Source organism: Panicum hallii, chromosome 7, assembly GCF_002211085.1.
Source record: "Panicum hallii strain FIL2 chromosome 7, PHallii_v3.1, whole genome shotgun sequence".
NCBI lineage: Eukaryota > Viridiplantae > Streptophyta > Magnoliopsida > Poales > Poaceae > Panicum > Panicum hallii.
In genome coordinates, this window is record NC_038048.1 from 35294164 (window position 1) to 35432075 (window position 137912).

General features: G+C 48.2%; 11 protein-coding genes, 1 long non-coding RNA gene, 1 other non-coding gene and 1 pseudogene across 17 annotated transcripts; 6 read left to right on the forward strand and 8 right to left on the reverse strand.

The window, feature by feature from the left end:
• Nucleotides 1–2419: 2419 nt before the first annotated feature.
• LOC112899121 (myc-associated zinc finger protein-like) lies at nucleotides 2420–4057 on the forward strand. Its single transcript, XM_025967469.1, has one exon. It carries the CDS (start codon nucleotides 2438–2440, stop codon nucleotides 3071–3073), a length of 636 nt encoding a protein of 211 aa, XP_025823254.1. The 5' UTR covers nucleotides 2420–2437; the 3' UTR covers nucleotides 3074–4057.
• Nucleotides 4058–15817: 11760 nt separating this feature from the next.
• Nucleotides 15818–22406, reverse strand: LOC112899122 (annotated as a pseudogene).
• Nucleotides 22407–22542: 136 nt separating this feature from the next.
• LOC112899120 lies at nucleotides 22543–26701 on the reverse strand. 2 transcript variants are annotated; one of them, XM_025967467.1, is made up of 13 exons: nucleotides 25934–26701; nucleotides 25498–25811; nucleotides 24942–25267; nucleotides 24775–24867; nucleotides 24600–24690; nucleotides 24424–24514; nucleotides 24094–24191; nucleotides 23940–24009; nucleotides 23761–23864; nucleotides 23342–23458; nucleotides 23193–23269; nucleotides 23058–23099; nucleotides 22543–22965 (listed from the first exon to the last, which is right to left on the reverse strand). In XM_025967467.1, exons 1-13 carry the CDS (start codon nucleotides 25953–25955, stop codon nucleotides 22773–22775), a joined length of 1638 nt encoding a protein of 545 aa, XP_025823252.1. In that variant the 5' UTR covers nucleotides 25956–26701; the 3' UTR covers nucleotides 22543–22772. The 2 variants fall into 2 exon arrangements, with proteins under 2 accessions (XP_025823252.1, XP_025823253.1); XM_025967468.1 differs by lacking the exon at nucleotides 25934–26701 and having other exon boundaries at nucleotides 25599–25777.
• Nucleotides 26702–28647: 1946 nt separating this feature from the next.
• On the reverse strand, nucleotides 28648–36867 carry LOC112898836 (increased DNA methylation 1-like). 3 transcript variants are annotated; one of them, XM_025967139.1, is made up of 9 exons: nucleotides 36477–36867; nucleotides 32256–35460; nucleotides 31155–31278; nucleotides 30584–30669; nucleotides 30235–30473; nucleotides 29996–30082; nucleotides 29789–29888; nucleotides 29124–29322; nucleotides 28648–29027 (listed from the first exon to the last, which is right to left on the reverse strand). In XM_025967139.1, exons 2-9 carry the CDS (start codon nucleotides 35409–35411, stop codon nucleotides 28711–28713), a joined length of 4308 nt encoding a protein of 1435 aa, XP_025822924.1. In that variant the 5' UTR covers nucleotides 35412–35460; nucleotides 36477–36867; the 3' UTR covers nucleotides 28648–28710. The 3 variants fall into 3 exon arrangements, 2 of the variants coding, with proteins under 2 accessions (XP_025822924.1, XP_025822923.1); XM_025967138.1 differs by having other exon boundaries at nucleotides 28648–29036; XR_003229933.1 differs by lacking the exons at nucleotides 28648–29027; nucleotides 29124–29322 and having other exon boundaries at nucleotides 29864–29888; nucleotides 30230–30473.
• Nucleotides 36868–45749: 8882 nt separating this feature from the next.
• TRNAM-CAU lies at nucleotides 45750–45820 on the forward strand. The gene has a single exon. It is a non-coding gene; the product is annotated as a tRNA-Met (tRNA).
• A 757-nt stretch (nucleotides 45821–46577) lies between these two features.
• On the reverse strand, nucleotides 46578–50173 carry LOC112901671 (threonylcarbamoyladenosine tRNA methylthiotransferase). The gene is made up of 11 exons (XM_025970629.1): nucleotides 49938–50173; nucleotides 49796–49834; nucleotides 49502–49593; nucleotides 48868–49117; nucleotides 48572–48691; nucleotides 48415–48490; nucleotides 48118–48326; nucleotides 47875–47983; nucleotides 47647–47739; nucleotides 47373–47533; nucleotides 46578–47285 (listed from the first exon to the last, which is right to left on the reverse strand). Exons 1-11 carry the CDS (start codon nucleotides 50100–50102, stop codon nucleotides 46728–46730), a joined length of 1872 nt encoding a protein of 623 aa, XP_025826414.1. The 5' UTR covers nucleotides 50103–50173; the 3' UTR covers nucleotides 46578–46727.
• Nucleotides 50174–50603: 430 nt separating this feature from the next.
• Nucleotides 50604–52722, forward strand: LOC112900354. The gene is made up of 2 exons (XM_025969180.1): nucleotides 50604–51996; nucleotides 52093–52722. The coding sequence occupies exons 1-2, from the start codon at nucleotides 50659–50661 to the stop codon at nucleotides 52462–52464; spliced, it is 1710 nt and encodes a 569-aa protein (XP_025824965.1). The 5' UTR covers nucleotides 50604–50658; the 3' UTR covers nucleotides 52465–52722.
• Nucleotides 52723–56124: 3402 nt separating this feature from the next.
• Nucleotides 56125–58333, reverse strand: LOC112900568 (zinc-finger homeodomain protein 8-like). The gene has a single exon (XM_025969414.1). The coding sequence runs from the start codon at nucleotides 58079–58081 to the stop codon at nucleotides 57203–57205; it is 879 nt and encodes a 292-aa protein (XP_025825199.1). The 5' UTR covers nucleotides 58082–58333; the 3' UTR covers nucleotides 56125–57202.
• A 3988-nt stretch (nucleotides 58334–62321) lies between these two features.
• On the reverse strand, nucleotides 62322–73082 carry LOC112900231 (kinesin-like protein KIN-7E, chloroplastic). 2 transcript variants are annotated; one of them, XM_025969017.1, is made up of 25 exons: nucleotides 72308–73082; nucleotides 72096–72193; nucleotides 71391–71480; nucleotides 70641–70693; nucleotides 70320–70385; nucleotides 70189–70242; nucleotides 69794–69853; nucleotides 69427–69505; nucleotides 68869–68936; nucleotides 68483–68545; nucleotides 68236–68340; nucleotides 67654–67758; nucleotides 67373–67480; nucleotides 67092–67238; nucleotides 66563–66745; nucleotides 66031–66201; nucleotides 65692–65925; nucleotides 65047–65187; nucleotides 64832–64957; nucleotides 64544–64594; nucleotides 64396–64443; nucleotides 64090–64320; nucleotides 63304–63987; nucleotides 63036–63125; nucleotides 62322–62808 (listed from the first exon to the last, which is right to left on the reverse strand). In XM_025969017.1, exons 1-25 carry the CDS (start codon nucleotides 72688–72690, stop codon nucleotides 62788–62790), a joined length of 3459 nt encoding a protein of 1152 aa, XP_025824802.1. In that variant the 5' UTR covers nucleotides 72691–73082; the 3' UTR covers nucleotides 62322–62787. The 2 variants fall into 2 exon arrangements, with proteins under 2 accessions (XP_025824802.1, XP_025824801.1); XM_025969016.1 differs by having other exon boundaries at nucleotides 65692–65928; nucleotides 72308–73080.
• A 1144-nt stretch (nucleotides 73083–74226) lies between these two features.
• LOC112901091 (probable L-ascorbate peroxidase 7, chloroplastic) lies at nucleotides 74227–78736 on the reverse strand. The gene is made up of 12 exons (XM_025969922.1): nucleotides 78282–78736; nucleotides 78044–78172; nucleotides 76831–76951; nucleotides 76639–76739; nucleotides 76466–76553; nucleotides 76110–76177; nucleotides 75942–76028; nucleotides 75324–75398; nucleotides 75166–75243; nucleotides 74975–75079; nucleotides 74705–74778; nucleotides 74227–74567 (listed from the first exon to the last, which is right to left on the reverse strand). The coding sequence occupies exons 1-11, from the start codon at nucleotides 78450–78452 to the stop codon at nucleotides 74758–74760; spliced, it is 1044 nt and encodes a 347-aa protein (XP_025825707.1). The 5' UTR covers nucleotides 78453–78736; the 3' UTR covers nucleotides 74227–74567; nucleotides 74705–74757.
• A 1274-nt stretch (nucleotides 78737–80010) lies between these two features.
• Nucleotides 80011–81366, forward strand: LOC112901048 (psbP domain-containing protein 2, chloroplastic). Its single transcript, XM_025969867.1, has 3 exons — nucleotides 80011–80383; nucleotides 80509–80664; nucleotides 80902–81366. Exons 1-3 carry the CDS (start codon nucleotides 80039–80041, stop codon nucleotides 81151–81153), a joined length of 753 nt encoding a protein of 250 aa, XP_025825652.1. The 5' UTR covers nucleotides 80011–80038; the 3' UTR covers nucleotides 81154–81366.
• A 3315-nt stretch (nucleotides 81367–84681) lies between these two features.
• LOC112901225 (amino-acid permease BAT1 homolog) lies at nucleotides 84682–88440 on the forward strand. The gene is made up of 6 exons (XM_025970085.1): nucleotides 84682–85066; nucleotides 85359–85541; nucleotides 86170–86289; nucleotides 86840–87031; nucleotides 87132–87437; nucleotides 87537–88440. The coding sequence occupies exons 1-6, from the start codon at nucleotides 84974–84976 to the stop codon at nucleotides 88215–88217; spliced, it is 1575 nt and encodes a 524-aa protein (XP_025825870.1). The 5' UTR covers nucleotides 84682–84973; the 3' UTR covers nucleotides 88218–88440.
• Nucleotides 88441–101082: 12642 nt separating this feature from the next.
• LOC112899140 lies at nucleotides 101083–104583 on the reverse strand. The gene is made up of 2 exons (XM_025967488.1): nucleotides 104529–104583; nucleotides 101083–101153 (listed from the first exon to the last, which is right to left on the reverse strand). Exons 1-2 carry the CDS (start codon nucleotides 104581–104583, stop codon nucleotides 101083–101085), a joined length of 126 nt encoding a protein of 41 aa, XP_025823273.1.
• LOC112899141 lies at nucleotides 101111–106170 on the forward strand. The gene is made up of 2 exons (XR_003230005.1): nucleotides 101111–101981; nucleotides 105419–106170. It is a non-coding gene; the product is annotated as an uncharacterized LOC112899141 (long non-coding RNA).
• Nucleotides 106171–137912: the final 31742 nt, after the last annotated feature.

Here is a 137912-nt window from a genome sequence, read left to right on the forward strand (position 1 = left end):
CGTCAGGTCACAGCATTTCCATCCGTCAATCAGTGTACTTTTATTCAGAGGCAGGCCGGCTGCTGCGATTTTTGCAAATAAAAGCGTCGAAACGCCAAGTATGCCCTGTTCTTTTCGGAGGCGACAAGCGCTGTTCCCTGGTCTTTGCCGATCGTCTCTGTCCTCGTGCTGTCCAGCCATGCATGTACGCGTATCCATAGTACACGTACACCACCATAAATATAACAAAGATACGATGGGGAAAGAGTATTATACACGCGTAGTACTACATAGTAGCATTTTTTTCTCTAACTAACGTACAGTGTCTGCCTAGAATTCAGCAAAGTGTCGCCGCAAATCTGAATCTCGCGCACCGAACTACTGCAGCAGCTAGCACCCCGCCGGAAGGACACGTCGCCACGCTCCGGCACGACGGATCGGTCGACGGTGCCGCGCGCGGTACACGAACGCAAAACCGTAAGGGCTCTCCGTGACGGCGGCCTAGCGCCGCGACGACACGTTGGCCACTTTGGCCCGCGCGCTGCTGCTGGCACTACCTCATCCGGGTAATAACTCTTCCAGTCCTCCCAACCAAAACACAAGCAGGCGGGTGGCTCGACTCGCCGGCGTGCGCCCGTCGCCGTCCGGCCGGCCTCCGGGCGGTGGCAATCATGTCCGCCGCGACGGGGCACGCGCGCGACATGGCTTTTTCTCTCCTCACGCTCACGATCAACGAAGCTGGCTAGCCGACGGCGGACTTCGCCGAGAGCCGAACCAACCGCCGCCGCGCCGCGCCTGCGCGCGTCAGCGAGCGCATGGGCACACGCGGCGGCGAAGCCCATCCGCGCCATCGCGGCCGATCGGGCGCCTGTCCTGTCCCCAACGGAAAAGGAAACCGACGGAACGGAACGGCCGGTGGACGCAGCGTGAGCAGTGGCGGCGGATACATGGCGGTGGCTGTCAGCTCGCGGACGACGTGGCACCTACTGCGCGCAGATAGCTGCTGCTGCTACTTGATTACCACTGCTGGTGGCTGGTTGCGGTAGTGCGGCGCTGCTTTCATCCGTTTTGACATGCTCTTTTCAAGTTTCGGCCTGCTCAGCCTTTGGTAGAGGAACTGTTCCCATTTCTTCTACATTTATATGCTCGGTGTTCATGTCTATGAAAAGGACCCGGAAACATCACCCGAATGGGCCACAAAAACATGGAACGGAACCAGAACAGTTTGCATTATTGAGCCAGTGTTTACAGGCGATTTCAGTCCTACGAAGAAGCCCTGATCGATCTGAAGGCTTCGTTGGTCTGGAGCCTAGAATCTCAGCAGCAAAACCATGCAGCACGGGGTGACAAGGATCACAATCTTGGTTCAGGGGGTACTAGAGAAGGTGGCAGCGTCCCGCAAGGCGCAGCCACATGATCAACAAGTACTTACGGGGCTGCTGGTTGTTAGAGAGGCTAAACGCAAATGATTAGCTCCAGGATCCAGCAATAAAGCATGTTTAGCCCCGGCTAATCACGCGACCGCTGCGTTTCCTAACCAACAGTGACGCAGCGCAGTGTCGCAGTAGCTGGTAGCTGGTTGTTGATTCTTCTGCCCGGTTTGCGTCAGGACCTCTGCCTAACACTCTGCGTCTCGCTCGGTCGCACTGTGTCGCCCCCCGCGGAAAAGGATGTGTCGAGGAGAGCTGGTCACTGGACGAGAATGCTCGCTCTCTCATTCCTTCGTAGACGCGTAGCTTGATTGCGAGGTTGTTAGCAACGAATGTTACCAAAAATAAGGTTCTTCGGTGCTAGCTGCTGCTATACTACTAGTACTGCATACCAATGAGGTAGGATTAACGTACATTGACAATCCTAATTCAGTTTTTTTGTTTTGTTTTGCCTCTCAAAGGTAAAGACGGCTTGTTTTGTCGTCCCTCTCGATCATGTCCGTGTACTCCTTTCCATTCAGAACGTTCAAAATATTATTTGCACAGTTTTATAAGATGAAAATGAGCAACAATTTGTATGAAAATATGATAATTTTCATGAAAAATAATTAAATATTTTTAAAGCACGGGGACCTATCTTTTTACGTTAACTTTTACATATATGTCTCATGTATTTGTGGTCAGAGTTAATAAGTGGATAGAAACGCTCAATAACCCTACGAATTACCGCGCGGTAAACAAAAGACGAGCCCGCCCTCGATCTCGAAGTCTGCTGTCGCATGATCTTACTCCTCGCTAATTCCACTGCTGCTTCCTAACTGTACAGCTCCATTACTGTTACCTCCTTGATCCGATGTCTCGGACGCAGAAAATTACCAGGATCAAACCGGACCTGCGCACCCGCATCACGTCACCGCGCCATGGCCCAACCATAAAAAGCCCGACGCCGCTCCGGACCTGCGCCTCCACTCCAGCGCTCTGCCTCTGACCCCGCCACCACCACCAAGAAACAAAGGCACCGCGCGGCAATGCCTAACCCCTCCTCCTCGTCCCCGCCACCGGCGCCCGCCGCCGCCACTCGGCGCCGGCGGCGGAGGCGGCAGCTCCTTCCGCCGCCGCCGCCGTCGCCGTCGTCCTCCTCCTCTGCGGTCCCGGCCTCGGCGTCCTCGTCGGCGTCCTCGTCGGCGTCCTCCGCCTCCTCGGGGCTCTCCTTCTCCTTCCCGTCCTTCTCGCCCGCGCCCTCGCCGTTCCACCACCGCTTCCTCTCCCCGCTGCGCGCCTCCGCGGTGCCCTTCTCCTGGGAGCACCGCCCGGGCATCCCCAAGACCCCCGCGCGCCAGGCGGCGGCACGCGGCAAGGCCAGGGCGTCGGCGGCGGCGCTGCCGCTGCCCCTCCCGCCCTCCCTCCTCTCCAGCAAGGTCGGCGCCGCCGACGGCCCCTTCTCCGCCGCCGCGGCGGACGGCGGCTACCTCGTCGTCCCCGACGACGCGAAGAAGGCGAGGCGGCGCGGGCGGCAGCGGCAGCAGCGCCCCCCGGCGCTGGCCGCCACCCTGACAGACTGGCTCGCCGTGCTGAGCCTCTACCGGTCGTGCACGCGCTCCCGCGACTGCCTCGCCGGCACGCCGCCGCCGCGCCGCTCCCCCTCCCCGGCGAAGGCCGTTTGATCGCGCGCGCTACATACTAGTGAGTTCGCTGATACATCGCGCCTCGCGTCTCCCTGTGTGTGTGGTGCTGGCGCCCGATTAAGAATGTGCTTAGGATTAATCACACTTGGCTTGACGCTGTAATTAAGGTGGTTTGCCGTTTCCCCCCATGTGCGTGGTGCTCTATTTCTTTCCAGTTCCAGGCAATAATTGATTAATCCCTCCCCGCACGGTCAGTGACGGACTTGATGCGCCGGCAGCTGCTGCTGGTGGAGTGGTGGTGGCGGAAGCTCTGCTTTTACATGCTGGTGAACGGTGATGTTCTGATGCCGCATGCATGTGTCCCACCGTTAATTAGGTTGTAAGCTTGGTCACTGATTGGAAGCAGGCCACAGTTACTGTGAGGTATGAAAAAAAGGCCAGAATAATGTGCCGTTTGTTTGTGACAACTGACAAGATGGACATGCTGCTGTCCTTCCTCTGGCACTGCATTGTTCACTCTCTGATTACTCTGTTTTCCACTCGGTAAATCCAGCATCATTTTGACTAGTAACATACTAGCCTGTTTCAACTTTCAACGCACTGATGAACAAACTCTTATGAACCGTTGGGGAACGGAGAGTCGTCAGTGTGCAGTGTTCGTGCTCCCTTCGATTAGCTTCCTTAATAATTGCTGCTCGTCGCCGGACAAGTGGTGGCGTAGAAGAGCGAGCACCGCGGCGAGCAACCGGGGTGCCTGCGCGAGGTGCGGGACAGCGAGAGCGTCGGTTGGGTCACGTCGCCGGTCGTCTTGACCACGGAACCGCCTTTAATTTGCTGCCTGCTCTGCTGGTACCCAAGTGGTGTGCGCCGGGGAGCTAAGCTAAGCTCATCCCTCGGAATAATGTTTGGCTCCTTTAATTATTGTGTTTTTGGAAAGCTTGTTTTTCCGGTAACAATTGTAACTCAAGTCAGGGCTGGTGTCTGTCAAATCACTTCCAGATCTGGGGTGATGTTTGATGGTTAACTAATAGCCTGCGGAGCCTTGACAACTGGCATGTGTTTTGTTTGATATAGATTCAACCTTTTAAAATGCCAAATTTCTTCACCGTTGGATGGGGATCAAGCAATCCAGATCCTTTCCCCCCGCCAACTCTTTCCCACAATCGGCTATTGTTGGAGTTGCTCGGTCGCTCCCTAAAACGTAACGTAATCCATGTTCTACATAAACACAAAAAGATTTTTAGCGCAATGCCATTCACTAGCCTGAGGAGCCCTAACAACTGGCATATGTTTTGTTTTTCTCTAAATTCAACCTTTTCAAAATACTTCCTTGGATCAGGATTATTTGACGTTTCTCGACAGCCAAATACTACTTGATTGTAGGACGTTTTTGGTGGTCTGGAACGTCAGATAATTCCGTATGGAGCAAGGTAGTATGTCAAAATCTCTTCACCCTCGGACGGTGATCAAGCAATCCAGATCGTTTTCGCCGTCAACTCCCGTGCGCGCGGGCACCAACTCTTGCCTTGCCGCTGCCGTCCCTAGTGCTGGCGCGGTTCAGTGCAGACCCCCGGCCCTAGCCTAGCCGCGGCCATCCATCGCCACTGCGGTTGCCACATGCTGGGCCGGCCGCCTTCCTAAAAACCTGAAGAGATGACTTGATGCTAAAGCGTCCGCGCGGAGGTCGTTGGCGCTCGGCAACAAGCACTGCTATAACTTACCGTCCTCGATGCGAAGGCAATTCTCCTTGCTTGTTTGACGACGGCTCAATGCAAGTTACCTTGGAGTACAAGGGAGTGCCAAGATTCACCGAGTCGACACCGGTTCCCAAAAGTCAGCGGGGCCGTCCTGTGCTGCGTACTCTCTCACATGCGTGCACACACATGCGCGATCCAGAGTCAATTAGGCTACGTGTCTACTGCTCTGCAAGCTCGCTTTCGCCGGCCCGCCTGCTGCATGCTTGCCGTCGTCACGTCGGCTTGTCCCCGTGCCCTGCCAGTGCCAGGAACTTTCAGCACAGCAGCAGTGTCTGCTCTGCTAGTGTCATTGTGTCAAGTGTCATGCCCCGCATCATGCGTGGATGCACAGTGCTGCCGAATGATTGCCAATAATTGTGGAAGCTATTCTTTAACGCAGGACGTAGAATGTGCTCAGCCGTGTCCTGATTAATTACTGCCGGTGTAGCCTTCATCTAACTGCCTGAGGTCCCGTTTGGTTCCCATCACCTAAAAGAGAATCTTACTCGTATTAAATAAAATCTATCTATAAAATTTCTTTATAGATGAGTGCTAATTCTTCAGATAAATTTAATAAGTCTAATTAATCTATAATTTGCAACAGTCATGTTACAGTAACCATCTGCTAATCATAAATTAATATATCTTATTAGATTCGTCTCGCGAATTAGCCCAGTGGTTCTGTAATTAGTTTTATAGCTATATTTTATTTAATACTTAATCTTTGATCTGATAGGACTAAAGTTTAGCCTTCGGAAACCAAACACCACTGAGCATCCCGCGATGCGATGATACGGAGAAGTCAGCGGCGCTACCAAATCTCACCCGCTGAAAATAATCCGGATCGGGACGTCCTAGCAGTCAGAATTTTTTTACTAATTTACTCTAATAATACAACGTCCCATAATCGTTTTTTAACACTCGTTTTCTAGTTTTGGAATTTGTTGGTGTGTCGCTACTAGCTAGATAGATAGAGAATGTAAGCCGTGTTCAGAGTTCTGATAGGTGAAGTGTGGAGCTTTGTTTGTAGTCGACGAGATGCTACGTGCTTAGTCTTTGACCGCGGATTAGCTAGGTTTGGGTATAAAAAGGGAATGCACGATCCCGCTGCGGTTAATGCAGGCCGTTATTCTATACCACTTCTGGATGAAGAGACATTAGAAACAGTTTTGGAACGTGACGAGGGATTTAAAAAGCTTGCAGTGACATAAGAAAACTGCCACCCAACCTTGATTACAGTATGGATCAAGGGGACCTGAAGATTTGGTCAAGGCAGTTATAGCTCAACCTTGAGAGCTCGAAGCAGGCTTGTAACACGGATCAATGGTTTCTTTTTTTTTTTGAAACATTAATCCTATATTGGGTTTGATCTCGCGAGCTCTTATCGATCGATCAAGCTGCTGCTGTTTTTTAAGGAAACAGCTGCTGGTTGGTTGACCTCGCTAGCTAATCCGGATCCAGGACGTAGCGTCATGGCCGTCAGAATTTCTTCTCGCAACACGTTTCTGTAATGTTATTAACCCTATAATAATACTACGTACGGGCAAGCCCGGCCCGTCGCTTTTCGCTTGTTTTCTAGGCACGGAATTCGTTGGTGTGTCGCTAGCTAGAGAATGTAATTAAGCTGTGCTTCGCTCAAAAAAAAAAAAACCAACAAGAAGAAGAAGAGTGGTGTACGTACAGAACTTATATACTGAGCAACAGGCGCTAGGTGAAGTGAAGCCAGCTACGGCTAATAAAGCAAGGATTGAGAAGTGTTAAAAGTCGTTTGGAATGTGGTAAGGATTTAAAAAATGTTCGCAGAATCGCAGTGACATACTCACACACATACTGCCACCCAATAATGCAACCTTATCGATCTAGGCGAGTTGAAGACTGGGTCATCATCAAGCCAAGATTTAGAAGGCGTGTTTAAGATGTAGATCAGCCTCGATCGTAAGCTTAAGTTGGGCTTGGTCTCGATCGATCGGTCGATCGGCGGCTGGTTGGTTGGCCTCCCTAACTGCAAGCCAGCTACTGACCCCCCGGTATGCACGTACGGGGTGTAACATGTGTGCATCCACCGTAGGGCAGAGGGCGCGTGCACGAGCCGAGATTCCATCCACAGTGATCTTTCCGGAGAATCGCATGAGCTTCCCCCCACCCTTGATGGCTGCTGCCACCCCACCGGCCACCGCCGCCGGCGTCGTCCTTGCCCGTACAGAGATCAGGCGGCGTGGGATACGCCGTACGCCTTTCGATCGAGATCAGCTAGCGAACCGCCGTCCCCGTCCGGTCCGGCGGCTAGCTGGCTTTGGCGCCGACCGCCGGTGGTCGCGTGAGCGCCGACCCCCACCACGAACTGCATCCGCATCTCGCGCTGTCGTGGGGGCTCGGGACCGTCCCGATCGAAGAGTTATCCGCGCGCGTGCCGTACGGGCGCCGGCCAAATCCCAGCAACGCCGTCTCCAGCCGTGGCAAATGTCAGGCCCTCCTGCCTCCCTCCTCCGTCCCGGCTCGCGATCGAGCACGTGCCAACTGCCAATCAACCAGCTGGTCCCCGTCGTACATCGACGCCCTTCGTGCCCCCGCCACAACAGCGACCTTTTTTTTGGCAGGAAGGCGCAGGTCGCGTGTATAGTGGATCGTACGCGCGCGCGCGTGCGTGCACGGGTACGGTGGTGCCGCCGGCCGGCCGGCCGGCCTTCCGCGGCAGGGAGCGGCGCGCGGGGGGGCAGTCGGTGCAAAGCGCGCGGCGCTTCACGGCTTCGTCAACCTTTTCCTATCACGTCGCGACGCCGTACTACGTGCGGCCGGGATGCCCGTCCCCAGCTAGAAAGTTGCGGCGGCATTTATAGCTCAGTTCGCGTCCGCTTCACCGAGGCGCGGCAGCGTCGGCAGGCGGTGGATCTTCCTGCTCCTGCCTGCGCATGTGGCACGAGCCGGGCAGTGTTGTGCGACCGGTGCGGGGTCACCGCGTACGGCACGGTCCAGCCGGTCAGTCAGCGGCGCAGGCGGGCACGGTGGAGATGGGGGCAGAATGCTGGGCCACGTACGGGCACGGCAGGCGACGACGGATGATTTTTGATTGGGACGAGAAAATTGTTGACGCCGCCGCGTGCGTGGCTGGTTGGAACAGCTCAAAGCACCAGGCCGGCAGAGGAGAACCAACGAAGCAACAGCCCACCGCACTGGGCAGCACACGGCACACCGCTTCATAAGCGGGCGAGGGCGAACTGGCGGCGTGTCGAACGTAGGCACACCCAACTCACGACGAGGAGACTCCTCCCCCCTGTTGTGGCTGACGTAGCACCGTGTGCTGTATGCATCTGTTTGGTTATTAATTAGAAGTATTAAATATAGATTAAATATAAAATTGTAATTGCATAGATGGAGACTAGTTTGCGAGGCGAATCTATTAAATCTAATTAGTCCATTATTTAACAATATGGTGCTAAATATAGACTAATTACAAAACTATAATTGCACAGATGGAGACTAATTTGCGAGACGAATTTATTAAGCCTAATTAGCCCATGATTTCACAATATGGTGCTACATAAACATGATTTTGTTTTAATCGCCATCGTCGACAATATGATGCCCATGATTTTGTTAAATGAAATGGAACAGTTAATTGTACCGAAACAATAGCAGCTGCACCGAACATTTACTTACCAAGAATTAGCAAGATGAAACTAGTGGCAATGGATGAGAAAAAAACGGCATGAATAATTTCAGGCTACGTTTTTTTAGAATAATAGAGTCGAAACTCCAGTCTTACTTATCAAGACCATAGCAAATTCAGTTTACAGCACAGGTTTCTCGCAGCACAGCTCAGCTGGCAAGGTAGAACAGAAAGGAAACTAGCTTATTACAGAGAGTTTTAGAAGCGTCACACTCCCAACGGCAACAGGTAGCCCTCATTTGGCTTCTCCCAGACAGCATCAGGTTCACCCCCTGGTGTCTGCTTGGCAACAACTCAGACATGCCGTTGGCTCCGAGCGCCAGATGTTTGAGCTTGTTTGGAATCTGATCCTCCTCGAAGTCAGCTCCATGCTTCATGGGAAACTCAAACAGTTCCTCCTTCAGGTCTCCTACTAGTTCAGCAATCTTTCAGGTTGTTTTGCTAAAAACTTCAGCTTTGTTAGCCTGAGCTCGAGCTCTCGCCTCTGTAGCGGAGGGCAGAGGATTTTCCATGCTTCGATCATCAACAACATCTTGCGAAGAAGGCTTTGAACATTCTTCCATTGACCATTCTTAAAACACAAGAGATTTCTTAGCTTCCAAAGCTCCCACAGGGCAGCAGAAGTAAACACATTAACTACACAAAATCTCTTGTTGCTTAACCACATTTTGGCAACTGACTCAAAATTGTCACCGCAATCTACTTCTACTACGTCAGAGATAAAGTACCAAACTTGTTTAGCCACCACACAATCAAAAAAGAGGTGATGGGCAGACTCAATATCACTACAAAACAAGCAGGTTTTATCATTGATGTTAACTCTTTTCAACACATTATCTCTCGTGAGGACCTTGTTTTGAGAGAGTAGCCATAAGAAAAGGTGCACTCTAGGAGGGATTTTTAGAGACCAAACAACTGAAGGAAAAACAGGTTCTACTCCTCTAAAATTAATGATCTTGTAGACGGATTGTTTTACTAGGCCTTTTTTAGGTGATTTGATTCCAAAGGGGGAGAAGTGTGGAATCAAAGCAATGGTGGACAAATGTGGGGGAGAAGTAGTGGTCAAGCAAGGTTTGGGGTAAAAAAATCCAACAAATAAACCCAATACCAAATTCAAAATTTTGGGAGAAACAAAGAGGGAAACCATGGACTTAGGGGGAGGCCAAGTTCAAGATTGAATGGTGGTAAGCATCCAAGCAAGTCTAAGTGGTTCAATTTGTCAATTCTTGCAAATTTATGTTTGCTTTGATTGTGTTATCATCAATCACCAAAAAGAGGAAGATTGTAAGGAATATGGTCCCATTTAGGCCATATTTATTGTGATTTTGGTGATTGAGTGACAACATGATCATTGGGACTAACAAAGTGTCAAGTGAATGTAAGCAGGTCCCAGGGATATAATACAAAGCCAATGCAAAGGAAGAAATGAAGAAAGAACTCAAAGAAATATCGAATTGAATGAGTTCAGCAGGAAAAGGACGACCGGTTAAACCGACGGTCCAGAAGATGAACCGAACGGTGCATTGGTAGGAGCAATGTGATAAAGTTCAGAAAAACTCAGAGGCACTGGTTAAACCGACGGTGCTAAAGAAGGCGTCGATGCAAATAGGCTGTGGTTACTCAGTACATATGTTTTGATTTCAAAAGGGTTTCCAAATAAAGTCTTCAGCGCCGGTTGAACCGACGGGGTGTTGGTGCAATGACGCAAGCAAGCTCAGGCGTAGTAGAGAAACATTCAACGGCTATTGATTACTGCTTCTAGCCCCGATCAAACTCCGTTTTAAAACTGAAGTACTTAAGGTAGAAACAACCATTCAAGATTGGATAATTCCCGCAAGCGAATGATAACAAAGACTTAGCTTTAATAAGAACTCCCATCGTAGACGAACCCGGATACTTACTCAAAAGGAGGTTCATATCCACTGAGGAACAAGTAAAGGGAGGCCGACAACTCCGGCTCTCCTCTTGGACTTCTCCTCCACACACTTCCTAACCTACTCTACAAAGTAGCTCTAAAAGGTGGAGTCCCCCTTCTCTTCCTCTTCTCCAAATTGGTATATGTTGAGGGGTGCTCTTCTCCTCCTTTTATAGGTGGGATAGAACGGTTCCTGACGTCTCTAAGCATGTAATCTTTGCCAAGCGCATTGGGGAGAGCGTGGGGGATCTTCCCGCCAAAGATGCGCATGCCAGGAGGCCGTTCTGTTTCGGCCGAACCTAGGGTTTGGTCGACCCTAGGTGGCATCTCCCCGACATCGCCTTCCTTTAGCTGGCTGGCAGGTGGGCCCTGATGTTGATCCTTGGTGGTTTGCGCCCTGTTACCTGCTTTGCTAGATAGGTCCTTGAATCCATATGCCTGCCTCTGATTGGTTGGAAGTGTGTTTCTTAGCCTCTTGGGTTGATTTGCTTTGGGATGTGGGCCCTCCAATTCTCCTGCTCGTATAGAATGCTCTGAAATATATATTTTTTCCTTTGTTTGAGCATGGTTTTTCTCCGTATGTAGACATGATCTCCTGTAAATAGGGATTCACCAAAGCTTGTGGAAATGGTTAGAGTTAAACCCCTATCTCTAAGTTTTTGATGATTATTTATGTTTGAATGAAGCAGAGGTTGACGATTGGATTTGTAACTTAATAACCATTAACACTCACCCCCGTGTCAATAATCTCGTTCACTGAATGCGATCCGACAGCTCTCCGTCCAGATCGGGGAGATAAAAAAAAGGTTGTTTCTTCCTAGGAAACCCTAACCCTAGGGTTCTCTCCTCTTGGCTCAGTGCTCGACCGCCGCAGGCCTCAACCCGCCGTGCTGCTCATCCGGAGCACACCACGCAGGAGCTCTTCTACTTCTCCCTCTCTCTCTATACTCTCCTAGCTCAAGGGTGGTCGACGCGCCGCCGTGCGGCTGTTGCCCGCGGTCCTGCCGGTGCTCGCGCCACCGGCGAGATGCTCGTCGGCACGCCGTGGGTCCAGCCACTGGCTCCATGGCCAGTGAGCCGAACGCCCCCTTCTGTTTCTCCCCCACCTCTTCTCACGATGGCTTGGCGTGCGTCTCGCTACCCATGCTGCCGCCACCGCACTACGCCCTTGTGGGCCTTCTCGCCGGCGCCGCATCCGACCGAGTCACGCGTGGCTCCATTGAGGAGCTACGCCGGGGTGAACTCAGCGCGTGGTGCGGCCACGAGGTGAGTGTCTTGACAGTTAGGGTTAGGGTTCGTACTTCCGATTCGAGATCAAAATGATCTTCTTTTTTCTTTCTTTCTTTTCTTCCTCAACTCAATCTACTTCGCTAGATCGGCCAACTGATACCATTAATAGAACTAACAGAGATTGCTAGGAGTAGATCGACGGGTACATTGCATTAACTTGAATAAACAACAATAATTTACATCTGCGGCAGCTCATGGCGGTGACGGCGAGGTCGGTGAGACGGTGATGTGGTGGCCGGCGAGGCGAAGTAGATGTAGTAGTTGTGACGTCGGCGAGGTCGAGGGCGGCGTTGCGGACGAATCCCCTTGCTTCAGCACCTCTCCAGATTGGTGGAGCTAGCGTTTGTTGGGAGTCCTGTGGGACGAAGAACCTCTGACCCGTGCCCTGGTGGCTCCCCTTGACTTTATATGATGCTGCGCGAGAGGGGCCCACAGCCAATGAGAGGCTGGCGCGCCCCCGATCAGGGCGCGTGGGGAACGGAGGAATCCGTCCTTTGACCGATCGGGGATCACAACTAACATGATGTGCAGCTAAAACACTTGATATGGAGAAGTTAAAACCACAAGATTATCAACCAAGAACTTGTAAAACATCTTCTGGTGTGTGATGAGTAACAAGACATTCTCATATTACTATTTATGTAACACTTTTATAAAGCCATTTAATTGTGCTACCTTTTGCTAAAGTTCAACCCTGACAGCCATTCCCATCCAATTGTGGTACCTTCTGCTTAATTTCAACCCTGATAACCTGTCTCTCCACCACCGTATATCATTCTACACTTGATGTCAGGGGTAGCATGAGAAGATCCTACAGGCTGATACTCAGAATCTCCGCTTCCCTTCCATCCAGCGCCATTCAGGTTCTTATCATCAGTCCACCAAACCGGGCTTTGGACTTTGGTGGTATTTTTGATCCGTGATTCTCCGTAGTAACAACGTCAGATCAGAGTCTGGGCAAAGACATAATCAAGTGAAACCAACATGGAGAATCAAAAGTTGTCGAAACAAAACCGATCCGGCAGAAGGTTTGTAACAACATGTTGTTAACCGTGTTCTAGTGTATCGAACTAATCAAAGTTGGGGCGGGCGACCACGCCAGGCTAGCTTCCTGAGCATCGCTTCCTGGCAGGCAAAGCAGGACGCTGCTCCGGGTCCAAAGATCTTTGGTGTTGGGAAGAAGGTCAAACAGACAGAACAATTTCTCAGACTGCCAGAGACAAGCGATGGATTCATCTAAGAACAAGTTTCAGAACAGGTGTCTCAAGTGAATGAGAATCATAGCTTTTCGTTACCAAAAAATACTCCGAGTTCCTTTCACGGGGCTGCACTTGAATACTTGATCAAGTTTCCAGCTCCTCCATCCAGGCCTTTGAACGAAGGATCAACCTGCATTGGCACCAGTTGCACAACTAACGGGCGACCCCGAGCCAGGGAGGAGACGCGGCCTTAACGGGAGGCAAAGCGACGTGCCAGCAAGATCAAAACCCTGAGAGGGAACACGCGCGGCTTGAACCGGACAATCCTTTTTGAAAGGAATTTTCATTCCATCCATTAACTTACAGGCTCAGCGGCATCGCTGGCCACCAGGACCTCCATGCCCGAAGGCGTGCCATCCAACACGTGGATATTATTAGGAGGACACTTACACCCTTGTGCCGCTTTACCGGACAGTATTAACCCGACAAAATTTTAGCAAAACGCTTTGAGGGCCGGATCGAACGCGCGGCTTCTACCGGACAAGATTTTTAATCCCGTACCGCGGATCGTAGCAGAAGCGCGCCGTCTCATAAGGTGGCGGGCCTCGTGGGCACACCGGCCGTACCCGGCGCACGGGGGTCGCCGTGGCGCGGCAGTGGGTACGAAGGCACGTCGTTACCCGGCGCACGGTTAGGATCCGTGTCGCGGCAATGGGTACGATGTTGCGACTGAAATAAATTACAGGAAACCTTGAGACTGATGAGATCAGTTATAACCCGGCGCACGTGGGTTACGATCATCTGCGCACGACATGTGTGTGTGCGATTAGCAATCATCACCACCTTTTTTTATTGTATTTTTTGTTTCTGATAACTAGCCTACAGAATAACTGAAAGATCAGAGTAAAAGCTATTCGTACAGAGCATATGCATGGTCCATGATCGGTATGCTGTAGGTTAGGCAGAACCAACTACAACTCTCTGAAAGCCTTTGTTCATGTGCTCACGACACACACAAGCTCCGGATCCATTCAGCAGAATAGTTTCGCTCTCATCAAGAGAACTCCCTGCTGCTTGATGGAAGCACACAGAATCGTTTTAAGTCGGAATTCATTATGATAATTCCCAGCACAACGCGCCGTGTTAAATCGTTACTTCATTCAGTAGTATATGTAGCATTTAACATTCTTTTTTTTGGTTAGCTATCATTTCAACGATTATGCAACTATTGGTCTTCGTATTACTAGTGCCGTTCTAGCATTAACATTCTACCAGTATATACGTGGTACAATTTTTTTTTTCAGGCACAATCAATACACATTGACACAGATACATTATTAATACTAGTGCAACAATTCCAAGAGGGCAACAAAGTCTTTAAAAACTTGGGGGTTGCGGAGCACCACTTCCAAGAGCTTGCGATGGTCGCCACCGCCGACGCCGACGCCGTCGCTGACACGGGTAGAGAAAGGGTGCGGCGTGGGGTTTGGTCGTGCCAACGCAGAAGAAGCCACGAGCAGGAGAACCATGGCGACGGTGGCCGGGAGCACGACGGCAGGCCGGGACGGCGCAATGGATTTGTTGGCAGCCATTGCTTCACGATGCTAGCGCTGCTAATCAGTCTCAGTCGAGATTGGTTCGTGCCTTGAAGCGTATCGACACCACGACGTATTTGTAGTAGGTCCGCCACAGCTACTTGCCTCGTCTCCGTACAAAACCCAAAAATTCAATCGGCGAGCATGTGTGCTGATGGACATTGTTGCTCGTGACCTGGCTTGAAAAGTCAAAAGAGATGAGGTGTACGGATGCGCCTGTCATGAAATACTGCCTCTAGCTTAATTATGGGGTTGGACATGTACGTCAAGACAAGAAAAATAATGTAACGCTCACTCCGTTTCAATGTATTATTTGGTATGCATCTAAATATAATATATATCTAGTAAAATCTATAAATCTATAAAGATCAAAACGACAGTACATTTTAATACGGAGGGAGTAGTTTTATCGAGAGTATCGAGAGACTCAGAGGCAAATTGGTCTTTTCATATAAGCATCCATGCGTGATCTTGACCGTTAGTTTTTTTTTAAAAAAATGAAACAGTTCGTCGACGTGATAAAATCGATCGGGGCAGGAACCAAGAAGCTTACGTGCTTTTTATTAGTGCCACATCGAGGATCTTTGCGGAGCCGCACCGGTTCATTAGGGTGCCGTGCCGGACGGGTGGCGTGCTCCATCAAGGCACACCGTAACCCGGCCCACGGGCTGGGTCCGTGTGCGGCACGCACACCCAGCGAGTGCAAAATCAAAGGACTGAAAAATCGCCAGCCATCGCCGCCGGCGTCGCTGACCCGATGGTGCTGGCCTGTTTCAGTTCACCACCATCGGATCGGTGTGCAAGCGCATGACACGTGCGCTCAGCGATCGATTTTTTTTTTCATTTTGGTAATCCTCGCCGGCGACGGGAGGAAGCCCAACTCCTCGAACGCGACGCCGAGGGGCGCGGCGCTGACGTCGGTGGACGAAGCGCGCGCGGGGCGTGCACGCAGCCCATGACCAGAGAGACCTCCCCGGAGCCGATCCGATGGATGCGGTGGAGAGAGCGACTGCGCTCTATGCTTCTTTCGATTCGGAAAGAGGCAACTTTTTAGTCCCGTACCGTGGAGCGTGGCGGGCATGCACCGCCTCGTAAGGCAGCCAGGCCGGAACGGTGGCGTGCCTCATGGTGGAACACGGCAGATTGCAGTGCCGCCCAAACAACCCGGCATTGTATATGGGAATCGAACGCCCGCCATCAGCAGCTGGCACGTGACACACACGCGCCCTGGGCCTTTTTTATGTTTCGACCCACCCAGATGCGGCCTGCTGTGATCTCTTTCGCGGTTTGCGTCCAAGAGCGGGCCGGGCCGGGCCGAGCCGAGCCGCAGCCAAGCTAATGTAATACCTTTTTAAATAAATTGCACTTATAATACAAAAACTTGGCAGGTGGGTGCAGATTGATCCAACAACTTATAAAATATCTAATTTACTGCAACAACTTGTTAAATTGATGCATTGGTGATGTATTTGGCCATGCCAAAAGAAAAAACAACATTAAAACGATGGTGAAAGAAACTGAGATTAATTTTACATTAACATCTACTGGCAGCAATTATCCTGCCTTTGCTACACTTTCAGATTTAGCCTTGCTGAATGCCTGATTAATCATCTGCATACGTACCTCGTCCAAGCCATCTCCACCATAGGAGGCATTTGCCAAGCAATTACACTTGCACTATAATATGCTTGAAACGAGTAACCTTTTAATCTTCCTGTACTGCTTTGGGAAAAAGATTCTGACCCTCAAGGCGAATTTCCCGGTGCATTTTATTCCATAATGCTCCAAACTGGCTGTGAAACTTATCCTGGAAACACGCTTTTGATTCAGGATAAAGAAAGTATGGATTCCGGTTCCATGCATCTCTTAATGCTGCCCTGCTGTAGATTAACTTCTGACCAGTCTTCATCTTACTAAGAAGATCTCCAACTCTTCTATGGATGACAGGCCCCAGGACAACTGATGGTGACAGTGACAGGAACTCCCGAGCTTCCTCAAGACATGGCAGGACATCCCCCTTGAGCAAAGCACAAGCGAATACCTTTGACCGGATGGAGGCATCATTCACAGGTACACTATGCAGGGGAAGTTGCCAATTATGTGAGAAAAGATGGGACGGACAAAGCAGTAGACTTGATCCCTTTTAGGATCCTAGTACATTCCTCGATCTTCCAGTGGTGCAGAAAAGGTGCAGAGAGAACTAGCATACTTCAAAAGCCAGGATGGCTTCACACTGGTTACACCATGCATGTAAGGTCTATTTTTTATGAACTAGTTCTGAGTAAACTACAAACTCTGATGCAGTTTGGGCAACAGAAGATCGGTGGAGATATACTGTATCACTGAGAGCACAGGATTGGTAATGAAAGCTCGAACCTTCCTCACATCTCTTGATGATGATGCAGAGAAGGTACGAATTCTCTTTGCAGCCCTATCAGCCCGCCCAGCACATATCCCTTCCCCTAGAATTTCCTCTTCAATGAACTGCATTGGTTTTTTTGTCAGATTCACTCCTCCAAGCCTCTTCAACATCCTCAAAACCCCCAAATTTCCAAGAAAATTCCTCACAGGATTGACTATGGTGAAAGATTAATCGAAGAAGTTGCTTCCTCAATTTTAACATCTCTTCCATTGTTTTCAGATGAAGTGAGTTCACTCTACAGAATTCCACTGTATTTTCTGACAATTCAAACAACTGCAAGGCATGAGCAATGGTTAAAGCATCACTGCTAGGATTGGTAAATTTTGCATGGGAATCTCTAACCATGGCCTCGAGTTTCTTCTTCTGTTTCTTTCTTTCTTGTTGATCCTCATCATCTGGGTCCGGGTTATGTTCTTTTGACTCGCCACTAAATTCATTTTGCATGAGAAAAGGATTTGGAAAACTCAAAGAAGATGCAGAAGCAGCCGCAAATCCCAATATGAAGTTAGGTCTGGCAAAGCATTGCTGACTCTTCAAAATTTTAATTATTGTCAGAAGAAGCCGAGATGCCGTGGGCTCATGGGGTACTGCACCATAGCCTTCCCCAAGGGTGTGAGTTTGCCCTGGCTATCAAGTGCTTCCAATGCCTTCAAAGAACCCTCAGTTTTAACCAAACTTTCCTTGTTAGGAGGTGTAGGGAAGGGCAATTTGAACTACAACATAATCAGGAAAGGATACACATCAGAAAAATAAGAATGAAAAGGTAACTACATATTTTATGCCATGAATTGTAAAACTTATCAATATCCATTGCACATCAACAAATATGAAACGGTATTGCATAAAAATTAATGCGAAATGCAATATATCAGAACAGAAGATAATCTAATAATGGGAAACAGCTTGTAATCACATTACCTCATCAATTTTCATAAACTTGAACATAAGCACAATTCCATCAACTGGAACTCTTCTAATCTCAGGTTCAGAGAACTCTGGGAATAATTCATCTTTACCATATGCCGCAGCTGAGTAGAGACGGTAACAATGTCCAGGCCCAGTTCTTCCAGCTCTCCCAGCACACTGGGACGCAGATGCCTTGCTTATCTACTGTATTTCATAACTCACCATCCCAGTAGCGTGATAGTAGTTCTTAACTTTTTGTTTCCCAGTATCAACTACATATTTTATTCCAGGAATTGTTAAAGAGGTTTCTGCAACATTTGTTGCGACAACAACTAATCTTTCATCCTCAGGAATATCCTGGAACACTTGAAGCTGCTGCGAAGCTGGTAACATTGCATGAAGTGGTAAAACGCGAAGCTTACTATGTGAAACAGACATAGGTTTTGTGCATTTACCAAGACAAGGAACACAAGGAATTGACTCTTCCAAACTTGTAGCATCACTCGATTTTTCAACACCCCCCTGTACTTCTGCTCCTCTTGATATGGCCTTAAATGACGCCTTCAGTACAGATGAACCCTCGGCACCTTTCATGAATTCTAATACTGGAGCATCCTCACTGTCAGTGTCCGTCTCATCCTCTGTTTCAATATCAGAAGAATCTACATTTGGCCCAACATTCATCTCATCTTCCTCATATGAGGAAAACATTCATCATAGGCTTCATAAATCTCCTTGTCTACTTCTGGGATTACGCTACTCTCATCTGCCTCAACTTTTTCAGGCTGCTTATCAGTCTGCTGCTTGGATGCTCTTCTTACATAAATAATCGACTTCTTGTTGGCCAGTAACAAAGACAAGGATTCCACCTCGAGGAAGTCTCTTGTGGATTGACATAACTTTTTTATAAGCATGCCCTAAATAATCATCATGTGTCCTCTTTGAGAAGTGAACTGTTACTGGGAATTGACGTACAGGTACCTTTAAAGCTGGTGGGATCACATCAAACAATCTTGTGTTCGAACTGAAGTCCTTCAGTTGCAAGGTAGCACTCATCAGCACAACTTTTAACTGATTAATAACTTCTTCAGGACTAATGAGCCCCAAACGTAATTTATCCAGATGCTCTGCATGCAAATTCTGCCGTATGCATATAAAGGTTAACAATAGCTATATTTTTTCTTTCATACAGATGAAAACAAAGCAAAGTATTAAGTTTCAACCTTGCGAAGCTTTACAACTCTAGATAGCACCCAATAAGTACATCTGTGCTCAAGCTCCTTTCATGTGCCTCATCCAAAATTATTACAGAATAGCTCTTCAGCAGAAAGTCACTCTGGAGAAGATCAGCAAGTCATCTGATGAGCAGGATCATTACAATTATGGAAGAGGCTATTAGAAAAACATGGGTGAGGATTAATTGGGTGTCAATTCGAACAGCTTATATGAAGAATAAGCCCCAATAGAGTTGTTATGCTGGCAAGTGAACATGACAAACCTTGATAGCTATGACCTTCAAAGTTAAACCAGTTGCATTTTCAGCCAATCTTAACCCTTTTTTTCACAAGTTATCATGGTAAAAAGTAAGTTGAGTCAATAAAATGCTTAAATAGACAAGGTAGAAGCAACCAAGAGAAGTAATCAGATGCACAACCTGGATCTCTCGCAGCAAAATGCCATCTGTCATAAACTTGATGGAGCAGTTACTCCCTACCATCTTATCATGCCTAACTTGAAAACCAACTTCCTTTCCCAGCTTAAGGCCCAGTTCATACTAAAGGTGGCAATGGGTACAAACCCACCGGGTTTACCCACCCCAGACCCACACCCACGAAGGCAAACCTATACCCACGGGTAAACCCATACCCATCCACGGGTATAGTTTTTTCCCCATACCCATCCCCACGTGGGTGACGGGTACCCATCATACCCGAATCAACATTGAACAAAAAAATTAAATAGATAGTCATTCAACAAACCATTCTCCAGCAAAACAAAAATCATTCAACAAAAAAGTTAAGCAAACCATTCAGCAATAATAAAATTGATATAGTCTCAAAATGCTAGTCTCAAAAGTCAAAATGCTAGTTGCACAAACTTATTACAATTAAAACTGATATAGTCTCAAAATACTTAAATACTTGATGGACTGTTGGGCACTTGGGCTGTTGGGCTGCAAATTTCTAAATGGGCTAAATTAATTGGGTCTTTTATACCCATGGGTAAATGGGTATGGGTTCATGGAGAACGAACCCGTACCTACTATACCCATTGGGTCCTTCTTTTTCCCTGTTAGCAGACCCGTGGGTCTAACATTTTGCCCAAACCCGCCCTCTAATAGAGTTTTTACCCATTGGATCTTGGGTTTCGGGTACCCGTTGCCACCTTTAGTTCATACGAAACCCTCCTAGCTGTGGCAAGAACAGCAATACGCCATGGTTGGGTGATACCAATAATCCCTTTTCTGTCAACTCGATTGCTTGTGCCAAAGCCAGCTTCATACAAGAACTGCAGAAAACAAGTGGCACAATGAGCAATGATTAAGCTGGCAACTGTTTACCACATGCAGATAGTACCAGAAGCACTCAGCTTAAAAGGTTAAAAAACACCGTGTCTTTGCACATCCTCACCTGTGGGACCTAAGTGGTCTTACCACAGCCTGTTTCTCCACACAGAATTACAACAGAATTTTCATAGATAGCTTCCATTATTTCCTGTTCCATCATTATTATTGGGAGATCCCTCCTTGCTTTCTCAACCTCATATGGCCTTGATACAGGTACTACAATTGGTGGGTTGAAGCACTCTTCTACAACAGCTTCCTCCTGTATCAGTTCTTCATCCTACCAAAATAAAAGAATTACGAATGAGTACACTCTGATGTAAGTACAATAGCCTCTAGTTGCAATGTCACTAGGGAACAGGTAAATCCAATATTTTACAAAAAAATCTTCTCTTTATATTACAAAAAAGATACACGACTCTCCTACGTGTTCGAGAAAAAATATTTTACAAAAATCACCTAAATGATGAGGAGGTGAACAAAAACATAGTACAGATGTAGTTCACCTGCAAATCAATCTCCTCGCAAGAGCTACTTGGAAGACTTGGTTTAATTGTTGAAACCAACATGTCAGAAAGATCAAAATTCCCTTCAGTTTCTGGTTCTGGATTGCTCATCCCAACATCTACCATTCCTTCGCATTTCACTGGTTTCATTGCATCATTCTCTATGCCATTCTTACTTTTCCTACCAGTCAAATTTCTGTTACATTCTTTTGCATCTGTAGAATCAACAAATTTATGTGGGAAAACTTCCTCTGAAGCCTCATTGCTTTCAGAATCTTTCTGATAACCATCTTTCTTGAATAACAAGAGTTCTTCAGGAACAACCAAACCTGCCCTGGAGAACTGGGCAGACCGCCTAAGTTTTTCTTTCAAAGTCTCAGCCTGCACTAGAATAAAAGCCTATGAAGAATTTACATCTAAACTATGAAAAGTAACAAATCTGACAGTTACGACGTCTATTATACTTGACCGATAGTGCCTGAGGCATGCAGCAACAAATATCCATCAACTGAAATCTTATGATTCCTGTCATGCCAAACCACCATTATATAACATCATCAGAAAATATACACCATTCTTGACAGAATAAATTGAGATCAGTGTACCGCAAAATCTCAAGCTTTTTGCTTGCAGTAGCTTCTTTTGCCTTTCCTCCTGGGAAAATTCAGTCCGCCATTGATATAGACACTCTAGGAACAATTATCAACAAAACAAGTACTAGGATAAGGAGGTGTACCTCCAGCTTCTGCAGCTTTTTTAGATTACTCTTGCTTATCTTTGGGTCTTGTCTGTTCTTCTTACCATTCTAGCAATACAGAGGTTATGTAAATCACACTGCTGACCACACAGCTAACACTAACAGCAGGTCCAAATGAAACCCGAGAAATAGGTTCCGGATTAAATTTGCAGCACCTTGACTTTCCCTTGAGCCTTGTTCTTCCTCTTGCAGGGCAAAAGCTGAGCGTTGCTACCGTCCATGCTTGAACTACAAACAGAGCAAACAGCAACCATAAACAAATCACCACACCAGATGCAAACAAGGGGCAACCGACCTAGCTAGGGCAGGGACGGATCAAAACAAGTTACAAATACTGAAATTAGTGAATTACCTTGCTGCTTGCATTGTGATCGGTGCCGTGAAGGTGCGTGAGTCCTGCGCCGGTTTGCGGCTTGCTGGGTGCCTCTCCCCCCCCTCTGCCTCGCGCCTCGCGCGGTAGCCGCCACCCTCCCTCGCCGAGTCGCCGTATCCAGGCGTCGTCAGCCTCGCGCCGCCAATCGCCCCACCCAAACCCAGGAGCAGAAGTGCCGGAGGATACAGCATTTATACTAACATAGTACTATAGTAGTTTCCAAATATTTAGTAACGGAGGGACTAACATTTACTTAAGCATCTGTTATATTTTCGTATACTTGCACTAGGTTTTTAAACAAGGCAAATGGACAAACGCCGTATAAAAAAATTAATGGTGTCAGATATTTAGGAACAAAAGGAATACTAGTCCTTTTGTGTTGGCTGACACCTGACAGTGACAGTTGAAAATCGAGTGTGTAGTTTATAATTCGACAGTTTGTCTCAGCAAATTATGTCGCTCATCCATATGACCACCATTTGTGATTAGCAAAACTTTATATACATGTAGATTCAGGTTTGATTTTTTGCCGCAGATTGACATGATTTACGTTTCACAACGTGATTATCACAAGTGCACTTATAACAAAGCTATTCTTATAATAGACCTACTCAGCTGATGTACAGAGCATATATAAGCATGCCCGATTGTATCTGGACATAGAAAAACGCACGTCCTCCATGGCAAGAACAACTCTAGATCCCATCTACAACCTATCAACGATGAAATCAACCGACGAACTGGATCACAAGATCTTGGTGAAGTTGCTGACCACTCTGAAAATTAGCATTTTCAGATAACAGACATGATCATTGCACACTTTTGGTTAGATGTAAAGGCTGGTCAGTGGACTTTTGCATTGCGGGCCGGTTACTCTGGTTGACAAGGTGGTGAAGCCAAACGACTAAATCCAAGATGTGATCCTCGGTCCTTGCCTTGTCGGCATGGTAAAGCGTCTCGATCGGATCTGCTTGACCTGGTCGTCTCCCAACCCTGTCGGTCCTGAAGTATGGAAAGCAAAGGGGACGTCAAATCTCGGAGAACTGTCATTCCCGAAGTGCGTTAACAAGACCAGTGGAAAATAGTCATCTTACCCCGATTTCGCCCATTCACTAAACCTCAAGAAGCCTCGGGCACTGAAGTAAGCATAAGAGGCAGTAGATGCATAAATCTCAATATAACTGAATCAACCATAAAACAATTGATTCGATGTAAACAAGCTATAGTACCAGGTGGTATTGACTGCCATAGGAACAAGCCATTTCAATGATTTCTCCATGCGAACCCTTATATCATCAATGGTGAGCTGCATAAGAATTCAGGGATCAGAATGTGAAAACGTTGGTGATGTGATTCACTTGTTCTCTGGCTGTATTACCTCCTGAGGCACTGAGGAAGTTTTTAATCTATTTGGTAGAGCCGATCTGACCCTCGGTGGCAGCCCCTGGTAGAGGGCCTCTCTTGTGTTTGATGGTACGTAACCTGATCGAGAGACCTATAGCCCAAAAGTATGTTTAATGCTCTGCCTTCAAAAGTTCATTGGCAGGTAGTGAAAATTGCTGAAAGTCGTTCACTCAGCAAATACTATACCTAGAAGATTTCTCTTTTGTTTTTGGAAAAGATCCAGTTATCCATTAAGGGAAGTCGTATGTACAGAAATACACATAAGGAACAAGAAGTCTTGAATATAACATGTGCTAGTATGAATGTCGTAATATTTTATCGATATGATGGCAAAAGCAAGCAAATAACTCAGAATCTGAGCTTAGTTCACAAAAATAATGAGAAAAAACTTACAATGCTATATATCTGAATGATAATGTTTGCATAATGCAGTGCCAGTCCGGCGGGTCCTAGCCTTTGACAGCTCACAGTTGATTCAGCGCTCAAAGCAAATCCATCTACAAATGCATTACAAGGATCAGCTGGCAGTAAATTTGACTGATTCAAAAGGAGACATTGAGCCATGGAAATACCAGAAGATCCAAAAGTATTTTTGATCTCAATATGTAAGTAGTGCACAATTTCTACAAGCTTCTCGACCACCTATCATGACAAATTTATGTCATAAGCAATATAGGGCAGGTTGCATAGCTTACATGCGAATTTTACAGCAAAAGAGCTACTTACTTCTTCCAACATCTTGGACCAGAGAGATCTTTTCTTCAAGCTCTTCACGTAACTCCTTTGGGTCTTCAACTCCAGTCTCACAATTTGAATACTATCTCCTACATAATAATCTGATTATAGACTTACAGTATCAAAGGCTCAAGGAACTATAGCTACAGTCATAATGAGATGAATTTGGACTTTAAAGAAAGATTAATGATAAGAGAAAATTTCTTTTCCTTAGCTTCCACAATCCCTTTTTGTTCAGGTAATGGACACTGTCTACAATCTCCATCTGTTCAAAAAATGGACACAGAACAAAAGGCACAATGGCATAGATAGTCCACGTACCTTTTTCAAATCTCTCTGTATCCTTTCCCTTTAGCTTAGAGTTGTATTCTTGCTCAAATCTATCTAATGCATGAAGCTCATGGTACAAATCCTAGAAAAAGAAGAAAACAAGAAGATTAAAAAAAACTTCCCTCGAGGCTTCCAAAGATTACTTCAGAGAACAACACAGTGCTCACAGTTGTGCGTTGAACAAGAGTCATCAACTTTTGCATATCTGCTATGGCTGTTTCTTTCAGTTGCTTCTGGGTTGCACTTTCGGATTCTAATCTAGACACCAAATGACCAAGATAGTATATAATAAACTCATTTGCATAATTCATTGCTGCCTGTCAAATAATGATAAATGCTTACTTGACAAAATAGCGGTCCAGGTTATGCCACTGGGGATCTTTGCAACGGTTGCCAAACCTGACAACCTCTTGGGAAAATATTTTCAGCTCTTCCCTGCAAATGTTAACCTCTTGGTCAAAGGTGATCAGAAATTCACCATGGTAGTTGATGAAAATCATCATGTGTACCTTTTGTCATTAGCTGCAATTCGCATCAACTCACTCATGTCACTGGAAACCAAACTCTGTACACCTTCAGAAGGAAGCACTACTTGTTTGAAGTAAGTAACAGTGTCTTCGGAGAGAGATTGCATAATACTGGCACCTTTAAGTATTGTGTTGGCAACCTCAAAAGCAAGAATTGATATCTTGCACCCTTTGTTCTTTGATCTAGAAATGAAGCCACCATCTGGGCTGAAGGTCGTCGCCAAGGATCCTAATGTGTCTAAAATCTCCACTGCTTTGCCAAATCCAGCCATGCTGGCCGTCCCAAGCATAGAGCCAAGTCTAGGAGCCTGATAAGAAAGGTCAAGGCTTTCAGGACATAAACCATTTCACATTTCAGTAATGCAGAAAAGGGAAAAGTTATACAGCATAGGACAATTCATTTTCCTGGATTCAGAGACTAGTCAGCATAAATATGAATCACAGCTAAGAAGTATGAAAAATGTGTCTATTTGTCACTGATTCAGCTAAATATAACTATGCGAAATGCAAATACATTAAAATTTTATCCACCACTTGCCTTCCTTGTTCCAACGTTTCTAGACCTGTCTATCCTCGGCTCAGACAACCCCATTTTGCCAGATAGAACTGTCTCTCCAGATGTCATCGCATGCAACTTACTGTTCCCGGGAAGAAGGAAATCATCATCCTTGAATGAGAGCAGATTAGAATCCCAAGCCAACTCCTGCTTCTCCGCAATCTCCATGGTTTCTTCAACACCCTTAACCTTCTGCTTGTGTGCAGCACTCATCGTGTCACTGAATTCGCTGATGCCATCTGCAGCATCCTCGAAACTGGCATCTGCTATGCCAACGAACCTTCTTGATTTCAGAACTGCAAAACAGTAGGCACCACCATGAGCAAATTTCTCCAATTACTCCAGTCCAATCTACCATTACAAAGGATTGGATTTCTTTTTTCAAAAAAAAAGAACAGGAAGCATGTAACGCGCATACCGTAGCAGCTGTTGCAGTCCATCCACTAGGCACCTGCTCCCCCGACGAGACCGGCATCAACGAACGCTCCCGAGAAACCAAGAAGCGCCGGCCGTTCACACAACGGACCATGAAGGCATCCGCAGATCCCTCACGCCACCCCGGCGCCGCGCGGAAGGTGCTCGACGGAATGCCCGCCGGAGTCAACGGGGGCCGCTGGAAAGATGGCGCCCTCGTGGCTCGTCGCGCAAGGACCGAAGAGAAGTTGCGCGAAAATGACGAGCCAACCGCACCAACCGAAAACCCCCCGTACGCAGGAAGGAAAAATCGCGCCTTGACACGAAACGGAGAGCAAGAAATCCGGCAGACGAACAAACTAAAAGATGGAACTTTTACAATCTCCCCGAGAGCGCGCGAGCTTCACAACCGGGCAAAGAGAGCACGAGGCTCGTGGCTGGCTGGTGGTCCTCGAGAACCGGGATCTGGAGCCGGAGAAGGAAGAGGAGTCGCACGCCGCCGCCTGGCCAGCGGAGGAGGGAGACGGGAGAAGATGAGGCAGCAGTTTCTTTCCCCGGGGGACGAGTAGAGTATTTCTCCTGCCTTTTCCGCTTGGGCGCCAACCGGACACGACAGGGGCGACAGGCAGGCAGGGTGCCGCCGGTTCTTCACCGATCCCTCCCAGCGGCCGAGTCCACGCGCTGACCCCGATTTTTTATCGGCGCGCGCGCGTGCGCGGTCGCTCGGAGACGCCACCTGCGCGCCGGGTGGCCGCCGGACTCGGTCGGCATGGGGCGAGGTCGCGAGGATTGTTGGCTCTGGCCGGCCGGGCCGGCCCCGGCTGTGGCTTGGCTGCTGGTGAATCTGGGTCGCTTTTGAGCTCACCTGCTGCTGCTGCTGACAGCTGCGGAGTGGGGGTCACGTTCTTGGTGCCGAGCCTGCGTTGGGTTTAAATTTTGGGTTGAAAAAACTCGTGAGCATTTAGTAATCCCATTATTGATGGGGCCCGAAACGGTCTCCTCCTGTGATCACGGTGTCTTGTATATACTCATTAGTCTTTTGATCTTTCTAGATAGATTTTACTATACATCTAGATATAATATATATTTATATATAAATAAATAGATAATTATGCATCTAAAAAGTTAAAACGACTCATAATTTAGGATGAAGAAAGTATCTGGTATAACTATATCTGTTCATATTGGATTGTGCAGAATTACATCAGAATTATAATTAGGGGCAGATCTAGGAGTGGGCCGGATGGGCCCCCACCCACCCTAAGATTTGGCTTAATGATCCTCCTCCTCTTTTCTCATATCTATCCTTATTTATTACTAATAGAAAAAATAGTTACTAATTATTTTCTTATGTACAACAATTGATAGTTGAATTGAGAAGGTGAAATATAAAAAATTAGATTGGCTTATTCACTAGAGTATCTAAAAATTATTGTATTGGGCCATCCTAAATAGAAATTCTAGCTTCTCCACTGATTATAATTCGAGGCATTTGTATATTTGTTACTATTAGTTTCCATCTTCTGCAAAAATGGTAGATCTTGTAGTGTTTCTTTTATTTTAAAATTTCCTAGTGACGAGCTCGCAAAAGTAATAGAAGCAGTGTCGAAATCCTTGTGTTTTTTACCGACCGAAAGAGATAGGAGTTGAACGCTGACCCCTGTGTGTAAAGTAAAAAAATCTGCACTCGAGTGCCCATCAATCCTTGTCCGACGGCCCGAGTGGTACGGATCCTGGCCGTCACGTCCAGGTCCCTGTCCCTTGAAATCCATGGCTGGTCGCTCACCTAAAACTGTAATAAAAGTAAAACTGTCCGCGAGAGATCGATCCCGAGGACCCAAGAGCCGCCGCCGCCGCTCTCATTACTACGCACGCAAACGCAAGCACAGCACGACCATCTGACGATACGGACCTCGCTCGCGTGGCCGCCGCAGCCTCTCCGGCCGCCGGCCGGGCAGCCGCGCGCGCCCCGTGGGCCGTGCTCACCGAGTGCAGAGGACGATGGCACGCCGGGCGGCGGGGTTGCGGCGGCGCTGATTCGCGCCGGGACGGACGGACGGCGCTCGGTGATCCAACGCCGATGGTGGTGGCTGGCGGCACGCAGGCCGTGGTCCGTGGAGGAGCGCCGCCCCGCCCGGCCCGTCCTGTCCCGATCCGATCTTACGTTGGCGAGGAACTTTAATTCCCAATTCGCAAGGAAGGAAGCCTCCCGCATGTGGTGTGAGCTCAGTCAGGTCTGAATGCGCGCACCGGTTGACTTTGGGTTGGCGTTGACAAATGGGACTTGCTGGCCACATAAACTACTAGCCACACACCCCCCCCCCCCCCCCTCCTCTTTTTGAGGACCACAAACTACTTGCCCTTGACAAGTACGGAGTACATCAGCTGGGAAACATGTTGGGGAAGAAACACAGCTTTCCTACGCTCACAAAGTCTCTGCGAAAAGAAAGAAACGGGTAATGGACTGATGGGGCAACTGACCAGAGCACCGTGTCGACACCATCGACCGAGCCGCTCGCTCCTGTAAAACCTGTTGTCATGTCGTCAGGCCGTGCGTGTCGCACGACCAATCAGCCATCACGCGACGGCACGTTTGGGCGCCGCCGGCCTGATCCTCATCGCCGTAACCGTAACCCGGACCGGTCATGGGAAGATAAGCACCAGGTTCTTTCTGATTTAGTCACCAAGGAAAAGCATGTACGGGCGCTGCCAGTGCAATGGCTGAGAAACGCTGAAACTTCTGTTCAAGGGAGCTGACAGTCTAACACACAATGACAGAGTCTAGTTTTCCCATACAGGTTCAGGGCCCGGCCCGGCGAAGGCCACGGTAACAACATCCTCCGGGCTGCCGCAGGCGGCAGCAGCGGCGGCAATATTTACAGGACGCTCGCCGGAGCTACGTTTACTACAAACACCACCACCTGACGGAGGAGGGCTCGCCGTCGTAGAGGGCGAAGCGATCTTCAGAACACTTAGCTTGTCAACGAGACTTTGCACAACGCAAACTGGCGCAGAAACTTCAGGAGACCAATCTGCTTGCTCGGCGACGGCAGGAGGCGGCGAGCGAGCGCGGAACGAGAGGCACCCCATGCCGTCCACTGCGTCATCTTATGATCGGCACAGCACATTCAAACCGGTGCAGTTTCTTGGCACGCGTGAGTAAACTTTGAAGGGTTTAGGGTTGGGCGGCTCACCGGCGTGGGTGCCTGCTGCACGTTCACACAGGTCCTTCTTCAGCAGGATGGTTCCCGGAACCGAGGCCAGCCTGACCTTACTCAGCTGCTTCTTATCCGACTCGTCTATCTCTCTGAACCCAAATGCCGAGGTCCATGTCTCCACTAGGTGCGGTATTGCTGATAGAAGTAGCATCTCCACCTTCAGGGATTTCAGCATCTGCCCAAAATTAAATCGTTAGGTGTAAGTTTTAGAGTAGCAAAGTCAACTCTATGTGGTGCACAAATGAAGGATACAGAATATTATCATCACTGTTCGATAGATCACCAAAATGGTTTCATCAGAAAAATAGATCACCAAAATGTTCTGAATCTCCTGGATGAGTACTAATACGCACCACAAGGGGGGAAGATAGACCGAAATCCATTTCCTCATACTCAAAAAGTTATTTGTGACATCTATTGTCAATTGTTATCATCCAAAGGCTTTAGACCGAACAAATAAAACAAAGCACTGCAGATAGCTAGCCAGGGAAATCAATGGTGGTACATGACATACATACAAACATTCAGGTAATTGAGAAGTGTAAGTGTTGTATCTGAAATCACAATTTTTGGCACAGCATTTTTGTTAAAAAATCCAAACAGGCAACAGAAAAACCAGCATCTACAACTCATGCCCATACCTCCTCAATGTAATCCATGAGGCGCCTGCACATTCCCTGTTGACGATTCTCTGTACAAGTAGCTATTAGGGGCATCTCTGCTACAATAGCACCATGTAACCTGCAGCAACATCTATGTTAACCCAGATGTTCACTTCTATTAGTTTACTATTCGACTTTATACTAATAAAAAGGTCATAAAAAATCAGGCTTCTCTTCACATGCTACCTGATGGATGCCACAGATATGATGCTGTCATCATTTTCCAAGACAACAGTATAGAACCCCTTGTGATCCAAATGTACAAAATCAGACCTATCAAAGGAATATTACTGTGTAAATGGAGATAATAGGTGGCATAAGTTAAATTTAAAAAATAACAAAATCAAGTGAAAATTCAGTAAGCAACTAAGCATGTCAGTTAAGCACAACTGATTCAAAAGAGAGAAAAGGAAAGGTTACCTCACCTCCAATTATATAGTATAGAAGGAATAATATCTATCCCTGTCCTTGGATCTAAGATAGGCAGGAAGCATTCTTCCATAATGCTCAAAGCAATCATTAGTTTCATGTTGCATTCAGCCATGACAGCAATCTCCGCAGCTGTACGAACCTTTTGATCACCGTTATTATGAAGAATGGTGCATGAAAAACCATCATCCATATGGTCAGGCACTCCAACACGACAATGAAAGGTCCCATAAATCTGACAGTACCAGAACAAGGTCATTCTCATTCAAGTAAACATCCTGCCATATTTGGTAACCATGCAGCTTGTGATTGTTAAAGAACAGGTAAAGTCCTTCTGAAATATACCTGCTGGCATCTTCTTCCACAAAGAAATCTATCAGGCCCACCTTTCTCAATGCGCAAAGCCTTGCCAGCTATGCATTTTGCATGATCTGAAGGAAATAAAATGATTTCAAATAAGCAACAAAATATGCACTATATATCGAATCTAATTCGCCGAAACGTTCAAATATTGGAATAATTCTCCGAGCTTGGTTATTGCAAGAACCACAAACTGTGATAAACAAAGTTTGGTTGTAGAACTCAAGTGCAAATTATAAATTTTATAAGGTGTAATCATTTAACATAAACTGTATTTCTACAAAAAACAGACAACTACTCAAGTTAAGAAATTGTTGCCATATTATATAATCAGACAATTTGCTTTCAGGAAAAAAAATTATAGGAACAGGAAAGTATGACTCAAAAGCAATGTGCCTATGTGTGTTAAAGTTGGACTCAATAATCCATGAGTAATTCCCTGTTACGAAAAAAACAGTTGTGCGAGATACAATATGGATGGTCCGAGAACAATCTTACGGACAAGCAAGAGATTTTAGATGGCAATGAAAGTGAAGAGTGTGACATGTGACATTACATTGAGATTCACACTGCAAACATTCTAAAGCAGGGACTGAAGTTCTTAGCTCCTTCGAATTGATCACTTCCCCACAAATGTCACAAAGGCAGCTAGAGCAGTACCAGTTGCCTTCTGGGATATCCTGAAGGAAAAGGTAGGACACAGTTGGAGTGGTCAGTAACAATTACGACATGCCTGCATCTTATCCTGCTGTTAAAGATGGTAAGGTAGACAATCTGAAGCAAGTTAGAGTAGCAGGTTATAGAAAATAAACGGATTGATAAAATGAACTCTGCTATGAATGCTGAAACAGTAGTTCTGTCATATTGTTGTGGACAAGTTTGTTGGACAAACTTATTATCGCAGGAGGCGCAGGGAGAAACCAGCAGCAGCTCTGATGTTTAGGAGTTAGCAGTTGGGATTGTGGCAGGAGGTTAGCATTAGTAGTTTGTTAGTGCTGGCATTATACAAGCCGGTTAGTTGCTTGGTTTAGGTATCAAGGGATTAGATCTTTTGTTCAGAGCCCCTTCGGGGGGAGAACTAGTTGGATCTTCTTGTATTCATTTATTTTCTAAGATCAATAAAGCTAACCTGTCCTCTTCCCATAACATATATTTATCGAATTCTTCAAAGAAAATATCCAGGATGTACCTGAAGTAAATATTTGACACAATCATTGTAACTCAGAGCCACGATAAACAAAAGTAGCAGTGAGTAGTGACTTTTTTTTTTCCATGACCATCTCAGGGTCAGCATGGTATTAATTAGTAAAGTAAACGTGGGTCTCTTTTACTCTGGTCCAAGGTGTGGTGCTGTACTTTGTAATTGGGCCACTCTTTTACTCTCTTAATACAAAGATAGGCAGCTCTCCTGCATGTTCGAGAAAAAAAGAACATGGGTGGGATGAATAGCAGTGATATGCCATCTGTTAATTTTTTCCTAAATTACAGCAAAGAAATAGCAATTTCTGAAGCATCACTCCAACTGCAGGTATGGATACAGAATAAATATAATTATTATTACTCCTACTAATCATTAGTTAATTCATTTATTTTCCGGCATATGGACAGTTCTATAATTTAGCTAACCAGATAAAAAGGTGACATCAGCATAACAAACCTGACAAGGCAAGCAAGCTTGATGGTAACTAGCAGGACAGTTGTCGCAGCATATCAGTTCACCAACGTCGCCACATGATCCACAGATATCATCATTTTGATCTCCTTGAAGTGACATAGTATCTTTTGCACGCTCTTTCCTGACCTTGTGCTCTATAGACCATGCTTGAAGCTGACAAAGACTGTATGATTTACCTGTACCCAAGAAAAGATTCAGGGACGGGATTTCTTGACTGAGACCTGCATGACACTTAAACTTGGACATTGTGAATGTGGTGCCACAGCACCGGCATCGAATGCCATTTGTAGTTATCTTCCCATCCTTTAACACATTTTTGCCTCCTGGCCCTCGATATTGAAGAATGTTCACTTTAGCAACAATGCCCATTTCAAGTAACTTGTTCAACACCGTTCTTGTTCCTCCATGCAACTTCTTCCTGCCACCTTCCTCTTCCCTCTCCCAGCGGTATCTTGGAAGACGCCTGAAACCAACTTTATCTGTGAGCCTTCGATGAAAACAATTCCTATAACGTGCAGTCAGCTTATGTATGACAGCTGTCATCAGAAGATCGTCATCATCAAACTTGCATGTGCGAGACCTTGTTTTCTTTTGCCTTTGGTTATCCTTTTTGAGTGGTTCTTCAGGCATGAGCTGTTTTAAATGTTCAATGATTTGTTCATCTTGATCCTTGTCATCCTTATTCTTGGGCTCTAGATTCGAAGGAACTTGCTTCATGATTGCTGTAACTATCTGTTCTTCCTCATTGAGAACTACACGACCAGCAGGGTTGTCAGTTACATCATCCATATACTGACTTACGCAATTGCTTAAAGGAGCATCATTAACTTTCTGTTTTTTTCTACTAACATTGTCTTGGATATCTGCAATCTTGCCAGGCCTTTTTTTCCCATTCTTACTTGAGCCGGATTCCAATATTTCTTTGTGTTTATATGCTGATAAATCTTTCTCCAAATTCATTTCTCCACAATGTTTTGACAACTTCGTGCTTGGTTCCACATCAGCGGCACAGATCAACTGCCTAGGAGGTTCTGGGTTTGTTACCGTCCAACAAATTGGAGAACCTTGACTGTCAAGGTATAAGAACCCCTGAATCAAGCTTGCCTCATAAACTGCTGACTGAGTACACATGGTGTCATGGGAAGCATTCAGGAAGCTCAACATCTCTTGGCTGTTCATACTACTGTTCATAAAAGAAAGAGTCCCATCTTGAGGCGACACAAACAACACTTGCGGCTCCGAGATCGTCAAAGCATTGCCACTAGCTTCAGATGATAACTGCTCTGTTCTTGTTGGATCTTCCAAGCTCGTATTATTAGCTCCCAAGTCTGTATCCTTTTCTGATTGTAGCGATAATGCACCTGAAGGTCTATCTCCTGCATCTTTACCTGCCATTTGAAATTGAGAGACAACTGCAGCATCATGACGGCCATTGTCAATACAATCTTCTTTAGCTCCCATGTAATCACCTTTCTCTAATGGTAGTGATGATGCACCGGAGGGACCGTACCAGGCATCTTTATCTGCCAATTGGGGTTCAGAGGCAACTGCAGCATCATGCTGTTCGTTGTTTGTATCATCTGTAATTCCAAGTAGCATCTCGTCAACCTCAGGGGAAAACAGTAAGTTGTCTCCTAGGAGCATCTCCTCTGGAGTACCTGCATAATTGGCCACATAGGGAATTTCCATGGTTTCATAGCCATGAGAATTCAGATCTTCTATTTGAACATTGTCAACAGGGTGTTGTACTACTGATGAATAGCTGGTTGGGAAGTATAATGGATCAGACTTATCCTCAGCTTGCTGCTCCACTTTAGACTTGATGCACGGAAATTTCTTTTTCTTGCTCAAACAATTTTGCCTTGAGCCAAGAGAAACTGTTGCATCATGGAGACCCATCACTATGCGATGAGCTGTGCTTCTTATGCTTCGTCCATTTATTTCTGAGACGCACAGTGATTGTTGATTGGCTTCATATTCGCTTGGATTATTTGAAAAACATATAGAAGATTGTTCATTGAGCAAAGAACTTCCTTCCTTATCAGGCTGACCATCAGATTCAGAAAGAAAAAGCGGCAGAAGACTCTTTTTGCATGAACCAAGTGGCCTGCTTTCATTCTTGGCATTCAACAGCTTACGCTCGCTGTGACTGAGGAAAGTTACAGTGCTGTTCATAGCCTTCAGTGCCACTCCATTTTTCAGAGCTGCAACCTTCTTATCAATGCAAACTACAGCCATGAAAGGGTCTAGGAGCCGCCATTGGTGGAGGAAAGATAATGATTGCTTTGGACGCTGGACCTCATATTGTAAGCACAGCAGTGTGTTCTTCAAATCATACGAAAAGTCATGCATGTTCAACCATTCCTTTCCATAGCCATTTGACTCATTTTCATCAATGCAGGGTGTAGTCGTGAGCAACCATTGACCAAAGCATTTCCATGCCCTGGGAAGAGAAAACAGTTGTGTCAGTTTGTCTGGCGCCACATAGATGTGGTCAACCTTACTCGTGTTACCCCTTCTCTTGCCCTCGACCTTCCACCCAGCATCCACCATCAGAAGATGTGCGTGTAGGCGGAGATGATTCCAAAGCTTTCCATAGCCACGGCCATCCCTCTGGCGACCAGAATTGCAAATGTCAATGCCCTCCAAATCCATAGCACTGCAAATTCTTGCTCTCTCGCTCCTGCGAGTCACTGCCCTACGCGTGTACACTCGATCAGGGGGAGGTGGCGTCCAGTGCACCACAAGCTCAGAAGGGCCAGCATGAGGAGAAGGCATTGCTCGGCGCTCCTGCTGATCAGCAGCAAGACAGAAGACACGGTAGCTTGATAAGTTACCAGCAGTGAAGGACTCAACTATGCGACAGCGTGCCATCTTGTGACTGGAGGCAGAACTTGATGGTGTGCTAGACCCTGTCACTGGGTTGCCTGGATCTGCAATATGTCCAGTGCCTTCATGATGATGATTGGTTAATACATCAATGCCTGTTATCCAGAAGACACCCTCAAAGATCTGTCTTTCTTCCTTGGAACCATCAAATGCGTCTTCTGCCAGCTCAGCAACTTTCTTCCCAAATAGCATTGTGGCAATGTCCTCCTCCTTCATCCCTATCTCCACAAACAAGTCTTTCCCGTCCATCTTGTTGATTAACAGCCACCTCGGTTGCTTTGAACACGCACTAGCTATTCTGCAGTGCAGTGAACATCATGAATTAAAGCCCAGTAGAAGCAAGATGTGGGCAAGCATGGTACAGCCAAATCTAGAAAAGCAATAAAGATTTGCATTGTGGATACACATTCGATCATACATCAGCTTACAAGACTGACTGAAAATATGGGAAACTAGAGCACAGTTAAACCGAAGAAACCTGCAAGATTCAGCCTGATAGTTGCAATACAACTAAAGCAGACAGAAATGGACTCAACCAAAGCATGCAAACTCCAACAAATATTGAGCCACTATTATTAGTTCTGAAAGATTCCATGGCACTTCGCCAGCATGAGTGGCCATCTGATATCCAAACTCAACACTCGACAAATGCAGGGATAAGTTTCCTTATAAAATGGAGGAAATAAAAGCTTGAAGCATCCTAAAGAGCTGTAATTCCAAAGAGTACCAAATATATCGACCTATGGAAGGAAGATGAAACAAAAATATAAAGAGCGTCAGTCTCCTAGCAAGGATATAAAAAAACACTAAAAGACAACAACGCCAAAGCTACCGAACACCCAAGCCGCAAAGCCTGAGATAACCTTACTGAACATCAAATCCATTGAATGTGGAGCAGTAATTTTTTGTGTAAAATTACCATGACCTGGAAGCTGGAACAGAGGGGCGTTCTATTAATGAAAGCAATGATGTTAGGATGCAGGGGGAATGAACCAAACGAATGAACCGGAGAGGTCAAAATGTGTTCCAATGGGCAAAAACACTCTCAGTGGGAGTCCAAAATTCCAACAGAACAAACCGACCTCAACATGCAGCAAGATCTCTACCCAACATTTACATTCTTAAAAAAAAAAACATTTGACAAACCCCGCTGCCTGCAAGGCCAACGGATCGATCCTTCATCCGAAGAACTGACAGATTAGACCGCCGCAGCAGCATTTCCCCAATCCAGTAACCCACCCACCCAACACCCACCAAGAAGATCAGCACGGAACACGGCGAACCGCATTATCCAGGGATCGACGAGATACTAACCGTGACGAGGAAGAAACGGCGGCATTGCCATCGGCCGTTCCCTTATCCCTTCCCCATGGGAGACGCCGCCGCCAGCAAGCAGCTCCCTCCCTCCAGCCCCTTCCTCCTTATCCCTCTACCTCACCGCACCGAACAGTAATGGCAGGCACTCGCTCTGCTCCGGGGCGCGCGCAGCATTAGCAATCTCTCTCTCCACCACCACGCCCTCCCCCTCCCACCCCAACCTTTTACCGCCCCCCTCCCCTGGTCTTACGGACAGCCGGACAGAGGCGGCAGAACCGGGCAGTTCGGTGCGGGGCGCGCAAACGGATGCGAGCCGCCGTGCTGCCAGCTGCGTGGCCGCGGCGTCCCATGCAGGCAGGCTCGGGCGGGTCGCTCTCTGGCCGCTGGGGCCCCGTTCCCAGCGTGGCGGCTTGACGTGACGGCGGATGACGAGGCTCGTGGGGGCTTCGTTTCATCAAGCTGCGTGCCGGTGCTCACGTGTTCGCCTCGCGGCTGTTGAAGTGGATGGAGGTCAGGGACGCTGACGCTTAGATGGATCCGGGGTTGTACGTGTGGCTGCCTTGGCTACTCTCGGTTGGGTAACTCGGGGGCGGGCGCGGGGGGTTTGCTCCGGGGCAGGGTTGGCCGTTCGGGTTACCCGAAAAATTCAGGTTGGATTTTTTTGAGTTTTTGAAAATTCGGATTTTGAAAACTGAAACTCAAAAATTGCTCGAGAAAAGGAGAGTCCGAAAATTCGGGTACCCGCTATTTCGGATTAGGGTAATTTTGAAACATCCGAAAATTGCTTTCTGCGATCGATTTCTAAAATTAAAGTTTGAAGGAACATTCACTAAACCGATGAAAAACCATCAAAAATCAATTACCGAGACACTGTCCTTACTTTTTTATTCTATAGCAACACAAAAGTCCAATCGAATAAATAAAAAGTTCAAATCAATCACCGCTAGCTGGATTAGCAAAGGCACAAGAGGCTCCACGCTCCATTCAACCTACCCATCAACATGGCTGATACAAAGCTGCAGTGCTGGAAGCCCGCATGCCTATTTAGAGCTGCTATGACTTGACATGGATCTCAAGTGCTGGCGGCCGGACGCAGCAGCTGACCAGACGCATGCAGTAGCCGCCCCCCCCACCGGACACAGCGGCCAGCAGAACATGCCTCTCGAAGATCCGTGGACTTGCGGCCAACACCGGCGATGGTGGTGTGGGGCTGCTGCCGCGTAGTCGTTGGCCGAGATACGCCGCCGGATGTTGCTGCGTGAAGACGGGTGGGGGCTCCGGAGGAGCAAAGAGGCTGACCCAGAGAGAAAGGGAAAGGAGAGTTGCGGCTAGGGCTAGGGGTATAGCAGGGTCAAAATATTGAGGTGGGCTGGGCTGAAACGTTGAGCTGATACGTGCTGGCCTGCTCGGATAGGCTAGTGAAAGGACCACAAAATGCCTAGAGGGGATGAATAGACTAATCTGTAACTTTAAAATGCTTTTCAAACAATCAGTAATCCAAATATCCGGATACTCCGGACTTGAGATCTGGAGTTTCTGATTACTATATCCGGAATATCCAGGTATGAAAGTTCAAAGACAAACACTAAGTATAGATGCAGAAAATTTATATCGAGTAAATTTACAAGTATCAGGGGTAAATAAGTAGATCAAGTTCAAACTCTAGAAAGTTTGTCTCACAAGCAAATAGACAAAAACTTAAGTAAAGAGCACAAGGAGAGATAGAGATGGTTTGTTTCCCGAAGTTCACTCCCAAAGGAGCTACATCTCCATTGAGAAAGAATTCAAGAGACGGTGCTCAAGAACTCCTAAACTCCTCACCTAAAGACGAGACCAACGCTCAAGCCCAAGGTCACTTAATATGAGTTCCTCTAAGAGGAAAGATGATTACAAACTTCCCGTGATGCTTCCAACATCAGCTGAGCATTCGCGAGCACGCGTAGCCATCTAGAAGCTCAAAGGTCCAAGAGTAACAAACTTAAATCCACTGGCTTGACGAAGACTAAGTGCTCAAAAGATGGATGGAATGGCAGCTCACTAGCACAAATTTTGGCAGAGACACTCTCAAAATATCATTTTGAAATGGTTTTTGTGGCTCATAAGTATTTGTATGGGTTCTCTTGAGCACTAGTTATAAGTCAAAACTTGCAGATCGAAATCCCTCTTGATAGTACGGAGTTCCTATACTCAAAAAATAAAATAAGAGTCTACTCTTCGATTAAATTTCAATCACCGCTTTTTTATTTCCTTTTGAGGGGTCGTACTTCATCATATATTTTGCTTGTTCAAATTTAACACCTACACACATGCTAGATAACAAGATTAAACGTACATGTGTTTTGTCATCATAACACCAAAATCCACTTAGAGGTCTAGATATTTTTCAGCTAGAAATTCAGGTTTTCGGGTATTTCGGTACCGAGGTTCAATACCCAAATTACCCGTAATAATTTCGGGTACGAGACTTGCTACCCGAAGTAGTGATTGAGTTTTTTGGACTATTGAGTTTTTTGGACTTAGTTTTTTAGTACGGGCTTGGGTTTTTGGGGTTCGGATTTCGGGTAATAGGGTAATATGCCCAGCCATACTCCAGGGTGTTGGTGGGGAAGTGGGGTTTTGGTGCTTTTGATGCGAGTTGATCGGATTCCGTTTTACCATTCTCGGCATCATAGTGTGTTGGTAACTGAATTTTTCTATTTCAAATTTGGTTTACTTAATCAAACTTTTCCTATTTTTTTGTTTGATGTAAAAACCTGATGAAGGCATATCTCGCTTATTCAGACTAGCTTATTTCTAAGGCCATACTTGGATTAAAAGTTGCCACCAAATCAGCTACAACGATCTTATTATGCTTGAACTTGGAATTGAATCTGATTTGGCACAGAAAAAACATAGTGCGAGAGGTTGTGCAATTAATGTTGGGTTGAAAATGTATGCTAAGTGTTTCTACTTAATTAGGTGGACTGCTTGTATTAATATTCTAGCTACGCAGTCTAAGTCAAGCGCCGACTCGATATGAAATTTATGCAAGTTTATATTTCGGCTAGCAATGATCTTTTCGTATTCTCCTGTACCATACCTTTGCTATCCCAAAAAATTAGTTAGTTTTTTAGCATGTGACAGTTTATTTCGCCATAATAATATCTTGGACAATCTATTTCTCCATAATGAACAAAAGAGGAGAACGTCACAAAACCTCGTTGCAAATCAGAATTTCTAATCATCAGACGCCGATAGAAAACAATGTTTGTGAGTTCTTATGTTTTTCCCCTAAGTTGTAAGTAGTTTTGGGTTTTCTTTTTTTTTTGTAAACTTTCAAAAAAAACGCCATACTTTGCTAGGAATTCATGGCCATGTGACTCGAATTCTAAACAAACTTGTATGATTGTATCTAGCTGTTCCATTTAGTTTTGAGCTAGCCATTACAAGGGTACACTCGTGATAGGATAAATTTCACTGAAAATACGTAGAAATAAATGTTGGGTACTACCAATACTAGCAAGTACATGCATGTCTTACACAACTTAAAATTCATTACTTTCACAAGTGTTACTCAACGAGTAAAGCTTAGTTATGCCAAAAGGGGCCATGTGCCCCCAACCCTCAAAATATTGCAAACTCTTAGTATATATCAAAGTCTACTGAATCCCTTTCAAAAAAAAGTCTAGATCTGAATCAGCCCCCATCTTTCTTGTGTTATTTACCCTCCATTGTTTGTTGTGCCCTTGAGTTCACGCTCCATTGCAATTAAGTCTAAATGCTATATACTTATGAATCAACCCCTTTTAGTCCATCATCATCAAATCTAAATGCTAGAAAATTGAATCAACGCCCTCTTTCTTGTGTTATTTGCTTCACGTCAAATAATCATTAATTGCTTCAAGAAGAGGAAGGCTCGACCCTAGGGTCAAGAAAGGCGGCAAGTGACCTTTATTACAGAAAACGGGAGAGTAGCTTCACTATTATTGCACCTTGCATAAGTTTTTCTAAAATTGGTTTGAAATTTGCTTGCATGGCGAGTCGAATCCCATGACCGGGGGAAGGGGTGTGTCACGACCCAAAATTTAAAAGCACGAGATTAAAAATTAAGCAACATCATCATGAGCATCATCCAAGCATTATGGAGCATCATATGCACTTAATTACATCATGAGCATCCATTTTCTTGTGTGATTTATGTGTAAGTTGTGAAGCAAGTTCAAATTCTGCTATGTGACTGTGCCCCCAAAGATTTTATTCAAATACTAGATTTCAAATGATGATTTTTAGATATTTTTCCTCAATTTTGTGGATGTCTCTGCCGAGCCATAAAATTCTTGGAAACATTGAAAACTGCAATGTTGTTTGAATTTTTATGAACAATCCATAATAGATTTTTGAGCTCTAGTGGTTGCATTGTGTTCTTGATGGTTTAATATTGCTCCAGTAAAAATTTGGTGATTTTTGGAGCCCGGGAAATGCATGTATTTGATTTTGCAAGTTAAACCGTGCCTTTCTTTTTCTCCCTTTCCTCCCGGCCCCACCTGTCTGCCTCCCCTCTCTCTCCCGCGCGCCCGGGCCCGCGCGTCAGCCTCCCCCTCCGCGCCTCCCGCGCCTCTGCGCCCGCCCGTTGGGCGCCCGCGCGGTGGCACACTCCGGCGGCCGCTGGCTCGTCCAGCGTGGCCGCCGCCGCTTCGTTTCCTCCCCGTGCCGCCCGCTCGCCTTCTCCTCTCTCCCCATTCAAGCGCGTCCTCTCCTCTCCCCGGGCCAAACCCGCGCGCCCCGCCTCTTCCTCTTCCTTCCGCCGTCCATTCCCCTCCCGCCGCCGCAATCCGCCGCCGCCGCTTCGCCTCCGCTCGATTGGCCGCGCCCGCACCACCCACTCATCCTCCTCGCTCGGTTCCGGCCGCCCGCCGCCGTTCCCTTCGCCCGCAGCCCCCTCCCCCACGTCCGCCTCTTCCCGCCGCCGCCGTGCTCCGTCGCGCCGCTGCTCGCCGCCTCGCTCCGCCCGCCGATGCTGCGGGTGAGTTTCCCCGTCGCGCCGCGCCCCTCATGCGCGCGCCGCCCCCGTCCGTTCGTGCCCCCGCCGTGTTGCCGCCGGTCGGCCGCCGCGACGCCGCGCCGCGCCCGCGTGCGTTCGCGCGCGGGCTGCGCCGTGGGCGCGCCCCGGCCGCGCCGTGGCGAGTCAAGGCCGCTCCCCAGCTTTGACTCCGCCCGGCCCGGGGCTGGCAGCCTGGGCCCACCCGTCGGTGCCCAGGAGTGCTAGATCCGGGTGGATCTAGCGTTTTCTGCCTTCCCCCCCCCCCCCTTATTTCATGCTGAATATTATAATTTGCATAGAAATTGTTGTAGGTCTCCAAAAATTGTGAAATTTGTTTTGTTTGACTCCTCTATGATAGATCTACCAGGAAAAATTATTGTGGAGCATGTTAGAGTCCTGTACCTTGAGTTATATGTTTTTCTTGATAAACCAAGTTAATTGTTAAACTTGTTGTGTGATGCTTTAAAAATGTCAAACTAAATATTGTTGTGTTCCTTGTGAAATACTCTATCTCATGGTCCAGCTTATGTATTTGTTCTTGTACTGTTTGATAGGGTTTTAATGCACTTATTGTTTTGCTGCCTGCAAGCTTGTAAAGTGTGTAACTTTTGATATAAAACTGATAAAATGATAAAGCCACTTCTGTTATCTTTGTTATCATGTATTGTACCCCTGGTAATTTTATTAGGATTTTTGAATCTGTTTTGCATGGCTTTTAAGATTTAACTTTATTCTAGTAGCTAAAACTTACAAATAACATAAGTAATTCCACCAATATGTTTTTGATGCAAACTCAACTCTCATAAGTTTATTTTGAGATCCTCTGGATGCAGAAATTAAATCATGATTTATTCTTGCTATTTTGTTGCATGAGCAAGTTCGCCTTCGGGTTTAGAATTTAATTGAGTGACCGAGCTTCATGTACGTTGCTTGCGTGCCTCCTTGTGTTGAGTGTTATTTTATTTCCATTCCATATCATGCCATCTCATTTTATGTCATCGGCATCATTCTAATGCACACATCTCATTCATGCATTTTAGTGACCGAGACGCCGGAGGACGCACCCGTTGAGCCCACCGAGTTCGTTGAGACCGAGCCGGGAGCCGAGTGTGTGGTTGAGCAAGAAGAGAACCAAGGCAAGCAGCTAAGCATGATCCCTTGACCTACTTAACTTGCTTGAATTTAGTTATTTCACTTGGGGTATCTATGCTTATGTTAAATATTTATCTATTGCATCGTTGGTCCTATTTTCATGCAATGTCCTCTCTTGATTTTGTATATCTATGCCCTTGGCACACGTAGCTAGTTGCAACCCAATTAACTAAATGCTTAGTCGTGCCTAGAGTTGGTAGATGTCTTGTAGGGAAAATTGGAATAGGATCACTTGTTTCACCCATATTTTATTATCTCAAACATGTTGTCCGGTGTCGGGTTGTTGGTTGGATCGGTCTAGTTGGAAGTGTGGTTTTGAGGTTTGAGCGGAAGGTAGGGCCTAGAGAAAGGAGTCTCGGAGGCTTAGTCCGCTTAAACCGATTAAGGACCGTCCGTGGATGACCTTGGAAATTGAGCACTTATCGTACTACCACATATCCATTCATGGGGTGGATAAACCGAATACCCTCTAGTTCTAATCGTTGATGCACGGTCCTAGATGCGTGGCCGTAGGACTTTGTAGAGAGGCTTAGGGGTGTCCTCGGTAGACCTAGGTAACTCTCCGCGCAAGCTAGGCGTGATGTTCAACGGTTACAACTTGTCGGGAAAGGTTGATGCGAGTACCCCCTCGCCCAATGTGATCGGTTGGGTGAGTCGCATGGTCCTTGTGTCGTGTGGGTAAAGTTGTACACCCTTGCAAGGTTAATGAATCAATTCGAATTGCCGCGCTCTCGGTTATGAGCAAGCTCTTTATCCTACGAAATCTTCGTAGAAGTTTTGGTCAAGTGGTTGGGTTCTTGTTACCTCTTGTTGATACTTAGGAATTGAGTTATCTAATTAACTAAAATTTGAGGTGGGTTGGGCAAGTTAATTAAAATGCTAGGAGGCTAGATGGTGGAATTAGGGAGCTCATGCCTATTTAATTTACTTAACCCTAAAGCCTTTTTGTGAGCCTTCATATGCATTTTCCTTGATCTATTTATCCGCGTAAGTCTTGCGAGTACCTTTGTACTCATGTTGCTTTCTTATACTAAGTTGCAGGTGAGCCGGAAGTGGTGGTTGGCTATTTCTACCCCGCTGAACCCGGCGCGGGCGAGGAATAGGCCAATATGGTCAATGGTGTCCTTGAGCAAGACGCTATTATTGCTTAACGTTATATTTTCCGCTGCGTATCGTATTTGGGATTATCATGTTAAACCTTAAACTTTATGGTTCTTATCTCTTCTATGTTAGTGTGAGCCCGAGGCTTGTATCTTTTATTTGAACCTTAAAATTCAGATTTGGAACCTTCCCTTATGTCAATGTTGTAATGGTTAATGGCTTAACTTTGTATTAAAATTTGCTCTTTGTGGATCAATGGTGATGTTTGAGCTTGTGACGGTATGTGCATGTGCGTGATCTTGGGCATATGTTGGAGCACATATCGGGACTACCGGGTTTAATATTATTTTCGGCGAAAAGTTAAGTTGGTCCTTGGGAGTTTAGATGTGGGTTAACCCGCGGCGCGCCATTGGGACGAGCGCGAGTTAACTCTCATCTTCGTAATAAGGACCGACGGTTTCGCTTAAAATGATATTAAATTGGGCGGTTCTCACAGGGTGCTACTTGACTAATTGAGCCTACTAAGCAATCATGCAACATGCTAGTTGGCAAACAGTAAAAATTTGGTAACAAGGCAATATGCTTATTACTACCATGTCCAACCCAAAACCTGCCGCCGAATCGGCTGCTATGATCTTAGTGCTCATGAAATTTAGGAGTGGCTTTGATGTGGTATTTTGGGAGCACGTGCAGTTAACATTGGTACCCTAAGCATTTCTTACACATAAATAAGCATATTGCCTCCATGACTCCATCGACCCGGTGCATCTCAATTCCCTTACAGTCTTAACACCTGCAAAGCCAGATTCTCCTACCAAGTTTTGTTTTTGGTTTGTAGTTTCCGAAGAAAGAAATGTCGCCCTACCCCTTCGTGCAGCCATTCCTCAACCGCTAACAGATTGACCTTTTTTTGACCGAAGATAATCGGAGACGGAATATGTTGGGGGGCACACCGCCACTGCCACTGCTAATGCTAGCACACTGCTCACACAGTCACACCACTGACACAGTGGAAACCCTGGAAAAGCCGCGCCCGCGCGCACTCGCCATTGATTCCCTTTCCGTTCTCGGAGAAACGGGCGGCCTCCGAGTGCGAGCCGTGTCCCCCGGGGTGGCCGACACGCGCGACGGGGACGTCGTCCACACCCAGCTCCAGCGCCGAGACGCAACGCACGAGGGGCGTCGCGCGCGCACTCCCCGGCCGGTGGTGACCAGCAGGCGCTGTGCGCCGCGCTGCAGCCTGCAGCTGGTACGATCACGCTCGTTCTCCGACGAGGGCTGGATGGACGCGCGCGCACGGCCGGGACGGGAACAGCGGCTCTCGGTAACCGAGCCGGCATGACTGCATCAGGGTGCTCCGGGTCGGGCGCGGTGCATCCGGGTTTCCGGATTTGGGAAGTGGTGGCCACCGGCCCGCCGGCCGGTTGCCCGCCAACTGTTTCCGTTCCGGTGGCGCGCGCGCGCGTCGCCAGGGAGCGCCACGCGTTGAGCTGGCTTGCGCCTCCCCGCCGCGTGCCGGCGGGGAGGACGCGCTGGCGGGCGGCGGAGTGGCGGTTGCTCAAACACGAGCCGCCGGCATGGTACACGCACCGCGAGCAGGCCGTGCCAGGCTCGCGCTCCCGGCGTCCTTCCATCCCGGACAGGCCTTTGATCGAGACGCGCCACGCGTGCACGTGGCACGCTGGTCACGGCTGCTCCGGTCTCGCGCGCACTGCACGTGTACCACTATTGCCATGCCTATGTATGTTCAGTGGAGCAGGGGTTTTTCTGGTCGCTTGTGCCCTGGATGGTGTTCGCCGGAGCTACCGCTCGGCTACTTCACCAATCGCCAACGAGCTCGTGCTCGCTTTGGCGGCGGCAGAGCTGCAGCCCGCAGGTGGTGCAGAGCGCGGTGAGGCCGGGGCGGGTGCGGTAGGCCAACGGGCGCATAGGTGATCTCTCCGAAGTACTGTGACTTAAATTCATTAAATATGGTAGTTTCGCGGAAGCAAACGTAGATCAAAGTAGCGCAGCGGAAGGGTGGTGGGCCCATAACCCACAGGTCCAGGATCGAAACCTGGCTTTGATAATTTTTTAATTTTCATGTATTTTTATAGAAAAAATCCATTTTACCCCCTTCAACAATTCACTTTGTCCGCTTAACCTCTAGCAAAATTTAGTCTCAATTTACTCTCGCAACAATTCCAATTAGTCCAATCTACCCTCTAATAATATTTCTCTTTTTTTCCTCCACGTACGGATTGAATTTTAAGTTTAAATTTTATAAGTGGATAGAGAACATGATGTCAGAATTTTTCATAATTTGAAAATATTTAACACGAAATTTATCATAAGAATACAATTCTGCATGAAAAATATTCATGAAAAAATCATAATATATTTTTCTAGCATAAGACATCATATTATAAGTTACATTTCTAGATTTAAAGTTTTTATTAAAGTTCAAATTCCACTTGTAAGTGGAGAAATAAAAAAGAGAAATTTCATTAGGGGATAGATTGGACCAATTGAAATAGTTTGATGTAGTAGTTTGAGCCTGAATTTTGTTTAGGGGGTTAAGTGGACTTGTTGAGGAGAGTAAAATAGATTTTTTTCTTTTTTTATTTTGGGTGCTTTTTAGTTTGTCGGTCTGCGGGATGCATGCTCACCTCTTTTCAGTTATCTGATATCTGATGGATGGCACCCTGTCGAAGTCAAGCCTTGGGCATCGATTTCCGATCGCTATAGGTCACAGGTGCACAAACAAATTGTTTCGAACAGTAGCGAAAGGAAAATAGTATCACCAAAAACTTCCGTGGTCCAGCATCAGAGCATACGACAATGACAAAAAAAAAACTGTTTGCATCCATGTATTTGTAGTGCCACAACTTTGCAACGACATACATGGCAGTTGGCAGACCGAGTAAACAAACCGCCAAAATTGATCAGCAACAACGCTCAAGAGTAATTGTTACAAGTTACAGTCACCGCCTAGACTAGTAGGAGGATGTCGATGAAATCTTGCCGGTAAGGAGTACAAGAAGCGCTACAGTTGCAGCAAAGCTCACGGCCAAACCGCACCACAAAACCGTGTCAACGTTTACGCCTCTCCTAGTTACAACGTTCGCCTGCTGTTCCTTTCCTACCGACTGTGCTGCATTGCTTCCACTTGCTTTCGTTGATCCCTCCACGTTTCTCCTCACAAGCGTAGACTGGACTGCCTCCTGACGATTGACGTCACCACTGGTCTGGGGTGCGTCAAGTGTATCCTCGCATCGTTCAGGGACACAGTGTTGTGCTGCGTCGGAGCACGCACAGGTGCCACAGGAGTCGATGGCACAACAGCCAGCTTCCTCCACCTGATTCTGTATGTGTTCTTTCTGTGGTTCAATGCTGGTTTGCTTAGGTGCTTCCCCTACAACAACAGATCCTTCTATCACCTCACCGAATACAGACCATCGTCCAACTGAGGTGATAGTCGCATCCGCCGATGTTCCTAGCATGCTATCAGGGGCAATGACCAGCACCTGGATATATCCCTTGGTATGTCCAACCTGTGCAGAAAAGGATAATTTCAGGGAAAGTTTAGCGTCTGGCGTGAGCATCATCAGCAACTGGTGACAGAATTACTATGCACTTACCAAGTGAACACCGTCGGTAGCTATCTCGGTGATCCAGATTCGCTCTACCTTGCCTTCCATTCCTTGGTAGGGTGAAAATGATTCAAAAACAGAAGTCAGTTCACGACTCCGCTTCTTCACATCATTGCTTGGCACTTTCTTCATCCTAGCAGCAGGTGTCCCTGCAAAAACAACATTGTAGATGTACATGTAGTCGTGTAGGAAAAGAATATTAACAATTACGAAGTGCAATTATACAGAACATTCTGGCTTCAGAAAATCCAGAACAAGCTACCTGGTCTGGGGTAAAACTGTGATATGTGAACTTGAGGAAATTGATATTCCTTTACGAGATTAACAGTCTCAGCAAAATCTTCATCAGTCTCACCTGAAAATGGCATTTTGTAGTTCAGTGGAAGATATTAGCAGCGGCATTTTCCACATTCAATTCATTAGAAATGGTTCAGATCCACTAATAAATGATAACTAAGAGTGAATTGCAAAACATAGACCTTCAGCGTACCAGGAAAGCCACAGATAATATCAGTAGCAATTTGCATTCCAGGGACCAGCTCACACAGAGTATCAACGACCTTCCTGAACTCACCAACAGTGTATTCACGATTCATTGCCTGCGATTTGCAATCATAGACTGAGTCAGATCCAGGGGCAAAGACTTGAGATAAGTTACAAAGAATATTCATGTTGTATGTTCGCAGCTAAAACAGTTTTGAAGCAAGAGTTGAAGGTTGAAGCTTAATCGTACCGTTAAAACAGCATCACTTCCAGATTGCACAGGAACATGGAGGAAAGAATAAACGCAAGGATGACGCAAAACGGCAGCTATCTCCTTCAAATGCTCTAGTATGAAAGGAGGGTTTGTCATGCCTATGCGGAGCATTGTGCTTCGGTCAACAGGAAGCTCTGCAACAATTGCATTTAACAGATTTGGAAGATTTGTACCGATGTCCCTGCCTGAAAATTTTGAACAAGTAAATTACCATGTAATAATTACATGTATTAGTCGTTAGAGGATCCAGAAGGAATTGGACACCAAAATTACCATAAGCACCAGTATCCTCACTGCTCAACCATATCTCTCGGACACCTTCAGAGACAACAGTTTTCACACGATCCACCTACAAGATCAAATGATTTACCTGGAGTTCGAAGCAGTAGCAGAATTGCTCAACAATAGAAACATTCTGAATAACACTTACCAAGCTGTCAATAGTATAGCTTCCCAAATGACCACGAGCGTGCTTTGTTTTACAGTACGTGCAGGCGCCTAAACACCCCACATTAATAGGAAGAATCTCGATAAACTTGTTCTTTCTTACCTGTAAGTTTAGTTTTACTGAGTCATCAGAAATGAACTTACAGGATATATTGACTACTAAAAAGCTACTAGCACATCAATTTGCTTATTAAACAAGAAATCTCATACCGACGTGCACATAATACTAAAAGATACAGGTATTGTGGTTAAGATAATGCGCACAGGTTCAACTTGTACCTTAGGTAGATCAAGTGAGGGCAGTGTTTTCCGACTCAATAGCCGAACCTCATGGCCTTTTAAGGTTTCCTCAACCACTTCAACAACCCGGTCTATCTGTTGCACTCCAATTATACTAATACCTTCAAGCTCCTTGAGACCGTGGCTTCCTTGTGGTACACATCCAGCCACTACTAGTGGTTTGTTTGCGTTCTTGCATTTCATTATGAGGGTCGTCATTGCAGATTGACTAGGATTTTTCACCGTGCATCTGGAATAGAAGAAGTAAAGGTTAAGCTATATAGTTAATCTCTTTTTTTTCATGCTTGGTATTGCAATAAAAAGTGTAGGTTTTTTCACCATGCATCTGGAATAGCAGAACTAAATGTTAAGGTATATATAGTCAAGCTTATTTTCAAGTTTGGTATTACAATAAAAATTTGTATCCCTTGTCCCTAAACATTAAAGGATCCAGCTACTGTGAACGGAAACCTACTTTGTACCTAAATAGTGCAGTTCATTGAATGGTGAAGTATATTCAATGCTGCGAGTCCACAGCCATAACAATTTGAGATTCCTGGTCATGTTAAATTCAGTTCAAGTATACCTATAGCCTTCTATGAAGAATCAGAAAAACAGAAGAGAGGGATCATACGTGTTAATTAGCCACAAATCTGCTCCTTCGGGTTCTTCAGTAATAGCATATCCAAATGCTGAGAGCTGCCCTGACATGTATTCACTGTCACTCTGCAGAGCAGAAAAAGGAACATATGTTACTGTAGCACAGAGCAAACCACTGCTCTCCCAGCATTTGCACTAGCCACTAGGCGCTAGGAATGCGACAGCAACACAGAAATTATGCAGTATTCCATACCAGCACAATAACTAGTTTGGAAGCCTGCGTAAAAATAAGTGTTACTAGCAGAGAACTGTGAGGAGGAAAGCTTGCCTGGTTATGTGAGCACCCGAACGTCTTGACGTATATCGTCTGCAAAACCGACAGCACAAGAAACGGAGTGCACATCAGATCGCACCAGCGCGCATGGATCATGTCGAAGAATCCCGCAAGCAAACGCGAGCGATGGTATTACCTGCGTGCCCGGGATCCGAGCCTCGGGCTGCGGCGGCGTCTGCGCGACCCTGGACGACCGGCGCTTGGGCTTGACCGCGACGGCGGCCAGGGGGAGGCGGAGCCCCGGAGGCGCCCCACCACCGGAGAGGCCGGCCGGGCCCAGCACGTCCTCGATGTCCTCCATCTCCGGCAGCGGCGGCGAGGGGTGTGCCGAGCCGAGTAGGGTTTTTGCCCGCGGACCGGTGCCACGCGAACAGCCGTGGAGGCGGAGCGCGATGGCGACGGAAGCCAATTGGGCCTCCGCGCTGGGATGGTGGGCTTCCAGCGGACTAGAGCTAGCAATGAAGCCTGCCTATTGATTGGGCCAAAATGGGTCGAAGCTTTTTGCTGGGCCCCCTCATGAACGTGCCACGCAGACTCTCGGTCCGAGGACGGTCCCCGCCGCTTTTCAACGGCCGCCTCCAAGGTCCCGAGCGCTCGAGAACCGAAACCATGCCGGCCGCGGCCGCGTGCACGCCCGCGTGTCGCCTGCGGCCATGCCATACGTGCCATGGCACGCGTCGCCGCCCATCCACGTGTCAAAAGCACACATCTCGGCTTGGCCTTTGGGAGCTTCTACAACCATCGGCGGCCGCGAATTTAAGCTCTTTTGGCAAGGCGGAGCACAGTAAAGAGGTTACACGGCTACACCACTAGTCCACTACTAGCAAAGCCTAGCTCACTTCGCACGACCAAAGCCGATGCGTGCTCACCCAATTCGACACCGATACGTCGCCGCCATGATGAACGTCGTGGCCATCGGGCTCGTGCTCTCGACCCTAGCCGCCGCGGGGGTCTGGTCGCCGTCGCCCGCGCCGCCGGCCGAGCCGCACGGCGACTACGTCGTCCGGGAGGGGCGCCGCGTGGTCATCGTCGAGTACGAGCGCGAGGTCCCGCTCTCGGGCGAGGACGGCGGCACCGTCAAGGTCAAGGAGACGCGCGTCCTGCCCCCGGATGCTCTCGACGGCGTCGAGGGCCAGGGCGTCGGCGGGGTCTTCGATGGAGCGAAGGGCGTGGTCTCCGACGCGGCCGGCAGGGTGGCCGGCGCGGCGGAGGAGGGCAAGGAGCGGCTGTCCGACGCCACGGAGGGCGCCAAGGGCGGCGTCCTCGGCGCGGTCAAGCGGTGCAAGGACAGGCTCTGCGGCGCGGGCAGGAGAGTCGAGGAGGGTGCCAAGGACGCGGCGTCCCGCGTTGAGCGTGGCGCGGAGGACGCGGCGAGGGGCGCCGTGGAGACGGTGTCGGACGCCAAGGACAGCGCCGAGAGCAAGGCGTTCGACGTCGCGCAGCAAGGGAAGGACGCCGTGAAGGGGGCCAAGGACAAGGCGTCCGACGCGGCGCAGCAAGGGAAGGAGACCGTGAAGAGCGCCAAGGACAAGGTCTCCGAGGCGGCCGGCAAGGCCAAAGAGAAGGCGTCCGACGTCCAGCACGGAGCAGCCGAAGCCGCCAAGAGCGCGAAAGATCGGGTGTCCGAGGTGGCCAAGCACGCCAAGGACAGCGCCAAGGAGACCGTCCGGGGCGCCAAGGACAGGGTCTCCGACATGGCCGAGAGGGCCGAGGAGTACGCGGATGACGCCGCGGAGCGCGCGGCGGACACGGCCGCGGAGGCCGAGGCGGCCGTGAAGGCGAAGGCCGGCGAGGTGCGGAAGAACCTGACGGACATCGCGCGGCGTGCCCGCGACGTTGCGTCCGACGCCGCGGCGTACCTACTCGGCGGGCCCCGGGAGGCCGCCCGCACCGCGACGGCCGTGATGCACCTCCTGGGCTTCGCCACCGCCTACGGCACCTGCGTGTGGGTGACGTTCGTGTCCAGCTACGTGCTCGCGGCGGCGCTGCCGCGGCAGCAGCTGGGCATGCTGCAGAGCAAGCTGTACCCGGTGTACTTCCGCGCCATGGCGTACGGCGTCGGGCTGGCGCTCGCCGCGCACCTGCTGGGCCGCGAGCGGAGCTCCGCCGCGGCGCGCGCGCAGAGCTTCAACCTCCTCGCCGCGCTGGCGCTAGTCCTCGCCAACATGCTGCTGCTCGAGCCGAAGGCCACCAAGGTAACCTGCTTGTCTTCGTGCGTCAGCGCACGTATGTTCCCAACGTTCGTTCGTTACATAGTTCTCAGAAAATTTGGCACACGTGCACATGAGCAGGTGATGTTCGAGAGGATGAAGGTGGAGAAGGAAGAAGGCCGGGGGCGCGACGTGGCGGACATCGTCGACCCGCCGACCGTCACTGTGTCCACGACGGCGACCAACGCCGCCAGGGCGGCCCGCGCGGAGGCGGCAGCCGCAGCCGCGCCCGCGGCAGCGGCGCGTACGTCCACCCCCGTCGACGGCGCTTCGGCGGCGGCGAAGGCGGCGGGCGGCGACGCGGAGATGTCGAAGAGCAGGTTGGTGAGGCTGAGCAGGATGCTGAAGAAGCTCAACGGCTACTCGTCCCTGTGCAACGTGCTGTCGCTCATGTCCCTCACCTGGCACCTCTTGCACCTGGCGCGCCGCCTCCAGACGGGCACCGCCTGCTAGGATCGGCTCGGCTCCTGATGCTCCGGCTTCATCGTGTCGTGTGGTGGTTTTCGGCGTCAGTCAAGTCATATTGTGGATCTGACGCATGTTTGTTCAGTAGTTCTCTTAGGGTTGTACTTGATGCGTGCTTACAGGCCGGTGTTAACTTGAACGGCAGTAGTCTAGTAGTAATGCAAGTGTCAAGTTGTATCTGGTGCTAGGAGTAGCTTGTAGCACTAGCAGCATGGGTGTAAGTAAATCTGCAAGTTTTCAGGTCAAGTTCATGTCTGCAACGGTGACTGGAGAGTGGCGACGCTGTTCACTGAAAAGTCCTATGTTCTTGCTCGGCAGTCGGCACAGGCACTGCTACAAGGTCGCAGCTTCGATTTTGATATTTTTTTTAGCTTTCTTCACTTCCTTTCTTAGAAGACAGCTCTCTACACCCGCCGCTGTGGGGTTGCCTGTGCGGCTGTGCCCAAGCAGGGCCACAGGCCCATGACGCTATAAGCTTGAAATGGGCTCCGGTCCAGTGTTAAAGCCTGGTGTCTGGCCGCCTGGGTTCGACACGGATTTTGGGCCCTCGCTTACTGTTTTCACGGTCCGGAAAAAAAGAAACAGCCTCCTCGTCCTTGAAAACGAAAGGAAGCCTGGTTTCTGGGCTTCGGCATGAAATTGTGTGGCAATTTGGTAGCTGGGCTGCAAGTGCCTGGAGCGATAGACTGGGCATGAATAAATTTTTCAAGGTGTGGATGCTACACGTTTCAATTACAAGGATTTTTTTTTCACGAACCATGGGCGACGCCGTTGGAAGGGTAATGTACTAAAGTCGTGTACTACTATTTTCCTTTTGCTTAGCAGGCGCACGCTCAAGGTCTATTAATCAAGCTCTAAAGCAGGACACTGCCATGCCATATACTATTTTTTTCAGGTAAAAGAGAGCTTTATTCATTAGCGTGAAGCGTTACAATCACCTTTAATCAGGTCCGCGACCGCTCGACCCAACCAAAGATTGCTTCTGGTGCTGTTATCACTAAGCTTTGCAAGCACTCACGCATTAGATACCAATACTTTTCGTACTTTTTTTCCGAAACATACTACAAACGTACACTCACAAACACGCAGACATTCATAAATACGTACGCAACTCATAAATTAATATTCCTTAGATTTAGGGTCCATTTGTTTTCGCTTTTAAGTATTGTGGCTACAGGCAAAAGTCAAAAAGCCAACCAAAAAGATTGAACGCCCGTCGAGCTTTTGCCCAAAGCAGCTTTTTGCTAGTCTAGTTTTCACAGCACGCCCCAAGTTGCTTTTACCGGTTATAGAATCGATGTTTTTGTACAAATTACCCACTGTCACTCGTTATGTTGTACCGATTCGCTATTTTCTCCTAATTCCCCTACCGCATCCGTGAGAATAGGCGAGCTGGCGCTCCTCCTGGTCGGCAGTGCAACTTGTGGCTCTCCGTCCCCGCTCCTCTCCTCCGTCCGGCACCCCTCTCCACCCATCTGAAGCCCACGCCACCCCTGCTCCTCTCCTCCCGGCAGCAATGGTGCTCCTTTCCTTGGCGGCGGCACGAAAGTTGTCGGCTTCGGATTCGGCGGGGAGGAAGTGGAGAACGCCACCGTGGCCCCCTGCTTCCAGCTCTCCGGCGGCAGCTTCAGGCTGCGGCTACTCCTCCCGCTAAGGTAGGCGTGGCGGTAGCAGGGGGCGAGGGGGCAGCGACGCGGAAGCAGATCGAGGGCGGCGGCTGCCCCTCGCCCCCAACCGACGCCCAGTGCCGCGGGTGGTGCCCCGTGGGGGGCACCCCCTGGTGCGGCGGTGGGACCCTGCGGCGGACCTCCATGGCCAGAGGAGCGGTGGTGCTGGGGCTCGTCGATGCTCGACCTCCCTTCCCCCTGGCGCGGAGGAGCAGAGCGGTGGCCGGGCCTAGGGTGCCACCGCCGCCAGTGCGCGCGGGAGCGTGAGCTCCACCGCCGGCTCGCATGAGCGATCCGCTCCCCAGTGTACATCTTTGAGGATGAAGATGCTGACGAGTGGGGTCCGCTCATGAGTGAGGGAGGGAGAGAGTTGAGTGGGTGGACCGTGAATGTTACGTGGGATCCGCTCGTAAGTGTTTTTAAAAAGCTACAGTTGTTTCACCAAACAGCTTCTAGCTCTTTCACAGCCCACAACCTACGACAGCTTTTCTACCGCCTACGGCTCACAGTTATTTTTTCAAAAACGACGGCTCACGGATAGATATCGGAGGATACTTGGCGAACCAGTATTGAAAAGTTTTATGATTCTCAAATACACCAATTAATCCTGATGCTTTGTAAAACCATCTCTGATACTTTGTGAACCTTGAAACTTAGACCCTTTATCCTGCTTACTCGTCAATAGGCTCTTTTTGTGCGCACGAAACATTTCCCTAAAATGTAGCCTTGCATCTCATGCTAGTTGTACCCAATCGACACCATCGTCCATGCCCAGTCCTCCCCCTCCCCCTCTCCCTCTCTGGCTTCCTTGTTCGTACCCACCATCCTATGGCACAATATTAATGGATTCGGTAGCTTGGTGATGTTTGTATCAAGGGCCGTCGATGCTAATAGTAGCAATGTATGTGCTTTTAAAAACGGTGTACGTGCATCCCTGTATTAGTGTTCACGCATGTCGTACCTGTACCCGTATCATAGTATCTATAGGTACCATAATACAACGTGAGGGTTCAGAATCTATTGCATCTCCACGTCTATTCTTTTTACTTCCTCCGATTGGAAAAATAAGTCCATTACTTCATGACATCCATATTGTCCAAAAGATGACACTTGATTAGTACATCTATAAAAATATAATAAAAGTTAATGTTAGTGTCACGTTGTCAATCTATACAAAGTTTTATGTATTCTTAGTCCAATGCAAAGAATTAACTTAGGACAAGCCTAAAAAAAGGTCGGAGAGGACTCGATGATGGTGGAGCAGCCTTCCAAAATTTGCAGCACATTCCAGCGGCTGAATCCACGTATGTAGGCGGTAGTATCATTGGGCTGCCAAAATTCGTGATCACACACAGCACAGTGCTCCCGTCTCTCTCACCAACCGCATGACGAAGTGATAACGAGAGACCTGCTTAATGTGGTGGCATGGTCCGGCACGGTCAGGTACGACGCGATCGGCCTCTGGTACAGGCACGTGTGCCGCGCACGTTCGGCTCCAGGCGCACCCGGGTGGCGCCGGAAGCTCGGAAGCTCTGGCCCACGCCCTCGTGCCGGGCGTCAGGCGCAGCGCCCGGCCGACGAAACGCTCCCCACCTCGTGGCCTCATCACCCTCACAATCCATGATCGGGGACGGCAGCGCCGTGATGGGGGTGCTTCGCTCCCCCCTGCGGCGGGCCACGCGTGTACCGGCGCACGGGCGCAGGCGCCAGTTCTGCTGTGCGGCCGGCGGACGTGCCATCTGATCCCGGCCGTGGCCTGGTTGGCGGCCGGCCGCTCTGGCCCGCGGCGCGCCGGGGACGCCGGGACGGCACGGAGGGCCGGAGCTTAGCTGCTGCTACAGTGCTAACTGTGACTGATGCGCTTGAGGCTAGCTCACACGTCCTCAGGATCAGCTCTCCAGCGGCTCCAGCTCACGCCTAAGCCTAGGGGCAAACCCGGATCACAGCCACCAAATCTCCAAATCCTTGTGCAAGAGCGACCGGTCTCCTACCAAGCAAACACGGGGGGGCCTCGTCGCAACCCGAGCTGCGACGTCCGTCCCAGGGCTGCAGAGCGGGAGGGACACAACGGGACGGAGCGATCCGTGTCGGATCCTGCCCCGCACCGAAAGCCCCCAGCGGCGCCGGCCGGCCTAGCAGCCGCGCATCATCACCCCCTACCCGCTACCACCCTACGCTACGCCGTGTACGTACCCGTCGGCCGGCCGGGCGTCGACACAGACACGCCCCGACAAGACAACTCGCGAGGGGCGCGACGCGACGCGCCTCCGGCCGGCGCCCCCACACCGGCTGGGAAAGCGGCGGCCGGCCCCGCGGCGGCACGAGCGCAGCCAGCCACACCGGTGAACCAGCGGAAAGCGAGGCCAGGGCCTAGAGGCGCAGCACAGCCCAGCCATCGGCAGGCAGCCAGGGCGAGCCCCCGGCTCCACCACCGCCAGCCAAGCCGCCGCACGGCCGGCCGCGGCGCAGGGCGCAAATGGCAACAAAATATCAGGCCGGCCGGCCGGCCGGCGCGCCGCCCGCGTTGGGAAACCTCCACCCACCGATCCCGAAGCGCGCACAGCCACAAGCAAGTCCGGCCGCCGTTGCAGAGACTAGTACCAGACAGGAGCAATGCGATTACTTGTCGTATCAAGAAAATGACGCGACCAATTCATACCCAAAAAAAAAAAAACTCAGATCCTTCCACAGGGGATTTCCACGCACCGACTCCGAAGCATTTCAGGTGGATTTAGCATTACTCGAATCATTAGTCACTGATGACGGTTGACGGGTACGATTAGGAGGAGACAATGCGGCTTCTATAGCAGCAAGGCTAGAACTAGAATACTCACTCCAATTAAGCGGCGGCGGGAGGGGGGAAATGACAGACGTGCCCCCCGTGGCCGCACGGACGTACGGAGCGGCCGCATCACGGGGGGCAGGGAGGGGAGGTTAACATGAGCACGAGGGGGTGGGTAGTGGTGGTGGGAGCAAGCTGGAGCAGGTGCTGAGTACTGACCGACAGTTACCTAGAGCTAATTAGTTGCTAAACCCTAGGGATTAAGCGGCGGAGCTCATTAGACGCTGATGGGGGACGGGGAGGGGGAGGAGACGGCGGCGCGGGGCGGGGAGTCGTCGGTGTCGTCGTCGTCGCCGTCGCCGGAGGCGCCGGCGCCGGTTCCCATGCCCGGGCCGGCGGGGCTGATGCCGATGCCCGCGGCTGCGGCGGCGGCGGAGGTGGGGGAGGTGGAGGCGAGCTGGTTCTTGTGGTTGTGCATCCACACCTTGAGCACCTGCCGCTTCACGCCGATCTCGTCGCAGAAGCGCTCCAGGGCGCCGTCGTCGTTGCGCTGGATGCGCCACCCCTGCTTCTCCGCGAACTCGCGCATCCGCTCCTTCTGCTCCGGGGTGAACTTGGTGCGGAACCGCTTCCGCCCGAAGCTGCCGCTGCCACTGCCGCTGCCGGCGCCGCCCGCGCTGCCGCCGAGGCCGAGGCCAGCGACGCCGAAGTCGTCAGCGCGCGGGGGCGTCTCGGACCCGGACCGCGCGAGCCACGGGGCGGCGGCGGCGGCGTTGGGCACGGCGTGGTACGGCAGCGCCAGGTGCGGCGGCGCGGCCGCAGGCACCGAGGGGAGGAACGCCTGCAGCGCGGCCTGGTGGTGGTGGTGGTGCTGGTAGTGCAGCGGCGGCGCCGGCGGCGGCGGGCGGAAGAACACGGGCGCCGCGGCGCCGCACGAGGAGGAGCCCGCGGCGCGGCGGTGGAAGCTGCGGTGGCACCCGCAGGCCGCGCACTTGAGCGAGTCCGGAGACGACGGCATGTACTCGCCGCAGCCGTCGAACGCCTGCCCGCCCATGGCCGCCGCGTGGTTGCGCATGCACTCCTTGTACTTGCCGTCTCCGCCGCCGCCGCCGCCGCCGGCCCCCTCGTAGGGCACCAGGCTCAGCTGGTCCATCATGTCCCTTCCACTCAACCGACGAGTCCCCACTGCCAGGCGCGGTGGACGGTGGTGGCCTCGCGCGCGCGCGTGCTGCGTCTCTCCCTCCCGACCGGCGCCCAGCTCTACCTGGCTATCGCTTTCGCAGCAGCAGCGGTGACCGTCTCGGTAGGCCGGAGCGCGGCAGGGGTTTTTATCCGCGCGCGGCGCCGCGGCCCGCCCGCCCGCCGCTGGGTCGCTGTCACCCGGCCCCCCGTGCCCGGCACGAGTCCGGCCGCTAACCTTAACCCCGCGGTGTTAAATCCGGCAGCATTAGGGCAGCGGCGCGCCACGTGGCGGCCTGGCGCCGCTGGCCCCGGGCCTGCGCCCGCCACGTGATCCGGTGCGCCGGTTCGGGGACGGAAGGGAGCGGGTGGGAACGTGTCGAGCCGGCACCGGGCGGCGCGGTAGCAGTGACGACGTCCGTGCTCGGGTTTGGAGGTTTCACCGCGGGGGCCCGCCACGTTCGGCGGCGGTGGCGCGGCGTCAGGTGATGAGAGAAGATGAGGAGGACGGCTCGGACGGACTGACGGCCCTGATGCGACCGGACCGAGGAGAGACGTGGGCGTTGAGGCGGTACGGGCTAACTGCCAGGCGGCCTCCGGATCCTCTGCGCCGTGCGTTCCAAGGGCTGCCCCTCTCTCTCTCTCTCTCTCTCTCTCTCTCAGTCAGCAGCTCAGCATGATCCGCAGCAGGACGCCAATCAATGGCACGTCGCCGGGCGACCTGTGACGGAGCGCCTCCAGGCCACGCGTGAGAGCACGGCATTACCGCCGCGCTTGAGATAAGCAGCACTTCCCCCCGTTCATTCATGGCGATCACACGGACGCTTACCCCTGCAGCCATTGATCATAGTTAGCTAGCGAGAAGGAGACGACGGGGGAAGGGACGAGGCCGGTGGGCGCAGTAAAGGCGAGGGGATGGATACGCTAGCTAGCTGCGCACCCCCGTGACATGGCCCGTACAGAGATCTCCCGGGCACAGCACTCACTGTAGAGCACTCCCCCGCGCTCCATCGATCACTCGCGCGCGCATGGCGGTGTCCTGTCGCCTCGGTCGGTTCGAGAGGCGCGGATAGGGCTAGAGGCTAGAGAGATGCTTGAGAGCCTTGTCGAGTCGAGGAGATCGGATGCTGGCTCCGTCGCCCACCGCCACAGGCCGGCGATCGGGCAGGCAGGTGGAGGGAGCAAATGCGAGGCCTACCCCGCACGGACATTTGCCGTTCACGGGTGGTGGTGACTCACCTGATCACCTCAGCCTCACCCACGAGGGGAGGACGACGACGGTGCGCGCGCGCGCGTGGGGTGGTGTCAGCGGCAGCGGAGGTTGATGGAATTGGTTAGGCCCGGCAATCAATGCCGCTCGCCCCATGCGCCGCCGTCCCCTCCCGGATCCCCGTTCCCTCCTCACGGTCACGGAGGCCGCCGGCAGCAACGGCGCGTGGACACGGCCACGGCGAGCGCGATCACTGTTCCGCTGCCTGCGTGGCGATGGCGTCGCTACAGTATCAATAGGCTTCGGGCACAGGAATCAGGCTGCCTGCTTGCGGATCAGACGGCATGTGCAGGAAGAAAAAAAAGCATGAAGCTTTCGTGTGTCCGGTTCACGTAGGCCATTCGCAACCGCCAGGAAATCGAAACCCAGGCACACAGGGCAGGGACGGCAAAGAGAATCGCGGGCTCCGGCCTCCGGAGCTACTCGTAGCCGAGACATGGAGAGGCGCTGCTGCTGCGGTCTGCGCCCCCGCGGCACGCGGACCACGCCGGTCAGATCGACGGGCAGCCGGATGGAGACTGGGCGGAGGCCTGCAGCAACAGCTCCAACCGGCGTCGTCCCGTCTCGTCCCTCGGCTCCCGTCTTGTCCGCCCTCGCTCGCGCGCTTTTCTGCGTGGTGGTAGCCGCTAAGGTTTTGTTCGCTTGTTGCGATCAAAAAGCTGCCGCCGGCATCATTCCGCCTCGCCACCTGCCTGCTGCGCTGCGCTCTCTCCCCCCACTCCCCTTCCCTTCCGTGCCTGCGGCCTGCCTCTGCGTGAGCTCGCTTCCAACACTGGCGGACAGAGTGATAGAACATGAGCGTTTGCCCCACTGCCCCCCAACCTCGATAGGCCCGGCCACCTCCTTTCCCCCACGCAACTTGATGCTGCACTGACTGGTGACTGGTCACTGCCCATGTTTTGGAACTTGGGACGGCCATCATCGAACGCTTGTTTGTTGATTGCGCCCCGCTAAACCGCAGTAAACAGGCTATGAGCACACTAAATACTGAGGTGGAGAAAAAGGAAAGAAGAGAGAGAAGAAGCGAGCTCTAAGAGCTTATAAAATTTTTTTGCAAGAGAGACGGGTGAATCATGTATTAATGGTGAAGAGATATGAGTAAGCTATTATACGAGTAAGCTGAAAAATAGGCTATAGCCAGCAATTAGCTGTAGTATTAACCTTGCTTACCGCAGCAGTTTAAATGATGCTGCTGTTTCACTAAAACAAATTACTGTTCATCAACGTAATTTCTTTTGGCTTCCGATTTTCTTTTTATATATAATATGTACTCCTTTTTATATAAAATATGTACGAGCCTCCCAATTTTTGCGGAACCAAAATCAAAACATGCTAATAAAATTTAGCTATCAATTGATATGTCTAAAAGTTGGTCGTTTCAATATTTGTGACCAAAATTATGACAAGTTATCAGAAACTTCTTAAGTCTTACAAGAGTTAAAAATTTTGGTTGTCATATTTTGGCACTACAATTAATTGAGTACTAAAATTTCTTACCCACAATTTGGCAGTGCCCACAATTTAACATGCCCATAATTTAGCTTGCCAAAGGTTTGGCTTGGCAAAATTTGACATGCAACCAATTAGGCCCTAAAGTACAAGTGTTTCGCTCATCTGTTTCTACCATCTTAAGACTTGCCTCTAACATCCTTCGGAGAGGTATACGAACGAGCGCTCTAGGCACCATCCAAAATGGTACCAGGTCCTGTACTCCTGTAAATAAGTGTTGAATGCTCTTCAGTCGCCGTCCCGTCCAAGAGTTGGTAGGTACTCGTACAGTCGTATGAGGACGTCCAGAATGTTGCTCTAAACTAGTTCGTAGGGAATAGATAATTTCTCAAACGTATCTAAGTATGTTATGCAATCAGTTCATACATTTCATAGCAAATGATACTCATGTATATGGGACAGCTCATAAAAAGTAAATAACTATTAAACTCTCTCTTCGCTCACCTACCTCTCCTGCCTACTTGTGGACTGATTTTTACTCAACTGTAGGATCAAGTTTACTACCTATTGTTACATTCAACATTGTGTAAATGGTAACAACCAAAGATCACTTTGTATGGGTCCCATTCCTATTTATATTCCTATTTACATGGGATAATTAGTCCAAGTACATTGGTCTTTTCTTATCAAGATGTTCTTTCGAACGTTGTAGGCGGCAATACCACACACGAGGATGAACCGGGAGTCAGAACAGCCATGATGAACCGGAGCACCCAAGCCCAACCGGGATTCCCAATCGGCACGGCCCGTGCCGCGATAGAGCCCCTTTTAGCCTGTCCGCTCTTCGCGAGTCCAAGACAGAATTATAATCCGCTCAGCCTTTCCTTGTGCTCCTTTTTTTTTTCCTTTAAACGATTGTCTCAACCCCGGGTTGATCTGCACATCACACTGTAGCTACACCCGGTCACTCTCAGCTTCAACTAACCTGATCTCATCCAATCCAACCGCTGACGGTGTACCACCAAGCCACCACGGAACCGTGGACGTTCGAAGTCAAAAAGGTTCTTGGTAGGAGGGAGTGTACATCGCAGGTTAACAGAATGACAGCTGCGATACAGGAGCAAATGCAGCAAGGAGATACACACGCGGTTAGCACGGAACAGCGCGCAGAGGATGCCCGGTCCGGGCATTGCCGTCGTCCTCCAGCCGCAGGATTGGCCGGAGAGAAAAAAAAGCTTGTCGCCGGCGAGGACGGCCTGTGCAGTACCTGTACTGTACTCATCAGGAGCCGAGCCACGGATGGTTTGTTTTAAGGCGGAGATTCGGAGCACGGGAACGCCATCCGCCGCGGCCCGCGCACAGCACGCCACAACCCGTGCCTAATCAATCGCGAACCCGTATCGCAGCGTGGCTAGCCAGCAGCGCCCAAGCCGCGGCCGTGCCTGAGCCAAGTCAAACCTCGCATCGGGCACGGCGGCAAGTACACACGCACTCACGCTTCACGCATCAGATTTTAGCAGCCAAGGGACCAAAGCTACAGCCGCGTCCGTTCGGGTCTGCTACAGTTTTCAGTGCAGAACACGGTGCAGGTACATCAAGAACTCCGCCTTCGGCGTCTTTCCAGCTCCTACAAGTAAATACAGTCCGGTGCTCCTACTACAGTCCTAATGGCTACTGCTACTAGTGTCTTTCTGATCCAATAAGCTGTACAGGAGAAGGTATTTGCATGCTAACTAGTGAGCATCAGCGCCTGCAGTCTAGCCACATTTCGCTTCTTTTTTTCTGCCGGTTAGACGCAGGCGATCAGTGCCCAAATGCGGGTTAATCAAGGTTGCTTCGGTTGTGGCAGCAACGGTGTCCCCACTGTTGATGTAAACATCAGAGCGACGGGGCATGAGGGGACATCAGCAGGAATGCAAGCTGTGGCCTCCATGCGGAAAGCGGATTCCCAGGGAAGGCTTTTGCTATAGAGCCTGACTTGCCATCTGCAGAGCACGACAGAGGAGGCGTGTTAAGAAGGGAGAGGGCACTTTTTTTTTTTGAAATAAAGAGAGGGCACTTTCAGACGCCAGTTTCAAATACTAGCACGTCGTATGAAAGAGTCAAAGCATGTTGACTAGTATGTTAAAAGAAATCCGAGCTTTGCGTACACGCATTGTGCAGGCGTGCCGTGTGCGCGGGGGACTGGGACGTCGCAGGTGAAACAGCATACCTTTTCTTGGCAGATCCTTGACAGCGCTTCTACATGGAAATTTTGTAGCTCTTCAAGGACTTTGACATCCAGGCCCCTGAGGTCCTCGCCCTGAAAAGAAAAATTCTGTATCAGAAGCATAGAAATAGAAGAAGCTAAATCGCTGAATTTCTGTCAGTACCTCAAGGCAAGGCAAGGAAAGCTCCCAAAGAAAAATTTTAGATCGCAAAAGTAGATTTATCATCTTTCCAGCTGGAAAATTAGTGCAAGATAAAAATATTATAATCACCTTCAATCTGGACACGACGCTTTCCAATTCTTTGCAGCGCCTTCTTTCAAAATTGTATGCAGCTCTTGCTTCTTCAACAGTACTGAGGCCATCCCAGCTCCCATTATCTGAAGATTGCATTTCACTTGCCAGTCTGCCACTATCAGACTTAGATGAGTGGAAGCCGTTTTGCTTTGCTTTGAATTCAAATACATCATCTTGAGTGCTTTCTTTCTTAATTTTTGAAACAAGGACCCACATACTTGCCAGCTCGTTTTCCAACTCATGCTCACGGCATTTTGCATCGTCAATTATCTTTAGAAGCTCACTCTCTCTTCGATCCTTTTGAGATAGTGTGTCCTCTAACACAGCCTCCCGCTGACAACTAGCAACCAGCTCTTTCTGCAACTCTTCCACTAGAATTCCATTCTCATGATCACGCCGTTTTGTGTCATTGTTAATATTGCTCCTTGAAACTGATGCAATCTGCTCTTTCGCCGCAGCTAAGTCTGCGCTCAGCTTTGCATTTTCATAAGAAAGCCTGGTGACTTCTTCCGCCAAATTCTTTAGTTCAACTGCAGCGGCAGATGCCAATTCTTTAGCATAGGACGATTCCTCAGCCAGCTTTTGACTGTGAATTTCCAGACCATCCTTCTCTTCTGCCAACCTCAGATTTTCTTGCTTCAAACTTTCAATCTCTGAAGCCTGCAGCACCATTTTTAGGTTTCAATTGGCATATCATAAAAGAAGATAAAACAGATGAACAATAAAGGAAGGTGATGACTTAGGGGCACATATGCTCTTTACCTGCTTGACCACTTGAGATATTAATCCAGACTCGTTTCCTTCATTTGTTCTAGGAGACATATTTGCATGGTTTGAGAGTTCATTTGTGTTATCCCTAGTATCAGTGCTTGCCGTTGACGGTTCACTAGACTGCACACTGGCAAAACTATCCTCGCTTTTGGCAGCCTTCAAGCTACTGATTTCTTGCCTCAATTGTGCAACTGTTTGTTGGAGTTCTGAATTTTCTGTTACCTGTTTGAACAAGAAAATGGAATCAAATTAATCCGTTGAACATAAAAAAGATTTATGACCCCACCAGCTGCTCACCTTAGCTTGTAGCTGGTCTTGAAGAATTCTATTATCCGCAGACATAATCTAGACAAACCACCCAGTCCAAAAGAAAAACAGTAATTAGTCCAGCATAAATTTCAACAAAACAAAAGGATAGTAGCTGACGGATTGACTATTCACCAACCTCCAGTTCAAAAGTCTTCTCGCTCAACTGCGTGCTCAACTTCGAAAATGTCTGTGAGAAGATCAGATTACATGAAATATTCAGAACATTGATATGGCTTTCAAAAAAACAAAACATTCTAGCATGTGGGACTGGCTCACAGATTAGCAATTAAAATGATCAAATTGTCTTTCCCTCAACAGTACAAAATATAACAATATGCCCACAGGTAACTGGTAGAAATTTGCAAGTAAATCAAACTAGGATGAAGTTAGATTTCAGCTCATCATTGCATAGCCATTTCATGACCTGGGACAACTCTGTCTTAGTTGCTGGGTCTTCTGTAGTTTCAAGTGATTGAACCATCCGCTGCTCTAGCAAATGTATATGTGACTTCTTTTCAGTGATTTCATCTTTCAACTTCTCAATTTGCTCCTGCAGTAGAAGAAAATAAAGGGAAAAGATACTTCATAAAAATACACCCAAAAACTGCTTAACTGGTTACAGGACAATCACAAAATTACCTGAATTTGCACATCATCAGGGTTGTTGGCTGCTTGCTCTGACAGCCTTTTGAGTGAGCTTGTGCAAAGTGCAACTTCCCCAGCCAGCATTTTGACCTGCTCTTGTAGAAGATCTATTTGATCCACAATGGTTGTTCCACTCTACAAATGCAACGAGGCTGTCAGTGTCAATGACTGAGGTGAATACCCACCAAAACAGTCCACAGTTAGAACAAGATGCGAAAATCAAAGCAACATGATTGGATGTCTTATTAGCAACGAAGGTATGACCATGCTGCTCCTGGCCAGAGGAGGTTGCCAGGCGAAGGAAAATAAGTACTAGTAAATACTATGAAAATTTCAGGGACTGCATGAAATCAAACATTCGAAATCCATCATAACCTCAAACTAGAATCCACTTAGCATCTTCTTTCACCTACTATAGTCTGATATTACATTATCCTTTGATGGGCAGCAAAGGTTCCCCAAGGGCCATTGTCCTCCAGTAAGCAATACCCAGGGAAGTGCCAGACTTCAGTTATAATTAGAGTTTGTACCAGCTAAAAAATTGCTTGTTGGGACAAGGCAATGCATGCACAGGGAGTGCGGAAGCAGGGAGAAAAATGGAAAGAGAGAAAGAAGATTAAACATAGAAATTCAACTCACTGGTTGGGGGTGACGTGCTCTGGATGCAGCACTAAATAGGTCACCAGCTTGAGTCCTTTCAAGAAAAGAATCAGCATGGGTCGGGTCATCTCCTTTCCTGGTCATTGATTTCCTTCGGCCATCCTTCAGGTCAAGCAGCAAGTTTTTTTGTTGTGATGATTTAGAGCAGGAAGGTGAACCACTAGCATTGCTATCACCATCCACACTGGATGACAACCCCGATAGTTGGTCGGACTTCTACATAAGTTAATACATATTCAATTACTAATGCATACAATCCATATTGCTAGAATGTCTTACTTCATGCTATCCGTAAATTCATTATCCATATAAAAGTACCTTTAGTTTGAACCAACCAAGCATTCCACGTTTACGATTCCTTCTGTCAAACTTGGCTGACTCATCTGGATTGTTCGCATCAAGTTTCCCTTCAAGCGAAAGCTCTGAATCAAGGCTAATATCATCATCATCTACAAAGTATTCCCGCTTTCGATCTGGCAAATACACAAGCTGCAATTTGAAACAGGATAAGAACAATTGATACACTGTGCTACACCCAAAAAAAAAACATACTGTGAATATCTTAGGCACCACACTGTCATAAACACATATACACAGCATTAATAAGGTTCCCAAAAGCATCGTGCTGTCATGTATACTCTGAAAATTAGGAGTTACTAAGTTTCAACATGACAAACAACATACCATAGCATCCACAAAAACAAGGAATAAAAGTGGAACCTTTGCTGCTCTTCCACACTTGCATATATTTCATTTTCGAGAGCATCGTTAAGTTTTGTCTGCTGTGATGAGTTGGATTAAGAGAAAAAAAATACCGCAATCAAACAAATAAAACAAAGAGGGTGCAAACCTCATCTTCACCAAATGAATGCCGTCGACGGAGGTTAGTCTTTCCAGAAACATTTGAGGATATTGAACTTTTGGTTGATACCAATATTAATTTTGTTAGCCTCTGAATTCTACCCATCAGTGCTGCTTTTGCTTCCTCTTCCTGTTCTAGCCTCGATTGAAGTTTGACTTGCCCAGCTTCAAGCTATCACACAGAATATAAAGAAATAGATATCAATCTATTTGTATTGAAATATGACCAATAAATATAGTCCACACGGAACAGGTTCATTTATTTTACCAGGATGTTATTAGGAAAGGCATATCAGTTTCATAATCCCTTTGTTTTAAATATATGATGTTTAGAATAAGCTAGCTTGTCCTAAATGTCATATATTTAAAATGGAGGGAGTAGCACATAAGCATTTAAGATAAAAGCGAAAACTACTCATGCAGTGAAGTTCTCATTTGCCTGTTCTTAGAGAACAGCTTCCAGAGATCAAGTGAGAGAGAATATTCCACCAAAGGTTTGAATAAGATGAAAAGCAAACCTGGAGTTTTAGATTAACAAGATCTTCTTGATCTGTAGGGAGAATACACCCATTGCCCGTCATACCACGTCTCAATTGCTGTAGCTCTTCTTTCAGGCAGGATATCTCCTTTTGATACTTCTTTATTAAGGACTTCTCATCTATTATCTGAGAAGGAAAATCCATCAATATTTAAACAATCACATCACAGTAGACATTTCCCATACGGTTGTCACTACAAAAAGGCATTCGTACGAGCACAGTAGTGCAAAAGACATGGATTACAGGCAATTGACAATCACCTTATTTTGAGAAGCTTTTATTTCAACATGCTTGCTCCTGTGAGCAAATTTTAATGTGTTATGTGTCTCCTCACTGTTGCTGGATGCAGGGGTGACTGTGCAAATAAGCTGCAAAAAGATAAGCATTACAGCATAGCAACATAAGCCGCACTATGCATGCGGTACAACATTTAGATGTGGAAATACTTTCCACAAACGAAAAGCAAAATATAAAGACAACAAAAAGGCTTTTAGTGAAGCAAGCAAGAAATAACAAACTATTTCGTATAAGAACTACTTACAGATATGCGTCCATGTCCACTAAGAGAAGACTGAAGTAAGCGTGTGAGCTTTGAGTCTCTATAGGGAATATGAGTGGCCTTACCATCAGTAAGTTTAGCAATTACCTGCAAGAAAATGTTGATGACAGTTTTACCAAGAGAAGAACAACCAAACAAATGAACACAGAATTTGACCATTTTCGCAGTATCCCTGCCAACGTAGCCAGTCATACTTTAGGACTAGCAAGTAGCAAATACATCTAAGTTCGCCTAATCGCAGATTAGGAACCACATGCTGGGAACTAGCTCCGACCCCGAGAGACCAGAGGGGAGCACCGGTTGGCACAAATATATGAAGGAATATTTCCATCTATACCACAATTTGAGTTGCACTTTTAATCTATATCACCAGTCTGTCTCAATGACATGTGGAACCAGACCCCACGCCATTGACTACTCTGATGGTATAAATGAAAAGTGTCCCTCAAGTGATGGTATGAATGAATCTCCCTATGTATGAAACGGTCCACTAAGTTAATATTTTCTGTATGTATCAATATGTCATAGTAAAAAGACAAATAGTTAACTATATATGGTACTTACAGTTCCAAGGGTGAGCAAACTCTTGTTTATGTATGAACCCTCTTTGCGTCGTAAACCAGTTGTTTCAGTCTTGGAACTCTCAGACCCAGCAAGGTCAATCAAGTTCTGATCAAAAGATATAAAAGAATGTCACAAGAGCACTTAGGTGTCCCAGAAATTCTAATCAAGCTCCTGTATTCTAAATGCCAAGACACAAATTAATTGTAAGAGAATAAAAATTAGAAGCATGCTGCAGGGGAGGAATTACCAACTGAGACAACTTGACTTCTTCTGATGCATCACTTTCACCGGAGGGACTACTCTCAATGGTCTGCAGTTGTGTTGACATATAGGTTTAACAAGTTTGCCTCATTTAACTGTTATAAGTTTATTAGCCTAGTCTTACCAAACAAACTTCTAATGGGGAAAAAACAGTTTGACATCCAATAAAGTACTACAATGTGGGACAGTTAACAGATTTTTCGAAGATTTAACAAGTCTTAGTTGCCGCACATATTATCTGGAGTAAATGACACGAGTCATTAAACTTTGCATGGTGAAGTCAAGTATGCTCATAAATTCGTTTTAGTTAACTGTCACACTTGAACCTACAATGCAGGTTTAATGAACCAAAAAGAGAGCATGCGGAAATACCAAAGTGAAGATAGTGTGACTCCTACTGCTGACAAGATTGAAGTTGTTTGATCCAACATGTCTGTGCTCTGCAAGAAAGAAATGATGTCAGGAGTTCAGAACAATACAGATTTGATTCCATTGTGTACTAACTAATATTAAAGGAATTTCCCAAACACAGCTCTCACATACTTGGATACAGGCACAAGCATTATGCGTGTTTGAATTTTATATTAAATAATCCATAGAAGTATGAATTAAGTGTGTTATGTTTCAGGGGAAACACCAATTAAATAATCATAGACAATACAAGAGATATAATTTAAAACGGAAATACCATGTGGACCCTAATCAAAACGCGTATGTACATTAAAAAAGTAACCCCATGGAAACTGAAATTCCTTGGATTCCCCCTTTTTTATTTATTTTTAAAATTGCATCAGTCATGTTTTGAACTTGGATCTCTTGGATTTAATACTATATGGGTGCTCATACACCAAATCAATTCATCCAAAGGCTTCTGTCCAAGAAATTTGGGTTGTATAATATAAAGCATGTCCTCTAGATAGAAACAAGTACCTTCTCCAGATGCTATTAGAGAGAGTGCATGTGCAGGTGATAAAACAACCTCTTCTTTAATCCCTTCCACATAGGTTCCCTAAATGATTAGATCAACAGAACAAATAAGGGTATGATAATTTATCAGCTAAGAAGGAAAGGCTTGTTTCACACTAATGGACAAGAGTATCTTTCTCAAAAAGGATAAGAAAAAGGACCCAGCCCATAGACAAAATAAACCAAGAGCAGATAAGTAATGAATATGGAATAATCCATATCAATGAAGTAAAGAAATCCATGCAGCTTAACTTATTGTTCTGTATAAATTGAATGGGCACGACTGAATAATTACAAAATCAATTTTATTAAATACCAATACTGCAGGTACCTGTGCATCTTCTCGAATTCTGAGATTCTGTCCAGTTGGATCAAGTAAGTCGTTGATAACCTGCAAAGTTATAAAGATAAGCCAAGCTTCTGAACAAGCACTGCACTGTTTCATTATTGAGTGCTGAATCAGTACATTTCAACACATTTTGACCACTTTGAACTGGCCTAGTATGTTTCATTACTTGTATGCAGTTCAAGTTGAATAACAACATCAGAATCCTTTCGTATAAATTGCATCGTAGTCAGGACTTGGGAATTTGATCAAGTCATAATATATGTATATGAGTAGGAAATAAACTGGCATCAAAGATCCAATATGGAGATGAAATTGTAATTGGTCTTGGCATTGCTACGCAGCAGCAAGCAAATGCACAGTTTGAAAAGAGAAGTCACCTCATTGTAAATTTCAAGATACGAAACTCGCAGAAGAAACTCTCGTCCAGGTGTCTGATGTCAGCAAAAAAGACAATGTCATATGCTGTCCTTTTTTAGTCAAACAGTCGATAGAAAAATGAGGAAATTACATCTTGAATAATGCTGAATACATCCTTCACGGCCAATGGAATGATTCCAGGTGACTTCTGTTCTCCCTGCAACAATAATGCAAATGTACCATGAAAGGAAGTTCAACAATGAAGAGTAGTAAATTCTTCCTTCCCAAATTTGTAGCTTGTGAAAAATGAAATTGAGTTTCTTTAGCTTGGTATCATAAGAAGAGGATGATGAGCAATATTTATACTAAACAATAAAGGAATGCCTTGTGCTGAACAAGCAGGTACAGCAGACCATTGCTAGAGGCATTAAAAATAGTAGACACAAGGCATAACACGAGAGCAGAAACTTACATGCATGGTGTGAGTTTTCCCACTGCTAGTTACACCATATGCAAAGACAGTGCCTGAAAGGAACAGAGAAATTTTAGGAACCTGAATTAATATCAAAGTACATATGCTATCTCCATTAAGGTTCAGTTGTCTTTTAGGTCACTGCTACAGTCTCTAACACACATATTTGACAATTACTACTCTTTCTAAGTATATGTTTAACAAAATTGATTCTCCATGTAATGAAGTTATGTACTTTTAAAAGTTGTAATAGTCAAAAATTTAAAATGCTTAGCACAGGCATTCTAGGATGACGTGTACTTTGGACCAGAGGTAGTAAGAAAGCATGTGCAACTGCACCGGAAACTAGCAGTATTTGTGCTTCGGTCCTAATCAAAAGCAGAGGTGGCAATGACAAGAAGAAGCATGCACACCAACAGCTAGATATGCCAAATTGTGTGATCAAAGAACAGGTAACACTTCAAAGGATACAAATGCAGTAGGGGGCTTTCCCCACAAAAAAAAAAAGGCTCAATAAGAAGGGACACACACCCTACCAACATTCTGCAATAGACCTTGTTTGCATAGTCCATAACTTGAATCTGTTGTCTACAAAGTTCTCCTGACATAGGGCTATCATAGGAACTGGCTACCTGATATTTTGCCCCACTCAGAAGTCTAATAGGTATGTAACAACAATTCCAGTCTCACAACCAATTAAGACCACATATATTTCTAGACCAATCAAGAGAGCTGAAAATGGAAACATACCATTGATTCCTTGCATGGCACCACTTACAACATGCTGAGCGGCGACATCATATACATGCCGAGTTGTAGTAGCAGGGCCAAAAACTTTATCTGCATCAGAGGAAAAATGCAAAGGATTCACAAGTTTTAGTAAACACTAGTACACTACAAACATGGTGAATATCTCTGGAACTGCATCGCAAAGCTTATCTCTGACCTAAGGTTCTTTTCCTGGAACATGAATTTAGATTCGAAATAACAACAGAATTAACCATCCTCTAAAGAAATAATAGAATTAACCACTGTTCTTAACCATTTATTGAAACTTCTACTGAAAAGCATGAAGACCTTACCACGCTCTACACTTTGCATACTGTACAGCATGCCTGATCAACAAAGTGAGAAATAATACAAAGCGTAAATGTGGTTCTCTTCATTAATTAAGAACACTGACCCCTAGGGAATTGTTTAAGCTGTTAGCCTCTCCGCTCTACTGTGACAATGTATCAACATTCAACCCCAGTATACCACAGAAAAGGAATTCCAGCTTCTACTGCCAATCCAACACCAAACATGCCACGATCACTATCCTTATTCCTCAAGTACCTGGTTGGACTCATCAGCCAATTTTATCCCCTTTTCGGGCAAATAGTAGGTATAATTCCTTTGCAAATCGAACTGTTCCACAATGTAGTATCGCACAGCAATGAGCCCAAGAGCACTCACCGAAAGCATAGGCAATGCTGAGGTTGTACTCGTTGTGTACCATATTATCACCGTCCGCGTACCATGCCACCTCGTCCCCCTTGTTCATCTCTCTAGGACTACAGCACAAAATACAAATACGCATTAGACGAACACACAGCTCAAAGCCCACGAAATCCAAAACCTCATATCCAAACACGGCATAAAGCGCGCAAACAAGCGTAAAAGCACACCTGAGGGGCCGGAAGCGGACGGTGACCATGATGTTCTCCTTGGCATTGGCCGGGTCCACGAGCGGCGCCCTCCCCGGGGCGCGCGAGGAGACCGACGAGGGCGTGGTCGGCCGCGCAGAGGCGGTAGAGGACGGCGTCGCGGGACGCGCCGAGGACGACGGGGTGGTGGGGCGCGCGAAGGCGGCCGACGGGGTAGCGGGTCGGCCGCCGGAGGTCGACGACGGGGTGGTGGGCCGCGCGGAGGCGGTAGAGGAGGGGGTGGACGGGCGGCCACCCGACGAGGTCCTCGCCGGCGGAGGAGGCGCCGCCGCTGCCGCCGGCGGTGCCGAGCGGCGGGATCGGAATGGGGAGATACTGGAGCGCGTCGACCTTGACGACGACATTGCCGCGCCGCGGCGGAGACTGAAGCGGAGCCGGGATTGGCGCGGGGGACTAGGGTTTTGGGGGGAGAGGAGGCGAGCACGAGCTCGTGGGGATGCAGACGGAGAGGGGAGCTCGTGGGATTGCTTTGGAGGGTCGTCGTCGTCTTCCTCCGAGGCGCCCAAGGGTGCCGCCTTTTTGGTGTTTTTGGTCTAAAGCTCTGAAGTTTTCTGCGGTTTTGGACCACCGGAGGTGAGATCACCGCGGCCTCTTGAAGTCGATGCCAATGGCTCGTTGAGCAACTGCTTGGTTTTTTTTTCTTAAGGAATAACTGCTTGGATGCGATTGTGATGATTTAGCGTAGTATCTAGGATACTTAATTCAGATCCTCCGAAAATGACTAACGCTTCAGTCAACCGTCATTCTCTGCCTTCGTGGGTTTTCCATTCATGTTAAGCATAGGATAGACATGATGAGTGAGCTTAACGTGTCAAGATATCAATAATATCCTTATCCCAGGACAACTGATGTTGAAGAGCTAAGATACAAATAGACATAAATAGTTATAGTTCAACGGTTGAGTGGGATATCATGGATACTGCAGAGGATAAAAATGAAATAAAAGAGCAGATGGCATAAGGTAAATACACCATATAGAGAGAGAAAAAAGCAAGAAGAAGGAAGGAAGACAAAGATAGAAGAAAGGACAAACACCATCTAGTTAAAAGTGAATGGCCCTTACGCATCTAAAAGTAGGTGAAAACCAAATGATTGGAATTTAGTATATCTCGTCATCCTCTCCTATGGATCGAATTTAGAGCTACACGAATGTATAACGATAATATAACAAGAAATAGAAAGCAATCACGTGAAACACAAAAAGAACAAGTATGCATCAATAGTTAGTGTTAAGATTAAGATTTTACTCTAGCCTTATTATACGATATACTCGTACTCTTGACTCAGATAATATGTTTTAAGTACGTTTGTTTGAAAGAAAAAAGTGTACCGTTACCGAGCTGACCAAGTCACCATCTCCGTTCACCGCAAAAAGAAAAAGGAGAAAAGCGGTTCGGTCATTTGGGCGGGAAGCGACGGTAATTGCCACCAGGATCACCGGTAACGTGACCGGACACAAACCAGCGGTTACTTTGAAGTTTGTAATTTGGCTACTGGTCGCGCTTGCGCCACAGTGCGCGCCGCTGGTGCCCGGCACGTGGCGTGCACGTGACGCTGATCAGAGTTAATGCCGGGCTCGTCGCCGTGGCCTATCAGCAGCATCTACTCGTACTCCGTATGTCTCCGCTACGCTGCTGTCCTAATGATGCCTCAAGTGGTGGGCGCCCACCAGCCAGTCGGTCCAACCGAGCGATCCAAAATTCCAAATCCAGGTCGCGGCCCGAGTTGATGGACCGGGTCCGTCCGTGGCCAAGTGGCCCATCCACGGCTTTAAAAGATTCTCCCCCCGCCTGTGACGACAAATCCGGGAGCATGGCCAGATGAAAAATTACTCCTGGCTGTGTTGTGGGCTGGGAAGCACTCAGCAGATGCACCAGAGGTAGGGTCCAGAAAGTTTTTAAGTGCTGCAGATCTGGCTGTTATCTGCAGCTGTAAGCCTGTAACCCCGTGCAAGAGGAATAGAGGAATCATGTTGCTACTAGAAAAATTGACAGTACATGCAAAGCATCATGTGAAGAGAAATGGAACATCAGATCAGGTAGCTCCATCTGGAGGATCACACAATGGCTCTGAAATTCATGCCGTGTCTGTTTTATTCCCATTCGCAAGCTCGCTTCCAAAGTCGGGATGAATTGAAAGACATAATCTTCAATCATGAAAAGTTCGGGACCGCTCCATCTTTGTACGATGAGTAATAAATCGTATGTGTTTCTCTTTGATCCTGCAAGGGGCAGTAGCCGAGTTATTTTATCATCTTCGGTAGATGTCTAAATGAACTGTTTGGTCCATTTTGCCAAAGAGCCATAGAGAACCTAGTCCAAGTGACTTCACATATTTGAGGGCAGGAGGAATAGGCACCTTTTGTAGGAGAGTATGTGCCTGCTTCACGGGGCTCTGGCTCAGGTGCAGCGCTAATCATCCAGAGAGATTCCCTGCAGGATCAATTTGAGTGAAGGACGATAAGGATGGTCAGCATGATGGGGTAAAAACAAATCAGTAACAGTTTTGTTGGAAGAAGCTAGTCGCCTGCCAAATACAAAGCACCAACTGAAACTTGCTATTTAAAGAAACTGCAAATGACAGGGGCGGCCCTCGTAGGAAAACTAAGAGCAAAATGCTGACACTGACCTGTGGAGGATTGAACTTTGCACCCAGATTGCTCAGTTTAGCATGAGCCTCAGCGTAGTCTTTAAAGAATGCGTCTTGGTCCGCTGCATATTTCTCCGCATAGACCTGTATGTGTTGTGGATTCTCAGACAGTAAGTTCAATGATTATTTCATAGGATACCAACATCATACAGATGAGCATCAGAGATCACCTTGAACGCAGGGTCCTCAAATAAAGCAGCATCTGTAGGTAGGACCAGAAGATCCTGATCTCTTTTCTCTTTAATCTCCTGAAATATTGCTACCAGATCAGATATGATAAGCTCAGATTAAATTTTGCAGTATGTAATATGTGGCTAAAGACGCATACCTTGAAGTAACTGTTATCAAATTTCAGCCACTCAGCTGTCCATGACTGCCCACCAGGTGCACCAGGACCATTTTTCTGCAAGAGTTGGACATGGTAGATGAATTCAAGATTGGTCCAGCGAAATTTATCCACATGCACAATGCAGCACGTTCGACTTCATATGTCCAGGTAATACCAATGGTTTTGAGAGGATTTTATATATAATCTAAGTGAGAAATTATATCCTTTGAATAGAATAGAAGAGTAAGATGGAAAAAAAAATACCAAGAGACAATACATGGCGCGCATAGCTTAGTCAGTACATAGAAACGGAACAAAAAAGATTTAGATCCTTTAAATAACAGTCAGATAAAAAAGGCCAAGAGACAATACCTGACGCGCATAGCTTAGTCAATACATAAATATCCAACAAAAGCATTACAGAGAGTTTGAGGACAAATCTAAGAGCTGTGCAGGCACAATATACCAAAGCACACAATATACCAAAGTTATAAAATACAATGCAATCATAAATCAGACCAGAGTCGATGGAACAAATCATGCTCAAAATAGAATTCCTGGAGAAAAGATAACTGATGTTCCTGCTTTGCACCTCACACAAAGAAGATAAGGACATACGGTATATTTTGTCTCTGGTTTTCCCCAGCCACTCCGTTCAGGCCTGGACCTTCCAAGTGTATGTGCTCCAGACAAGACAACAATGTCCTACACAGGATTCAAATTCCAAACAGTTCAACAAAGTCAAGAAGTACATACTGAAAGGGCTACGTGTCGTCATCTGCACACCTTGTCATCAAGGCCCATTCTGTAGAATACCTCCCTCAAGTGGTCAGCAGGTGAACTTGGGCCAGCATCTGTAAAGCACAAGATAAAGGGGAATGGAAGAGGCATCAGAATAATGGAATTGGGTAACATGCAGGTGCATCTATTCCCATCTGCACAAGAACAGTTTTGATATCAATGCAGCAATGGAGGTATACACTTTATTTCTGGAAATGAAAAATACACTTATTTGATATTCTCAGCAGATAAGAGAAATCTAGATAAGTATCCTTTGTATCTTAACTCTTTCCTACAAACAAAGAAGGGTCATTGGTACTAGACGCAGAACAATGCAAAGTCCAGTGACGAGATCTACTAACCAGGAAGCTTCCCCTCAGGTGGGCACTGCTCAGGTCCTGTAACATCAACCCGTCCATATTTCATTGGAATCTTTGGACCACCAGCTTCCTGGAGTGAGATTGACTAGGATTAACATGGCAGTAATATATTAAAAGTAAAATAGCTAGATACTTCACTGAGGAAAAGGTCAGACCTCAATTGCTGTAGCACTTGCCAACTGAAATAAATCTGCATAAGTGATGCCCGGGTACTTGCCCTCAATTGGTTGGATAAGCTTTAGAGCATTTATCAGGCCTTTGAGAAATTCAATAAAAAACCTTTAGTCACCCATAGTACACTTTAGAAAAATAAAGCAATGATACTGGGGGCAGTCTAGTAAAAGTACCAGCATTGGCTCCATGTTTCAGTTCAACATCAAATCTTAAGCTTCCGTTAGCTCCACCTCGTTGTGGCCACTCCTCAATATTCTTGTCATATGTACCAGAATCATGCCATCCCAGACGGACCTTCCCAATCAAACAAATAACAATCAACCATCTTGCATAAATAAAAGAAGCCCAAAGGTAACCCGATTCCATACTCATTTGTCTTAAAAAAGATACTGGACCACAGAAAATTGCATTGCATTTGGTAGACAAATAGAAATATGCACAATTTCATGCAACAACGCTTAACTAGACAAACAACAATCCTGCGATACCTTCAACCTCTAAAACATAAGACAAAAAATCACGTGACCATGCAAAGGTAAAATACATGAGAAAGCAGCATAACTAACAAACAGAATCCGACATGATCCTGAAGCGTATATTGGATAATGCCTTCATGTACATAGCATTTATTCATTACTACATCATAAAGTTTGAATTGAAAAATTATTTTTGGATTACTTAATACCATCTCATGAGTAATCAAACTTCTCTGGCATGCCATTCAATTTTTTTTACATTCATACTGGTTGACTTTATCTTACATAATTTGTACCATTTTATAACAAACAAACTACTCATGTCAAACTTACTTTTACCTGCCTATATGGGCTAATCTTCGTGCATCATAAAAAGACACATATTAAGCTCAGTGACAGGGGTCAACTCCAGCATATGCTCATTTGTGTCAAGTGGCAGTGTAGCGTCAATGACTTGTTGCAAACACTAAGTAAATCTCTAAGCATAATCAAGAAATAACACCTATACGTGAGAAATAGACCCATGTTCTAGTAGCAGTGACCGATAACATTTTTTTCTGGATCCACCCCTGCTCAACAGTGAATACTGGATTACTGGGTAATAGGCACACAAAGCAACAAATGACCACTTCCGGGTGCCTGCTCAGTGCTCAGTGCTCACACACCATATGCTGCAGAGGCACATATGAATGGATCGGACACCACTAACAAAGTTAGCACGAGATCACAGCTACTACGTTCTCCAACATTTATTAGTGATAGGATCATAAGTCAATGCCTCACATCTTCTAATGTTGCAATGCGATGTCACATCCCAAATCTCGCACTATACGTAACGATGGTGACCCAAACCACCCAATGGAGTGTCTCAGCAAGTAAGCGCTTGACAAGGGTCACAGTACGTACGCACCAGGATGGGGTGGCAATGAGTCGTCCTGAGAAGCTCCCTGATGTCCTCGCGGGCGGCCTTCAGCTGCGCCGCGTCAGATGCCGCCGCCGCCGCCGCCGCCGCAGCCGCGCACCTCACCGCCCTCGCCTTCTGCGATCACACACGTAAACACGGGTCAGCAGCCGGTCCGCCGCACCATTTCGATCCGCGTCTCAAGCCGCCCTCGAGATCCCTGAACCCAGCAGAGGAGGGCACAGACCTGCGGGAGCCGAGAGGGCGCGGCGCGGAGGGCGACGCGCGCGCGAGCCGGCGAGGCCGACGAGTTCGAGAAGAAGGCGCGGCCGGCCCGCGCCGCGCGGCTGGCGGCCGGGGCGCCGGCGGCGGCCGAGGCGCGGAGGGTGGCGGCGGCGGTGGCGAGGCGCTCGGCCATGGCGGCTGGGTGACCAGGGGTTGGTGGATTGGTGATGGGAGCAGCGCGGCGGCCCTTGGAGCGAGGAGGAGCTGCGGACTCCGAGAAAAGCGGTCGATTCCACCACGGCGCCTCTCGCCTGGGTTTCGAGGGGTTTTGGGGGGGTTGGTGCGGGGGGCGTGCCCTGGGCTTCGGGGGCTCGGGGTCAAGGGCAACGGCGGCCGCGGGCGCGTGGGTGGTGGTCCGGAAGCGCGCCCTTTGTTTATCCCGCGGCGGCCAATGGGCGCCGGGCGCGGCGCCGGTCTCGGGACTCCGGCGGAGACTTCGCGGTGTTTGGTGGCGACTGGTGCGTCGGCGCGCGGGGGCTGGGGCCAGGTGACCGCACGGCGACACGGGCACGGCGTGGTGTTTTCTGCTGGGTTTGGCGGGCGAGCTGGTTGCGCTTGCGGTTCAGGTCATCTGCCGCCGTGTCTGGTTTTTCCACGGCTCCTAGGAGCCGCCGAGTGACGGGGCCTACGGCTGTTCGTCCTTTTTCTTCGACGTGTCGGTTGCCATGGCTTTTGGTGATGGTGTTCTCTCTTGCGAGATTTTTGAAGAGGATGATGCGGGATGCATTGATTTGCCAATGCCAAGTTGACTTTATTTGTGGAACATATCTGATATCCAAGAGCTAAACGTGTGGCTACCTGTACTTTGAATCACTCTCATAGTTTCACTTCATAACCTTGTGAATAGTGATGTACCTTTTAGTATTTTGATAAACTTTGACCAAGATCAAAATGTTGGGTGTATCATCTACCTAATCAAAATATTGAAAATATTGTGTGTGGCACCGTATTATGTTGCCTTCCGAAGATAAAACTAAGTATTTTACGCTAAGTATCTTGCACCCCACCAAGTAACCTAGATTTCCATTTTTTTCTTAATCGCAAAAAACTTGATGCTCCCGTTCCAAATTGTAGACCGTTTTAGTTTTGATTAAATAAAAAAAATTAAATCTATCCTAAAGAAATATATAGTATTACATACTTAGAGGAGCTTAACCTATGATAAAACTCAAACAATCCACATTTTATACTGAAGGAGTATGTTTGCTTGATCATTTCTTGGGTCAAGGATCTACGTAAATCCTAACTTGCTCTTATGGCAATTGAATACTTTAACGGTTCGGTTGTGGTGCATTGTTCTGCAACTAATTAAAGAAATTGTACTCCATCCGGTTCCAACTACATTCCCAACCATATAGTTAAACATTATTGAAAGTATTACTCCTTTCCTAGTAAAAATAGAAGATTATCATAAATTCAAGAAAATGTGAGTACTCATGTTGAGTTGAGAGATCGAATTTGGATAAGTAGATTCTGCCAAAAGAATTTTTAGATCGTTTGAGAGACTGCATTTTTAGATCTTCTCGGGAGGAGACTGCATTTTGATAATTAGGAAATTGAATTGGAAGAGCAAGAAGGCCATCGCCACGGTCTGGGCTGTAGCCCAATCATCTCACAGCCCAACCCATTATTTCTAGAAGACCCACCAGTCAGTGTCAAAGCGCGATAACGAGCGGCGAGGCAGAGCCGCCACAGCGGCATAGCCCGCGACGAGATACCATGTCACTCGTCTGCCCCCGCTGCGGCCCGCCGCTAGCGCTCGCCGGCCGCCACCGCCGCCGCCCGCATTGGGCCCGAGCCGTCGCGCCCAAATGCGAGGCCTCCCCCTCCCATCCTCCCGTCCTGACCCGGAGGGCCGTGTCCGCCGCCACGCTGCTCCTCGCTACCCTCCCCTTCCCCGCCTCGTCGCCGCAACTCCCCGTCGCCTCCGCGTCCGAGGCGGCGGCGGCGGCGGCGGCGGCGGAAGCACAAGGAGAAAGTGGAGTTCCAGAGGGGCTAGAACTGGAGCGGTACACCGACCAGGAGCAGGGCTTCACCCTCCTCAAGCCGGCCTCCTGGCCCAAGGTAAGGATTACTACGACGTAAATATCGCGTAACAATGTAGTGTAGCAGCGTAGGATGCTTTGTGTACTTCGGGATTGTGAATTGCATATGTGAATTGTTGTGCTGATGATGTGTGGTTGGTGAAGGTGGAGAAGGCGGGCGCGACGGCTCTGTTTCAGCAGGAGGGGAAAGGGAGTAACAATATTGGGGTTGTCGTCAACCCTGTCCGGCTCAATTCGCTGACGGAGTTTGGGACGCCGCAGTTTGTCGCCGACAGGCTTCTGCAGGCAGAGAAGAAGAAGGTATAAATGCCTCAACAATGTTTTCCTGGCATTGCAACTACTCTGTTCAGTGCCACTTATGAATGCTTGCAGACACCACACAGTGTGACAGTTGAAGTGTCATACTTAGATGAACTGCTAACGTGCTGATCAGGATTCTTGATTGATACCTGTGATCTATGTACTTCTTTTTCCATGTTCGGTGAATCAGTGCTAGTAGCCTCCAGGCAGCTGATTGAATCTTTTCCCTGAAAACAGGAAAGCACCAAGTCTGCTGAGGTGATTTCAGCTGGAGAAAGATCAGGTCATGGTGGCTTGACAGTGTATGAAATTGAGTATGCACTGGATAGCACCAGGGGAGGGATGAAGCGGATCTTCTCAGCTGCATTTGTTGCTTCAAGGAAGCTCTATCTGCTCAATATTGCCTACTCAGACGCCAAGGAGAAGCCCTTGGACAGCCAGACTAGAACTGTTCTGGAACAAGTTCTCCATTCTTTTGATTCTGTATAGTTGATATTTTAACAATAGAGGTATGAGTTTTTTTTATTATTTTCAGAATTTTCTTTCGCTTGAAAATACAGTCCCAAGTATTTGTTTCTTGCTTTGTAAAAAGAGTCCTAATCAAATGGTCGCTGTGTTCTTGTCCAAATACTGTTGTACCATTATCAGTGACTAAGGCTATAAGTTATTTCGTTTTAGATAATGAGCTTCATTTTCCGCAAACTGGTTATGTTAGCCTCACAAGCAATACATTAAAGTGTTATAATCTTATAATTGCTAAGGTGGCATTACTGCATTTGTAATATCTTGGACAAAGTTTTTTTTTTTGTAATATCTTGGACAAAGTCCCAAAAGTTTCTCTGAAATTCAGGCGGTTCGTTAAATGCTGGTCCTTTACAACCTAGGTAAACTTAAGCAAAACTTTTGAAACAGCTATGGTTTCATTGAGCTAGGAACCGCCTAATCATAGCAGTTTCAGGATTTGATCCTATTTTCATTGAGCTAGGATTAAATTGTTTCTTATGTTGTCATCGTTATTCTGTAAATCGTTAAATCATTACTCCTATACAAGCTTTAAGCGGACACGGAAGGGTGATAGGCACTGACACACTGTTATACTAGAACACGTGCAACGGGAGGTCTAGACAGATCCTCATGTTTTTTTTCCTATATTCCTGAATCAAGGTATTATCATGTCATATATAGAAGCAAAAATCCTTTCTTCTCTCGATATCTGCTGGAAAATGTATATTCTCCTAATAACAATGGAATGCTCAGATACCAGCGCTTGAATTCTTGTGATTATTAGAATTATAAGATGTTACTGTATGAGCAGTTCATATGTTGTAATGTTTCCATCCAATGATATTGCCATATAGGGATTAGCGCCTTCGAACTATGTAGAAAAATCAAGAACAAGGCAACTTTGCATGTGCACGAAAACTTCTTTTATATGGATGGATAAACTATGAAGTATATTCTCAGACTAGAATGTTTAGCCATCACATGCTTCTCCGTGGATAGAAGAAGCGAACAATATCTCCATTAAAAGAAACGTTAGACCTTTCAAAGCGTTCTTTTGTACATTCTGAAATAGGGCTCTTTGGGACCAATTTTCTTTGGCTGTCTCCTTCACATGACCTTGCAGCAGAGAGAATAATCGCCGGAGTAGATACCTTTGATTCAGGCAACTGAGACTCTGATGGTGTCCAGTCGGCCCCACCCTGTGCAGATATGAATAGCATATGATAGTGACACAAAACTGTCCTGCTGCAGGCTGTTTGAGCTAACTTAATGTGTTAACGTTATTATTCAAGTGCTAGAAATGATACTACTTAGATGTTAATACTGTAGAGAAGGAACTGAGTGAAGTCGATCACCGTCGAGGTGAATCTAGATGCCTACTCTTCTTGATTAAAAAGCCACCTAGTTCCTCCTATGTTAGTCGGAGTTTTTCCGCCCGTGGTAGGAAGGGGGCGCTAGATTGTATGTTTGCTAGCTGTTGTCTTTAAGATTGGGAGCGGTACTCAGCAGGAATTGTATTTTTTGGATAGTGCATTCAACTCAACTGTATGTCCTAGAACTGGATTAACATATTAGGATCTTGATGACCTGGTCAGATGCTGTTACTTTTTGTTCCGGCGAGATAGTCACATGGGAATATCTTCCCAGCCGCAAAGCTGGGAGCTGGTCAAAAGAGCAAGACTTGTCCTCGCCCCTTTTCCTTTTAAGAATCTGTACTTCGCTGTCGCTTGGAGGAAGAATGGCTGATGGTGGTGTCCCCAAGTCAAGAGTCTCATCCATAAAATTGATGAAGGGCTGCATTGGCACGTGCCAAGTTGTCCCGAAATCTTGCCCTAATAATGATGATCCTTTCATGAGTTTTGCTTACTCACACCCCCATGCTTCCTCCTGTTCATTCTTGTCGGCTGCAGGCTGGAACTGAAAGTTGACCGGCAGCTGGAGGCATTTCGACATGTGGGAGTTGCGCTACGGTGGAGCAATTTCTCGCTGCTCTGCCTCTCTCCGAGTCGACAACGCGTGGGCTCGTTTCTAGGACACTGAAGGGCGTGGCGACATGAGAAATATATCTCTACATGCACTTGTGCCCGTATGACTTACCTAACCATGCATTCATCTCACGTAATATTCGTCCAACCGTTGAATTTCTCATCTACCCATGATTTCCTCACCTACCTGTGATCCATCTCACCGTTGATTTTAAGATGGACGATCTGGCTAGACCATGTGATCACAAGTATATGTGAAAAATCCATGCTCATGTCGACATGTCACATGTGAACAATTATTTTCCTTTTTTTTCTAGGAACCGAAGGTTATTTTTTTATTGATGTGAAGAGTAAGATTGATCCACAGGATGATGCGAATTCTCCCGAGATTCATCTGAACAATTATTTTCCTTTTTTTTCTAGGAACCGAAGGTTATCTTTTATTGATGTGAAGAGTGATTATTTTCTCTGTTTACGTGCGTGATTATTTTCTCTGTTTACATCGGCATGCGGACTTTTCCAAAGGCCTTCTTTGGACTTTTGTGCAGGAGCTGATGGCTACGTGTGGACTGCTACGCCTGCCGCACGAGAGGAGATGATCAGGAGAGGATAGGGAGAGAGAAGAGGTTCTTTGTGACTTGGGTTGGGCGACGTCGTCGGTCACTTCACTTGGATAGATCTTGGATCCAGTCAACGCCCGGAACGGCCGCTCCGGCTAGCTGGACCCGTCCCGTTTGAACGCGATGACAAGCAAGTGTGGATGGATGCACCACGGGCTGGCCAGCCGATCGTAGGCAGTACAGACTAGAGAGTTGCCCTCTGCAAGGAGCATGGCCTCATTAGGTAGGCCTAACAAGTTTCCTCCTCTCAGACCCTGCGTAAGCATCCTCTACTAATTAATTTCGCATGGCGCCCCCAACGACAGCAGCAGCAGCAGCAACAACAAAATACTACGTTGAAAAATGAAGCACACCGTGTGCACACGCATGCGCCCAAAATGGAAATCTAAAAAGCGGCGACGATGCTACATGGGGATAAGACAGGTAGCTAAGCTTACGAGGAAGACGGGTACCGTTCGTGGCCATACATGGAAAAGGAGAAAGAAAACCTAGCTAGTCCTTCACGTGGCGCGCATGGTCATGATAGGGTGGCCCCGGCCCTTCCAGAAGCACCCGGTGCAGGCAGGCTCGTCACCGAAAGCCTGTGACCTTTGCCCCACGGGCATGTTTGGTAGTTGTTACCTCAGCTTAGGGCCTGCTTGAGATTGTTGCAGTATGCTACAGATCGGAACATTCCACGATCTACAAACAAAGCTGTGAACATTCCTCAGATATTTTTTTGACAAATAAGAATAACATGCACGAGTACACGCAGAACAGAAGCACTTCCGCTGTGAGCGTCACGGGAGTTCTTTCTTTGGTACACTTTCGGGGTGCGCACGCCATTTTCGATGCTACTAAATTACTAGCCAGCTGTCTCGGGAGAATCCCGTCTAGTCAACCCGAGGGACTTAACAAACCCCACCGCAGGAAATATTTGCGCCCGCCGCGGCATATAACGAACGGGAAGCAAACCGCCCAAGGCGCAACGCAGCCGCGCCGCACGCCGACCTCCTCCCCCTGCTCTCACAGCCCACGAGCGCCTAGGCCTCGCTTCCTCCCTCCCCGAGCGCTTCCCAAGGCGCGCCGTCCCCCGAGGCGTCAGCAGGGACGACGACCCGTCCGAGGGCGGCGAGGGGTTGCGCGCGCTTCGTCGGTCGGGGAGGGAGGAGGCGACCCGGCGCTGGGCGGTGCGTGGGGTTCGTTCGTTCGTCCGCAGCCATGGACGGGGAGAGGGGGGAGGCGCTGGTGGTGGACTCCGGCGAGAAGCGCCTCAACGAGCTCGGGTACAAGCAGGAGCTCCGGAGGGAGATGGTGAGATGGGTTTTCACGCCTCCTTTCTCATTCGTCCTCCGCGTACGAGTTTGTTGAAATGGTGAGATGGTCCTTTGGGAGGTAGGAGTCTAGATGGCCGGGATCAGGTTTTGACGAAACCTGTCACGGATGAAAATCGCGCCGTATAAATGTTTTCGCTTCTTTTTTTTTCTAAACATAACAACATCGGTAGAAATGTGATCTCGGTTGGCTTTCGTTCGAGGCTGGATCGTAAGCTAGTTTGTTCTTGCGGTTCTCAAGGTGAGGAATGCTTGTGCTGTGTCCCCTGCAGACGCTGTTCAAGACGCTGGCCATCTCCTTCTCGACGATGACGCTCTTCACGGGGATCACGCCGCTGTACGGGACCAGCCTGCAGTACGCGGGGCCGGCCTCCCTCGTCTGGGGCTGGGTCGTTGTCTCCTTCTTCACCTGGTTCGTCGGCGTCGCCATGGCCGAGATCTGCTCCTCCTTCCCGGTACGCGCGCCCGCCCCCCTTTGCTTAACTGCTTAGCATTCGTGCGCTTTCTCCGGCTACCACTTCTTGATTCGAGATTGTTTGGTCGGTCTCCATTATTTGATTGATGCTAGCTAGTTGCGTTGTGTGGCCTGAAGCCTGATTTCCTTGTTGATAGAGATTTGGCCAGTCGTGTTCAAGTTCAAATGGTGCCGTGGAAAAATTTGTTTCCTCGGAGGGCTTCTCAAAGCGTTCAACGCCGTGCCATCGCTTGCGTGTTTTTTTATTTAAACTGTTATTACCATGTGTTAAGCAAGATTTCTCTTTTAATTCTGTGCCTGTCTCTTGTGAGTCTGTCACTACTCTGCACACTGAACCCTTTTCTTTTGATGAAAAACTTGTCTGCTTGCTGAACTCAAAACAAGACAGATAAGTGTCAGACACCAAATTATACAGCTGTGATGTGCTGCTAATTTTCTTCAGTCTGACCTCACATCCTTGAAATTTGAAATTTTGCTGTTCTGACTTCTGAGTGGCACTGCTGAAAAATAGCTTCAATGCATTATTCTATACACCTGTGCTTGTTCTTCCGGCGAAAGCTGCATGCAACTGAGTGCTGACGCGTTTTTTTTTTTCTGTTTGGAAACAGACCACTGGCTCTCTGTATTTCTGGGCTGCTCATTTGGCTGGTCCAGTCTGGGGTCCGTTGGCATCTTGGTGCTGCGCTTGGCTGGAGGCCATCGGCCTCATTGCCGGAATTGGCACGCAGGTGCGCTCCTCTGTTTATAGCTGATCTCGTCACATGCTCGAGGCTTTCTTTAAGCGATCTTCCTCTGTTCTGGCGCGCGATTTCCGTTTGATCCTTACTCTGAATCAACAGAGACAACTGCCCATTTTACTACTCATGTATATTTTCAATCACGCAGCCTGTCATGCCAACTCATAATCCGTCGTGCAATATACCAAATATAAATGTTCTATCCTGCTCTGTGATTTGCATTTGATCAGGTCTTTCAAAAAATTCCTTTTGATCTTTACTGGAAAAACAACAAAAACTATTAACTGTTTATTTACTGCTCTCATGGATTATCAATCGTACAACCTGTCTTGCCAACTCGTAAGTCATAATAAGTCGTACTTTACCAAATATAAATGTAATATTTTGCTTTGCAATTTGTATTTGATCAGGTCTTTTAAAACTTACCATTTGATCTTTATGCGGAAACAATGGGAACTTACTTTCCACTTCAGTACTCTCATGAACCGAACCAGTCACAAAACTTGTAACGCTAACTCATCTTGCCGCTCTGATGCTGCAGGCATATGCAGGCTCCCAAGTATTGCAGAGCATCATTCTACTCTGCACTGGCACCAACACGGGCGGTGGCTATCTGGCCCCGCGCTGGCTATTCCTGGTCATGTACATCGGGCTGACGCTGATCTGGGCCGTGCTCAACACCTTCGCGCTTGAAGTCATCGCCTTCCTCGACGTGATCTCCATGTGGTGGCAGGTACCAGCAGTCCCCTTCTGAGCTGCCACCGCTACATTTGAAGAGCCATTCGCACATGCTCTCGTTTCCAGCTTCAGCTGTGGTTTGATGATGCCTGCAGGTGATCGGTGGCACCGTCATCGTGGTGATGCTCCCGCTGGTGGCGAAGACCACGCAGCCGGCGTCGTACGTGTTCACCCATTTCCAGACGGCGCCGGAGGTGACCGGGATCAGCAGCGGCGCCTACGCCGTCGTCCTGTCCTTCCTGGTGAGCCAGTACTCCCTGTACGGGTACGACGCGGCGGCGCACCTGACGGAGGAGACCAAGGGCGCCGACAAGAACGGCCCCATCGCCATCCTCTCCAGCATCGGGATCATCTCCGTGTTCGGGTGGGCGTACATCCTCGCGCTCACCTTCAGCATCCAGGTACTTTGGCTGCCACACTTTGGGAAATGCGTGCAGATTGCAATGCAGCTAACCAAAATTCTCTGAAAACTGATGCATAGATGTTTGTGCTTTGGGCAGGACTTCAGCTACCTGTACAACCCCAACAACGAGACGGCCGGCACGTTCGTGCCGGCGCAGATCCTGTACGACGCGTTCCACGGGCGGTACCACAGCTCGGCGGGCGCCATCGTGCTGCTCTTCGTCATCTGGGGCTCCTTCTTCTTCGGCGGCCTCTCCATCACGACGAGCGCGGCGCGCGTGGTGTACGCGCTGTCGCGCGACCGCGGCATCCCCTTCTCGTCGGTGTGGCGCCGCATCCACCCGCGGCACAAGGTGCCGGCGAACGCGGTGTGGCTGTGCGCGGCGGTGTGCGCGCTGCTGGGCCTGCCGATACTGCGCATCAACGTGGTGTTCACGGCCATCACGTCCGTGGCCACCATCGGGTGGGTGGGCGGCTACGCCGTGCCCATCTTCGCGCGCATGGTGATGCGGGAGGAGGACTTCCGGCCGGGGCCCTTCTACCTGGGCGCCGCCAGCCGGCCCGTCTGCCTCGTCGCCTTCCTGTGGATCTGCTACACCTGCGCCGTGTTCCTGCTCCCCACCTCGTACCCGATCAGGATGGACACCTTCAACTACGCGCCCATCGCGCTCGGGGTCTGCCTCGGCCTCATCATGCTCTGGTGGGCGCTCGACGCCAGGAAGTGGTTCAAGGGCCCCGTCAGGAACATCGACGACCACAACAGCAACGGCAAGGTCTGAGCGCCGCAGGCAGCGAGCGATCGACCGGCTCCATTCTTTCTTCGTTTCTTCTTGGCCTCTTGGATGGCCGTGACCGTGTGGGTATGCGTGATGCTGGATGGATGGGGTTTAGTTTAGGTTGTGGTGGTGATAGACTTGTGTGTGGTATACAAGGAAGGATGGATGTAGGTTTGAAAAAAAAGGAACTCTGAAGCATTATGAAAACAAGGGAAATGTTGCGCAAGCACAGAGAGAGAGAAACAGAAATTAGTCAAATTAGAGGTTTCACGAAAACACCAACAACAGAACTGGTAGCATATATAGTCTCTGATACCCTCGATATTCGACTAGACGGCTAGATAGGGTGGAAGAGGATATCAACTATATACTCCCTCCATTAACATGGTACGGTCTTCTAAATAATATTTTGAATATTTATTTATCATATACTATATCACTTATGGTTATAAATTTATAATCATGGTAAAGTATATTTGATCACAAATCCAATCATATAAATTTTACATTATAAAAATAAAAAAATAATAGTCAAATTATTGGTTAAACATTGCAAACTTTGAATCTTGATATGCATGTGCGTCTTATAAAAATGGATGAAGTATATGCTAAGATACTTGCGCAAACCAAACCGAAGAGGAAGAAACACGCAAGAATGATAGAAATGGGAGGCATCAAGAAAGTGCATGAGCAAGGTCTCCACCTCTCGAACATTTGAGTGATGGGGAAGGATCATTATTAGAGCATCTCCAACCTATCTTTCAAATTTGAGCCCCCACTTCTCTATACGAGAATCTCTCATCCATATTCCACCTCTTACTTTTCTGCACACTCCAACCGATTTCTTATATACGGAACCTTCCTACTTCGCACCCATCCCTATTTTTATTCATATCTCATAACTAACAAGTTGGACGATAAGGAGGAGTCTAGGAGCAAGAGAGGACTCATTTTACTACTTGGACAATCAAATCAGATATCAATTGATATTGAAAAGAATAATTGAAAACTTGAAAAAAAAACTGCCAGTCTCTCCCTTTCTGCTCTCTGTCTACCACTTTCTACTTTTTTTCTCCTGCAAGCACCTCTCTGGTCTGTGCTCCCATCACTCCCACACGGCAGGAAGCACATGTAGGAGATGAAGATCAGGTGCGCCGGATGAGAGCTTGGATGAGAAAAGAGTCCGTTTAGGAGGTCGGTTGGAGACGATTTTTAAGCTCAAAACCCTCAAAATCAGAATAGGAGGTCAGATGAGACACAGGTTGGAAATGCTCTTAACACTTTCTCGTATGTCCCTATTTCCGTCACTCTTTCACACTCCCTTTCTTCCTCTTCGGATTTGCTCTATATGCTATGCTCTCAGTGCAGGGATGAAAATGGTCGGAAACGATCGGTTCACTTTCATATTTTTTTCATTGAAAACGAAAATAATACAATATTATCGGAAACAAAAATGCCATCGGTATTATGGTAATTTCAGAAACGAAAATATATGATCAAGAAGACATCAACAATGATTGAAACCTATCAAAACGATATTTTGAAAAACGATAAATATATCAAATCATAGATCATAACTCTAACCATATGACTTGACACGCACCTGCATGATGCTACGCCGCAACATATATGAGTCAATATATTTGTGCATGAATGTTTCGGAACGGAGGAAGGATATGCTAAGACACTTTTGTAAATCAAAAGAAAGAGGAAGAAACACTCAAGGACGACAGGAATGTGAGGCATCAAGAAAGCACACAAGTGACATCTCCACCTCTGCTAACACCTCTGATGAAGAGAGACTGCCATTCAAGGTTCAAAGGCTCCGTCAAGAACATCGACGGGCAGAATAGTAACGACAAGTCCTGAGCCTCATCATGCCTCGACCGATCGACGCCATTCCTTTTCTTCTCTTTTTCTTTTCTCTTCTTGGTGCTCATGATGACACTCTCCGAGCATGCTTGACCTTTAGGTGCATCTCCAATCCTATCTAGTTTAAATATTTATACTAATTCTTCAAAATAAGATCCTATTTTAGAAAAGTAGCATAAATATTTAAACTAAGGAGGGTTGGAGGTGCACCTAAGGATCACTAATTTGCACCCCTAGATTTGGTTTAGACTGGTGGTGATAACCTCTGTGTGGTATATGAGGAAGAAGGAATTACAAAGGGATTTTTGAAACCAATCAGGTTGGAAGCTACCAACTATATTAAAAAGAAAAATGCATTTAGACCGGTCATTACAACACAGCAAAGACAATATGAAACGATATCGATTGATTGGATTGGGACATCAACATGAGCCTCTCCCGAACAAAACAACCACACACACCGCTGTACTCCGCAAGCAAACACACCAGCCATACTTCACAAGCAAACACCCCACCATCAGTTGATGCCTACCCCGCAATGCCACCACCCGAAACAATGTGATGAAATGTGTCAACACGCCATCGTACACAATGTCAATATTTTGTAACGAGCCAACCACTGCCACGGACCGCTGCAGGTTGGTCGTGTAGCCATCGCGCCATCATTGTAGGGATTAATTAGATGTATGTTTGCGATCGTAGAGGCTGTTGATATTTTATTTTTCCCTAAAATAAAAGATGTAGGTTTGCAAAAAATAGACTCACAAGCATTATGAAAACAAAGGGAAATGTTCTGCAAACCAAAAGTGAAAAGTGGAGTACTATCTATGAACAATAGAAATGGGATGCATGAACTAATGTAGCTCAATTAGTTGGCTTATTTGTGATGGAACCTGCTTAATAGGATTCGAGTCCTCAATTAGGTGTTGCTACTCGCATTTTTCCAGATTTATTTTAATAATAATAGCGATGGTAAGTGACGTGCTTCGTCGACAGCAAGGCGCCAGAGGCGCTTTATGATAAACGTTAAATTTTCAACCACCTATCATTTAGCTATTTATTGGTTGTGTAGGCGGACGCAAATTTATAAGATGAGTGTGCATATTTGTATGTAAATGTCTATATCTGTACTCTGTACTGTATGTTTGAAAAAAAAATAGAAATATCAACAACAGGCTAGACACAAAGATCGGGTGCAAGAGGATATCAATTCTATGCCAAGACACTGTGTGCAAACCAAAAGGAAGAGGAAAGAACACACACAGAAGCGATAGGAATGGGAGGCATCGAGAAAGCACATAAGCAAGATCTCCACCTCTCCAACACTGGGTGGAGGAAAGGAAGAATCGCCGTTAATACTTTCTCCTGTGTTCACATTCCCACCACTCTTGCGCGTGCTTTTTCTTCCTCTTGGTTCCCAGATTCCGTAGGCCATGCTCTCAGCGAGTGTCTGAAGCTAGAACTGCGTAGTCATTTCTGCAATCGGGAAAAAAGAGAGACTGTATACTAGCTATGCCATCTTTTTAAGGGCCTGTTTGGATCCTTTGGCAAAAGGGCAAATAGCAAAAAATTTGCTCTTTTTTTTCCATTTGGACCCAAACACCCTATGGCAAAAGGGAAACAGCAAAAACATATGGCAAAAGGGAAACAGCAAAAACAGCAACCCTATCTCGCATCCCGCCCGATCCCGCATCCGCCCGACCCCAACCGCCAGCGCCCGACCCTGCCACAGTGTCGGCCTCAGCCGACCCCGCCGCCAGCACCCGCCTCCGCCTCTCCCTCACGCCCACCGCCAGTAGCAGCCACTACTCCCTGAGACCGCGCCCACGTCCTCACTGGCCAAGTCCACCGCCACCGGCGCATCTCCTCGGCCTCCGCCTCCGACGACCCCAAAAGCAGGACCGGAGATGGCCGGATTTGGGGCTGACGGGACCCGGGATGTCTTCTCCCAGCCCGAACCGTACTCCCCTGACGAGAGATTTGATTTCTACTCCGACGACGTGGCCCGGACGCCGGTCTCTCGTCTGGGCATGGAAGGTCTCGCCCTCAACTCGCAGCCGGAAGGTTTCCACACCCACCTCTAGGTACAATACCAATCTGTGCAACAAGTACATGACATGTGTTGTTTTATTGTTGATTTTCTTACTAACAGAAAATTAATTTTGTAGGAAAGTACTACCTAGTGGATTCGGGATATCCAAATCATGCAGGTTATCTTGCACCTTACAAGGGGACAAAATACCATATACCAGAGTTTCGTAATTCCACAATGCCCAGAGGTACGAAAGAGACCTTCAATTTTGCTCATTCTTCACTTAGAAATGTCGTGGAAAGGGCCTTTGGAGTTTTAAAAATGAAGTGGAGGATGTTGTTGAAAGTGCCAAGCTACCCACCGGCAAAGCAAGCCCGAATAATTATAGCATGCATGGCATTGCATAATTTTATTAGAGAGAGTAAGCTCATGGATGAACAATTTGATCGTTGCGACCGTGATGAGCACTATGTTCCAGTTGAGGCATCAATATCACAAACACGTACACGGGACACGGGACGATTGGATGAAGATTGCAACATGAATGAATTTCGAGATCAACTGGCCAATGCTTTGTACAATAGATAAACTTTAGAAGTGCAAATTTGTGTACTTTGTATGGAACTGTATGAACTTTGGATAAATAATTGTATGCACTTTGGTTTGGACTGTATAAATTTTGGATTGTCAATTTATGCACTCTGTATGAAATGGCGGGAAAGAGGTGGCGGGAAAGGGGATAGGAGAGGGAGAAAAGGGGTTTAAATGAGCTTTTGCCAAAACTTTTGCCATTTGGATCCAAACATTCCTAATGGCAAAATTTTTGCCACTTTTGGCAAATGGCAAAATTTTTGTCCTTTTGCACTTTGGATCCAAACACTACCTAACTACTTGGTGGTTTTGGATGTGGCCTGCCCTTGACTTGTGATGCATGCCTTCACAATTACATGCATGTTCAAATAAAGGGAGTCGCTCTTTAGCGAGGCGCTCTGCTCTACAACATCTGAATCATGCAGACCAAAGTGTAGTTTAGGGTAGGTTCCTTTGTATGACCACCCTTTCATTTTTTTTCCTTTAAATAAAAGCTACCACCTCTTCAGTTGGACCCATCTCACCAAGCCGTAGTAACCAAACCAATTCATATAAACTTAATTAAGTTTCTTAATTAAACTAGAATATTTTTGGTTGCATCTGATTTCTACATCTTCAAAGTTTAGGTGCAGGCACGGCGCTGTACAGCACAACTGCAATCTTGCAAAATTCAACAGGGGCCACTTGATCCCGAATTGGCTAGCCCAACCAAGACCAATGATCCGAAACAAAAGAAAGAAACCAAGGCAAGGCCCACGTATGATGATAGGCGGCCCACGTCCAGCACACTCTGCCGCTCCTCCCCCTCCCTTGATCCGCGCGGCTGCCGGCTGCCGGCTGCCGCCAGCTCCGAAATGGACCTGCCGTCGAGCCGGAGGACCAGGAGGCGACAGGAGACCTCGAGCTCCGCCTCTTCTGGCTCCTCCATCCGCGCGCTCTGAGCGCTAGGGGCAGGATGCGACCGGGGCGGGGGGTGGCTCCGGTCCAGCTCGTGCGGGTGGAGGGAGGGGGCCGTGGACGGCGCTGCCGCGTCTTCGGCTGTCCGGCGGATTCTAGGAGGCACCGTGCTAGCTAACGAGTATCCATTCAATTAAAAACACAGTGACTGATGTGATTTTTTGGGGGGTTGATGTACGTCTGATAGTTCTGGTTCACTTTCAGTGCAAGTTACGGGTCCTGTTCATGATGTCTTATACTTGATACTTCTGATTAGATCCTTGAACAATTGTTGTACAACTACGGTTAATAAGTACTCTAAAATTGTTAGGAGCCAATTTTTCATTTTGGCAATTTGGCGCCTACATTGAGTTAGCTTTTGCGCATCAGCCTTGGCTTGACTCTGACTGTAAAGTCTGTAACTTGTGTGAATTATGAAATCATGCATCTGCCACCTGAGATCAAACTGAACTGTGGGCTCGTATTTTGTGCTTTCTTTGTTAATAACAATCATGCAGTTCGGAAGGGAAAAAAAGGTAGGATCATCTAAGAGAAATAGGCATCAGGAGCATTGAGAAAATACTGTAACAAATCTGGGGGCTAATTATGGAGAAAAACAGTTTCCATAGGTTTTCCACCATGTTCCCGTGCCCAATGCTCCTATGTTCTCCGTTCCTTCTTTTGGGCATGTGCTCATGTACGCATATGTTTTGTTTTTTCCCCCTTCTGAAACAGTCATGTAAGCCAAAAGGAAAGGGAAGGAGCAACTAAGAACAATAGGCATGGGAGGCATCAGGAAAACACCAAACGAATGCTTTCCTCCATGTTCCCATGCCCACTGCTCTTAGACACTCAATTCTTCCTCTTCCTGACTCACTCTCAAGACCCAATCACCTAAGGCGACACAAGAGTATAATTTGTTTCCTTCACAGGAACAATGTTACAAGCCAAAGGAAGAGGAAGGATCACCCAAGAACAATAGGAATGGGAGGCACCAGGAAAACATAGAAGCAGTCATGCTTTCCTCCATGTTCCCATTCCCACTGCTCTTAGACAGTCTCTTTCTTCCTCTTCCCAGCTTGCTATTGCATAAGCCATGTTGGCTATGAAGTTGAACCACTGAACAATGCCTACCACATTCTGTGGTATATATAAGCATACAGTGCAGTGCTTTAGAATGGACAATCCTTGTGAGTGAAAGCAGTGGATTCACCTACTGCATGGCACACATTTATGCAGACCATTGAATGGAAAGTGGGCCAAAAAGCAGCTGTTGATAATGTAGCGCATTTGCAGAAAGGGGACTAGGAAGTCATGGGTCTTAAAAATGCATTTACAGGCTACAGCAAGGGAAATAAAAATGAAGCTACACATTCATTTCATTTAAAATTTTGAATGAAAGAGAAGGTCGGTGCATGTGATGGAAAATCAATAGAACCAAGAAAACAATTCTTTAGAATTAATGGTTCCGCACTAAGCAACACAACGCGGCATTATCCACTACAGGAAACATTAGAATCATGTAGAGCACAACGATCTTAGCGTTCTCTTATGTTCATAATAGAAAGAAAACATGTCTGTCATGCACACCTCCAGGATGCTAGCGATCTTTTACATGCCAAAGTGAAATGAACTGTGCTCGGTGGTTTCATGTTCGTTTTGGAATGTTGATACAATTTTCTTGTGCAGTTGCATTATGAAGATTGACAATGAAACCAGCATATCAGACTATCAGAGACAGATCCAACATTTTCTACAGGGAGATCTCGGGCATAGACTTGGAAGTCAATTTGTATTGAAGAACCTGAGCTATTACGCGCTTGTGGAAGGCCAACAGAGCTGAAGACTGTTGTTGTCGACAGTAATCCTGATTGTCACTTCTTCAAAGCCTACCATCCTGTATGAGTCTTCCATATTGAGTTCCCCTCCTACTGTCGACATTACATTGATTTTGTTTCATGTGGTTTCACGTGCTTGCATTGTTCGATGAAATGTACATGCCCCCCATAGAGTTTCTCCCCTCACTTTAGACATCACGCTGATTTTGGTTCATGGCGTTTCAGTTGCTTGTTTGATGAGAATGTACATTTCCTCTATAAAGACTTTCCCACCTTACTTTAGACATTACATTGATTTTGTTCATGTGGTTTTCAGTTGCTTGCTGTTTCATAAATTGCCTGTTCGTCTGTTCGAGATGCGTTATACTTGGATATGGGAGGACCATTAGCTGAACAAGTACGTAGATGGAATGGTGGAATATTGCGTGGCTACTACGAATGACAGTCTTAAAAGAAGCTTTAGGAGTTCTAGCGCTACAACTCTTTGGTACTAAGGGTCTGTTTGGGACTGCTCTGCTTCACAAATCGTAGCTCAGCTTCATGAACTTCACAGCAGAGCAGGTTGCAGAGTTTTTGAAAGTGTTTGGCTAGCAGAACAACTTCAGCTTCAGAAAAAAAGATTCGGATTGGAAAAGTCCCTTATGCCCTTGAACGATGTATGAGAGGATTTCATTTATGATTTTTCATCTAAACGCTTAATTAAAAAATAATAGTACATTATAAATAGATAATAAATAGATAATAAAGTATAAATATTCCAAAATATTTCCATTACATATCAAGTCTCAATGATCCACTACTCATACTACATCCAACTTTGAGAAATAGCCATTGCTAATGCATCACGAAAAACATCCATAGTAGGCGCATTGGGTACTGGAGATGATCCATCCGAGGGCACTACATACTTGTTATACCTTTCCGGTATTGTAGGCTCATAATTTTCATCACGCTCCACACGTTCAAAGTCTAAATCACCACTGTTATGCTCACGGATGAAATTATAGATCACCATGAGTCCTATCGGTATCATCTTTTGCTTCCATAATGGATATATCGGCAATTTATAGAGAATTTGCCACTTCATTTTCAAGACTCTAAATGACCTCTCAATAACACTACGAACTCGTGCATGAATACGATTGAACTTTTTCTTAGGAGAGCTTGGTTCTACACCTCTATGCCATTCGGGTAAGTGATAACTCTCACCCTTGTATGGTGCTAGGTATCCCGGTCTATTAGGATATCCGGCATCAACAACATAATACTTACCTACAAATAAAAAGTATATGATATGTTTAGATAATAAGGAACTAGAGTTGCAAAATTGAAAATGTAGAAACCAGCCATAAATTACCTACCCTTGGGAGGGTGTGGGAAGAACTTTCGATCCAACTTCATTGCATTATACAACACAGTGGTGTCATGCACAGAATCCGACTGCCCCACAGAAACGTAAGTGAATCTTATGTCAAAGTCGCAAATTGCTAGGATATTTTGAGTCGGTATCCCTATTTTTCCAATATACCTTACTTGTTCACTAGGGGGTAGAGATACCCTAATGTGTGTCCCATCTAGAGCACCAATACAATCTTTGAAGTGTGGAAATGCCCTTCTATCATCTGCTATCTTTTTGTGGATGGTACGAAAGTTTGCATCTTTTGGAACAAGAAAATATTTTGACATTTCCATCAAAAATTCTAGAACCTCAGTAAATTTCCTACTAATAGTTTCACCGGAGTGATTAAAACAATTTTGACATTTCCTATTGGACTCATTTCCAGAACATATGAACAAGAAAATTGCAAAAGCCTCATAGGTGTTCATGTGCATAGATGGTTGCAGTCCATACCTTGACACTAATAAATTATGCAAATCCATAAATATTTCCGTGCTCATGCGCAACTGAGAATGACATTCACCTGGAGTTCTCAAGATATATTGTAACCAGCCCATGCCACTTTGTTCCGCTATCCTTGGTGGATTTTTGTTAAGGTAGAGATCAACATATTTCTCTGCCACTTTAGCACCACACAAAATCAAGTTCCAAAACCGCGCCGCCCGTGGACATGGCCGGCAGCTAGGGTTTTGAGGGAGCGGACAAAGGGAGGAAGACCGAGGGGGGGGGGGGGTTGCGGGTACGGGCGAGAACAGAAGAAAAACGTTTCATTCCAGGTGTGTAATCAGTGGCATTGGTGGGTAATTTTCCTCCAACTTGATGAGGGAGTTCAAAATAACTATTCGTGAAGTACCATTTTGGCTGCTTCATGGATTTCATGAAGTTGAGGCCAACTTCACTTTTTTGGTGAAGCTGAACTGGTGAAGCTGTGGGTGTTTGGCTACAGTTTCACGAGGCGAAGTCGAATTTGGTGAAGTGAAGCAGTCCCAAACAGACCCTATGTAAGCTGGCATTCCCAACAGTCGGTGTGAAATGTTTTATAGCTTTCTATAAAAGGAGAAATTTTGATATTTAATGCTGAATACACACGCCTCAGACGTTTTGACATCCAATTCGCAAGCCTTTCGAAATATAACATTCCGCACGTGAATTCTTTTGATTCGAGAATTTCATCCCCCTTTGTCTATTTCTCTGATTTTTCTTTTATTTTTTGTTTTACGGTCCCCTGAAAAGACGACGTTGCCCTCGTCATATCCTTTACCGCCGATCGGATCCAATGGCCCGTGCGCTAGTCTCTCCCCGTTCGCTCTGTCTCAGTGTCTCTCGCTCGCCAAGAACAGCGCGCCGCCGCCGCCACCGGTAGCCCTCCCCTCCGCCTCTGTCCACCCTGCCGGCGCCTCCTCCACAGCTCAAGGGCGTACCCGAACGCGATGGTCAGGACCGGGCCCTAGAGGTTGCCCTTGCTCGCGCCAACTGCCGCGGCCACAGTGGCGCCGCCGCAGGAGGAGGCGGAGGGGAAGGCGGCGACGTCGGCGAAGACAGCCACGAAGACGCCGAGGAGGCTCTAGCACTACCTCGGCGCCCACGGCCACGAAGGCGCCAAGGAGGCACTCGCCGGCGGCCAGCAGGAGGCTCCGGAGGTAGTGCTGGAGCGCCCGGACGAGATCCCGGTACGCGGCGGTGGCCGGGTCGGCGCGGCTGATGGCGTTGGCGTCGAGCAGCAAGGCAGCCTCTGGCACGGCAAGGGCGTTGCCGAGGAGCAGCGCCGCGGCGAGCGCGGCCGTGAGGGCGAGGAGCGGCGCGAAGAGCGCTATCCTGCTGCCTCTCTTGCTCGTCTCTCTTCTCTATTGCCCCCACGCGCCCTGCTGCTCACGCCGCCCGTCTCGCAGGGCCGCCCGCCGCCTTGGCCGCCGGAGCCGAGCGCTGCTGTCGGTTCCCGGCCGCTCAAATCGCCGTCTCCGCTGCCCGCCTGTCGAAGCCATGACTCGCGCGAGCTCCGCGACGCCATCCCGTAGCTCCGCCTCAGCTCGCTGAGCCGAGGTGCGTGAGGCTCTTGGACCAGAAGCCCTGGCGCGGGCGCGGGGTTGCTTCTGTTCACTGGATTCAAAAGGATTTGGACATGGGCAAATTGGTCCATTTATTTGGTCTGTGAAATGAAAATGAAAAAAAAAGTGAGAAAAGGAGAAAAGTGTATGAAATCTCTCGAATCGAAAGAATTCCCGTGCAGGAGGTTATATTTTGAAAGACTTGCGAATTGGACTCAAAACGCGTGAGGCGTGCGTATTCAGTATCAAATATTGAAATTTCTCCTATATGTATTCTCCTTTAAAAAAGAAGCTTTGGATCAGGTCAGGTGGTATGTAAGAGCCATTGAGCCAAGGAAGTTGGATTGCGGGCCCCAAGGGAGAATTAGATGCTATGTTTGCTACGGAAAATTCGATAATAATCTGTTTTGTCATTGTCATCTCGAGGTGTTCCTCAGACGCTGCTTAGGACTTTTGTGGTGGCTAAAGAACCTACTGTAGTATCTTAGCTTAGTATGGTACTGTCACCTGCTTAGGACACATCGTGGCTGCAAAAGAACCTGCTATGGTTGTTGAGTGTAGTATGATATTTCACTTCTCCAGCCACTCCTGCTAGCATTTCTGTCCATTCCAGTCTATTATCCAGAAAAACAAAATCTACCGTTGTCTAATCCACTTAAAGTTTGATGACATGCACATCTGATTCGTGACTTGTGGCTTATGTTCCATTTTGTAACAGTTTCTTGTTTATGCCGTCATGGTTGAGCAGAGGAGGTTTACCACCGAAACAATTCTTCTTTTTGCGCACTGCTCAAGCAGCATTTAACCCATATATGAAATTTAAACAGAACGGGTCAACGCAGCCCATTTGGTTCCGAGTTCCCCAGCCCCAGAAAAATGTTGCTCCGGAACAGATGACACCAAGGCCCATGTGCGCAGACAGGCCCATACGCATGCTCGCCGCACCCTCCTGGCCGCCTCTACGGGCCTGCCAATCGCCGGTTCGCTCGCCTCACAGTGTACGGTGCTCGCCGCCGGCAGCCGAAATGGACCTTTGATGGAGAGCCTAAGGACCGAGGTGTCGACGCGATAGAGTTCCATGATTCGGGGACCTCGATCCCACCTCCGCCACCCCGCAGACTCCGAGCGCGAGCGCAGAACGCGACGGTGTTGGCTTCGGCTCGACACCGGAGAGGCGCATGGAGGGCGCCACCGCGTCTCGCCCCTCCTGGCTGCAGACAGAAGGCGGCGTGGTGACTCCGTGAGTGGTCCTCTCCCATCATAAGTATGTGATGCGCTTTTTTTTCTCTTCCATTTTTTGTTAGTCTTCAGATGTTTATCGTCTGATAGTTTGGGTTTTAATGCACCGGGAAGCTACAGGTCCTATTCATCCATCAAGTATATGGCTTAGGTTAGATACGCGGACAATTTCTGCACGTTTCTGGAGCAGTTAGGAACCAGTTCGTTGGCAATTTGATGCCTGCATTGAGCTGGCTGTTGGAGGCTTGGAGCACCTAAGAACAGTAGGCATTGGAGGCATCTGAACAGCTCTGGAACCATTCTTGGCCCTTAATTGTACATAGGAATAATCTCACAGTCGTTCGTCCATGCTCTTATGACCACTATGCTCTTACGTTCTCTGTTTCTTCCTCTTCTTGACTTCATGACCTCGCTATCTAAAGCTCTGTGTGCATATCTTCTGTTTTTATCTTCCAAAACAGCTGTGTGAGCCAAAAGGAAGGGGAAGGAGTAACCAAGAACAATAGACATGGGAGGCATTGGGAAAACACTAAAGTATATCCACCCCTAGTTGGGGAAGACAAATTTAAGCTTTTCTCCATGTTCCCATGCCCACTGCTCTTAGATACTCGTTTCTTCCTCTTCCCAAGTCACTCTCAACCTCATTTCTGAGCCCACACATTAGTATATACTATTTTCTTCACTGGAATTTTGCAGGCCTAAGGAAGAGGAAGGAGCACCTAAGAACTGTAGGAACGGGAGGCATCAGGAAAACATTGAGACAAAAGAGACAGTTGTTATGCTTTCCTCCATGTTCCCGTTCCAACTGCTCTTAGAGATTCTCTTTCTTCCTCTTCCTGGCTTTACACGCTCAAGACCTCATCATCTAAGCCTACTCAAGTACATTTTATTTTGTTCACTGGACCAATTTCGCATGTCAGAGGAAGAGGAAGGAGCACCTAAGAACTGTAGGAATGGGAGGCATCAGGAAAACACTGAGACAAATATCTGTATCCAATTCTAGTGGTAAAAACAGACAGTTATCATGCTTTCCTCCATGTTCCCATTCCCACTGCTCTTAGATATTCCCTTTCTTCCTCTTCCTGGCTTACCCAGGCCTAAAACACAAGAACAAGAAGTTTGAACTGTCCAACAATGCCTATGGTATTCTTTGGTATATATAGGGCTGTAATGCAGTACTGCAGTGCTTTAGACCGCACAAAATCTTTGTGAGGAAACGCAGTGTATGTACCTACTTGCTACTTCATGGCGCACTGCCGTGCATCCCATTCAATGAAAGTGGGCCAGGAAACATCTGTTGCTAATGCTGCACATTTGTAGATGGGATTTTCATGATACCTTTTCCTATACACATCTAGAAGTCCTTGAGTTTAAGAAATGCACGCTACAGCATGGGGGAACTAACATATAGCAGAGTAGGTACTTTAACAGGAAAGCTAACTATTATTTATCACTATGCTGGAGCAGGCATCTTTGGCAGAGTGCAGCTGCTTGTGCAAGTGGTATGGGCGTGGATTGTTCCCACTTTTTCACCATGATAAGGATCGTCATCCCAAAAAATTGATGAACTACCTTGCATGTGAATTTACATATCTATTAGAGACATTTGATCCTTCTTTTGTTAAACAAATATTATTTTACATTAGGTGTAAATGAGAGATAAACATATTAAAACGTTGAATACCAAGTCTGATGATGGCCAGATTTGAAGATGGGCAGTCCCTTCTCATGTGATCCTTCTGGATGATACAGAAGTTAATGGACCCAATTCTCCAAAAGGAGTTGAACAACCACAGATAGTGGCAGTCTGGCTCTGTAAGTGCGCTGTTTAACTCTTACTATTCGTTTTTTTTTTGCAAGTTGTTCTGGACATCCTCTTCAGGGCAGAAAGTAGAAAGTAAACTACCGAAACTAGTGATGGTTCAACACAAAGGAATAATAGAGAGAGTAATCTATTGTATGTGTGGTTTAGCACAAAGGAATTAGGGACGAATTATGAATATGCACCATGTTGACTACTAAAACTTTGTACCTATGCACTTCAAACCTCAATGTTCTGGTTTCTTACTTCATATGCTACCTGTGAAGGGTGAATCTTCACATAATATGCAGTGTCTGCCTAATAGTCAAAACTTAACTTCTGTTTTGTACACAAGTTAGCCAAGCATCATCTTACTCATGAATTGATTAAATCATGACAATAAACTGAGACTGAATTACTGAAATAATCACACTAAGTAATCAAGACCTCATATTGACTTACACTTAGGTATGAAGAAAGAAACACTAAATATACTGGAATTATTCAAGCACGGTAGTCGAATCAGGAACTGAGGCAGCCACACACTTCAATATAATATCATGAGAACCAAAAGGAAAAGGAAGGAGCACCAAAGAACATTAGGCATAAGAGGCATCAGGAAAGCTTGAAGCAGATACCACCTCCAAGAGATAACCATCGTTTGAGCTTTCCTCCATGTTCCCATGCCCACTGTTCTTTTAGGCTCTCATTTCTTCCTTTTCCTGTCTCACCTTTGTGCTCTCATCATCCAATTATGCTTATGAAAATCTCTAGCTTTCCCTCAAATAACTGCGCGAACCAGAAGGAAGAGGAAGGAGCACCTAAGAACAATAGGAATGGGAGGCATCGGAAAGCACCAATGTTTTCTCCCCCATGGTTAGAGGAAACAAACATGTTGGCCTTTCCATCATGTTCCCACTCCCACTGCTTTTAGGCTCTCTCTTTCTTCCTCTTCCTGATTCACCTGTGTGCCTACAACTACAAAACGTTCAGACAAGCCTAGGCTATTTAACAATTTTTGCACAGTAGATAGAGTATATATAGACCTCTGCGGTAGTGAGTGAACAATGAATGAATCTATTGGATGTGCACTGTGAGGTCCATAAGAAATAGCAGTGGAGGACAGCGGGACCATGCATGCTACATTGTCAATGTAGAACATTAGCAAGGATGGCATTCTTGTGCATACTTAGGAAGGCAACAGCCCTGACAGGACCTTGAATTTCTATCCACCCAGGGAAAATAAAGATCATGCATTAATTTATTCTCTTTAAGAGCTTGGACAAGAATACAAATTAGAGCCAGGGATGATGCACATGATGGACCCTGTTGCTGCAGCCTATTTGTCATCTGTTTCTATTAACTTGTCACTGAACTATGGTTCGTACAAGCAAACAAATGTAGGTTCGCATCTTCAGACATGTAATTTTAGGGAATGGAAAGACCTGAGCCTGCACACATAAACAGGAAGGATGGAAAACAAAAACTAGGCAAGCAAACATTTTCGTAGCAATAGTGCAAATTCCTTGTAGTGAACCATGAGACAAGTTTGATTTTACAGACTGAATTAGTAGAAACTATTAATTAAAAGCCTTTGGAAGATCAGAACAGATCAGCATAATTTTCTGGACTCACTATGAACGTCGGTACAAGAAAATACTGGCTTTAATTCAAAGAGTACAATATTGTAGTTTTGCTTCTGCTCCATCAAAGTATAAGAAAGTTCCTCGTGCTACTCATAGTTTGTACTTTGAGAGCTATAGGGCTGATTGCGTCATTTTGTTTATCGTAGAAGTTCAGCAGATGGAAAAGGGGTCTTTCTGCCATTTGCAGTTGTATTGTCACTCCTTACCGATTTTCACCATTTTTTGCATCAAACAAAAATGTAATTGTCACTAATTGTAACAACTCATAAGCTTCAAATAACTTTATAGGATGGATGTTAACTACTGTTAGAAATTACTTGCATCATTCATGCCATATTTGCCTTTATTGTAATGGTCGAAGCGGTGCTAGTTTCTTACATCATACAACTGTCTCATAACTAGGCATTTAGGTGTCATCTTGTTGATTCATGTGATGAACAGTAAATAATCAATAGCTAATTGTTAAGTATATCAAGGCCCAGATATATAATATTAGTTTTAACATCAAGGCCCAGATATATAATATTAGTTTTATAATGTGCTAATAGATCCCAAAGTAAGAGATGCACCATCAATCATGTCAAACTCACAATGCCTCCCTTGAATGTTGTGCGAACCAAAAGGAAGAGGAAGGATTACCAAAGAATGGTAGGCATTAGGAAAGCTCAAAACAGTATCTTAACCTCCAGTTCTAAACATGGAACTGGAGAGCTTATGCTTTCTTGCATGTTCCCATGCCCATCACTCTTAAGCTCTCCTATGATTCATTTTCCTGGCTCATTGTCAAAATTATCTCACCATCCTCATATGAGCAAGTGTTCCTTTGTTTTTTATGGATGGAACAGCAGTGTAAGCAAGAAGGAGGAAGGAGTGCTCAAGAGTAATAGGAATGGGAGGCATTGGGAAAGCTCAAACCAAATTCAACCTCCATTGTTGGAGGAGAATACAGACAAGTTTGGCTTTCCTCCATGTTCCCATTCCCACTGTTCTCAGGCCATCTCATTCTTCCTCTTCCTGACTTACAACCAACACAATATTTCGCTTCTAAATATATTGCCTTGGTATCTTCTGTTTATCCACCTAATGTTAATCTCGCAAGCCTTAAGGAAAGGGAAGGAGAACCTAAAAGCCTTAGGAATAGGAGGCATCAGGAAAACATTAAACCAAATCTCCACATCCAATGTCAGACATGGAATAGAGATTATGCTTTCCTTCATGTTCCTATCCCTAGCGCTCTTAGATACATTTCTTCCTTTTCCTGGCTCACCCTCTAGGCCCCAACTGGAACTTCGACCAATTCTACTCAGCTCTAGAACACACACATATATATAGAGAGAGTTATAGACCTCTCTTCAGTGTTGCACCTAGTCCAGTGACCATTAAACTCACCATGTGCATGAATTGTGATCCGCCATAGGACATAGTAGTTGATGACAGTGGGACCATGCATGGTACATGTACCACTAACGTATAGCACATGCAAGAAGCCAAGAGAGTACTGACTACACTAAAAAATGTTGTCTGTAACCTTTGTATTCACATATCTCTTGTCTGTACAAGGAACTTGTTTTTTCCAGGCCTGAGGTAGAAAGCCCAACCCATGTATAAAATCCCTAAGAAACAAACTACTTGCATATGCAATTATACAGGTGACCTAAGACATCAATTGATGTTAAAAAATGGTGATTTTGTAAAATCAATTGATGTCTTAGGTTGCCTTTATAAATAATTCTTCTCACATATTTTACAAAATAGTGGTTATATCACGCTTCAGCACTGTGTCCATGACGTGCCGCTGCAAGCAGGAATTGAGGACAAGGTACTCTGGCGCTGAACGGCTTCACAGGAACACAAAGCGAGTTCAGTCTAACAGAGTGTGCTTCTTCGGCTCCGTTTAGCTCGATGGAGCCAAGCAACTGTGGAAGGTCTGGGCACCGCTCAAAGTGAAGCTCTTCGTGTGGCTGGTTTTGCAGCGACGACTCTGGATGGCTGATCGCTGATTGCGCAGTGGATTACAGAGCCACATCAATTGCGCCCTCTGTGAACAGGAAGATGAAATGCCTTGACAATCTCAAGCTGCTCCTACACAAGGCAAGTCTGGTTCGGAATCCTTGGACATGCAGATACCGTTGGCGGCTGCCCAGACCATTGACTGGTGGCACCAGCTTCGCCCCAGTGGAGACAAGAAGTGCAAGCAAGGGCTCGATTCTCTTCATGTTGGTCACCTGGCTCATTTGGAAAGAATGGCCGCATTTTCAACAAGAAAAACCAACGCCAACGCAGCTGCTCAATCGAACCAAAGAGGAGGCAGAACTCTGGTGCCAAGCCGGTGCGAAAGCACTCAGCACCCTCGGTGTTTGCTCCTTTCAGGATCAAGCTCGTAGTTTAACTGTAACTAATTAGCTCTCCTCTGTACCTGTCTGGTTGTTCAGTCCCTTAGCATAAGAATGAGTGAAATACTGTAATCATCAGCAAGCGCTAAGGCTGTTTGCATTGTTACAAACTTTACAATTCATCTTTATTACTTTATCTAATACAAAGATACATTTTCGAAAAACAAGACAGTCATTTTTCAGAAGCAAAACTACATGACTGCGGATTCAAAGGAGCACTTCTGCTTGCTATTCCAGTGATTTGAAAAATGTTAAAATTATCAATAACTTTTTCCATCATTGCTCTTGCCGAACTTTGAAGGTCAGAATATAAAAAAAAAAGACATTTTCCTGCAGGTCTTGAAATTAGTCAACCTTGCTGTGCTGCATTTGCGGATTTACCATGTTGGGTCACACCTGCGTCATCAGTTCGGTCATTTGTATTGCTTTGAATTATCTGTTCATGTTGTATGCCATCTTCTTTCTCTTTCTATTTTCTGGTTCCAATTCCATATCCCAGACTCCCAGCAAGGCATATATTGGTTCTGTTATATATTTTATTTGAGCATAGGCTCAGCGTGAAAGAACAATGACGAATCTGTGCCACTGTGTTACAAATAAAACTCCTGTGTACCTTTTTCTTTTAAAATTCAAATAGTTTTAAAATATGCTATCTGGTAAATACATCTCGATGTTGTTTGTTCTTCAGAAGTTAGAACAGTGAACAGTTTTAGTTGTGTTATTTTGAAGTTGTGCTAATCTAGTACAATCTGAAACAGAAAGCGTGGTGAGTCAAGAACATGTGAATGGATAAGCACATTGCAAAATATTTGGAACTCAAATTGTGCCATTTAGAACATCTATCATACATTTTTCGAGTAATTTGTGAGCTCAGAGGAAGAGGAAAGAATACCTAAGAACGGTAGTCATAGGAGGCATCGGGAAAGTCAAAATAGTACCTCCTGCCTCCAAAGCTAAACAATGGAGCAGAGGGCCTATACCTTCCTCCATGTTCCTATGCCCACTGCTCTTAGCTAATCTAAACTTCCTCTTCCCATCTCACCTTGAAGTTCTTGCCTAAGTGTGTATATGCATGTCCCTAGTTTTCTCCGCTAATACAATGCGCAAGCCAAAAGGAAGAGGAAGGAGGGCTTAAGAACAGTAGGAATGAGAGGCATCGGGAAACACCAAATTAAATTTCCACACCCCCATTGCTAGGAGGAAATCGTCAAGCTTGGCCTTCCTCGATATTCTCATTCCCAATGCTCTTATACCTTCTCTTTCTTCCTCTTCCCGACATGCCATAGGACCCCCTCATCTTAATATGTGCAACGGTTTGTTATCTTCATCACTAAACCAGTCGTGGTAGCAAAAGGAAGAGGAAGGAGGACCTAATAACCATAGGAATGGGAGGCATCAGGAATGCTTTAAGCCAAACATCCATCTCCGATGCTAGAGAAGAAATTAGGGCACTGCATTCCTTCATGTTCCCACTCCTAATGCTCTTAGGGCATCTCTTTCTTCCACTTCCATGCTCACAAATTTTGGGTGTGGTAAGCTGTTGCCGTGGAACACACCATGCATGCCTCAGGTATATATAGAGAGACCTTTTGCTGTCTGTACTGAAGCTTTGTGGACAATGAATGGACAAAGTGCATGGCGCACCACTAGGACATTGGCACATCAGCAGTAGATCAAGTGTGTGGGACCATGTAAACTGCAGCAGTTGATGAATGTGGGACCTTGTAACCTATACAGGCAATGGAGGAGGCCTAGATGGAGATATTCTGGCTGTGCCATATCTGAAGGGCAGACACATTCATGTGAGCCAATTGGCCTGAGCAGTGAATTCACAAAAAGGAAATGGGGAGAAAAAGAAGTCTTCAAGTGCATTTACTTGCATTCATTAGTTCATATATATATATATATATATTTTAATTCTATCTCCTGTAAGAAAATGGATGGCCTACAATGTAAGGAAAAATTGAGATTTTTCTCAGACATACGATGAGAAGTCCAAATTGCCAAATTCAAACAGTGGAGGGTTCAAACTCTGCACAAAAAATCTTGACATTTATCTGATTTTACTCCATTTAGTAAAATACACAATGGAGACCCTGCTTACTGTTCCATAAAGAAAAGATTGTTTTACTAATTGTTAAACTACCGATGATTTGTTAACCTGAAGCCATCCAGAGCGTAGATGTCGGTTCGTCATGCATCGGACGTAGCTGTGCTTGGATCTTTTCAAGGCATCAGCTGTTGCTGCCGTTTCATTTGTTAAAGATTGGCTGCCGAGATATATTCTGATTATTGCCATGCTCGTTCATCTGGTCGCTATGCAGTGTCCTCTGCCTCTATGAACTTGGTAAGGGGACAAGGGACCATCCACCGTCATTTCATTTGGAGAGAGGTTAGTTTCGAAACTGATCAGAAACTTAAATTATGCCGTTGCCATGCTTGTTTCTTGCTAATTTATTACCTGGGGGCATTTTTCCATCTGGTTGCTGTGCCCTATGCATGGACGAACTTGGTAGGAACAGCTCGTTTGTTCCAAATAATTTAGCAGGACAATTAGTGTTTGTGCTGCAGATGGTCTGCCCTCTGCAGATGCACAATAATGTTGTCATGTGCGTCCCATCTTTGAATGATCTTTATTTTCTCTGCCATTCGTAGCCATAGCAGAAAGATGGTCTGCCCGCTGCATCACAATAAGTTTCGTGAAATAACTAGAAGCCCAAGGGCAGCTTTGCTGCGCTCGCCGTAGAGGTGGCCAGTTCCATTTGAGTATTTTTGGAGTATGTAAAGTATTAATCATCCAACAAAATATGATTTACATATTGCAAAGCAGGGTACTATAGATGAGTTCTCTTTATGAGTCCCTTTTCTGCATAGTGGTAAGTTGGTGACCCGGCCATGGCATCAGCCTATTCAGGTCAGGTACAGAACTGGAATTAAATAGTATAAATGATATTAGACTATGTAGGGAATGATCAATGCATATGATCAGATTGTTTCATTAATGTAAATGGAATAGTCTAACATGCCTTTATCCAAAGGAAATGCAGTTCAGCATCCTACAAACTGAATGAAGTTCAGATGCTGGGAGCTGAAATATAATGGTAGCATGTAGCAAACGCTACAAACTATCGGTTCTCCTATTCCAAAATTTAATTGATGTTAATGTAATACAATACTCAGATAAGCATTCCAACAAACACCTAACGTGAGTGACACTGTTTGTGTAGAGATTGGAGAAATTTCTAGAACTTAAGTCTTCTCTCTTGTCACACACAAGATATACATGCCAACATAGCAGATGGGCTATAAGCCCATGAGCCTAACTACACATAGCATATCTTAACACTCCCTCTCAAGATGGACGATAGATATCTTATCATCCCCATCTTGTTACATGCTTACTCACATTCTTTTAATTCTAAACCTTTGGTTAGACAGTCTGCCACTTGTTCCCTAGAAATTACATGACTCAACACAATAATACCAGCATCTATCTTCTCCTTGATGAAAAAAGGATCAATCTCAACATGTTTAGTCCTATCATGCTGAACTAGGTTATTGGCAATGTTGATAGCTGATCTGTTATCACATTGCAACTTTGCAGGACCATTTCTCATCACCTTCAGCTCAGATAAAATGTTCCTTACCCACAAGATCTCGCATACCGCTTGTGACATGGCTCCGTATTCAGCTTCTGCAGTAGATCGAGACACAATTGGTTGTTTCTTGCTTTGCCATGACACCAAGTTTCCACCAACAAACACACAGTAGCCTCATGTCAATCTTCTATCATCAAGACAACTTGCCCAGTCAACGTCACAGTAGCCCTCAACATTTAGATGACCATGGCTCCTAACAAAGGTCCCTTTGCAGGGCTACTATTCAAATATTTTAGGATCCGAAAAATAGCTTCCAAATGTCCATTCCTAGGATCATGCATATACCTACCCACAACACTCACGGCATATGAAATACCAGGCCTTGTATGACATAAATAGATGAGCCTTCCAACTAACCTCCGGTAACTCTCCTTCTCCTTGTTTGCTGGATTACCTGACTCGGCACATAACTTGTGGTTCGGATCAATAGGTGTTGATGTAGCTCAATACCCAAGCATACCAGTCTTACTGAGTAAGTCCATAACATACTTTCTCTGTGACAGAACAATACCTTTTGAATTTCATGCAATCTCAATACCAAGAAAGTATTTGAGTTGACCAAGGTCCTTGACCTCGAACTTCTTACTGAGATCTCTTTCATCATCACCAGTAATGATTATATCATCTATATATACAGCCAACACCGTGACTTTGCGCCCCAAATATTTATAGAATACAGTATGATCTCCATTGCATTGTTTATACCCCATACCACATAATGCATGTCTGAACCTATCAAACCATGTTCGTGGAGATTGCTTGAGACCATATAAAGACTTCTTTAGTCTACATACCATCCTAACCATCTCAGGCTTAGAACAACTAGGAGGAATTTCCATGTACACCTCCTCTTGGAGATCACCATGCAAGAAAGCATTCTTTACGTCCATGCAAGGGCCACCCAAAGTTCACCGCACAAGAAATTAGAGTTCTAAATGTGCTCATCTTTGCCACTGGTGCAAAGGTCTCATCATAATCATTGCCATATGTCTGACTATATCACCTTGCAACAAGTCGAGCTTTGTATCTTTCAACCTTACCTTCAGGGGTTTGCTTCACAGTGAAAACCCACTTGCAACTAACTGCTTTCTTTCCTGCAGGTAGTTTTACAAGGTCCCAAGTTTTGTTCTTTTCAAGAGCTCCCAGCTCCTCCAACATGGCCTCACACCACTTGGATCTTGTTTTGCTTCTTTCCAAACTCTCGGAATTTTTGCAGATTGTAACGAAGCAATATATGCTATATATGCAGGGGATAAAGATGTGTATGAGACATAGTTAGCTATATCATGCTCAAACCCATACCTCAAGGGAGGCATTCCTACCTTGGTTCGTGTACCTTTCCGTAGTGCAATGGGTAAATCATTTAATAGGGAATCTTCAACACCAATCTTAAAAGCCGAAGATACATCAATTATTTCTGGTTCACTTTCATGCACTGGTTCTAAAGGACATAGTTCAGGTGTCGATTCTAGGTCCAAATTTGTAGCCTCCATCTGAGATCTATACTTCCTTCTTGTATATACTCTTGAAGTATCTTTGTTTTGCAACCCCTCATGTGTAGGGTTACTTATCTGTGTGGATGCTGAACTACCGGACACCACCTCCATTATTCCTTCTGATTGTTGCTGAATAGGAACATTATGAACATTACTATTCTCTCCATCTTGATGAGGCTCACCTACACATGTATAATTTGGTTCATTCATAGAGCATGGAGTTGTTCCAATCACAATTTCCATTTGCCTTGGTTGGCTATCACTTTCTTTTGTTTCTGAAGCTTCTTTCTCCCCCTCTTGACAATCACCGTCTATGATAGGAGAGTCAAGACTAGAGAATAAAGAACTCAAATTTGTCTTCTCTCCATAAAAAGGCTCAGATTCCCTAAATGTAACATCCATGCTCACAAAGAGGCAACGTTCACTAGGACTCCAGCACTTGTAGCCCTTCCGTACTGAAAAATATCCCACAACAATGCACTTTATTGCACGTGGATCTAGTTTTCCCTCCGAAGGTCTATGGCTCTAACGAAACAAGTGCATCCAAACACCTTGAGTGGAACAATGAATTCATTCTTCCCAAATAACATTTCATAAGGAGTTTTCATATGAAGCATCCTTGATGGGATACGATTAATGAGATATGCAACAGTTAATACCGTCTCACTCCATAAGAATTTTGGTACATTCATTATGAACAAGTGATCTTGCTATCTCCAAGAGATGACGATTCTTCCTTTCAGCTACACCATTTTGTGGAGGTGTACCCAGGCAAGAAGTTTGATGTAATATCCTCTCAACTGAAAGGAAAGTAGAAAATTCATTGTTGACATATTCTGTCCCATTATCCGTTCTAATCATCCGAACCTGTGTATTGAATTGATTCTTAAGACAGGCATAGAAATCCTTAAAGCATTTGAGTACCTCACTTTTATGCCTCATGAGATATACCCATATCATGCGAGAATAACAATCAATGAATGTCACAAAATACTTCATTCCACTAGTAGAGACCACAGGGGATGTCCACACATCAGAGTGGACTAATACAAATGGCAATGTGCTTCAGAGTCCTCTACTAATATAGGATGCTCTAGTATGCTTTCCAAACTCACATGCATCACACACCAACTTGTTTTTGTTCACCTTGCTCATAATATCAGAAAATGCTTTGCAGATAGTATTAAAGGACATATGATCCAAACGACAATGTTGAAGTATCACCTTGCACTCCTCTTCACTTGCAACAGCTAACAGAGCAGTATATATGGATTTATCTGTTCTTCTGTCCAAGTGCCACAAGCCATTTCGTCTTACACCATTCCCAAGCAATCTTCCTGTCTTTCTCTCCTCGACTAAACAATTATCTTTATCAAGAGTAACATGACAATCCATATGGTCCACCAAAGCACTTAAGGATACTAGATTTAAGGATACTAGATTAACCGGAAAAGATGGGACATATAAAACTGATGACAATGTGATTGATAGAGTGCATTTCACTGTACCCATACCTCTAATAGGCTGAGCCGTCCCATCGGTAGTTTGAATAGTTTCTCTATGTGTGACAGGAAATGGAGTATATGATGCAAACTCACTTGATGCCCCTGTGACATGTTGTGACATGTTTTGATGCACCAGAGCTAATATCCGATTTGCATGAGAAGTACCTGAACAAGAACGAGCAAGGTTGACAAGATTGCCAAGGATAGTCGCCTGCTCTGTTGACATATTCATTCCCATTGGCATATTATTCCCTTCCGTGCCACCATTTGATTGTCCCATTTCCTCCAATTCTGTAGCAGAAATTTTAATCATCTCATTTGACACCTTTGAATATGACATTAGTTCTAAACTTTTTACTAGAAATAGTTGAGCTAATTTCTCAAGCTCATGTGCTGTAAGAATTTCAGCCAACTTCTCAAACACTTGCTCAATTCTTATGCTCTCTGCCATTGCTTAATTGCTGCCACCTCCTCTTCTCTCTTCTTCCAACACAATCTACCGTAGCAACTCTGCTTGTGTTCACGAGCACAAGCCTCCTGCTCTTTCAATTTCAGCCCCTAACAGGCTAACACACACAAGAACTTCCCTGCAAGGCTGCATATTACAGATTTACAGCACCACCTCCTCTCTGCAGCTCAACGGCACCACCTCCAGACTTCTTCTTCCTGCTGCTGCTAGCCTTGTGCTGCTGCTGCTAGCCTACTGCTTCTTCTTCCTCCTCCTCGCGCCTCCTCTCACTCCTGCCTACCTCGCCGGTGCTTAGACGCCGGAGATTGCTACGGCTGCAGCTCTTCGCCTTCAATGAGTCACCACCGCGAAACAGCCGCCCCAAATCGACCCCTGCACGGCTTCACAGCCTGCCGTGCCTCACTGCTCCGCTCTTGGACAAGGAAGCTCGTCACACACTCAGGCTCACCACTCGACGGCGAGCTCCTGGCCGGCCGCCGCCGACATCTCCTCCAATGGCTCTGACACAGATTGGGAAAATTTCTGGAACTTAGTTCTTCTCTCTCGTCACATACAAGATATATGTACCGACATAGCAGATGGGCTATAAGCCCATGGGCCTAACTACACACGACATATCTCGACAGTTTGCAGATTGCCTGTGGAATTACTGAATTAGCATATGTTTGTGAATTGTTGTTTTGCTTACTTGTAAGAGGATAAGGAATGCTTCCACCAGGAACACATCAGGAAGATCGCTCATAACCAGGTAGAGTAACTAACACAACTTCACATAGGCGCGTGATATGATTATATGAAGTAATGGAGGTATGACAAGTTGACAACATCGATGCACTTAGCTATCTAGCCCTTGGCCCCATCCCCATAATATTTTTGGATGTGAGAACGAGCAAAGCACGGGCAAGTAACAAATGTAAAACGCGGATGTGAAAACACATCCAGATACTTATAGTTCCAACGGCCAAGTTTTGAGCGCAGCGAGGCGCCGGCGATGTTAAACCCAGCAAGCTCAGCAAGGTCGGCATGGATTAAAAGTATATGCTTATACTAAAGCCATAGTCTTAGCTTTATGTGTGGATTAAACATGACCAAGAATCTGTCTCTGATATCATTTCAGTTAGCACACCATCACCTTAAATTAAACTATGTGCAGGGATTGAGGCATGGCATGCCGCACTACACTGAAGCTCTTTTTACTGTCTCTTCCTGACTCAGCTTGAAGATCTTGTTGTGCAATCCAATGCGTGTGAGCTCTCAAATGTGAGAGAACATATCTAATGCTCCCGTCTCTTCATGCGTTCCTGTGATTCCAAAATTCAAAGTGGCGAAAATGGTCATGAAAAACTTTGAAAAAAAATTGCACAACAGTGGTCTAAATTCGTTGTAATTAAAACACCACAAAAAAAAATCAGCCCTAAACTCTATGTACTTGTACCCGCAAAACAAAAACTCTATGTACTTGGGGGGAGGGAAACCTGAAAGTAGCAAAGGAGAAAAATAGAAAAGCTACTGTTCACCAACATTTGTCTTTTTCGAAAGACATTTGTCATTTTTACTTCCTAAAATAAACTGTATTTGAGGTTGAACTTTTGAATGATAAATATTTAATCATTCAAAAGTTCAACACGTTTTGGAATGTGTGATCAGAGCACTGAGCACGTTAAGGGCCAGGAGAACTAGATGTGCTCTTGAATGCTTGTATATGTATGTATCTCTAGTTTTCTCTGCTGCTAAGATAACCATGCAAGCCAAAAGGAAAAGGAAGGAGTGCATAAGAACAATAGGAATGAGAGGCATCAGGAAAAACACCGCACCAAACTTCCACCTTCACAGGAGGAAGCCAGCGAGCTACTCTTTCCTCAGATGTTCTCATTCCCACCGATCTAATGCACTCTTCTTCCTTTTCCTGGCTTGCCATCAGGGCCTCCTCACTTGAATGTGCGCATTGGGGTGCTGTTTTTCATCACCGAATCAATGACGCTAGCGAAAGGAAGAGGAAGGAGCACCTAAGAACCATAGGAATGGGAGGCATCAGGAACGCATCGATGCAAATATCCTCCTCCTCCAATGCAAGAGGAGAAACCATAGCACACGCGTTCCTTCATGTTCCCACTCCTACCGCTCTTAGGACCTCTCTTTCTTCCTCTTCCCTGCTCACAAAGTCTCATGGCGAGAACTATTACCCTGGAACCCTTCATGTCTGAAGAGTTTGTATATATAGAACTCTGCTGTGAAGGACGGAAGCATCTAATGCATGGTGCACTACAGGACGTTGGGTTATAACAGCGGATGACAGTGGGACCATGTGACCTATGGCAGTCAATGATAGTGTGCCCATGGCACCTATAATAATGTCAAGGAAAAGCACTTGAAATAAGCCGACAGATCGGCCATGCAAAATTGATTTATTTGGATGCTTAAATAGAGAGAGCAGGAAATGTTAACCAAAAGGTTGTCATTCCCATTAGATATGTCTCCTGTTTTCCTGCTTCTTTAAAAAGGAGGATTGCTGGTTATGTAGCTCAAGGACAAGAATTGCTCAAAATTTTAACAAAGGAATGAAAGGTTCAAACTTTCTATTAGGGAACAATCAAACATACATCAATTTTATTTCAGTCCAATTAGTACGCTCCACAAAAGAGCAAAAACAGTAAACTTCATCTACAAAAACGGTGAAACCATAGAAACTAATAAGCAACGAAGGTACAATCCATTTAACTTGGAAGACCGATACCCATTGATATTTCCTGGTCATGCATGTAGAGAGATTCTTTTTAGAGTTCCAGGGAAAGCCCTGGTCCATTAGTAATGCATTCAGGACCAACAGGTTCACCATTGTTTGAGCAACCGGTCTTGACACCAAGTTTTCCACCAAGATGAGCAAGGTCCTGAAGCCCTGCAGATGCCGGGTGGGGCACAGTACCGCAAATCCCACCACCTGCCATTCTGAAAACAAAAGCTGTTCCTGATGAGTTTCCAAATGCTCGACATAACAGCAGATCTGCACATTTTAGTAACTAACACAAAAAGATTTTTTTCTCACATGCCAGAACTTAGCAATAGATTCAAAGGATTCTACTACCCCCACGTTGATCATCTTAGCTATGGAGTGGTTTCAGGCTTGAATCTCTCTACTGCATGCATGTAGAGAGATTCATCCTGAAGCCACATAATGGTGCTAATGTGGTCTAGCCAAGCATTTTATCTTAGGTGCTTGCATCTATATACTGTTGAAGTCATCAACCGTCATTTCATCTGGACTGATATTTCAAACCTGCGCATAAATCATGCCGTTTCCATGCTTGTTTCTTGCTTAGTTACATGGAGAGTGCATGAACTTGGTAGGAACAGCTCGTTTGTCTCAAATCATTTTGACAGGGCGAAATTAGTCTTTGTGTTGTAGATGACCTGCAGATATTTGTTTGATCTTCACTTTCTTTGCAATTTGTAGTCAGTGCATAAAGTTGGTGCCAAATACATGGCACATATATTCATATCGTAAAGTTTCGTGATGTATATATTATTGTTGTGTTCCTACTCCAAGTTTGGTAGTGTATAATCTAATACAACAGGTTGAGCAGTTGCAGCATTGTGCTTGTGGAATCTGGAAATTGTGCATGGATCAAAGAAACGCTTAGACTAAACAAGTGAACTAGCTAGCTAAGGCACCATCTTGGCTTATGCATGGACTAAACGTGACAAAGATTTGAACTGAAGCCACTCTAGTTAACAAGGTCATTGTCTTAAACTATCTAGATCTAGGCACACGCCTTGTCCCCACGCTCACTGCTCTAAAGCTCTTTGCACTGACTTTTTCCCATCCAATCTCACCTTCAAGACCTCATTGTGCAAATGTATGTGTCTATTTCTCTGTTTTTCTGCAAAGATAATCACACAAGCCAAACGGAAAAGGAAGGAGCACGTAAGAACAGTTCAGCCTGGGCATTTGGTTTAACCGAACCGAACCGATCCGTTCTTCAGTTATTTGCAAAATTTGATTATTGAAAAATAGGAACCGATCATGTCGGTACATATAGACAGGGGTACCTCCTGCTAGGGTGTCCAGGCCCTTAGCATATCACCATACGTGATCTCCCCCTCGCCCTCTGGGTGACGTGGCATACGGTCCGGGCCTGACAGCTGGGACCGTCGTCTCCGGACCCTCCCCGAGCTCTCTGAGATCCGGGGCCTCCGCATGCCATGTAAGACAAGGGAGCTCTCGGGTAGCCCCCACCGACCCGGACTTCCCAGGGAGGTCCGGGGCTGCTGCGTGTGATGGCCGGACCATCACGGGCCTGACCGCTCCGATCGGCCTCGGGGGCCGGACCCCCACCCTCCGGGGAGGGGTCCGGTGCCGCCACGTGCCGCCCCTGCGGTGGGAGCGGGGCTGGCCTTGCCACGTGCGTGTGGCACGAGGCCCTTCGCGGGTCTCCAGCCCACCTACCAGCATTTAATGCGGTAGCTGGGCCGGGTGCCCTCAAGTCAAAAGGTGTGGCCTGCCCCTAACACACGGGGCAGGTAGGCTGACACCACGGTAAGCCCGCCTGTTTCCAAGGCGGCGCTTCGTATCACCGTTACTGCGCGCAAGCGGCGTGCAGTCCCATCATGGTGCGGCGCGCAGCGTGATGATGGCCTGTAACAGGTGAGCTGAGGCGTGCGTTGCTACAGTGCGCGCGGAGGCAACGGCGCGGCGGGACAGCACTGCCCCCACGCCTGCCAGAATCGCACCCAACAGTGGCAACACAGCACCACTGTTGGGTAACGCTGATAGCGGTCACTGTGCCTGCAGGACAGCACACGACCACATCCAGGTTGTCGATACGCACGTTATCTTCCCAACCGTGAAGGTAGCGACAAGGGACTGGAGAGGGAGATCTCCATATCACATAGAGTAGGTCCCTGTTGGCCGGGCCCACCTGTCGGGGTCCCGCACAGTGTAAGCACCTCCCTTGAACTATAAAAGGGAGAGTGTACTCGTTAGAAGGCAGGTTGGACACACACGAGCTCACGCTGCTCTCCCTTCAGGCTTACACAATCAATACAACACCAAAGTGGACGTAGGGTATTACGCTCCGGCGGTTCGAACCACTCTAAATCCTCGCGTCCTTCCTGCGTTAATCCGTGCATCGATCGAGCGTTCCTAAGTCCCCTCCAAACCCATCCTTAACTAGGATTAGGCAGGTGCCTTCCGCCGCCCGGCTGGAGATTTCCTCCGATATTTGGCGCGCCAGGTAGGGGGTTAGGTTTGGTTTGCGCTTGGTCGACCTTCACGACCTTAATGGCGCAGGAAGATGGTCACAACGACCTCCTGTTGGGTGAGGAGGTGGCGTCCATGACGCCACATGTTTCCCGTCGTCCAACATCCAGGGCGGCCCGAGCAGCTCCGCAACGCGCTGCGGCGCGGGCCTCAGTGGCCCAATCGGTGCTCGCACCGAATGGGCCGCTCATGGCAGCCAGGGAGTTGCTCCGCAACCCCCCTGGTGAGGCGGCCTCGCATGACGCCAAGAGGAAATGGCGTGACGACGTCGACCGCCTCCTCAACCTGGCACAGGCTTCCCCGTGTTCAGCGGGGGCGGGGGGGGGGGGGGGCTGCCCCCAGGCAACGCCGTCATCAGGGCGGCGCATCCGGATCTATGCACTCACCATCAGTGAGGAGTGCACGGACCGAGGACCTTCGGGCGGAGCTCAACCGCAGACGTGCGGGAGAGGACGCCCGTGTCTCCATCGAGCGGGCGCGTGGTCGCCGGCTCAGTATCGAGGGTCGCGACCTCGATGCTGAATTCGCCGCAGTGGTTCCGACCCCGCAGGGACCTGTCCAGGCACCGGGGTCTGGTGTGGGCTGCGCCGCGCTCGCAGACCACCTTCCCGCAGTCGCCTGGCCATCCAAGTTTCGGCCACACCTGCCGGAGAAGTACGACGGGTCCTCCAACCCGTCAGAATTCCTGCAGGTCTACATCACCGCCATCACGGCGGCTGGAGGTAACGACGCCGTCATGGCAAGTTACTTCCATGTAGCCTTGACCGGGCCAGCCCGGACCTGGCTCATGAACCTTACTCCAGGATCCATTCGATCCTGGGGGGAGCTATGCGTATGGTTCACGGCAAACTTTGCCAGTGCGTATCAGCAGCACGGTGTGGAAGCCCACCTCCACGCTGTGAGGCAGCAGCCCGGAGAAACCCTCCGGGCCTTCATCTCCCGCTTCACCAAGGTACGTGGAACGATTCCACGTATCTCCGATGCATCTATTATCACGGCTTTCCGACAGGGGGTCCATGATGAGAAGATGCTGGAGAAGCTGGCGACCCACCAGGTGGAAACCGTCACCACCTTGTTCGCTCTGGCGGACAAATGCGCCAGGGCAGCGGAGGGCCATGCATGGCACTCCGCAACACAGGCAGGTCCCGCTCAGACGAGTGGGACCAGTGTCGCTGCCCCTGGTAGCGGCAAGAAGAAGAACAAGAAGAACCGTGGCTTTGACAAGTCACGGATCGGGGGTCCGGCCGTTGCACCTGCGACGACCGGGGGCTAGAACTCCCGTGGCAAGCGCCCACGACAACAGCGCCCCGACCCCGGGTCGTGCCCTGTTCACCCGCGGGCTCGCCACAGCGCCACCGAGTGCCGCGAGATCCAGAAGCTTGAGCGTCTCAGCAAGAGGCGCGACCAAGCCTCAAGGGAAGGCACCTCCCCTCCACGACGGTCCGGCAAGGAGAAGGTCTCCGACGCCGATGCGGCCGCCGCGGAGAGGGAGTTGGGGTACCAAACCCCTAACAAAGACCTCAAGGGTCTCTTCCACCAGTCCGACTTCGAGTCCGGTGGTGACGAGCGTCGCAAGAAGCTGTACGTGATGTACGGCGGCAGCTCGGAGCTCGTCTCCCGGCGGGATGTCAAGACCCTCCGCCGAGAGGTCCTCACGGTGAGGCCGACGATGCCGAAGGCGGCACCGCACCAGCGGTGGAAGAACACTACCATCACCTTCGGACCGTCGGACTGCCCGGAGAACATGGCGGGCGCAGGTGTGCTGCCGCTTGTCATGGCGCCCACCATCTCCAACGTCCGCCTCCACCACGTGCTGATCGACGGAGGTGCAGGCCTCAGCGTCATCAGCTATGCGGCATTCAAATACCTGCAGATTCTGGAGTTCAAGCTGACTCCTTCGCGCCCATTCTCCGGAGTGGGCCCGGACCCAGTTTACCCGGTGGGGACCATCACCCTACCGGTTACATTTGGGACGGAGGACAACTTCCATACTGAGAACGTGCAGTTCGAGGTTGCGGAGGTTAACCTCCCCTTCAACGCCATCATTGGCAGACCGGCTCTGTACCGGTTCATGGCCATTGCCCATTACGGGTATTTGGTCCTGAAGATGCCTTCTCCGGCAGGCGTCCTCACCATCCAGAGTGACCGGGCCGCTGCCGTCATAGCGGTCGGGAAGCTCCATGCGCTAGCAACACGGCTTGCCCCTGCAGCTGGTGCCCAGGGGTCCGACCCCTCCACCTCGCGTGCCAAGGCCCTGGCCAAGGCACCTAAGGTCCGTCCGTCTGACATGGATGGTGTACCCGTGAAGACCGTCCAGGTCGGAGTGGAGACCTCCCAGACCACTCGCATCGGTGGGAATCTGGGAGAGAAATAGGAAAGCGCGCTTATCGCCTTCCTCCGTGCAAATGTTGACGTGTTCGCCTAGGAACCGTCACAGATGCTCGGGATCCCTAGGGAGGTGATTGAGCACCATCTAAAGATCCACCCCGACGCCAGGCCGGTCCGGCAGAAGCCACGCAAGCAGTCCATCGAGCGGCAAAACTTCATCCGTGAAGAGGTCCACAAGCTGCTGCAGGCCGGTTTCATTGAGGAGGTCTACCACCCAGTGTGGTTGGCCAACCCTGTCGTGGTCCCGAAGGCAAACGGGAAGCTTCGGGTGTGCATCGACTACACCAATCTCAATAAGGCATGTCCAAAAGACCCTTATCCACTTTCACGTATAGACCAAATTGGAGACTCCACCTCCGGGTGTGATTTGCTGTCCTTCATAGATGCCTATTCTGGTTTTCACCAAATTAAAATGGCTGAGGATGATAGGAAGCATACAGCTTTTGTAACAGTGGATGGTCTTTATTGTTATATAGTAATGCCTTATGGATTGCTCAATGCTCTACCCACCTTTGCTCGTGCAATGAACATAACTTTAGGTGATTTGGTTAGAGAAATAGTTGAGGTGTATGTTGATGACATCGTTGTCAAGACTAGAGAATCAAATTCTCTCCTAGAAAATTTAGCTCAAGTCTTCGACAAGTTACGAGCGACCTCCACCAAGCTTAATCCCGAGAAATGCGTCTTCGGCGTGTCGGTGGGAAAGCTCCTCGGTTTCCTGGTCTCCCACTGGGGGATCGAGGCCAACCCGGATAAGGTCCGGGCGATCGAGGCAATGAGACCCCCTGCGTACCTCAAGGACATCCAGAGGTTGACGGGGTCCCTTGCAGCCCTCAGCCGCTTCATCTCCAGGTTGGCGGAGAGGGCACTTCCCTTCTTTAAACTGATAATCGGGTCCGGTCCATTTGCATGGACTGAAGAGGCAGAGCGTGCCTTCCAGGAGATGAAGCAGTACCTCACCTCCTTGCCGGTCCTGGTTGCACCGGACCCAGGTGAGACACTGTTTCTCTATCTTGCAGCAATAGCCGAAGTGATCAGCATGGTGCTGGTCACTGAGAGGCCCGAGCGTCTCCCGCAAGGGGCCCCCGCGGACCCCCCTGCGGGAGAAGGAGGTCCGACCTCCACCTCTCCAGCAACCGGTCCTACTTCGGAGGGTCCGGCCGGGTTCCGACCCGGAGAAGCACTAAGCGACATGGGGCCCGACGGGTCCCCAGCTCAAGCAGAAGGATCCAGTCCTCCTGGCAGAGTCAGGACCGTCCAGAAGCCGGTCTACTACGTCAGTGAGGTCCCTCATGAGGCAAAGGCCAGGTATCCTGAGACGCATAAGTTTCTTTATGCTATACTCATTGCGTCCAGTAAACTCCGCCACTACTTCCAGGCCCACAAGATCGTGGTGGCAACATCGTCAAGTGGGTAGCTGAGCTTGCTGGATTCCAGCTTGACTTCCAGCCACGCCATGCTATCAAGAGCCAGGTCCTTGCTGACTTCGTCGCGGAGTGGACACCAGCGCCAAGCATCCCTGGGGGTCCGGGTGACGGCACGGACCCCCCACGTCCAGAAGTCAGGGCTCCGGTGTTCACTGGACCTCACTGGACACTCTTTTTCGATGGGTCCGCCCGCAGCAAGAGGGCAGGGGCTGGCGTGGTCCTCATCGACCCACGTGGCGAGCAGTTGAAGTACATGGTGCACCTCGACTTTGAGGCCACCAACAACATGGCAGAGTACGAGGCCTTGATCTTCGGACTCACGGCGGCTCTGTCCCTGGGGGTTCGGGAACTCCTGGTCAAAGGGGACTCCCAACTCGTTATCAGGCAAGTCCGGGGGGAATGTTGCTGTAACAATCCCCAACTTGCAGCCTACCTCATCCACGTGAAGAGGCTGGAGAAGGACTTCGATGTGCTGGAACTGCAACATGTTCCACGCGAGGGCAACTCAGCAGCTGATGCACTCTCCGCGAGCGCATCGACTCAGGCACCCGTGCCTGAGGGCGTCTTCCAGAGACGCCTGCTGAAGCCTTCCGTCCAGCCTGCCGACCTGGGCAAAGGGGGTTGGACTAGCACCTCGAAGCTAGCGGTCCCGGCGGTGCTCCATCCGTGGAGCCCGCCAAGGGTTGTGTGCTCCCTCGAGGGTCCCGAAGACCTCAGGGAGCCACACCCGAATTCTCAGGAAGGTCCCGATGCATGGATCTCTAAGGTCCGGAACTACCTGAAAGACAATTTCCTTCCTGAAGACCAAGCATCTGCTGAGCGCATAGTCCGGATGGCTAAGTGATACACAGTGGTAGAAGGGGATCTCTACCGCCGTGGCGCCAACGGCATCCGCATGCGGTGCATCACCCAGGAAGGGGCCGCGACTTGCTCGCGGAGATCCATGGAGGCGAGTGCGGAAGTCATTCTTTATCCCGCACGCTGGTCGGTAAGGCCTTCCGGCATGGCTTTTACTAGCCGACAGCGCTCCAGGATGCAGCTGAGTTGGTAAGGTCCTGCAAGGCGTGTCAGTTCCATGCAAAGCAGATACACACTCCAGCTCAGGCGCTGCAGATGATTCCTCCCTCTTGGCCCTTTGCCGTGTGGGGATTGGATATCTTGGGACCTTTCCCTAGAGCCATCGGCGGGTACCGGTACCTCTATGTCGCCATTGACAAATTCACCAAGTGGCCGGAAGCAACCCCAGTGGTCAACATCACCAAGGCGTCAGCAACCGCTTTCCTCAAGACAATTGTGTGCTGGTTCGGGGTCCCGAACCGGGTCATCACCGACAATGGGACTCAGTTCACGAGCCAATACTTCCTGGAGTACTGCGAGGACATTGGCATCCAGTTCTGTTTCGCCTCAGTGGCGCACCCCAGGAGCAATGGCCAAGTCGAGCGGGCTAATGCTGAGATCCTTAGAGGACTCAAGATCCGGACCTACTGCGATCTTGAGAAGCATGGCGCAAGCTGGATTGATGAGCTCCCGAGTGTGCTGTGGGGAAACCGGACCATACCCAGCCGGGCAACAGGGGAAACCCCTTTCTTCTTGGTCTACGGGGCCGAAGCATGCCTTCCCCCGGAGATCACCATGGGCTCTCTACGAGTCCAGTCCTTTGATGAGGATTTGTAGGAACAGCAGCGTCGCCAAGACGTGGACCTCCTCGACGAGCGAAGATGGCGAGCTGCAGTCCAAAATGCACGGTACAACCAAGCGCTCCGGCGCTACCACCAGCGGTTCGTGCGCAGTGGGGAACTCCGGGTCGGGGACCTAGTCTTGAGGCGGATCCTAAACCGAGAAGGCCTGCACAAACTCTCCCCCAGCTGGGAGGGGCCCTTCAAGGTGACAAAGGTGTGCCGACCCGGATCTGTTCGTTTGGCTACGGAGGAAAGCATGCAGCTACCCAACCCATGGAACATTGAGCACCTCCATAAGTTTTACCCCTAGGACCTAGTTGAGAGGAAAATTTTCCTTTGTAATTGGTGGCATCAACGTGCGGACCAGGGCGGTAGAGGTCCGCCCTCGTAAACCCGGCCCCTGGCGTACATCGCACAACTCTTCTGTACCAATTCGTTAAGGAAAAATTTGTTTCTCAATGTGTCCTTAAAATCTATGCAGTTCTGTTTATTCCTTGTTTCCCATTGCGCTAACCCCCCACGTGGTTTTTCGCGTCTGTGTCGTGCCGAAGGCCCTACCTAAGTTGCTACACTGCGTCTCTGCCTGGGACCCCTATCTCGCGGAAGAAAAGTAACCGGACACCCGGGAACTGGCTTCAGGGAGACGTGCTCGTTCTTTGCTGGGGTCCAGGGTCGTGTAGACGCTTAGCCTGGTTTCGTACCCTAAGCCTACACGCCTTGCCCCCCTAGGACGAGTACCGTTGTACCTTGAACAATGGACCCGGGGGCCGGGACCCCTTAGATTCCCGAACTATGGCCCCGGTGCTCTGACTCATTACGCAACTCAGTAGGCCTTCGCTGGCCGGACCGGGACCTTGTGGGGACGTCTACTAAGTGTCGATCTAAGTCACGTGCAGGACCTCGGTTTCATGGCAGCTAGTCCCGACCTATCGCGACTACTTCCCAGGGGGCCACGGGACCTCGGTGTACTCAAGAACACTTTACAGATCGACAACCAGGAAAACAGCTAAGTTTTTCGCAAAAAAGTAGACGCACGAAATACTTAAATGCATCACTGATAATATGCACAACATTACGAAGTTATCTTACAATAACAAAAGTTATATTACAAAAGAAACGACAAAAAAATTCTAGAACTATTGATCTGGTGTCCCGGAGGCACCCTCGCTCTGTGCAGGTTCCAGGCGACGTCGGGCGCGTGCCGCGACCATGTCAGCCGCCTCCTGGACTCCTTCCTGCGCAGCGGCTGCCGTTGCCCGGAGGGGTCCAACCAGGACAGGAGTCAGCGGGATGGCGGGGTCGTGGCTCCGGAAGCTGGTGAGGATGTACTCCGCCATCCCCCGAGCAATTACACGCCCTTCCGTCTCCAGGAGGTCCTGGATGCTGGCCTCCACGTCCCGCAGCCGCTCGGCGGTGGAGTCCAGGACCTGGAGGGCGGCGCCAAGTGGTGAAGGAGCCTCCGACACCCAGATGGGGTTGGCTCCGAGTGCTTCTAGCAGAGGGTTCGCCGCGCCGACCCATCTCGTGATCCGGTCGATGCTGGCGCTCCGCTCCGCCAGGCGCTCCTCCACCTTGGCCTCCCTCTCCCGGAGGGCCGCCTCCCGCTCCTGGAGCCTCCGGGTCCCGGCTGCCAGCTCCTCCTCCATGGTCTCTTCCCGCTTCTGGAGCTCTTGGTGCCGGGCTACCTCCTCCGCCTCGCGGGCGGCCAGCCACTCTTCTTTCTTCGCCGCGGCTGCCGCCAGCTCTGCAAGAGAGGCCTCTTGCGCCTCGACCGCTGCTGCCGCCTTCTTGGCCTGGTCGGCCAGCTCCAGGGCGGTCCGCTACCTGTCTGCTGCCGCCAGCATCTTCTCCTCCGCCGCGATCTGCCGCTCAAGGGCTTCCGCTTCCCGCTGCGTGGCCGCCTTCTCCCGTTGGAGCGCCGCCGCCTCCCAGTAGCGAGCCTCCTGCAGTTTCTCTTGCAGGAGCTCGCGCTCCAGCACGAGCTTGGCGTGCTCTTCAGCGTGGCGGGCGAAAGCGGACTTGATGCGGTCCCCCAGGCGGCGCTCCCAGTCGGAGAGCCGGAAGTGCTCCGCCCCCAGCTTCTCCCATTCTCTGCGAATGCCAGCCTCCAGCTCCTCCTGAGCCTACTGGCATTTGGCAAAGAGCCGGGGGAGAGGGATCTCCACTGTGCACGGGAGGAGGCGCCTTCCCAGCACCACCGCCGGTTCCTCCTCCTCCTCCGCTGGTAGCGTGGTGGCGCTGGCGGCCTCAGCGACCTCCGGTTCCGCTGTCTCCGCCGCCTCCGCTGTCTCCGGCGCTGCAGCCTCTGCCTCGACACCCGGCTCGGCTGCCGGTGCCTCGGACGCCGCAGCAGGCCTGGCGGCCTCCTCCTTGGGGGCGGCTTCGGGTCATGGTGGTGTTGTGGCCTCCGGCTCCGGACCTCTAGGTCCGGAGGCTTCTAGAGCGGTCCCAGGCGGGGGCCCTGCTGGAGCCGACGCCGAAGATTCCAGCGCTAGCTGGGGGCCGGATCCCCCGATTGGTGCCTCTGAAGATTGGGGCCTGCCGTATCACCGATATGGTTAAGGCCCAGAAGTTAAGAGGGATAATGAAGAGCTCTAAGAAGACTACTTACGTGAAGTTGAACCACTCACATCTGCCCCGAGCGGCTGGGGGGGACCTTCCTCCCTGCCGAGGACCCCCCGGACCTTTGGTGGGTGTCCCCGGCCGCCGGTGCTTCTGGCGGCGGTGGTGGGGTCTGCGGCCTGGGCTCGGTTGGTGGTGGTGGCGTCGTCGGACACCGTGTCGACGGTGGTGGTGGAGGAGTCTGCTGCCTCGGAGGAGGTCCTCGCGCCTCCCCCGGCCTCCTCTCCTGCTGTTGGCGTTGCGGCGGAGGTGGTGGAGCTCCGCTCCGCTCCTCTGCTCCCGCCATCTTTTGGCGCTTGGGCGCCGGCTCCCCAACTAAGGAGCCGTCGCCACGCTGGAGCCTCCGGGACTTGCTCCCTTCGGCTTGGCTGCTCTGTGCAGGCCCCGCCCCTGGGCCTCGTCGCCCCTTTGGGTTGGGGCGGCACCCGCATTGTCCTTGTGCCGGTGCTCCGGCATCGGCACCTTCTCCTTCCCTTTCCCGCCGGGGGCCGGACCTCCGGGTCTTGGCTCCCCGGAACCTTCGCTGGTGCATTGCTGGCGGTCCGGTGTGGCGCCAGGGATCTGGAGCCCGCGGTTGGGGTCGCCTCCCAGTTGCCGGACCGCCAGGCCGCCCTCGTCCAGGGTCGGCATCGACGCCAGGACTGATGACCGCAGCGCCTGGTCCTCGCACAGGGCCTTGACCCCGCTCGGGAGGACCAGGGACTCTGGGCTGAACGCCTCGCCGGTCATCGCCCGGACCGCCGCCTCCAGCTCTGCCCTGGTGAAGTCCGCGCCAGGCCCGCGCGCGATCCTGTAGCAGTCATTTAGCCCTGTGTACATGTAGGCCATCCGGGACCGCTGCTGCAGGGGGGCGATTCGCCGCTTCAGGAAGTCGCCCAGCACCATCATGGGTGTTAGGCCGCTCCTCTGGAGATTCTTGACCCAATAAAGGACCAGGTCGAGCTCCTTCGAAATCGTCGGTTTGGTCTTCCAGGTGCTCCGATCGCCCTGGGGTGCGTCTGTTGGCAGCTCCATGCGGTCGTGTGGGTCAGCCGTCGCGATGACCCAGCCTTCGCGCCAGTCCTCCCACTTGGAGCTGGAGAAGGCGGCGATGTAGGAGTTTGCCATCCCGTGCCGGAGCTGGAAGTAGTAAGCGCCGATCTCACGCTTGCACCTCCCGGTCCCGACCAAGGCATAGAAATGCCGGAAGATGGTGGTGCAGGGGCGTACCCCCACGAACATCTCCATAAAGTGGGCGAAGACCACCACGAGGAGGACGGAGTGGGGAATGAGATGTTGAAGTTGGAGGCCGAACTCCTCCAGGAGCAGGAGGAAGAAGGAGGAGATCGGAGGAACCAACCCGCACATGATGTACGAGTTGAAGAGAACGAACTCCCCCGCGGCAAGGTCGCGGAGGGGGATCTTGCCGACCCTAATCTTCCCGGCTAGCGCCGGTGCGGACCATCCAAGAAGGCGGCGCACAGAGTTCAGCTAGGCCTGGCTCTGGAAGCGGCGCGGAAAAGGAAGCGAAGACATGGCGATGGACGTAGAGATCGCAAGGGAGCAGGAAGAGGAAGGAAGCCGAGCGCAAGGAAGCTGATCGTGAAGAAGGTTGCGAAGGCGAAGGGGCGCTACGGCGTCTGTTGATGGCAAGGGCGAAAAGGTAGCCGTTCCCTTCAGCGCTCACCTTTTATGCAAAAGGCTGTTGCCCTCTTGCGCTCTGCGGCGACCGGGAAGAAGTCGAACGGTTGCCTGCACCGGCCTCCCCTCCTCTCACACCCTATGACCGGTGGGCCCGGGCCAGCCCGCCAGAGGGGTGGTCGCTGGAGGATAGGGGAAAAGGCGGAATCTGAACCGCCTGAGCCGTGGGACGGGCTCGAATAAAATAAGAATCTGAACCGCCTGACGCGCACGGCGCGGGCGGGGGACGAGCCCCTCAGGAATCCTGCTTGGGGGTAAAGGTCATCTATGCCCTTCCCCGGCGGAACGAGCTGTCCACCCGGCGCAATGCTGGAAAACTGACCCCACTTGCGGGTTCATTCTTCACCCGAGGTGGGCCCGGGGGCCTCTGTCGGTACATATAGACAGGGGTATCTCCTGCTAGGGTGTCCAGGCCCTTAGCGTATCACCATACGTGATCTCCCCCTCGCCCTCTGGGTGACGTGGCATACGGCCCGGGCCTAACAGCTGGGACCGTGGTCTCCGGACCCTCCCCGAGCTCTCTGAGGTCCGGGGCCTCCGAATGCCACGTAAGGCAAGGGAGCTCTCGGGTAGCCCCCGCCGACCCGGACTTCCCAGGGAGGTCCGGGGCCGCCGCGTGTGATGGCCGGACCATCACGGGCCTGACCGCTCCGATCGGCCTCGGGGGCCCGGACCCCCACCCTCCGGGAAGGGGTCCGGTGCCGCCACGTGCCGCCCCTGCGGTGGGAGCGGGGCTGGCCCTGCCACGTGCGTGTGGCACGAGGCCCTTCGCGGGTCTCCAGCCCACCTACCAGCATTTAATGCGGTAGCTGGGCCGGGTGCCCTCAAGTCAAAAGGTGTGGCCTGCCCCTAACACACGGGGCAGGTAGGCTGACACCACGGTAAGCCCGCCTGTTTCCAAGGCGGCGCGTCGTATCACCGTTACTGTGCGCAAGCGGCGTGCAGTCCCGTCATGGCGCGGCGCGCAGCGTGACGATGGCCTGTAACAGGTGAGCTGAGGCGTGCGCTGCTACAGTGCGCGCAGAGGCAACGGCGCGGCGGGACAGCACTGCCCCCACGCCTGCCAGAATCGCACCCAACAGTGGCAACACAGCACCACTGTTGGGTAACGCTGACAGCGGTCACTGTGCCTACAGGACAGCACATGACCACATCCAAGTTGTAGATACGCACGTTATCTTCCCAACCGTGAAGGCAGCGACAAGGGACTGGAAAGGGAGATCTCCATATCACATAGAGTAGGTCCCTGTTGGCCGGGGTGTCCTGCACAGTGTAAGCACCTCCCTTGAACTATAAAAGGGAGAGTGTACTCATTAGAAGGCAGGTTGGACACACACGAGCTCACGCTGCTCTTCCTTCAGGCTTACACAATCAATACAACACCAAAGTGGACGTAGGGTATTACGCTCCGGCGGCCCGAACCACTCTAAATCCTCGCGTCTTTCCTGCGTTCATCCGCGCATTGAAGTGTCCCCCCCATCAGGGAAGACTTAAAAGTGTTGCTTTATCAGTCCCAGGAGGCTGATAACACTTTTATTACATCAGATGGTACATCACCGTACAACTCTTCGCGGTAATGGGCAGTGAAGCGCCACTATCGCGAGGATTACAACTAAAACCCACACTACTACACTAGCTACGAAAAGAGGATCATCAGAGTCTTGCGCCATGCGGAATCCAACAGTGGCCTCAACCACAGGCAAGACTGGGTGCGGGACGAAACCCTACTCGTTGTCTTCGGGGACGTAGTCTGGGTCTTCCACTGTAAAAGTAAGAAAGGGGTGAGTACAAACGTACTCAGCAAGTCCAATCACACCCACGGAGGGGGGGTATAACAGAATTTAATGCACAAGGTATTCCAAGGATAAGGTTATGGTTCGTTTACGGAAAAACTCGGTTATATGCAGGGGTTTGTTTTAAAAGTATTTTCAAAACGAGTTTTCCAGTACCAAGGAGCACACAGCGTTGATCCACACAGATCCAGGTTTTAAACTGCTACCGGACTCCCCGTCCGCCGTAGCACACGGCACAACTGTCGGACACTTTCCAAACGACTCACACCAGTTCAACCATTCCCGGAGAGAAACACTAGTTATGTGACCACACCATAACTTGCCCAATACCGTGGGCACGGCTATTCGAATAGATTTTCAACTCTGCAGAGGTGTGCAACTTTACCCACAGGTGGGGTACCACAGCACGATCACCTTAGTGTCGGTGCAGATCCCAACAAAGCCATTACCCACCTTAGCTAGACCTGACTAGCCACCACGGGATCCATCAAGGGGTCATTCGACCTATCTCCGAGGTTTAACCGGGGCATAAGTCACACAGAGCTTATCCCTTCTCCTTGATCACCCGTTGCTCTCAGCTCTCCTGATGGCTACCAGACTAACTAGTGGGATTTATGCTAAGCCGTTGCCCATACAACGGTCAAGTGGTTTGCACGACAGGAAGCTAGGTGAGATGACACATCAACTCGGTCCTTAGGGGTGACAAGATGGATATCTCCCTTCCTCGCTCAACCACACAGGTACGAGCACACCAACGGCAATTCACACAGAAATGCCATCCATCCCGTCTAACTCACTTTTCAAAACCACACTTTATCCCTTCCCACACGTACACACACTTTCTTTGCAAAACCAGGTGGTCAAGGTAAGGTTATCACAAGTAGGGGTGGCTATCCTACCATGTTTTCGGCACACAAAACCATGCAATTTTATAAAACAGGCCTCTGGGTTGTGTTTATAAAAACTAGGACAGAAACATGCATCAAAGGGCGGAATTGAACTTGCCATCGTCAAGTCCTTGCGGGAGGTCCTGGTCGAAGCACTGTCCCTCGGGTTCGGGGTCGCAGAACTGGTCCTCGGTTGCCTGGCCGCAGTCGAGAACTCCTTCGTTCACTCCGTGTCCTACGACGCAAACAAACAGGCATACAATCAAGCGCAAGAACTAACAGCTTTTACCGTTGAGCTCGAATCGGAAATAATTTAGTTACAGAGATAGGGGTAATATTTTTGGGCGGTTTCTTAATGGCATGCCGAGAACTATACTAGAAAGGGCGTGGCAAAGTTTCGGGTCGATCGGGGATCGTTTCGCACATAAAATGACGAGGTAAAAGGGGGGTTCAGAGGTTAAACAGGGATCTAGGGCTTATTCGTATTTAATCGGGAAGAGTAAGGACCTATTCGCGAATTATGTAAACATTAGGGTCACGACAGGAAATGTGGGGGCCTATTTGAAAATAGGTTTATATAGTGGGGGGGGTCTAGTTTAGGAAATGGCAAGGGAAAGGGGCTCTTTTTGCAAAGGGTCTAAAGGGTGGAGGGCCTTTTACTGGATAGAAGGGAAGAGAGGGGCCTCAGGGCAAAAGTGCCCCTTTCTTCCTCCCTTTGCCGGTAGAAACAGAGGAGGGGGGGGAAACAGGGCGCCGGCGGCGGCCCAATCCGGCCGGCCAGGGCACGGCGGCGGTCCGGGGGTGGGGGAAAAGAGGGAGGGGGGCACGGGGATTCCATCCCCGGCCTCACCTTGGCTCGGGACGCAACGAGGGGGCGTGCCCACGGGAGCAGGGGCGGCGGCGCAGGGCGGCTCGTCGGGGCGGCGCTGGAGCAAGGGGGGGCGAGGGCCTGGGCGGGCGGTGGCGGTGGTGAGGTGCTGGGGATGCCCCTCGGCCCCTTTTATAGGTGGCCGAGGCGGTGGGGCGGTGGGCTCGGCCGGCGGCGGTCGCGGGCGGCCATTAATGGCGTTTGGCTGCTCGCGGCCGTCGTGACGCGGCGTGGCGGCGGGGCGCAGGCGCCGAGGGCACGTGGGGGGGTGCTGTGCGACCACAGAGGCGAGCACGCGTGCGGGGTGCGGCAGGGGAGGTAGCGGCGAGCAGTGCAGCTGGCTACGGGCGGCGCGGCGTCGCGTGGCGCGGCAGCGGCGGGCGGCGCGGCGTCGCGGGGCCGGGCGTGCGTGTGGCGCGGCGAAGCGCGGGCCAGAGCGGGGCGCGGGCGACGGGCGGCGCAGCGCGGCGCACGGCCACGCGCTGCGCGTGCGCGTGCGTCGTGGCGCGGCCGGGGCAGGAGCCAGCGCACGGCCGGCGTTCAGGAGCAGAGGGAGGAGGGGGAAACGGGGAGAAGAGGAGGGAAGAAAGGAGAGGAAAAAGAGAAAGGGAAGAAAGAAAAGAGAAGGAAAAATGGAAAAGAAAAAGGGAAAAGAAATGGGAAAGGAAAAAGGAGAAAAGAAAATGGGGAGAAGAGAAAGAATGTCGCGTGCCGGGGAGGACGGGGAGTAAGGACGCGTGGGCGCGTGCGCGGCGGGATTCGCGCGCGCGACGCATGCACGCTGAGTGAAGAGAACAGCGAGGGGAAGGGAAAACGCGTCGGCACCGATCGCGGCGGCGACCGCGGCCGGTCGGCCACGCGCGCGCGGCATTCGTGCGCTGCGCGAAAAAAGAAAAGGGGGTCGCGTCAGCGCTAATCACGGCGGGCGGTCACGCGTGAGTGACAAACCACCGAGCGGTGCGGGACGGGACAGCGGTCCGGCTAGGGTTAGGGTTTTGACGACGGGTGACTTTTAAACGAAGCATTCTAGCGCGTGATTTTATTTGGTGAATTTTCAGGGCGTCACACGCATCGATCGAGCGTTCCTAAGTCCCCTCCAAACCCATCCTTAACTAGGATTAGGCGGGTGCCTTCCGCCACCCGGCTGGAGATTTCCTCCGACAGATCGGTTCCTGTAAATTCTCAGATCCGAGCAAATTCAATGTCGGTTATTTTGGTTCGGTCTCGGTTATGACCGAACAAAACCGAAATATCTAGGCAACGTATTCAGAAAAATAGAATATGAAAGCAAAATAGCATATGAATGAAGCACAAATCGCTCTCCAACAAAGCACAAGTGAACACAAATCGAACACAATCGAGCACAAATCAACACGAAACTCCTATTAGCTCACCCTATCATCCACTTCGTCGTTGTCGAGGCTTCAATCACTGGATCCAGCATGGAGGGCCCGAGGGAGGATGTTGCCCAACTGGAGGCGTGATGGGGCTGCACCGCCGCGCCAGCATGAAGGGCTCGAGGGAGAGCGCTGTCCGAGCTGGCCCCAAGCCTCCACCACGCGCGCCATAGCCAGCAGTCCCAGCACCATGCTGCCATAGCCCCGCGCGGCCGCGCCGCGAAGGAGCCGGCGCCGACCAGGACTTGGGGAGCACGGAGCACCTACGGGCGAGCATCGGAAGAGAGTGGGAGAGAGAGAGAGAGAGCACGCGAGGGAGGGAGAGGGGAGGGGCTGGCGGCGGCGTAGCCTGGGAGGGTGGAGAGGCGTGCGGGGGTGGTGTGGTGGCCTGGTGGGTGGGTGGTGCTAGGGTTAGCATATGTGAGAGACTGTTATGGACCGCTTTGGGCTGTTTTGGCCTGGGTTGTTTTGTATGTGTTATTGGGCCAATGGGCCTTTTTGGTGCATCTCGGGTAATTTAGTAATTCGATTAATCAAGGACCAGAACCGAAATAACCAAGATAAATTCGGTTAGCTGTAACTAGGAACCAAATTGGTGACCGAAATTTTCGGTTTCGGGTAATTCGGTTCGGTTATCGGGTAATTCGGTTTGGTTTTCGGTTAACGGGTAATTATGCCCACCCTGAAGAACGGTAGGAATGAGAGGCATCAGGAAGCACCGCACCAAATTTCCACCTTCTCAGGAGGAAACGAGTAAGCTAGTCTTTCCTTGATATTCTCATTCCCACGGCTCTTACACACTCTTTTCTTCTTACACACTCTTTTCTTCCTCTTCCTGGCTCGCCATCAGGCCTCCTAATCTAAATATTTGCATTGGAAATATCACCGAATCATTAACACGAGCAGAAGGAAGAGGAAGGAGCACCTAAGAACCATAGGAATGAGAGGCATCAGGAATGCAAGAATGCAAATGTCCTCTAATGCTAGAGGAGAAATTAGAGCACTCTCATTCCTTCATGTTCCCATTCCTACTGCTCTCAGGACCTCTCTTTCTTCCTCTTCCTTGCTCACAAACTCAAAGACTCTGAAGCGTTCATGCAGCAGGAGTGCATATATATGATGACCTTTGATGTACCTTGCCCTGTGAACAATGAAAGCACGAAATAAACAGGTGCACTATAGGACATTGGACATAGCAGTAAATGACAGTGGGGCCATGTAACTGTAGCAGTCTGTGAATGTGGGACCGTGTAGCCTATGTTGGCAATGAAGAGCACATGGAAGAAGCCTGGATGGAGATTTTCTGGCTGTGCCATATCTGAATGCAGACATGATTAGTCGATTGACCTGAGCCGTGAACTATATAAGAAAAGGGAAAATGGTAGAAATAGAAGGCTTGAAGTGGGCATTTACTTGGATTCATCAATAAAGAAAGCATGGACGTTGCTACAAACATTAACTTCTGGGTTTTATTTTCATGTTTTTCAATGGTAACCTGCTCCTCTGTAAATGAAAAGTATTGATGGTTATGTAAGGCAAAAACCAAGAATTTCTCAGATGCGCAACCAAAGTGTCAAATTCAACAAATGAAAGGATCGCATTCTGTACACTGGAACTTAAAAGACTTCAGTTTTTTTCCTCGAATATATACATTTTGCAAGGAGGTCTCCTGCTTACAGATTTTCGAAAATGGTAAAACTATAAAAAAATGAACTAATCCCTCGAGACTTGGAAGATCAAAACATGAAGGAATGAGAATGCTCTAAATTCTATCTTTAGCAGTGCATGTGTCTGCTGAAGGGTATCAGTATGACAGGGTGCATTCACTGTCAGAAATCTTCTACTTGTCAATGTTTGCGCACTTGGATGTTATGTTGTATGCATTTGATTCAAATTTAGCATGATAGTTGCTAATTATCGTCTATGCGCTGTTGATGGTGCACAAAGCCATAGTACAATGTTCATATTATGTATGTCATCATCTTTGTTTTCTTTCTACTTTCTTTGCAGTCATTGTTCATAGCAGAAGTTAGTGGCAAATACACGCTACCTACATGGTCCATGAAACAACACGTTTTTGTATCTCCTGAAGTTGGAGTATGCAGCCAGTTTTCCATATGCTACCTGCTGACATTTCTTATTAGTGTGATGTGTATCCAAAATAATCACTAGTTGATCAGTTATATCAATGTGCTAGTGGAATCTAAAACTTAAACCAGTGGGATAGCTGGCTAAGCCATCCCCTTACACTATTCATGGGCTAGACATGCCAAAGAATCAAACATTCCGATTAACAAAGCTACCATACGAAGCTATGCGTGGATTGAGGCATACCAAAGAGAGATAACATCAAGCAAAAATGGTCAACTGAAAGCGCACATTTATCATCTGCGTAGTGTACCAAAAGGAAGAGGAGTGAGCACCTAAGAACGATAGGAATGGGAGGCATCAGGAAGACTAAAAAAAAAATTAGGCCTTCCTCCATGTTCCCATTCCCACTGCTCTTAGGCCCTCTTTTATTCCTCTTCCACGCTCACCTTCAAGCTCAAATCTTCTAAATAAATCACGTTGCATTGCGAGCCAAAAGGAAGAGGAAGGAGCGCTTAAGAACGATAGGAATGGGAGGCACCGGGAAACACCAAACCAAAGCTTCCACCTCCCATTTCTGGAGGAGGAAGCAAACAGGGTAGGGTTTCCTCCATGTTCCCATTCCCACTGCTCTTGAGCCCTCTCTTTCTTCCTCTTCCCAGCTCACTCTACAGGTCCTACAACTCTCCGGATATCTCTCAAGGGACAACACTGGAATGCTCAACAAAGCCCATTGGCTTTGAGGTGTATATATAGACCAGTAATGCATTCTGCATTATGTCACTGACAGTGGGGCCCATGTTAGCTTCAGGTCCTGTCCTGTGTACTGTCAGTTCAGAACACGTGCATGAGGAGATCTTCTGTTTGGACATTTCTAAAAGGTGACCAGTATAAATCCCTGCAATTACAGTGGAGAAAGAAATGGGTGTTAAGAAATTGAGGAGAAAATTGGACAGTTCATCAATTGATACCTTATGCAGCTCAATATTAGGCAGGGTTCGAGCATTGGGTATAGTAGTGCTATTCCAAAGTAATTAGAGAATAGACGTTAACAAGGAATATAAACTTGGCCAAACTATAGATAATAAAGGAAACAACAAGAAATGGACTATCATCACTGTTAGAGCTGTTAAACAACATGTCTTGTAACGTTTCATATGTTCTTTAGATATATTATGGAAGGGTTGTTGCCATGTAGCAAGGGCAATCACACACTATGAAACGGGTGCAACCAAGTCCTCAACGATCATAGTGAAGGAGAAACAGAGAGAGGAGGAGGTTTGCGTTCCAAACCCTTCTTAGAATGACCAGGGATAAGTGGGTACTTGCTCCCATTGATGCCCAGGGATGTTCTGTCCCAAGCCGCAGAATGCAAGACTGTTGCAGAAGCATGGAGTGTTGTCAAGGGAATGTTTTCCTCAATGACATGGGCACGCTTTGTTGACACGAGCATCGCCCTCGCCACCACCAAGAAGGGTGACCTCTCTACATTGCTGAATACGTTGGCAAGATGCGTGCCCTAGGAGACGCGATGGGCCCAAGGGCCAATTGTGCCTCAAGAAGTATAGGTTTGATGAAAATTTTGTTGTAGATGAAAGAAATGCAAGCTTGGCCACTATGTCTTATGGGGTAGACACTAACTAGCACACGAATATCTGTGCTATGGATCATGTTAGTGATAAGTTGGATTGGAGAAGTTTCGGAATTTCACCTTGCAGGATACATTTATTTCTGAAACATACATGAACTTGTGACTTGTCCATTTGGTTGCTAAGGTCCACGCGTGTACCATCTCTATATCGCTCATTTGGTTGGACTTGAATTTGGCAGGCAAATTGCCAGTTATGTTCGTGCCTTAGATGGTCCAGTGTATACAATGTTCATACCATGCGTCATCATCTTAGTTCTCCCTGCTTTCTTTGCAATCTTTTTTTTTAATTAGCCGGCAAGAAATTTGACAGATATATATGGAGAACAATATACTATCAACTGAAATAAAAACAAAATAAAATAAGATGCCAGAGATCTTTATATGCATGGATCAAATATGCCAATCAAAGAAAAGAAACAATATAACAAAATTTCCAATCGAGAATAACAGATATTTAAAAAATATGAAATGAAAAGGAGAAACACACCATTCATCATCTTTGTTCAGTGTGCCTCAGTAGAAAGAGGAAGAAGCACCTAAGATTAGGAACAATAGGCTTGGGAGGTATCATGAAGACTCAAAATGTGATTTAGGCCTTCCTCTCTGTTCCCATGCCTACTGCTCTTAAGGTGTCTTTTCTTCCTCTTCCAGGATCATCCTCAATCTAAAATCATCCAAAAGGTGTGTGTTTTCTTTGCTAAAATAATTGTCAATGTACTGCAAGCAGAGGAAAAGGAAGGAGTGCTTAAGAACGAAAGGAATGGGAGGCATCGGGAAACACCAAACCAGGCTTCCACCTCTGTCAGTAGAGGAGGAAACAAACAGGCTAGGCTTTCCTCTATGTTCCCATTCCCACTGTTCTTAGGCCCTCTCTGTTGTCCTATTCCAGGCTTACTCTCAAGTAGTCCTACTACTCTAATGAGGTATATATAAGCCTAACAGTCGATGACTCTGGGGGCCAAGCAGATATGAGCCAATCAGGCTTTGTCATGCAGCATAAATCTAGGCAACATGCAGGTGCAGGAGATCTTCAGCTTACC

Coding starts and splice junctions, on each gene's coding strand:
- LOC112901048 (XM_025969867.1), top strand. CDS start 80,039: ATGTCACTCGTCTGCCCCCGCTGCGGCCCGCCGCTAGCGCTCGCCGGC. Junction 80,384..80,508: donor AGCCGGCCTCCTGGCCCAAG/GTAAGGATTACT, acceptor TGGTTGGTGAAG/GTGGAGAAGGCGGGCGCGAC. Junction 80,665..80,901: donor TGCAGGCAGAGAAGAAGAAG/GTATAAATGCCT, acceptor CCCTGAAAACAG/GAAAGCACCAAGTCTGCTGA.
- LOC112900354 (XM_025969180.1), top strand. CDS start 50,659: ATGCGTGCTCACCCAATTCGACACCGATACGTCGCCGCCATGATGAAC. Junction 51,997..52,092: donor TCGAGCCGAAGGCCACCAAG/GTAACCTGCTTG, acceptor GCACATGAGCAG/GTGATGTTCGAGAGGATGAA.
- LOC112899140 (XM_025967488.1), bottom strand. CDS start 104,583: ATGGAGGAAAGCCAAACTTGTCTGTATTCTCCTCCAACAATGGAGGTT. Junction 101,154..104,528: donor AACAATGGAGGTTGAATTTG/GTTTGAGCTTTC, acceptor AATTGGATACAG/ATATTTGTCTCAGTGTTTTC.
- LOC112900568 (XM_025969414.1), bottom strand. CDS start 58,081: ATGATGGACCAGCTGAGCCTGGTGCCCTACGAGGGGGCCGGCGGCGGC.
- LOC112899120 (XM_025967467.1), bottom strand. CDS start 25,955: ATGGACTGCAACAGCTGCTACG. Junction 24,192..24,423: donor TACAGAGAGATTTGAAAAAG/GTACGTGGACTA, acceptor ATTATTATGTAG/GAGATAGTATTCAAATTGTG. Junction 23,100..23,192: donor ATGGCAGTCAATACCACCTG/GTACTATAGCTT, acceptor TGCTTACTTCAG/TGCCCGAGGCTTCTTGAGGT.
- LOC112901671 (XM_025970629.1), bottom strand. CDS start 50,102: ATGGAGGACATCGAGGACGTGCTGGGCCCGGCCGGCCTCTCCGGTGGT. Junction 49,594..49,795: donor TCGGGTGCTCACATAACCAG/GCAAGCTTTCCT, acceptor TCTGCTCTGCAG/AGTGACAGTGAATACATGTC. Junction 48,327..48,414: donor TGAGGATACTGGTGCTTATG/GTAATTTTGGTG, acceptor CAAAATTTTCAG/GCAGGGACATCGGTACAAAT.
- LOC112898836 (XM_025967138.1), bottom strand. CDS start 35,411: ATGGACGGGAAAGACTTGTTTGTGGAGATAGGGATGAAGGAGGAGGAC. Junction 31,279..32,255: donor AAGCTTGCTTGCCTTGTCAG/GTTTGTTATGCT, acceptor CTTTTCCTTCAG/GATATCCCAGAAGGCAACTG. Junction 30,474..30,583: donor GTGGAAGAAGATGCCAGCAG/GTATATTTCAGA, acceptor TGGTACTGTCAG/ATTTATGGGACCTTTCATTG.
- LOC112900231 (XM_025969016.1), bottom strand. CDS start 72,690: ATGTCGTCGTCAAGGTCGACGCGCTCCAGTATCTCCCCATTCCGATCC. Junction 67,759..68,235: donor GTTTGCTCACCCTTGGAACT/GTAAGTACCATA, acceptor ATTTTCTTGCAG/GTAATTGCTAAACTTACTGA. Junction 63,988..64,089: donor TATCTCAAGTGGTCAAGCAG/GTAAAGAGCATA, acceptor ATGGTGCTGCAG/GCTTCAGAGATTGAAAGTTT.
- LOC112901225 (XM_025970085.1), top strand. CDS start 84,974: ATGGACGGGGAGAGGGGGGAGGCGCTGGTGGTGGACTCCGGCGAGAAG. Junction 85,067..85,358: donor AGGAGCTCCGGAGGGAGATG/GTGAGATGGGTT, acceptor TGTCCCCTGCAG/ACGCTGTTCAAGACGCTGGC. Junction 87,032..87,131: donor TGATCTCCATGTGGTGGCAG/GTACCAGCAGTC, acceptor TGATGCCTGCAG/GTGATCGGTGGCACCGTCAT.
- LOC112899121 (XM_025967469.1), top strand. CDS start 2,438: ATGCCTAACCCCTCCTCCTCGTCCCCGCCACCGGCGCCCGCCGCCGCC.
- LOC112901091 (XM_025969922.1), bottom strand. CDS start 78,452: ATGGCCGAGCGCCTCGCCACCGCCGCCGCCACCCTCCGCGCCTCGGCC. Junction 76,178..76,465: donor ACCTGAGGGGAAGCTTCCTG/GTTAGTAGATCT, acceptor TGTGCTTTACAG/ATGCTGGCCCAAGTTCACCT. Junction 75,080..75,165: donor TTGAGGACCCTGCGTTCAAG/GTGATCTCTGAT, acceptor CAACACATACAG/GTCTATGCGGAGAAATATGC.